The following is a 119,878-nucleotide window of genomic DNA, read 5'->3' on the forward strand; positions in this document are numbered from 1 at the left end:
TGCTCAAGGAGAGCAACATCTACTTTAAATCTTTGAATGAAAAGCTTGAAAAAGAAGTTCATGAAGCAAATGAGAGCATTGTTGAGCTCACCATTGGGGCTGAAAAGGTTGATAGGATGCTTAGGATTGGAAAGCTTCATGGTGACAAAACCGGTTTGGGTTTTAGTGAAAATAGTCCTAGTGTATCCAACACAAAGACCATTTTTGTCAAGTCAGAATCTGATCATAGTGTCAAAAAGGGTCTAGGTTTCATTGACATTGGTCAAAATGCATCTCATTCTAAGTCAAGTCAAGCCACATCAAGTGTCACAAAAATTGATTGTTCTACTTCACTTAGAAAAACAAAGTTTGTCCCGGTTTGTCATCATTGTCATGTCAAGGGTCACATTAGACCAAATTGCAACAAACTTAGAGGAAAGAAATCAAGTGAACCAAAGAGAAATGTTTCTCTACAAGAGCAAGTGAACAATCTACTCAATGAGGTAACCAAAATTGCCTTACTTGTCACCCCACTTCCCAAAAATAAGCCAAGTCCACATCAAAGATGGGTTGTGAAGAGCTCCACTAAATGTCTAGTAACCTTGAATGCTTTTTCAGCCACTAAGAGGAACATTTGGTACCTAGATAGTGGGTGTTCCAAACATATGACGGGAGATAAGGAGGTCTTTACCTCTCTTGCTCCTTATGATGGTGGTAGTGTGACTTTTGGAGGAGGAGAGAAGTCCTATGTGAGTGGAAAGGGGGTTGTACACATACCCGGTATACCCGAATTGAAAAATGTAAGATTTGTTGATGGGCTAAATTCTAATTTGCTTAGTATTAGCCAACTTTGTGATGAATGGGGTGGTGAAGTATGTATGTCCAAAAGTGGATGTAGAATTGTTGACTCCCAAGGAAGGGAGATTTTGAATGCCCCTAGGTCTAGGGATGATTGCTATGTGTTTGATGGCAATGTTGGAAAAATTGAGAATACTTGCAATAGAGCTATTGATGACACTAGCTCTCTTTGGCATCAAAGACTTGGTCACATTAATGTTCATGACCTTTACAAGTTGTCTAAGCATGAGGTTGTTAGAGGTCTTCCAAAGATAGGAAAGCCCGAAACTTTTGTTTGTGGTCCATGTCAAATGGGGAAGCAAACCAAAGAACCACACAAAAGAGTCAAAGACATAGGCACCTCTAGGACACTTGAACTAATTCACTTGGATTTAGTTGGTCCGGTCCAAACCTTGTCAATAGGTGGAAAGAAATACATTCTAGTCATGGTAGATGATTTTTCTAGGTACACTTGGGTGTCATTTCTTAAGGACAAGTCGGAGACATTTCATCATTTTGTCAAGATTGTGAAACTGCAGAAAAGTGAAGGTATGTCGAGTCTGTCAACCCTGTCCAGAATCAGATCAGACCATGGTACTGAGTTTGAAAACTCTCAATTCGATGAGTTTTGTTGTCAAATGGGTATTAAACATGAATTCTCAGCTCCAATAACACCCCAACAAAATGGAATCGTTGAGAGAAAGAATAGGGTTTTGATTGAGATAGCTAGAGTGATGTTGAATAGCAAAAATCTTGCTAAACATTTCTGGGCTGAGGCGGTAAACACGGCATGTTACATCATAAATAGAGTCTATCTTAGGCCGGGAACCAAAAAGACTCCCTATGAACTGTGGAAGGGTAGGAAACCTAAGGTTACACACTTTAGAGTGTTTGGGAGTGCATGTTACATCCTTAGGGATAGAGAACAATTGGGAAAATTTGATTCCAAGAGTGATGAGGGTCTGTTTTTAGGCTATTCATCCAACAGTAGAGCATTTAGAGTCTTCAATTTGCGAACAAATTCTATGTTGGAATCCATAAATGTGAAAATAGATGATCATGATGCATCTATTGAAATGGCTGCAGATAAGGATGGATTGTTCCCACAATCTGATCCTAAAGAGGTTAGTTTGGTTAAAGAAGAGTCCAAGTCAGACAGTGATGAACCTACTGATGACTCAAAAATTGTTGAGTTTGACAAGTCAGAGAGCGAACAAAATGACAAAACTCTGAGTGACAGATCTGAAAAACCAAGATGGGTGAGGTGTAACCATGGTGAAGATGTAATTCTAGGTTCTTTAGACCAGCCAGTTAGGACTAGAAAACAAATGGCCAATGAACTTGCTCATGTGTGCTATGTTTCCATTGTTGAACCTAAAAATGTCAAAGAAGCACTCAATCATGAGGAATGGGTGAGTGCAATGCATGAGGAATTGAACCAATTTGAGAGAAACCAAGTGTGGACTCTTGTAGAGAGACCAACCAACACAAATGTCATTGGAACCAAATGGATATTCAAAAATAAATCCGATGAATTTGGGAATGTAGTTAGAAACAAGGCTAGGCTTGTTGCTCAAGGGTACTCTCAATTAGAGGGTATTGATTTTGATGAGACTTTTGCACCCGTTGCTAGACTTGAGTCCGTTAGGTTGCTTTGTGCCATTGCATGTCATCTTAGGTTCAAATTGTATCAAATGGATGTCAAAACAGCGTTTTTAAATGGTTACTTGAATGAGGAAGTTTTTGTAGAACAACCAAAAGGTTTTGAGGATCCTCACATGAGAGATGGTGTCTATAAATTGAGGAAAGCCTTGTATGGGCTGAAGCAAGCTCCAAGAGCTTGGTATGAGAGACTCTCTCATCACTTGTTGTCCAATGGGTATCAAAGAGGGTCGGTTGACAAGACCCTATTTGTAAAAAGGTTGAAAAATGATGTCTTGATTGCTCAAGTTTATGTGGATGATATTGTCTTTGGTTCAACTTCAGATTTTCATGTTAAGAGATTCATTGATGTAATGTCTAGTGAATTTGAAATGAGTCTAGTTGGTGAAATGAATTTCTTTTTAGGGCTTCAAGTCAAGCAAGTAGATAGTGGGATATTTATCTCCCAATCTAAGTATGCTAGAAACTTGGTCAAAAAGTTTGGGCTTGAGTCTTCCAAAGTGGCTACTACTCCAATGAGTAAAAGCTCCAAACTTCATAGGGATCCAAGTGGTAAGCAAGTGGACCAAACCTTGTATAGAAGCATGATAGGAAGTCTCCTCTACCTCACAGCTAGTAGACCGGACATATCATTTGCGGTAGGTGTGTGTGCTAGGTTCCAAAGTGATCCCAAAGAATCCCATTTATTTGCAACCAAAAGAGTCATCAAATATGTAAGTGGGACTCTTGACTATGGGTTGTGGTATACCCATGATACCAACACTAAATTGGTTGGATTTAGTGACTCCGATTGGGCTGGGTGTAGTGATGATTTGAAGAGCACCTCGGGTGGTACTTTCTATGTTGGGAATAACTTAGTGTCTTGGCATAGCAAGAAACAGAATTCTGTCTCTTTGTCGACTGCTGAAGCTGAATATATAGCAGCAGGGAGTTGTTGTACACAACTCATTTGGATGAGGAAAATGTTAGCCGATTATGGAATTGATGAGAAAACTTTTCTCATCTATTGTGATAACATGAGTGCTATAGATATCTCCAAGAACCCGGTGCAACATACTAGAACCAAGCATATTGACATAAGACATCATTTCATTCGAGATCTTGTGGAGAGTGGAACTCTTACTTTGACTTTTGTTCCTTCCGAACAACAACTTGCAGACATCTTTACAAAAGCTCTAGAGAATCCAAAGCACATTAGTCTTCGGAAGTCAATTGGCATTTGTACACATGCATGAGTCTTTGTAGTTAAATGTGCTTCATTGTTTAAGTTTCTTTTATTTGGTTAAGTAGTTTTTCTTTTAAAGAAAATAACCACCTTGAAAGGTCTTAACATTATGTGTCACACTCTCTTTGATATTCAAAAAGGTTCTTGCATAACATGAGTCATGTCAATAAGCATAATCCCTCCTTCTTGTCAAATGTTAGCCTTGAAATTTTTTTTAACACTTTGTCATAGTTAATCAAACTTGTTAAATGCTTTTCAAAGACAATTTGTTTGAGGATGCAATTTAGTCCTTCAATATAATTTCTCATTTGTGACCCATCTTCAGCTAAAATTTTCCTCATTTGAACAAATGTGCACAATCCAAAAATAACAAAAAAAAAAAGGAAGTGTGACCAAAGAAGTCACGGCCCTAGGGAGAAACAAGGTGTTTTGATGGTGTTCTAGGGTAAAGAGTCGCAAAATTGGACCAATTCATTGCACTTAACTTGGGATGTGCTTAAACAAAACAAATGAAAATAATTTTTGAAAAGCCATTGTCATGAGTTGAAAAACTTTGTTTTCAAGATTTGTTCTCAAATTAGAAATTCTCTTGAGTGGTTAAATTCTAATCTCTTGTAGTGGATGAAACTTATTTAACCTCTTTGATTGTCATTGACATTGTTTTTCCATCTTGAACAAGTCTTGAATGCTAGCATTGACCTCCCTCTATCCCAAATATGCTTATTTTCTTGCACAAAATTTGCAATCTTCATTTTCCATATCTAGTAGAGTGTTGACATTGGTGGTTAATTCTTTTCAAGTGTGTTTGTTGTTTTGTCAAATTTGTTTTGTCAAAAATAAATTCCCTGAAGCACATCTAACTCATAGATTTTCTTTGTGTGTCATTGCTTCCAATTCTCCAAGGATTCCTCTATCTTTTTTGTTTTATGTTCCAGTACGCAGTTTGTTCATTTTGACTAGTCTAACAATCGTCAAATACAGTCAATTTTCACAGGACCATTCTGCACCTTGGATTACTGTTCATTAAAGGGCATTTCAGACTTTTCTGCATACCTATGTACATGTTCTTCTCTAGCTGTCCCTCATATTACATGTCTATATTCTGCAAGCCCGGTATTGAGATGTTGCATTTAGGGGGAGTTTGTCTTTAGGGGGAGTTTGTCTTTAGGGGAGTTAGCATTTAGGGGGAGTTAGAATTTAGGGGGAGTTAGAATTATGTGGCATTTTTCTCTTTCGGCATGTATTTTTCTTGCATATCTCTCCATTTTTCTGTGCTTCTGAACTGAATTTTCTTTTATGTATGACCTTTTGTCTTTCCATGACAAAAAGGGGGAGAATGTATTGGTTATTTAATCTCCGTTGCTTGCTGCGTTTAAACTGCATACTATCATACTTTGTGTTGTGCAAGTTTTTTCTTCATGCAGGTACATATAACAAGTGTTGGGCTGTGTGTTGAGAGTCTTGTGAGATAAATGGGTTATTGTTTTGTCAAGGAAAGCCAAAGGGGGAGATTGTTAGTTTTTAGGATTTGTTAATGTTGGCTATTTTTCTTGTCAAAACAATTGTATTAATTTGTATTTATTCACTCACAAGCTCTAGGCTAGATTTAGGACAAGATCTGCTGCTTTGAAGAAGTCAAGAATGAACAAGTCACAAGGTATACTGCACTTCATTCATTTCATGAAATTAACAGATTTTTGTCTATTTGACTAGTCATTCACTGATCATAAAGAACACTGTTTTTCACGTACAGTGACTGTTACTTAAGTCACAGTTGCTACAGTGGGTCATTTCGGGTTTTGATTTTTTAAGCCCAATTCTTTGAAAGCCCATATTCTGTTTAGTATTAGACATGCATGTGCATTGCACAAGACTTGTTTTTTTTCCACTGTAGCATTCAGATCTGATTTCCTCTTTCCCATTCACGCACACACCTTCACACATCAGCACTATTCATCATCTTCTTCATTCTGATTTTTAAAAGCAAAATTCCTTTTGACAGCTGCTTATTTCTATCCTTAGTAAATACTAGGATACCCCTCTAGGACAAAGAGAATATGCCCTTAATCCGTCTCTTGTGGACAGCCATTGATTGGCTTCCACGTGGCATGGGCGAACATGCTTCTTGCGTGAGTGTGTACGGGTATATGGGCTGTTTTGGTTCAGATCTTTGTGTGAGTCGATGAGCCATTTTAGAGCGTGAATTCTTGGGTTTTCACTGCTGGGTATTTTCTATGTGAAGTGCTCATCTTCATAATTTTCAGAAAATGGTTTTTAATTCTTGAAAAATCACATAGAGATTTTCTGAAATTGTTTTTGTTAAATCTGAAATTCTATATGGGTTTGAGTGCTTAAATGTCTTCATACATACTTCAAACACATTCATTTTAGATTTAAGTTGAAGGATTCAACATTGATCTTTTCATGCCGATAGCTTGAGAAGGTTGATCTTTGTTTGTGAATCCTACATTTGCATATCATGTTCATGCATTGATGAAACCACTGAGCTTGGTGCGGATTGGTGCCATGGGTTGATGAGCTTGGAGTGAAGCTGCCTTCTTCATGAATGACCATCTGCCTTGCGTATGGAAGTTGCACAAAATGGGTAAGATAGCTGCCACTTAGTCTAGGACTTAGTGATTGAGCTTGTGTGCTGAGTACCCTCTTTTGTATTGAACTTCTGATTTAGTGGATTGCCTGGTCAGCTGGATAGACCCCCAGTTTTTACCCTTTGTGGTTTTTCTGGGTGAACATCTTGTGTGTTTCTGTCTTCCCTATTTGTGTTGTTTTGATTACGGACTCACTCATCTTTTAAACACAAATCTGTACTGGAGCTATTTGCTTAAAATTGATATATGCCTTATATAACTGTTTAGATAATCACACACCACTGTAGTTGTGGATAACACTGGGATGCCTATTGTGATGGGTCCTCTGAGTGTATAGGATGTCACTTGATCCTTGGTGTGTTTGATTTGTGTTGTTTTACTGAAGTGACTTTTGGTTTTTAGAAGTCAATGTGGAGTTTCACATTTTGTTACTGGACCGTCTGAGTTGTGTTTGGTTGACTAGTTCGTGAGTGATCACATAAACCAAAAATTGGGGTCCGATCACTGAAAGTAAAATTAATCAAGTTAATTGAGTGAATAGATTACCTAAATTAAACTTTCACCCTCGCTTTGGCAAGAGGTCTATCAACAAGGGAAATTTGAGCCAAAATTCAAACTTGGACTAGGATTATCATTTTCAATAATCTTATGTCTGAATTTCCAGAACCATATATATATATCCATAAACTAGTATGTAGGAAAGAAAAAAAATAAGAGAATCTAGCTATCCACAAGAAGACTTAGGTAATCTCCAATCTATGGTGTATCTCAAACTACCTTAATCTTGGTTTCCTTGTTCTTAATTATATTCTTATATATGTTTTACTCGTTGTTCCCCTTTGGGATTCATTCTTATGTGCTCTATAGTAGTATGTTTTTTTTCTTTGAAAAAGTTACTTCGCAATTACATATATGTACAAGTATAATGTATGTACATGCATACATATATATATATCCATATATGAATATAGGATTTTGGGAATTGCAAATTGTTGTCAAAGTATATATTGGGGTCACATAATTATTAGGTGACATGTAGACCAACAAGAGCAACTAAGTGCATGTCCATAAACTTTGAAACGATCAGATCTACGTTCTCATGGATGACAAGGAAAGCATGACCAGTTAAGGAAATAAGTTTGCGTTAATTCCAAAAACTAAAGGTTCTATTTCATCTTCTGTAACACCCATTCACTTTGTTAAATTGTAGTCCTCTTAAACTCAACCGATCCTACCCTATTTCCTGAAGACTTAAGTTTAGATATAGTAACATGAAATAAATTGCATAACGACTTCAGACCGTCAGTCATTGCATGCCTCAATGCCATAAAAATACTTTGTCCCCTCCAAGGATTTCTCAGCGATTTGGATTAGTTTTCTGCACTTCTCAAGCTGCTAAAAATAGATTTACAAAAAAATACCAGCTTTAACCAATTCGTTTCAGAAAAACCAAGATAGAATGGTCGGGATACCCAAGTATAACTAAAGAAGCAAAGATCCACACCGTAGCAGTGACATTTCGTCTTTTAGGAAGACCATTTCTTAAGATATTGGATGCTGGTTGCTGTAGTTCTACCCCATTGAGTATAGGAGTGAAGCTTGTTAGCTTTGAATTGAAACATCTCCAGAAGTATACTGCAGAGCACTCCCAGCAGCTGCAAATTGCAAAAGCAGTCTAAATTCTTTAGCTGGACTTTATTGATATGATAAAACAAGATTAAAAGAAAATTGAAAAAGCAGGAAGTGATAGCTAAAATTTTGTTGTCATCTATAGTCCAGGCATAATTGGACCTGGATCTGAATCTTCAATGATAAATTAAGCAACAATATTTCAAGCCAAATATCATTTTTTTTCATTACAAAAATTATTGTGATTGTACTGTTCAACAAAAAAGCAATACAAACTGCGGACAAGGAGTCATCCTTAGCAGTATAAGTCTCATTGCAGGTATCAATTCTAAGATAGAAAGCTGGAGTCTCATTAGTATATAAATTAATGTTGAGTACATATCCTAAATTCTTAAAAATATATTTTACTTCAATAATTTTTGTTATAAAACGAACACCAGTATGGGTTTGTAGCTAGTTCATTCTAAATCAAGAAGATAAAATAACCAAGTCAACAAAGAAGCACTCCTTTTCAAGAAGATAAAACAACAAAATGATGACCATGTGTAAATCACATCATTCAACGGCATTAACAGACAAGGTTTCAAGGCTAATTAACATACCATGATTTACATTCATCAAATACACATGCTCCCCACTATAACTAAGTAGAACCTCTTCTCCATCTGAACTAAAAGTAATTAACATGAGTTAAATGCAAGCTTGTACGTCCCTGAAAAAAAAAAAAATAACCGTTCCTTAATATGTATATTTGATAAACCAATTGGTATATAATTGCAAGCGCAAAAAACAAGCATCAGAGTTTCTAATAATGACAGGAAGCAGTTGACTAGTTAAGAACTTTGAACTAACACGATCAGAGAGGTGCATTGGACAGAAATAGTTAACACAAGGAGGTGGCGACATCCTTTGCCGACAAGATGTCAGTGGTGGCAGCATCCTTGTATCATATAAACGCGCAAACGCATCATTGCAAACATTATGAGAAGGTAAATTAATCAGCTGTATTAGAAGAGAAGAGAGAAAGTACATAGCCTCATTGAATTAATAATCAACAACTAAATACCTCCCGCCAACTAGGAGCAAATGAGGCCTAGTGGAACTGGTATCATAAGATTTTAGAGCAGAAGTTATTAAGAACTATAGGTGAAAACAATGATTCCAAGGATTTAGGATAGAGAGGTGAAGCACCTAAAATTCTGGGCTTCAAAAGTATGATATGCTAACAAATCGATGTAAGTATTTTATAGAAGAAAATTTTCATGTGACAGACAAAAAAACTCCCTAGTTACATCAGAGAGGTGAACTACAATGAATATTTCAGGAAGATAATCTCACAAAGGACATAAACTACACCAACTAATTTGAGTACAAGGATCAAGCTGTTGCCCCCTAATTGGGCTCTTTGACTCACAGTTGCCCACTAATTTCTCAATTGAAAAACTTTGGCAATTTCATACCATATATACAATTTGAGAGTATGAGCAAGAAGAAAGCAAATATTCACTGAGATCAAGATTTTAATTTGCAGTTCCTAAAACAATCTATTCAATAGAAATTTGGCAACTATGCTTGAAAAATTATATTAACAAGTCAATTAACATGCCTTTCTAAACTGGTTGCTATAGTCTGCAAAATTAGTTGGCTAGGATTAAATCTTAATTAGGTTTACTCAAATCCTACAGTAAACCCTAAAACTTGAAAATTTGAAATTCTATATAAAATACATAGTGAGTTATTGGGCTAATAGCCTAAAAGACTACTACTACTATTTTTTATTTTTTATTTTGCAAAAAAATGAGGTGGGCTACAACTGCATTAACAGTTGGAATTCTTACAACTGCATTAACAGTTGTATCCTATGTATATATATAGCTTCGTATTAAATATCTAACCAATTAGTTTTGAAGCTCTCTATGTTGTAACACGAATTCTCTAAAGGGTCAAACTTGAAAAATTAAGGTCTTGCAAACATGAACAAACTTTCGGGGGTTAAAGGGCACCTGTGTGGTGCTAGCCAACGGCTCTCCGACGATCAAGTCAGTAAACAAAATCAATTATAAACTCAAAGCGGTGGGCTTGGAGCTGAACAATTACGTACATTTGGATGAATTAATCCTCATGACCGAAGGATTGTAAGCTTGTAATCACTGGGAAGTATACTCCTATTAGGAGTGAACTCTTATGCTTGAATCCTTGTTTGGGGAGGATTCAAGCCCACCTTGTATTGTGGAGGAGGAAGATTCAAGCCTACCTTGTGTTATGGAGGAGCTGGTCCAATCCTTATTGGATTCCTCTACCTTGTCCATTAATGATCCAATGGGGGCATTGGGGGAGGACGTCCTTCACGCGTCCCTAGCGCAAAAGTATATTCTTGTTCTCCATGTTGGTCTATTCTAATAAGGTACTCTGTTATCAATGAGAGGTCCTATCTTACTAGATTATTCAATAGGTGAAGTACCTTTAGCTAGTTAGGTACCTCCTTAATTCCTCCTTAGATTGGTGGAGGTCCTCATAGTAGCTTGATGGTAGGTGTAACTGGGGCAAATTTTCGATCTCCAAATCCTCACAAACTACCCTTGTTATGGCAGTGTTATACTCACACTTCTCAGCCTAAACTCACGCAATTGCAAGAGGAACCAAACGTAAAAGCATGTGCAACACTTGTTTACAAGAACTCTATTCCCCACCTTTATTATCAACAAAGGAATGCAAGATTTACACACTCTCAAAACTGTGTTTTCTCTCTTACAAATCAGTTTGCAAAATTGAACTCTCTAACCCTCTAAGCTTGCCTCTCGTCAAGCTTAAGTAAAGGGACTTGGCAACTTGCTGATTGCCAACATACTCAAGTGGATTGTCTCCCATCAGAATATTAAGTAACTGATGTCCAACAGGAGTGCATGCTTCCACCCACTTGCCCTCTTAAGTGGCTTCAGCAACTTCCAAGAGCTTGCTTGAGCTGCATCCATAAGTTGCCTGCTTAGATTCCATGCAGGAGCTGCTTGCATGTGCTGCCTGTATGAGAAGCTTGCATGAGCTACCTGCATAAGCAGCTTGCTTGCCTTTCAGCAAGTCAACAATGCTGCTGGGTATACTTCAAGTCCCTATGGTGCTCCAAGTTCCCATGCAGCTTTGCTTCAAGGTTGAGCTGCCTGTTTGAGCTTCCTACATCAGCAGCTTGCTTGCCTCTTCAAGTGGGCAAGGTTTCCTTTGCCACTAAGTAAACAAAACTGATGCCATCTTGTATCAGCTCACATGTAAGTGACATCACTCAAATGCCACCAGCTCATCTTCCTTTGACTTAGTAACCCGACCAAGCCGAGCATGACCCGCGCATGCCATTTTCCTCGTAACCGAGTTAGTGCGTGTGCTCGCCACAAGCGCACCGTGCCACCGACATCCACCCAATGCCGAGGCTGATCTGTAAGGATCTAGTAAGGCTCTTACAAACCACCCCCACTAAATGAGCCCGACGTCCTCGTCGGATTGGAGTCTAAGTACTCCTGTATCTGTTTCTCAAACTACCACAAAGTTACATCTCTTTCCTAACTAACCTCCGAGTCGCTGCCTCTTTTCCATCGAACTAAGTAATCAGTTCGTCGATTCTTCTTGCTTTGACCTTCAGTCCTATGAGCAGGTATCTTCTCAACTTCTTTGTCAAACTGCTTTCGAATAACCGGAGGGGCTCTCCTTGCTTGACTTCGAGAAGGATCTTCGGCATCCTCATGGAATGTTTTAAGGAATCTAACATGGAAGGTGGGATGTATCTTCAAGCAATTAGGTAGCTTCAACCGATAGGCAACATTCCCAACTTGCTTGATTATCTCAAACAGACCATCATATCTCGGAATCAGCCCTCTTTGCACAGTCTTGCTACTTATCTTTTTCCAAATCTGAAGAGTAAGCTTAAGAAAGACTTTATCCCCAACCTGGAATTCCAATGGCCTTCGCCCTTTGTTAGCATATTTCTTCATTCTCCGGATTGCTTTAGATAGACTATCTTGAGCTTCCCCTAGCAACTCTTGTTTGGAACGAGCAAAGCAAACCAGTATGCTGCTGGACACTTGCCTCCAGTTCGTTGTGCAGCAACTTCTTGAGGAGTACGAGACTGTTGGCCCATAACCAATTTGAAAGGATTCATTCCCATAGCCAAAGATCGATAAAGGTTATAACAAAACTGTGCAGATTCCAATAGTTCCACCCAATTTTTCGGACTTGCCGTCACATAATGTCTGAGATATTCCTCCAACAATTGATTCATCCTCTCCGTTTGCCCATCCGTTTGAGGATGGTTGGCTGTAGAGAATTTCAGCTCAGACCCCATCATATTAAACAAGGCAGTCCATAATCTGCCAGTGAACCTTGCATCACGATCACTTATGATATCTTCTGGCAAACCGAAGTACTTCACCACATTCTTATAGAACAGCATTGCAGTAACATCCGCAGGACAAGAATGTGGAGTTGCTATGAATACAGCATACTTCGAGAATCGATCAACCACTACCAAAATAGAACGCATTCCCTCAACCTTTGGCAGTTTCGTAATGAAGTCCATAGACACGGACTACCAAGGTCTCTTCAGTATGAGCAGTGGTTGCAACAAGCCCGCCTCTTTCTTCCTCTCAAACTTGTCTTGCTGGCACACCAAACATGTTTTGACATAGGCTTTAATGTCATCCTCCATCTTAGGCCAATAATAAAACCTTGAAGCCAAGGCTAACATTCGATCAACTCCACGATGCCCAGCCCACTATGAGTCATGCATCTCCCACATCAGTTCCTTGCGAAGTCCCCTTCCACTTGGAACAAAAACTCTTCCGCCTTTAGCGTACACCAAGCCATCTTCCAGCCAATATCTTTGAACAAGTCCCTCTCTAACTTGTTGCTGGATCTTCGTGTAGGCAACATCCGACTTGGATATCTCCAGAATTTTGTCTAAGAAATCTGAGTGTACAAGAGTTAAGGCTGCAACATACTCTTGTACATCTTTGCGACTCAACACATCTGCCACTTGATTTTGATTCCCAAGTTTGTGCACCCATACAAAATTAAACTCAGCCAAAAATTCTTGCCAACATGCTTGCTTAGGAGACAACTTCTTATGAGTCTTGAAATAAGTGTTAGCCATATTATCCGTCACCACCGTGAAATGAGTACCCAGCAAGTAGTGTCTCCAAACTTTCAAGCAATGCACAACTGCAGCCATCTCCTTTTCATGAGTTGAATATCGCTGCTCGACATCCTTCAGCTTTCGGCTCTCAAAGGCAATAGGATGTCCTTGGATCAGCACCCCTACAAATGCTCAATCTGAAGCATCTGTGTGAACTTCGAAAGACAACTCGAAGTCAAGCAGCCTAAGGATAGGTTCCGTAGCTACTGCTTGCTTCACTTTCTCGAACACCGCTTCACACTTTTTTTTCCAACATCATTTGTTATCTTTCCTCAGCAAATCAGTCAAGAGAGTCACCTTCCTTGAGTAATATTTGATAAACCGCCGATAATAATTTGTCAAGCCAAGAAAAGATCTCAAATCTGGTACCTTAGTAGGTGCAGGGCAGTCAAGGATGGCCTTTACTTTCTTCTCATCCATTCGTATCATGCCTTTGATAATCCAGTGCCCCAAGAACATGATTTCTTGGCAGCAAAACTCGCACTTCTCCTTCTTTACATAGAGTTGATAATCTCTAAGTCGTGAGAAAACCAACCGAAGGTGCATCAAATGATTCTCCAAACAATCACTATAGATAACTATGTCATCCAAGTAAACCACAACAAACGAATCCAAATACTCATAAAGGACATCGTTCATTAGATTGCAAAAAGTAGCTGTGGCGTTAGTTAACCCAAACGGCATTACAAGAAACTCATATGAGCCGTAGCTCGTAACACAAGCAGTCTTCACTTCATCTCCTTCAGCAATGCGCACCTACCAATAACCCGAACGCAGATCCAACTTCGTGAAGTAAGAGGCCTTGGACAACCAATCAAACAAGTCCGACACATTCGAAACAAGATACTTATTTTTGATTGTGACTTTGTTCAAGGCACAATAGTCCACACACATCCTCATGGATCCATCTGATTTCTTTTGAAACAAAACCGGGGCACTGTAGGGAGCTTTTGATGGTTGAAGGAGACCAGAATCCAACAACTCGTTCAATTGTCTTCTAAGCTCTGCCAATTCAGGAGGCGCCATTCTATAAGGAGCTTGTGCAGGGGGTCTTGCATCAGGGACCAACTCAATCTTGTGATCAATGGCGCGTCGGGGAGAAAGTTGTTTAGGAAGTTTCGAGGGTATCACATCAGCAAATTCGTCCAACATTTCAACCACCCTATCCGGCACTTTAACAACCTTGGTCGTCTTGATCTCCACCAAGGCAGCCAAATATGTCACCTCATTCTTCTTCAATCCCTTCTCTACTTGCATAGAAAATTGCATCCCATGCTTCTGCTGAACCACCTTCTTTTCCGCAGCCATATTGACTTCAGGGACAAAGCATGGCGAATTTCCTTCCGCATTCAATAGGTCTCCAAGGTAAGACATTAAGGAAACCTTTGCTTGGACAAAGAACTCAATTCCAAGTATAACATCAAAGTCATCTAAGGGAACAACCATCATATTGCATTGTCCCTCCCACAAACTAACCTTGAGAGTAACCACAACCGATCCTTTTATGGGAGCAGCTTCTGAATTCACAGCCTTTAGTGTGCTTGAATTCTGTGTGAGGTTTAAGCCAAGTCTCTGCACTTCCTTCATACCTATGAAATTATTGGTAACATCGCTGTCCACCATGGCATACGTCTCTTGGTTGTTTATCGTGGCAGCCACATACATCAATCCCTTCTTTGGTTGTGTTGGGACTAAAGTGATGGCTGTTAATCGCAAAGGATTCATTCGAGGTTAAACTCCCGCATCCTCATTTGTTGAATCATCCTTTGGATTTTCAGTAACTAGGGCACTCAACTTCTCCCTCTTTGGGCAATCCTTCACTCGGTGAGGACCATTACAAAGTAAGTAGGCTTTGTACCACTTGTACTAGAACTCCCACCAGACTTGGACTTGTCCGGACCCTCTCGCTTCTTCCAATCTTTGTTCTTGCTCCATGAACCTTCTTGGAATAAGGAGCCTTTCCGCTATCCTTCTTTCCATCGTTTCCCTTCTTCTTGTCTGAAGAAGGGTTTCCCGTTTTGAAGTCAACTAACCCTTCAGCCACTGAGATTGCAGTAGGCAAGTCTCGCACCCCTTGCCTTCTCAACTCCGCTTGTGCCCAAGATTGCAAGTCAGACATGAAATTGAAAAGCTTGTCTTCCTCGGACATATTTTTGATATCAAGCATTAAAGAACTAAATTCTTTCACGTACCCGCGTACCGTGCTTGTATGCCTCAAATTCTTGAGGGACTCCCTTGCAATCCACGATGTATTGGCAGGGAGGAATTGATCCCTCAATTCTTTCCTCAAGACATACAATCACTGCCCGACCAGCACAATCATTATCCGCCATCCGAGTTCGCCACCAAAGCTTTGCATCACTGACAAGATACATGCTAGTCATCAATACTTTCTCTGCTTCAGGCACACGAGCTGCCTTGAAGTACTGCTCGATGTCCCAAAGAAAGTTCTCAAGATCCTTCACATTCCGCTCACCATTAAATGGCTTAGGTTCAGGCACCTTGATCTTTGACATGGATTCCGCTCCCCCCGTCTAACCAAGCATGGCCTTCTTCAGCAATGCAACATCATCTTCAACCTCTTTGAAGTTCTGTTTGATTATCTCTACCAAGGACTCAATGTCCTCAACAATAGATGTGCACCTGGTGTTTGTTTGCTCTTGAAACAAACTCACCCACTTCTCGCGTAAGGCAACATTTTCATCCTTCAATGCATAGCACTACATTGCCAAATTGCGAGCATCATCAGCCAGTGGAGTGTCGACAAAGTTCTCGAGTAGTGTAAGTTGCTCCACCAGATTGTCGCCACTTCCGACCATCGTTTTGCCAACGAAAACAACTCGAGATTAAGCCAACTTAGGCTCTGATACCAACTGTAACAGGGGCAAATTTTCGATCTCCAAATCCTCACAAACTACCCTTGTTATGGCAGTGTGATACTCACACTTCTCAGCCTAAACTCACGCAATTGCAAGAGGAACCAAACGTAAAAGCATGTGCAACACTTGTTTACAGGGACTATATTCCCCACCTTATTATCAACAAAGGAATGCAAGATTTACACACTCTCAAAACTGTGTTTTCTCTCTTACAAATCAGTTTGCAAAACTAAACTCTTTAACCCACTAAGCTTGCCTCGTCAAGCTTAAGTAAAGGGACTTGGCAACTTGCTGATTGCCAACATACTCAAGTGGATTGTTTCCCATCTGAATATTAAGTGACAGTTGTCCAACAGGAGTGCATGCTGCCACCCACTTGCCCTCTCAAGTGGCTTCAGCAACTTCCAAGAGCTTGCTTGAGCTGCATCCATAATTGCATGCAGGAGCTGCTTGCATATGCTACCTGCATGAGCAGCTTGCATGAGCTGCCTGCATGAGCAGCTTGCTTGCCTTTCAACAAGTCAGTAATGCTGCTGGGTATACTTCAAGTCCCCATGGTGCTCCAAGTTCCCATGCAGCTTTGCTTCAAGGTTGAGCTGCCTGTTTGAGCTGACTACATCAGCAGCTTGCTTGCCTCTTCAAGTGGGCAAGGTTTCCTCTGCCACTAAGTAAACAAAGCTGCTGCCATCTTGTATCAGCCCACATGTACGTGACATCACTCAAATGCCACCAGCCCATCTTCCTTTGACTTAGTAACCCGACTAGGCCGAGCATGACCCGCGCATGCCATTTTCCTCGTAACCGAGTTAGTGCGTGTGCTCGCCACAAGCGCACCGTGACACCAACATCCACCCAATGCCGAGGCTGATCCGTAAGGATCTAGTAAGGGTCTTACAGTAGGTGACTACTTAGGCGACTACCTAAGTGACTACCTACTGGAGTGTAGTCCTTGATTGGTAGTTACCTTGTAAAGGTAGTCCATTCCTTTCGTTGGTCTTTTGCTTCAACTAAGGCGTAGATCCTTTCAATATTGTAAGTACCTCTTCCCATGATAGGTACCACCCCATTATATGGGTACTATACCACATTTCTTGTCAAATGTCCTTAATTGTGAGAATTAATCATGGTCCCACGCTATATATATATATATATATTATATAGTACGGATCTATAATATAGTTAGACCAAGCTCCATAGAATGGCGCGTGACTCTGATTCAAGTGAATTTAACCTTTGATTCACACATTTAGTAAATTAGGTATCGGAGAGTTGCATAGATTCTTAGTATTTTCTTGATTGCATGTGATTCAAGTAATTCAACAGCTATGTGGAAATTTGCTCGATCCCACAGCATCCAATCTGTTTGGGGCCTTGGGTATCCGAGATGTGGAATGGAGAGAGAGAGAGAGAGAGAGAGAGAGAGAGAGAGAGAGAGAGAGAGAGAGAGAGAGAATGGGCTTTGGGTATAATTATAGCTCCATTTTATTAATTTCACAATCTTCAATACTTTAAAAAAAACATATACATTATGAACAAATTTAATCCAATTGATTACATTAAATCTCGGTGTATGTAACCAAAAATGGCCAGCATAATGTTTTAAAAAAAAATGGCGAACATAAAAGAAATCGTATGTAACTTATCATTTATGACGACAACAAAATAATAAAACTATAAATTGCATGAAAGATGCAAAGCACCACGTCCATATTGCACCCTCTTATTATTCTCAAATCGTTTTCTTGCTCCCGTTTGGATTGATCACATGCAAACAAGTCGCAATGATAAAACTCTCTCTTGCAGCAATTATTTGTTTCACCAATCTATAACCTGCAATGCAGAACAATATTGACGTTAGTAAAATGGAAAATCACAAAAGATTACATATATTTAATCAATTAAGAAGGGCAATGATAAGAGAAGTAAATGAAATACTTGATGACAAAAGACACTTACACGAAGAGAACAGAAATTCTATTTGCTTAGTAAAGAATAGGTGGTGGAGGAGACTTGTAGTAGTAGGGTTTAGGAGATGAGGGTGATGGTGGTGGTAGTGATTTGTAAACATAGGGAGGTGGAGGTGATGGAGATGGGGGTGGTGGTGGTGGTGACTTATAAACATGAGGTGGAGGAGGTGATGGTGAGGGTGGTGGTGGCGATTTATAAATGTAAGGTGGTGGTGGGGATGGAGAAGGTGGTGGTGGGGATTTGTACACATAGGGAGGAGGAGGTGAAGGAGGTGGGGGTGGTGGTGGTGGTGACTTGTAGACATAAGGAGGGGGAGGTGATGGTGAGGGTGGTGGTGGTGACTTGTAAATGTAAGGTGGAGGAGGGGATGGAGAAGGAGGAGGTGGTGATTTATAAATGTAAGGTGGAGGTGGGGATGGAGAAGGAGGTGGTGGTGATTTATAAATGTAAGGTGGAGGTGGGGATGGAGAAGGAGGTGGTGGTGACTTGTAAACATAAGGAGGGGGAGGTGATGGAGATGGGGGTGGTGGTGGTGGTGACTTGTACACATAGGGAGGTGGGGGTGATGGAGAAGGTGGTGGTGGTGACTTGTAGACATAAGGAGGGGGAGGTGATGGAGATGGAGGTGGTGGTGGTGGTGACTTGTACACATAGGGAGGTGGGGGTGATGGAGAAGGTGGTGGAGGTGACTTGTAGGCATAAGGAGGGGGAGGTGATGGAGATGGAGGTGGTGGTGACTTATACACATAGGGAGGTGGGGGTGATGGAGAAGGTGGTGGAGGTGACTTGTAGACATAAGGAGGGGAAGGTGATGGAGATGGAGGTGGTGGTGACTTATACACATAGGGAGGTGGGGGTGATGGAGAAGGTGGTGGAGGTGACTTGTAGACATAAGGAGGGGGAGGTGATGGAGATGGAGGTGGTGGTGACTTATACACATAGGGAGGTGGGGGTGATGGAGATGGTGGAGGAGGTGATTTGTAAATGTAAGGTGGGGGAGGTGATGGAGATGGAGGAGGAGGTGACTTGTAAGCGTATGGTGGAGGAGGTGATGGTGAGGGTGGTGGTGGTGATTTATAAATGTAAGGGGGAGGTGAGGATGGAGAAGGAGGTGGTGGTGACTTGTAGACATAAGGAGGGGGAGGTGATGGAGATGGCGGTGGTGGTGGTGGTGACTTGTATAGATAGGGAGGTGGAGGAGATGGAGAAGGGGGTGGTGGGGATTTGTACACATAAGGAGGAGGTGGTGATGGAGATGGTGGTGGTGGTGACTTGTAGTGGTAAGCCGGAGTTGGTGGCCGCGGTGATTTATAATAAGGTCTTGGGGATGAAGAATGTGGTGGAGGTGGAGATCCATAAACATAAGATTTCTCATCACTAGCGGCTACATTGGTGGCTATTAAGCATATAGCCAAGGCACAAAACAGCAGGCTATGCCAAAAATTGGCCATTTTGAGCATTACTGTGGACTGAAACACCCCACAATTTTGGGACTACTATAGCTTTAAGATCAAAGGATTATTTGTGAATGAATATTGAGTAGAGGTCCAAAGTTTATATAGTGATCTGTTCAACCACCAAAGCATTTGTTTAATGATATATGAAGTTTCTGACCTGTAACAAAACAATAATTAAAGTCCTGCAGATTTTTCCATTTCCTTTAATTTCCAACCATTAACAATTGCATAATGGGATCCCACTAGTCTTGAAATTGTCTCATTACTCATGCAAAACTAGCTATAGTCAAGAAACATTCAAAGTAAATGCATATAATCACAAAGTTTGACATAGAAATCGTGAGCAATTCTCTGTATTAGTAAGAGGAAGTAGTTGAGATTAGGTTTACTTAGAACTTTCCATTGGAATTTGGAATTTAGCAATTTTGGCAGGTGTTTCAGTAAAAATTCAATTTCATGTGCATCTGAATTTCACATATTCAATCTCAGAAAATAGAATCAGTACTGTTGGATAATATAGAATTAGTTTACTAATTACCCTCATTTGGTGTCTAGGATTGAATTGGATATATTAAATGAAAAAAATTCAATGTGTATTCAAGGAACAAGCTTCTAACTTGAATGAAAAAAGATGGACTCATGATTATAGGGAGTTGATATAAAATATATCCTTCCAATCTCTAAAAAAATGGTGGGATAAGTGGGGATAAGTTTTAGATATCAATCGCTTATGACTAATTCATTCTCTTCTTTCACGTTAGAAGACATCCTTCATTCTCTTTCTTCAATACACGCAAAATGTAGTTAGTTAACATATCCTAACCAAACACCAAACCGGCCTTTTAAGTAGTAAATATTTTTCACTGAAGTTTAAAACGCCAATAATTAAGCTCACTGTACATATAACTTTTGTGGTCATGCTATACAATACAGGTAGCAGAAAAATGTGATGATCGATGTCAATCTGATGAACCCACATGACCAGTTCAAGGCTTTCCAGAAACTTACCTCCCAAGTCCCAAACATTCACTAAAGTTTAAGTTTGACGTTTTCCTGCTTATTTAACTACAAAGTGTCAAAATCACACAATGTTAAAGTATTTAATAAGTAAATAATTTTTGGAGAAGATAATGGAATGATTGGGTTTGAAGCTTTCATTTTCATTGTCAATTACAAATGTATAAAGCTGTTTTCCATTCTCTTTTGTGTGACTTATGTTTTCTGTAGAGAGGGTCTAAGAAAATTAATTTTTAATGCATTATGAAAGCAAAACATAGATGTTGTCCAACAGCAACTTTGACTTTTGCAATGGCAACATGCATTTATTTGGAAAAGATAAAGTCAACCTGAAGATCTTTTGGACTGCCGCCCAGTCTGGCATGCCTGAAAAGAAGATAGTTCGCTCCAAAAGAAGATAGTTTAATAATTATTTAATCAATAGTGTAAAGTTAGACTAACACAAATACTCTAATAATAGAAAAGAACAGAAAAACAAGACAAAAACATAACAGGTCAACTAAAATAATTTCTAGCTAGTAAGCTAACAAAGAATTCTTCTTTTATGGATGAAGGTTAAAGAAGCATAGACTCTGGGTTCTAATGGAGATTAATTTTTCTTTAACCAATGAGAAAAAAAAGAAAAGAAAACTACAAGAATGGTATCATGCTAATACAGAAAAAGGTTATTGAAGTTCAAAGTTAATGTACCCTGTGAGAAAGGAAAAGGAAAAACAGAAGCTAGGCAAAAACAATTTTTACACACCCACCACACACATATTTGGACACACGTTAAAGTCTCCACAAACTGAATTATTATTTTTTCTGCATCAATGTCATGCCAAAGATGCTTCTTCCCAGCTGCCAAATTCACAAAGAATGAAATAAATTGGTAATACATGAAGATATTGTAGTTTTTGTTTATTCTTGGTGAAGAAGATAAGGCAGCTATTATACTTTATATCAAATTGCCTAAATCCTAGAGACAGGAAACAACGTTTAGAATTTGTAGTACACAGACCAAAAAAAAAAAAAAGTTGTAGAACACAATTTAAAATAAAATCCAACTACCCACATCATACATGATATAATAACAATTCCGTTTATCACGCGCTTATGACTATTACTTTTAAAACCCTGAAGCCTGCACTAATTTGGAACTTCATCATATCACCAAATCTGTCTCTAGCAATGCACAAGACAAGTGAAGAAGCAAAAGTCTATATTTACATAACATGAAACAAATAAGATGACAAGGCTTTTTCCTTACATTCACATTTTCAAGATCCAAATAGAGAGAATTAATATATTCTACTGCTTATAAAAAAACATCACCGGATGGTGTTGGTGAAATGCTGTTGTATTATTTTCTAGAGCAAATTACAATTTAATAACTCAACTTTACATGTTATTTCAATTTAGTACCTCAATTTTGAAAACTTACAAAAAAGTACCTCAACTTTCATTTTGTGTCAAAATAGTACCTTCGTTAATTTTTCTGTCAAATAAACCGTTATCTGCTAACGTGACAGAAGTATTTTCGTCTTTTTTCTCAAATTTAAAAAAATAATAATATTTTTAAAAACTTTTGAATAAAATTTTTTAAAAAATTTCTTTAAAAAAATTCTTAAACTTTTTTCCCCCTCTCCCTTCCCCAACCCCCTCCCTCAACCTCTCCCCGCCTCTCTCCCTCCCCACCAACCCAGCCCCCCCCCCCCGACCCGACCCACCACCTCTCACCCAGCCCCGACCCACTCGCCGCCCCTCACTCAGCCCCTCACCCAGCCCCCACCCACCCCCCTCCCCTCACCCCCTTACCCCACCCAGGCCACCGCCTCCCCCTCCCCCAAAACCCCCTCTGGCCTCTTCTCACCCAACCTCGTCGCACCTAAAACAAAAGGGAAAATAAACCAGAAAAACCCAGTGAGTGAATGTTTTAGAGCTTGTGAATGTCGTCGACCAAGAGTACGTCCGAGTCCAAGTAAATGACCCGGTCCACGCAGCAATCCAACATTTCTCACATAGTTGAGTACGTTCTCGAGCGCGAGACGAATCGAGGACGAGATGAGGTTGATGACGGTGTCCTCGCAGAAGGGAAAGTGGATTGGACGAGTTGGGTAAGGACCCAGGCATCGCGCCCGAGCCTAGTTGTTCCAAACTAGCATGTCCATCGTTGATCGCTCTCGTCGTTTTGGGTGCGGGGCTAAGTGAGAGGCGGCGGGTGGGTTAGGGCTGGGTGAAAGGTGGTGGATCGGGGGGGGGGGGGGGGGGGGGCTGGGTTGGTGAGGAGGGAGAGGCAGGGAGGGGCTGGGGAAGGGGAAGAGGGAGAGGGAAAAAAGTTTTAAGAAATTTTAAAAAATATTAAGAATTTTTAAGAAATTTAAGAAATTTTTTTATTCAAAAGTTTTTAAAAATATTATTATTTTTAAAATTTGAGAAAAAAGACAAAAATACCCTTATCACGTCAGCAGATAACAATTTATTTGACAGAAAAACTATTTGAGGTACTATTTTGACACAAAATGAAAGTTGAGATACTTTTTTGCAAGTTTTTAAAGTTGGAGTACTAAGTTAAAACAACATGTAAAATTGTAGTACTAAATTGTAATTTGCTATATTTTTCCAACTAATATCATTTTAAAATGATAAAAACAATGAAAAAGACCAAGTCTATTTTGCCTTTGATGATGAAATTTTCAAAAAAGAAAAACAAAATAGCGGGATACAAATTGAGAAAAAGAACTGCCACATAAATTAATAATTAATAATAAATAATAATAATTGAAAGAAAAAGAGCAAAAACTAAGGTTCCCTAAAACCAAATTATGTCACCGTCAACAAAATTTGTCTAACCATTCTCCCTATAATTACTACTTTATATTATTATTCATGATCATCGCAATGGATAACAACGGTTGAACTTTTATATTTGATATTTCTTGTTTAGACATTACATGCATATTAAGCATGACTGAGTCTATAATAGTAATTAAAAACTGTACAGTCTGGCATAATCTGAGTACATTGCCAGTAGTATATCAGTAAATATGGAAAAACAGCAAGAAGCAATAAAACACTAAGCTTGGCGCGAGAATCTGAGCTAACAAATGGTGCTATAAATTCGTCTAAACAAGCCATTCGTATTCGTTCAGGTGTTGCGGGATTATCTAGTGGAAACCCCTCGTTGCACCCTACTTCTGCTCTTGCAGCTATAATGGCATCTTTGATAGCAAAAAAGACAGCTGAAGCCAAGAAAAATGGTGGCTCACCAACAGCTTTAGATGAGTGGATGGCCTTCACATTTGGATGTCCCTGTCAATTAGAAAAGAAAACCACAAACAGGTCAAGACTGTTACTTCATTTATGTTTAAAAAGTGAATCATAACTTATGCTGGGAAGCCAAAGTTAATTCTATTTGTATAAATACAACTTGAAATGAAAGAATTAAATCTTAGGGAGGGAGGGAGGGTCGGATCTAGTGTATCGTAAGGGTTTTGCCTTTTCTATTGGTTCCTACAGATTAGATCGAAAACAATTCTTGAAAGAGCCATTCAACTCCAGGGATGAACTAGAAAAGAAATATTTATCGGTTCTTCTACCTCCTATTTTTATGAAGAGAATGAATATTTATTATTGAAGGTTCAGAAATTTAAAAAAAATTTAAAAAAAAAAAAAGAGTCCAAACCTACTGCTGGAATGATTTGGAAGATCAAAACCAAAAATAGTGGTGTTTGCTAGCAAGACCATAATAGAGGCAGCTAGTCTATATGGGTCGCTAGGGAGGGAGAGAGGAAGAATAATTAAGAGATAATTAGACTTTTTTTTTTTTTGCCACAAGAAATAATTAGACTTAAGTCCTTTAAAAAAATAATTTTTAGATGGAGACTGGAGGTGTTTTAAAATTTATAAGAAAATCCTTTTAATTCATAATAATTTATAAAAAAATCCTTTTAATTTATAATAAAGTCCTTTTAATTTATAAGAAAATCATTTTAATTCATAATAAAGTCATTCCCCGATTTGAAGGGTATTTCCCTCTATTTGAAAGGTATTTTCCCTCCTAGGGTGTAGAGTGGGCTTTGTAGAGGCTGCATGTTAGGTTTTAACTCCGAGATTGGAGTTAAAACCTAACATGCAGCCGTCAAAAAAGAAAAATAAAATGACTTAATTAAAAACTCTAAATCACTACCGGTCTTAATCTAAGAAAGACTCATAAAATGGATTTCTAAGTCTCCCAATAATTAATAATTGATAGCATGCGCTTACAAGAAGAATGAGCATATCTTCAGAAGTGGAACGCTAAATTTATAGGGGACATCATTCATGGAAGGGAGGGAGGAAGAATAATTAATAACTGATAGCATGCGCTTACAGGAAGAATGAGCATACCTTCAGAAGTGAAATGCTAAATTTAAAGGGGACATCATTCATGGAAGGAATTTTGTAACATCCAGGCCCACAAGTGTAGAGGGAACCTGGTGAGATCCACTTATGCGCATGATCACCCCACTTTAGTTCTTCAAGGGCTACCCATCCCAAACCTTGAATAAAGGCTCCTTCAATCTGCATCAGAAACAAAAAGCATAATATTATTACCATGAGAAAGAACATTAATGGAACAATTACTCCAGGATTATTGTAGTCAAAATGAAATATTTTCCCATAGTTCAACCATCCCTTCCCCAATTTCATAAAACGACACTAAATAAACAGCAAGATTGGCATTCACAAACTAGATCAGGAGCTTGTTAGCATGTTCATTATTTTAGATGGCTTGGGTAAAAGGAGACCAAGAATATACTGAATTGTTTACCAACTAAAACTTAAAATCAGTAAATCAGTAGCAGCTATTAGCCTAATAAACATTAAAATCTCTGCTAGCACTGTTTTATATCAATTCTCAAGGGCTATTTCTGTAATATATCTTGCTTTCTAGGAAAATTATTCCTATTGAAACAGAACTCAAAATGGGCTTACTACATGTAACTGGAGAGTGCCAAATGTAGCTTGATTTTCACGAAAATGATTCCTATTGCAACAATGGGCATCACTAAATGTTGCTTGAGATGGTGCTAAAATTCCCATATTCTGCACGGATGTTTATTAATAAATGAATAAAACATTTTGACATTTGAATAAAACTGATAAGGAAAAGGAAGAAAAGCAGCTGTCCAACATCAATTTCTGGGCTGAGAGAGTATCCAAGATCCAAGAATATGTTTGCCACCCTAGTATGACAATCTCCAGTCAAAGTGTCAATTTCAACCTCAGCAAAAGCAGCCCCCATAGGTGAAGTAACTGAATGGGTTCCCTTTACCGGTCCTCCAATCAAAGCCAATTTCAGGTGTAATATAAAATCCATGAAAGGAAAGATCTATCCGTGCCACATAGCCTGCACTCCCCCAGCTGAGAATAATTGTGAAATTTGAAGGCAGCATAATTTTCTTATCATCATCAGTGCAAGGTTGCTCACATAAAAGAACCCATATACAAGTATACAACCACAAATGGAACTAACACATGAATAAAAACTCACACAGAATAACTATAAGATTCAAAAGCAGTATTTTTCTCACCTATTCACTTTCTACAGTTCCCATGTGATACAACTATGTTAACAAAAGCATCTTTCATTAACTTAATTAGCTTTCTTTAAAAACTCATTTGGATACTTGACAAAGACTATGAACCACATGAAACATTCTTGTGAAGCAACTGAACAGAGTAGCAATCATGTTCCAGCATTTGGTTGGTTTTAGACAGTACATACTAAAGAGGTGGAAGTGTTAGGTAAAGCTTCAAACCCTTGGATTATTGTGTGGCCTAGAGAAAATATCCAAAACAGGACAAAAAAATCCTTTGTTGGTGGGAGATGTCGAATCATATCTGTCAAACGGAGAATGAGAATGCACAACACCATTTTTGCTTCAAAATTTCAAATATGATAAAGTTAGAGTGATGCTCACCTAAGGGAATTAAAATGAGGGACAAGTGAAGGAAAACACATTCAAGGATCAGATTTACTTCATTGAATTGCTGATTTCACAATTGTGTTCAAATCTAACCATTAAATGCGTCGTCTGTCACTTGTCCCTCATTTTAAGTCCCTTAGGTGAGCAATCATAGATAAAGTTAATTGGAATTTGGAGCAGGTGTTTCCAGTATTCTGATTCAATACATATAAACGTCTAAATATGGAGAACTTGATACAGGGTAAAAACGACAAAAACAACAATAACAACTATAAATTCAACTATCAGAAGACACCTTGTAAAAAGTTAATCAACACTTATGTATTTGATCAAGAATAGATGGAGCCAACACTTGCAAAGAGGAAGCAATGTTCACTGAAGTTTGTGATTGATAAACTACTATAGACCACCCTCAGAATTCAGATTTTCGCAATTCATAAGCTCATGTAAACAAAAATGTTATTTTGACCATTTAAATTTTTTTGATCATCAATTTCAGCTTATTTCATGGTGTAGTATCAGTTATTTGATGGTCCAAATCATAACAAGCTGAAATAAATTATTCTCTAATTGTCCTCACAGTTTTATTGATTTACTTCTAAATCATTGAAGGTGTTATATTCCTTCTTTTATGTTTTGAGTACACTCCTTGTACACTCCTTGAAGTCGGTCAATTTGATATACCATTCATTATGCCATTGAAATAGAGTTCAGGCAATAACTCTGAAACATTTAGAACAACATAAATTCTAGTTAATTAGTTGTTTACCAGGAACTTCCATTATTCGCTTCCACTTCCAATAACTGTATTCTATGACCGACTGCAATAAACTTTTCATCAGGAAAAAATATCAATTCAATTCAAGAACAGTTTTCTTCTTGATTATAGACTTTGAGCTTAGTAGAAGAAACCAATTCCAGATGAGCAAACAAGAGCCTCCAAGACAGATGAACAATGTCTTTTGTTCAATGTCACCTTGCAATTCTGGTCAAATGCTTAACTAACTCCTCATCTCCGGACTTCTTGAGGATCTCAGCTATACTGTCAACATAGGGAGCTTTCAGTTTAATTCCTTTATTGAGCATTGACCTTGCAAGCTTTGCAGCCTCCCCCAAATGACTTTGTTGACAAAGCCCCACTAAAAGAATCGAATAAGCATCAGAGTCGATGGAAGACAAGCATTCCAAATTCTCAAGTTCATCAAACAGGCAAAATCCATCAAACATCCGTCCCTCCAAACAAAGCTTTTTTAACATTATGCTAGACGCCAAATTATTTGGTTTGACCCCAGTATCAAGCATCATCCTAAAGACCTTCTCTGCCTCCTCAGGTTTTCTAACTCTTGCCAAAGACACAAAAAGAGAACTATAGCAATCAGTATATGTAACACTACGCCCTGCAACAACTCTATCAATCACCTTATAAGCCTCTTCAACTCGATCCTCTGCACAAAAACCCTTAATTAAAGAACTAACTGTGACGCGAGTTGGGGAGCACCCATGAGCTTCCATTTGGTCCAAAATAGCCAATGCCTCCAACAACCGACCCTTGTCACAAAAATTTTGAATAACGGACGTATATGTTACAGTATTAGGACTACAATCCCCACCCTCCTTCTCCATCTCCTTTAATAACTCCAAAGCTCTCTCCATATTCCCATACCTACAATATCCATCAAGAAGTGCCGAGTACACAACAACATTAGGCAAACAACCATGTTCCTTCATAGCCTTAAACAACCCACAAGCATCATAAAACCGACCCACATTGCAAAACCCTTTAATCATTACCATGTACGTGATCATATCGGGATAAAGATCCACCAAGCCCATCTCTTTCACCAAACTTCCAGCCATATCCATATCACCCTTATCACAAAACAGCCTTATAACAACATTGTACATCATAGTATCCGCACGTAAATCAAATTCCGGCATTTTCTTCAGTACCCTCAAAGCTTCATCAGCAAGCTTAGCTTCTTTGCACAAATTGAACACAACCTTGAACATCTTAATATTAACAAAACACCCCTCAACTCTATAAGCCTCCAAAACATCAAAAATAACACTTGGGTTTAGCTTGATCTCATACAATTCACAAGCTTTGCTATACATAAAATGGCTATGCCTATAACTGGAGTGAAGACCAGCCCATATGAAAAACCTAAGACCCATTTGGGATTGGCTAGGATAGCATCTCTCTAAAACCTGACTTACACATTTGAAGTCCAGCTTGACTCTGATTGGGGCTAGGGCTTTCTCTATGTTGCCACCATTTTTTTGCAGCTGATTGTAGAATACCTCTGCAGATGAGGCAGTAGAGAACTGCAAGATTGAGAATTTGTGATTTTTTAGAACAACCGAGGAGCAGAGGAACCGAGAGATTGAAGAAATGATCAACATTAGAAGGAAAGCTTAGGGTTTTGTTCCAAATATGATTAAACCCTAAACCCTGAAATGGAGAAGACCTTAATGGACTAGGGGTGGACACGGTCCTGTACGGTTTACCCTTGAAACCGCGCACCGCACCGAAGGTTAATTCTAGTGCCGTTCGGTGTCAAAAACCGTGGAAATGACTATAAAATCCGAACCAAACCAAACCTGCAGGTTTCGGTGTGGTTCAATGCAATCAACCCGGTTTGGACCTCAGCAGCAAGTCCCTCAACCTCAAATTTGTCCTGCCAAATTACCAATAACAACAAACCAATTAATCCATAATCACTAAATCAAAACCCCATTAATCAAAACAGAAAAACCCCATTAATCAAAACGCGAACACCTCAAAACAGAAAAACCCAATTAATCAAAACCCTCATTCAATTTCTCAATTAACAAATAAACACCAACTGAATTGAAACAATTACACAAATACACCCTAATTTGGACCCTAAACCATTAAACCCCAAATCCCGAAATCAAACCCTAAACCCTAATTTGAATTAGAAAACCCAAAATCCCTTATTTCAGAGATGAGATCATGAGAGAGTGAGAGATAAGAGACAGAGATGAGAGAGTGAGATATGAGAGTGAGAGAGATGACATACCTTTTGAAGCCTTGAGCCTGCGACAGAGATGACAGACGAGAGATGAGAGAACGAGAGAGTGAGAGAGATAAGAGATGAAGGAGTGAGAGTCTGCGAGAGTGAGAGAGATGAGTGACAGAGTGAGAGCTGAGTTGAGAGATCAGCGATGAGAAAGAGTTGACAGTGAGATGGAGGATGCTGGAAGCCTGGAGGTGATTCACAGTTCACTGATTTTACAAGGGTTTCGAGTGTAGCCGGTTCTATTCCACAAGAATAGAACTGGCTCCTTGGCTAGTAAAAAGAAAACACGTGGTATTTTTAATATATATATATATTGAATAGTTTTAGGTTATTAAATATTAAATTTTTGGGTTAAATACATTTTTGGTCCACGAACTTTGAGCGGTTTCTCAATTTGGTCCACCAATTTTGAAACGTGACAAAAATAACCCCGAATTATCCAATTTGTGTCAATTCAGGATTTTCCGTTCAAATATCTAACAGAAGCTGACGTGGCCGTTAAACGCTGACGTGGCGCACATTTCGTGTCACCTCTTTTATTTTATTTTCAGATTTTTTCTATTTTCCTATTTTTATAAACTTTAAAAATTAATTAAAAATAGCTCCGGACTCATAAAAATACATGAAAAATTCCTACAACCTCGTCTTAACTAGTCCAAATTTATTATGGGGCCAAATTACCAATTTGTCCTCTGAGAGTTTCTAAAAAATTTGGGAAGTCTAAATTTGCCCTCTAAGACCGAGAGGTCTTTTGGGTAGTAAGTGTTCACGAGAAAGGTAGTGTTAGTTTTTAGAAGACCAACGGTGCAAACCTCATATTTTTTGAAGCTCGGGAGATTATTCTATGAATTTTCAAAGAGTCTAGAGTATTTTAATTTTTTAGAAATAAATTTGAACTTCCCAAATTTTCTGGAAACTCTCAGAGGGCAAATTGGTAATTTGGCCCCATAATAAATTAGTACTAGTCAAGGCGAGATAGTAGGAATTTTCCGTGTATTTTTATGAGTCCGGAGCTATTTTTAATTAATTTTTAAAGTTTATAAAAATAGGAAAATAGAAAAAATCTGAAAATAAAATAAAAAAGGTGACACGTGGCGCACATTCAGTGCGCCACATCAGCGTTTAACGGCCACGTCAGCTTCCGTTAGATATTTGGACGGAAAATCCTGAATTGACACAAATTGGATAATTCGGGGTTATTTTTGTCACGTTTCAAAATTGGTGAACCAAATTAAGAAATCACTCAAAGTTCGTTGACCAAAAATGTATTTAACCCTAAATTTTTAGTTATAAAAACCTATACATAAGTGTTTCATATATAAATCAGGATAATTTTAAGAAAATAACTCCAACTTGTATGTACGTAGGAGCCAAATCAGGAATCTTTCTTTCAAAAATGCATCCATTAGGACTAAAAATTCACTTAAAGGTCAAATAAGGATATTCTATCAATTAAATCCAAACGTCTGTTAGTTTTAAGAGTAAAATTGTCACTTCACTCGCCATTAAATAAATAATTATAAAATTAATTGTTAAAAAAAAAAAAAGATGCAGATCTTCCCCAATCCTGACCTCCCTCACTGCTACTCCGACAGCCGCCACGTACTATTATTATAAAAATTCATTAAAAATACCCTAAACCCAATACTATTATATACCAATTACTTATACTAGTATACTCTATACTCATTACTAATATATTCCATATTTTATACCTTATACTCTATACCCTAAACTCTATACCCTATTGTTGATGCTGAAAAATGGTAAAGCAGTCAACGTCGAGTCGAACCACGTGGGCCCGTTGACCCACCACTGAGTGGATGACACGTCGAAGTGGGGTAAGAACGGGTAGCTGGGTCCGACTGGTGAGTAATGAGAGAGAATGATATCCAATGCACCCTGCGCAAGTACACAAAAGTGAGCAGGAAGGACACCGGTGTGGTACCGGCCGAAGCTCCTCCGACGCTCAAGTCAGTGTTCAGAGAATCTGTGAGCAGAGTGAGTGAATAGTATAATATTGATTGAATTGTCCTTTGTGACAAAAAAGTACCTCTTTTATAGTACTTTTGGAATAGTGTCAACCAATCCGGTGATGACACGTGTCCCTTGTAATGACTCGCACTGTAAAAGCGCCACATGTCACCTGTCTCGAGGATCCGAGTGAGTTGACACGGGTCGGGGCCCAGAAGGCTTGAGCTTGGGAGGCCGGAACCTAGGAGGTCAGGACCTAGGGGGCCGGAGCCTATGAGGCCGGAGCCTGGGAGGTCAAGGCCTAGGAGGCCGGAGCTTAGGGGGCCGGATCCTATGAGGCCGAAGTCTAGGAGGTCAAGGCCTAGGAGGCCGGAGCCTAGGAGGTCAGGGGCTAGGAGCCCGGGAAGGGCTTAGCCTTTGGGCCTAGGAAGTCGATGCCTAGGAGGGGCTTAGCTTTTGGGCCTAGACCCAAACGACATGTTGTTAAGCCTTGTGTCACTTGTCGTTATGCCCAGATGATTCATCATACGAACACCTATATCTTATAAAGTATAAATTTACTATAAAAACTATATACTATAAAAACCATATATAAAGTTATAAACTATTGTTATGTTGAGTGCTCAATTTCCGTTATTTTATAATACTAACTCCCTAACATAGAGTGCAAGAACTCGATACTTTTGTGTCTTTTTGTTTGTTTTAGTATTTTGTAGGTTAAATGAAGTGAAGAATGAAAATGAAGCATAATGGGGCAATTTGGAGTTAAAATGGAAAAAAGAATCTTGAAGAAATCTTCTACAAGAATTTGAAATCTTGGAAGAATCTTTGAAGAATCTTGGACAAAATTTTTGGGGGAATCTTTTTTGTCAAGGTTGACTTTTTGTCAAAAGTCAATGGTCAACCATATCACATCATCACATGACATGGACCTCACATAGGCCATGCGCCTAACCCAAGCCCAAAAAATGAGCTCATTTACTTGTTTTAGTTTGCAAGGAATTTTCCATGTGCAAGGAAGATCTAGAAAGATTTAGTCAAAGATATCAAGAAATCTAAGAGAATTAAGAAAATAAAACCCTAGAAAATAGAGCATCAATTTTGACTTCAATTCTGTATCTCTCCAAATTGAACTAGATGGCATGCCATATATCTTTGGAAAAGTACAGATATTAGCTTCGCAGGGATTTTTACGGATCTCTATTTTGAGGTGTCTAGCTCAAGATATGGTCGTTTTAGTGAAGGTAACGCAACAGAAAAACAAGTGACGCCCAAATCAACCCAAGACCTATTCTTGGCAGAAAATTCTAAGCCTTAAGATGCAAGGAATGCACTTGTCCCACATTGAAATATTAGTGCAACCTCTCCACCTCCTCACTACCATATAAGACCCTCACTATCTCACAAATCAACACTTCCTAACCTTTAGACTTTTTACATTGTTTTAGTTTCTAAAAATTTAGAGAAAGAGAGAAAGAGAGAAGTTGGTGCAAGGAGGAGGAGAGAGTAGCAAGCCTTCTTGTTGCCCTAGCCGCATCTTCCCCTTGGGTTTTTCTTTGTTTTTTTTTTCCCCTTGTTTTCTTTAGTTAATTAGTTTGTTCTTACTTTCATTATGGATTCAATGATTGATTATAGGGATTACTATCATTTTGCTCCCCAGACTATTACACTTGTATCAGTTTGCTCCCCAGACTTCTAATTTGGAAAATTAAGGACTCTGACTTTTTCAATTTTGCCAATTGAGGTTTTTTTGTCAATTTACACATTTTTTATCCAAATCTTTGAGGGCAAAATGGTCCCTTCCAATTAGATCTTATCATTTTTTCCTCGTGCATCATTTTTTCTCTTTTATTTCTTGCTAAATTTTGCTTGATCATCTCGAAATTTTAGATGAAAAATGTATAAATTGACGGAATAACCTTAATTGGCAGAATTGAAAAAGTCATGGTCCTTAATTTTCCAAATTAAAAGTCTGGGGAGCAAACTGATACATGTGTAATAGTCTGGGGAGCAAAATGACATTAATCCCTTGATTATATGATGAAAGTTGATTCTTTTACTTTCTTTATTATGTTTCGAGTTTTTATTGTTTTGCTGAGTTAGATGATGCAACTTTAATTGTGAGTTATGCAATGGTGGCACTTGAGATTTAATTTGATGTATATAATAAATCTTCGATCTCTAGTAAAATTGATTTTATTTGTAGTGCGTCTTTAACTGATCACCTTAGGTACGTTGCGTGCATCTATGTTGTGAAATTAAATAAGCTCAAAAGGATGATAATTTCAATTGGCAACAAGTGAGTATCCAACGTATTCATGAGAAAATAGATCATAGATACTCATAGGTTACATTAAGGTGAGTCTATGCTTTATGTGTTTGACGTTCCCCAAGAACGATAATGACTCTCGCATGGCTAACAGCCCTAGGTATAATCAAGCCTTAGGGAACATGTATAGTTAATTAACTAGGGTATAATCAAGCATTCGTTATGTCATAGAGGAACTATTGCTAAAAAAGAATAATCAAAACTTTTAGTAGTCAAATTTTATTACATTTATGCATTATCTTGAATTGCTTGGTTATATTTCCATCAATTGGTGGTGAATTCTGAATTCTTAGCATTGCAAAGCGTGTGTTTGGTGATTTTATTTGGTAGATTGAATTAGTTTGATGGCATTTAACCATCTCTCGAGGGATCGACCTCGTACTTATACACTATACTAACATAAGCGATTCATATACTTGCGAGGTACAACTTTGTATTCGTTTCTAAATTCCAAGTAAAACAAGTTATACCAAAAAGAGCAACATGTTACCATAAAAAATCACGAAGAGACTACTGAGAATTCTATTAAGAACATTGTAGTCATTTGAATGTAAAGGCGAGCGTGCCACTGCTTTTAAAATATTGAATGTAAATGCGAGCGTGCCATTTCTAAACCCTTAATCCAAAAATCACCATTATAAACACAAGAAAAATATATATATGAACCTTCACACCAATCTACAATCGATCAAAAACCTAACTCCTTACCTTAGGTGACAAACTCGGCCTGTTAAACACTGTCTCCTGATTGATCTCCTTAAAACTTCACCTTGACTCTCTCTCTCTCTCTCTTCCAACGTGAAAACCTAGAATGACCAAAGTCAGGTCTCCTACTTCTGATATATGAGATAACAACGTATAATCATAACTTTTCTTTAATCTAATTTTAAATAAATCAAAATAACTCTCTTTATCTCACCTAAACTCCTATAGATAACCCTTTGAAAAATCCTATTAAATAAATAAAACAATATCCCAACAAAGCTTTAAGTCAAATAAAACACAAGGTAACACAACATAAATAAGTTGGTTGCCCCAACGGTCCTAACCATTGAATTGATAACCTAGTTTTGTGTTTCTAAGTGATGGGGTCTCAAGGTTTGGTAGTAAGTTATGCATGCCGAACGATCAGTCCATAAAGAAGGAGATTTTATCAGATGCACATTGGTTTACCAGGGACACATCCCTTAACTAAGATTAGGAGCATATGTTATAGGGCTAGGGTTTTGCTTTTGAGGAGGTAAATGATCGTGTTATGATCTGAGTTTTATGTTGTCATACCTCCACGCTCGTAAGCTTGAAGGTGTGATCAATAGCTTAAATATAAACCAACTTATTCCATTTAAATTAACAATAAGGGAAAATTTCATTTATGCATAAATTTTTCTTAAAATAGGAATTATAAAAAATCTCTAAACAAAACAAAAATTGGAAAATCCCAACAAAACCTATTGCAGAAACTACTTATTTAAGATAATAAAATTTGGTAGCGTTTAATTCCTATGGGACCAAGACCCGTTCGAAAGGTGGCTGCCAAGTCTTCTAAGTTTCAGCATCTTCAACACTACCTGAAACCACAATGAACAACTAGTGAGATAAACTCAGTAAGTAGCCCTCAACTTAAACAAACATTACAACAATATATATATATATGTTTCCATGCATGTGTATGGAGTGCACTTCATAACAAATGAGCATTCGGAAACTTATTTAGAGTCCATTAAGTACTATCATGCTAGTCCTTAGCTTACATAGAAGGGAGCCTTAAGTCACCCATCAGCGACACCCACACATGCAGGCCTTATAACCTATTACATACGTCACCACATGAACATACTTGCGAAGCATTGACACATATAACACATTATGCATGCTAGACAACGAAGGTGGACGAGTGAGTTTATATGCCAACTCACCAATTCTCTCAAAAATTTCAAATGGACCAATGAACCTCAGCCTCAACTTCCCTTTCTTCCCAAATCACCTTACACCTTTCATCAGAGCAACTTTGAGAAAAACCTTGTCTCCAACAACAAATTCTCAATCTTTTCTCTTTTGGTTTGCATAAATTTTTTTTTCGGCTTTGGGCCACCTTCAACCTCTCTCTTATAGTTCCAATAACTTCACTAGTTTGTTGCCAATCTCGAGACCAAGAATCTTCATCTCACCAACTTCGTCCGGAGACCTACACTTTCGCCCATACAGCGCCTCATAAGGAGCTATGTCAATGGTCGCATGGTAACTGTTTATAAACGGCACATACTTATCTCAACTGCCCTTGAAATCCAACACATGCACATGTGCGCAACATATCCTCCAACGTCTATATGGTCCTTTCTGACTGGCCATCAGATTGAGGGTGAAAAGCAGGAGTGAAGTTAATAGTATGTATTATCTATCTCTCAATAGGGCAAGACACTTGAACTAATTTAGGTGTGAAAGAAGAGACCTTGTCTTATATAAATGCCATGTACTAGAAAGCTACCCATTATAGGTTTCCTGCCATGTATTGGATACATTTAACCTAATTGTATATCTTATTTGGGTTTTATTAAGACCCATATAATTAGGCCCAAATACCATAATAATAATCACAATATTATAGTTACTAGATACATTACATATAATTACCTTTTACTTTATTTGCAAGGTGTCACATATAATATTGTGTAATCTTAATAATTATATTATTTGTCCAATTAGGTTCTTACAGTTGTTTCTTGAATTGAACATTTTTTGAGATATGTTTTATAGTATACATACTATTTACACTTTAGTCCATCTCTTTAATATCTAATGAGTTGAGATGTGAAAAATCCCCAAAAATTGGAATATAACAATAGCATGTCTACAAAGAAGCCCACTACATTCAAATAGCCGACAAAAACAATAAAATCTTCGCCTTTCTTGCATCTCGTACTACCATGAACTTCTCAATGTTTCAAAGTCTCTAACTTTGAAAGTTTGGGTCATATGTCTTCCTTATTTTTTTGAGAATAACATCCTGCAACTCTTAAACCTCAACTTGAAACTTTTTAAAAACTTCATGTGTGTAAACCATGGACAATTGCTTTTCAAAAGGTGATGGAGACTTGAAAACAAGTTCTTTGTGCCATGTTCTAAAATCTGCTCGAGCTTTTCTTGCCTATCTTGGAGAGTCACCTTGTATTGCTAAAAAAACTCTTTTAAAGTAGTCTTTTTATTCACATATTTATAAAAAATAAAAAAAATAAAAGTTTATGCTTTCAGAACGTTGAGTTGTAGACATTCTAACAAAAAATGTGTCTCTCATGTAAGTGGGCACCCAATATAAGCGATCTTCAAACAATGATGCAAGCCATTCATTTTCTTGAAGCTCAAATCTTTCAATCATGTCCCACCATCATCTCTCAAAGTCTTCACATGACCATGAATTGTAAATGCAATTATTGAATATCCTCATAAAACTTTTATGCTTTTTAATTATATGGCTAATTTTTTCAGGAATTTTTCTTAGGGACAAGATTTTGTGCCCTATTAGGGCACAAGATCTATGTGCCCTAATCTGACGTGGTAAAATTATTTTACACACATCAGTATATATTTGCCAAATCATATAAATATTATTTTTAGTAAAAGACCATCTTATCCATATAAAATTTAATGGATTTTTTTTCTATATGATTGATTTGCCATATTTTTCATAGTTCATCATCATATCTACAGATCATCATCCTCATTAATATAGTTAGAGTAATATATCTTAGCACCATGAAAACTATATATTCATGATTTCTATTCATGAGAATATTGTTCTAAAACTATATGTAGATTCAAAAAACATTTTGGATGAATAAAGCCAATGAATTGAGATACTAGAGAAGAATAAATCTCACTTGAATTGAACTTAATTTTGATTCACTTAAATCGAAATACCATATAAGAATTGAACTTTTGCACTTATTCGTCAAAGAAATTGATTGATCTACTAAGAATTTAACTCTAGCCTTGGCCTTTTTTTCCTTGGTTGAAAGAACACTTCATAGAGCCCAAAGGGGGCACCAACCTAGCACAAACAAACGAAGCTAGCCAACTAACACATCAACACATAAAAAAACTAAACGCAACAAAAACCAACACAGAAAAAAACTAAACAAACCCAGCAAAAACAAAGTCAACCAACTAAAACACCAACATCAACTCCAAGAACATAAGCCTCTTATTCGTTTATCATGAAAAAATTGATTTTTTGAAATCTTGTATTTATTATTAATCTTCAAAAAATGGTTACCCATTAGAAGATAGATCCTCATTTTCGTGTAGCTTTTTAGGATTTTAAAATTGGGGATAAATTTTTTTAAAAGAGATAGACAGTTAGGTTTTTTTTTATTTGGTGATAAAATTTACATTTTTAATTTAATTTAAGTTTTACAGGACTTAAAGAAAGGTTAATTGAGTTTTTTTAATAAGCTTATGTGGCAAATAAATTAGTACACTTATTTAACTATGTTAAGTACTCTAATTGATATGGAAATTTCATATCATTAGGGCACCCTAGCACAACCCTTTTCCTTAATATATGTTATAAACAATGTCAATGCTGTGAAATTAGAAATACATTTGCAATGGCTGTTTTCATAGCTTTGTCTTGGTCAGTTAGAATAGAAGTTGGAGGCCTTCCACCCATTGCTCGAAGCCATGTTTACATTATCCATTCAAATGTAGGTATACTCTCACGTGAAAGTAATGCACACCCAAGTAGCATAGATTGAAAGTAATTGTTCACACTAATAAATGGAGCAAATGACATATTATACTTATTTGCGAGATATATGGTATCAAAGGAAACAACATTCCCAAAAATCTTATAGTCTACCATTTCCATTAACCCAAAAAAACATTTATCAAATGTTGATTTTCATCTAAATCTATTGCATAAAAGAAATCAGGATCTTCTTCTTGCATGTGCACAAAATGCTCAAGCATAGCTTTAGCATCCCCTTTTACGTACTATTTCCAAAAGCTTCTCTTTATCAAGAAGATTTCTAACATATTTTTCAATAAATCCAATATTTTCATATTCCCCATATTGTTTGGCCATTGCAGCAAAAGTTTTGCTTGTTTTTCACACATGTAAATCTTCAATACTATAGTGTGCATATGCAGGAAAGATTTCATGGATGTGCACTTTAATAAAATTATGAACTACCCATTTTCCATCTTTCCTTTTCTTCACATGCAAGTTGCTTTACAGTCTAATTTAAGGCAAGGTATTGGATTAGATGCATCACAATCTTGTTTCTTGTCATGCCTTGTACAAGCAAACTTGACATCTATATATAATCTAGATGCATTTTTTGATCCTCGAATAGCTTTAGTTGAGGCACCAAATCTCATAGATTTGGCATACTTTAAATAATTAAAATGATTATTTTGCTTTTTCATGTGAAACAAACTTCATTCCAATGTAAGGTTCCAACATTTTGTCTGTTTCACCACCATGTTCTTCAACATCTTTTAAATTTTCATCAACACATACATCAACCTCCTCATCACAATCTTCAACATCTAAGTTTAAGGGCCATTTTGGGGTTGAGGTGTGGTGGAAATAAGTTGCTTATTTCCACCACAATGCACTTTTAGGTGTTTGGTTAATAAAGTAAAAACTGCTTACTTTGAAAACAAGGGTGGGGAAAAGCATAAAATAAGGGTTGAGGCAAAGCAGCTAAGGAGGTGCTTTCCAAAGCTGTTGTGTAGGAAAGCACCCCTGACTCCAAAATTGTCCTAAACCAATTTATGAAATTACATATCGTACCCTCATTTTTTTTCAACCCCTAGCCACTTACATTCTTTTTTTTTTTTTTTTCTATCTCCAGCAGCTTTTCATCTTTTCCACTCTCACATTGTTCTCCTCCCATGTATCTATGCTTCCCACTTGCCACTAGACGAAGATCCCTGCCGCCGACGAAGCTCCCTGTCGCCGGACCACCGATGAGTCTTTTTTTCTTGAGTTTTGAGTTCTTTTTTTCTTTTGATTTTTGATTTTTTGTTAGATATGATGATTATGTGCGCAAAACTTACAATTGAAGTTGAATTTGAGAAAGATTATTGTTGGGTCTGATAATTATTTTTCTTTCATTTTTTTTCATCTTTCTTGACCCATTTTTTTTCATTGTTGTGATTTCTTATTTGATTTCATCCACTGAGCTTGGATACGACACCATGTGGGATTTTTTATTTGAATGAGTGGAAAGGCTATGTTGGTGGGTTAATTGCTTTTGTGGCTCTGTTTTGTGTTTAGAGCTTTTTTTTATGATCATAAAATTTGGATTGATCAATTATGGCTTATTAAAATCTTCTATGTAATTGTACACCATTGCCACATAATGTTATACCGGTTTTGTATCCATTTTGAGGCCTTGCAACGTTTTTTTTTTTTTTATAATCTACCTATGCTATTTTATGACATGTTAAAAAAATGGTGCATCAAGTGTCGAGACCATGCCTGAGTTTTATGGCAATTGATAAAGGCTTACAAAAATCTGGTATGTACAGAGTGGTCAAAAAACTTTGTGTCTGCTGTCTATGGATGTATCAGCCTTGGAATTTTTTTATTTATTTATTTTTTTTCATTAGTGCACCTTTGTTATATTGTGTATGCATGAAAAACGGTTTATGGTGTACTTTTAAGTGTCGAAACAATGTGTCTCATTGTCTTTATGATAATTGCTTCATATTCAACTAATTGGTACTATACTGAATATAGAACAGGGAACTGTGTTAACTTGTTCTTGTATGCAGCAGTCTTGTTGATCTTACCTAAATTGTGAGAGTTGTTTCAGGGGTTTCTATAATGATGCCAATATGTTGTTAGAATGAGTTGATTAACAAACCTTTATGCTTTTGCTTTTGCTTTTGCTTTTGCTTAATCTATCCATATTCTGCAATTTGATCTAACAAACCTTTGACTAAAAGTGGATAAGCTCTACTTGATACTTTTTTGTTGCTGGTGGTTACTTCTTTTGTTGGTTTCCTGATGGGGAGTGGATATATAGTAATAGGTAGAAAATTATACGTGTTGGTGAGAAGGTTTCATGATTATAATTTGTTTTGAGTGAGTTGAAAGCATGGACTCAACTTAAATTATATACAATTTTATATAAGTACTTTATACACAGATGGAAAAGAAGAAAAACAATGTTGGAAGTAGCTCACGAGAGAAAGCCGTATAGAATGAACGTAATATACCAATATTCTTTGATCTTTGTATCAAGGAGGTGGAGGTAGGAAGATGTCTTTGTACTCACTTTAACAAAGAAGGATGAGAAAGTCTGAGGAAAAACTTTGCTCAATAGACATGAAAGGAGTTTGATAAATCTCAATTGAAAAATAAGTGGAACAATCTTAAGGATCAATGGAAATTGTGGAAAGAACTAAAGGGGAAGGAAACTAGTCTTGGGTGGAATCCCAAATATGGTACTGTGGATGCTTCTGAAGAATGGTGGGAAAGTAAAATTCAAGTTTGTTAAACTTATTAGTTATTTTGTAATATTTTCGATTATATTATATTATCATGAATATATCCATCGTCCTGACTTGATCTCTTTATTATGCAGATGAATCATGAATATGCAAAATTGCGTAAAAAATGTATTAGTCCTGATTTGGAGGAGAAGCTAGATATAATGTTCATGAACACCACTGCCACAGGTAGGGGTGGGCATTTAAACCAGGAACCGGGTGCACCGAACCAAACCGGAAGGAAAAAAAACCATAAAAAACCGCTTTGACCAAAACTGGTCAACACCAGGACCAAACTGGACTGGACCGGACCGGTCCAATCCAATTCCGGTTCCAGTTTTGCACTTCACGGAACTGGACTGGATTGGACTAGACCGGATAATTAATATATATTTTTAATTTTTATACATATTTAATATTTATACAATTTTTATACACTTTTTAAACATTTTTATACACATTTTTACACACATGTTTACACACATTTTTACACACATTTTACACAATAAAATTAATATTAACCTAGCTATATTTTAGACCCTATGGCCTATATTCTATATATATAATAATGTTTAAATATATAATTTTAGTTATACCTTTTATAATAAAATTAGTATATTCTTTATACTCTATAATCTATACACTAAACCTTATATACTAAAATTATTATAGTTATAGGGTATAATATATAGTTATAAACTTCTAATAGGGGAAATTATGTATTAGGGTTTAGGGTTTAAAGTTTAAACGAAACCTTATACCCTAAACTCTAAAGTAATAAGTACATAACATATATAACTAATAACTATATAAGTATATAACTCCAATTGAAATCCCAATTAGACTCATAGTCAACTATAACTCTATACCCTAATACAATTATAACCATTTACCCTAAACTATATTAATTACTCTATACATATATAAGTAATAAGTATATAAACATATATAACTATATAAGTATATAACCCCAATTGAAACCCCAATTAGACTCATAGTCAACAATAACCCTATACCCTAATACAATTATAATCATATACCCTAAACTATATTAATTACGCACTCTATACATATATAAGTAATAAGTATATAACACATATAACTATATAAGTATATATTATATAACCCCAATGAAACCCCAATTAGACTCATAGTCAACTATAACCCTATACCCTAATACAATTATAATCATATACCCTAAACTATATTAATTACTCTATACATATATAAGTAATAAGTATATAACATATATAACTATATAAGTATATAACCTCAATCAACCCTAAACCATTTTTGTTCTTTTTTTAATTTTCAATTGCCCAAAGGCATCAAACCCCAATCGCCCAAACCTCAATCAACCCTAATTGACACCTTAATTACTCATAAATTAGTCAATTACCCAATTGAAACCCCAATTGAAAGTTGAAACCCCAATAAGACTAATTAGTAATTTAGTACCCAATTGAAACCCCAATTAGACTCACAGTCAACTATAACCCTATACCCTAATACAATTATAATCATATACCCTAAACTATATTAATTACTCTATACATATATAAGTAATAAGTATATAACATATATAACTATATAAGTATATAACCCTAATTAACCCTAAACCATTTTTGTTCTTTTGTTTTATTTCAAATTGCCCAAAGGCACTAAACCCCAATCAACCCTAATTGAAACCCCAATTACTCCTAAATTAGTCAATTACCTAATTGAAACCCCAATTGAAAGTTGAAACCCCAATAAGGCTAATTAGTAATTTAGTACCTAATTGAAACCCCAATTAGACTAATTAGTCAATTGAGTAAATTACCCAATTGAAACCCAATTACTCCTAAATTAGTCAATTACCCAATTAATAGTTTGAAACCCCAATTACTCAATTAGACTAATTTAGTCAATTGATCAAATATTACCCCAATACCCCCAAATGAAACAACCACTCATGCACTCATCTAGTCAATTTAGTCAATTGATCACTCATTCAGACATTTAGTCATTCACTCTCGTCTCTCGACAGTCGACACTCACTCAATCTCCAAACCCTAAACTTGCGTCGCGCCATCCTCTCTTGATCTGGAATCTCATCAGCTATCAGCCTTTCACGGTCTCACCTCTCAGTCTCACAGCTCGCCTCTCACGATCTCACCTCTCCATCTCTGGGTCTCTCACCTCTCAGTCTCGCAGCTCGCCTCTCATCCTGCATCTATCACTCTCTCATCTCTCATCTCTCATCTCTCATCTTGAAGATCTCATCTCAGAAGGCAGACTCGCAGCCACCACGAAAGGGTAATCTCACTTTCATCTCTCTCACTTTCATCTCTCGTCTCTCATCTCTCATCTCTGACTCTCTCATTTTTGTCTGTCATATTATGATTGAACTGAAATTAGGGTTTTGAATTGAATTGGGGGTTTAGGGTTTAAATTGAGAATATTATCTCATCTCTCACTTTTTATCTATGTCTCTCATATCTGATAGTTTTGTGTTTGTGTTTGCTAAATTTCTGAGTTTTATTTCTGGGTTGGATTATATATGGTCTGTGTTTGTAGCTGCAAGTGAGTTCATTTGATATTGGTTTCATGTTGTTCATAATTTCTGATCTGTTTTGGGGATTTAAGGTTTGATTTGGGTTTGATTTAGGGTTTGGTGGCTTGGTGCATTGCAATTTTTGGTGGCTTACTGGCTAGGTGCAGTGCAGTGCAGTGCTAGAAGGTAAGGATATTTGTGATTTTGTGAATTTTGAATTTGATTGTGAATCTGTATCTGATAATCTGTTTGTGAATCTGTTTGATTGAATGAGTTTGTTAAACTGTTAGGAGAGATGGACAATTGGCTGACAGGGGTTATTTGAAGACAATTGGCTGCTGGCAAGGGGTTGATGGTTGGCTCGGATATTTTAATTTGTGTTATTTTTAGTTATGTAACCTAATTTGTATTTGGTTGGTTTGTAATTTGTATTAGGTTGGTTTGTAATTTGTATTTGGTTGGTAACTTGTAACTTAGTAAGTTATTAACTTCTTTAGCTTTGGTTGGTTATTAACTTCTTGGAGTCTTGGACAATGGTGTATGGTTAGTAAGTTACTAAGTTAAGTAGTTAACTTTGTATGGTTATATGCATGGTTGATGTCTTGAATCATGATTGGTGATGAAATGGTTTGTAACTTTGAGTCTTTGAGATTGTGAAATGGTTATTGGTTAATGTCTTATAGGTTGTGAATTGGTACAAAAAATGAAATGGCTGATTTGTTGTGATTTGTTATGAACAAAAAATGGTTGATTTGTTGTTAAAAACTTAAAAAACATGTTTTAAAATTAAAATTTGGCCCAAAAATTTAATTGGGCTAGGGCCCAATAGTGAGACCCAGACCCAAACAGTGCACCAGACCAAACTGGAACTGTTCCAGTTCTATAGCACTGGACTAGATAACCTCCACATGGAGTCCACAGTTTGGGGGGAGCACTATACTGTACCAGACCGTGCCCACCCCTAGCCACAGGTGAACATGCTTGGGCACCTTCATCTGGTGTACTCCCATCTGAAAATTTGGAGGCATCTAATGATGATTATGACAATGGTGAAGGTACTAGTGATTCAGATGTTCCTAGCCTAATGGAAACCATTCAGAATATGGAAGTTTCTTTGAGAAAGGAGAAAAAAGAGAGTGACTGAGCAACTTACAAACTGGAACTGTTCCAGTTCTAATTCAAAATTTCCAGTTCTATAGCACTGGACTAGATAACCTCCACATGGAGTCCACAGTTTGGGGGGAGCACTGTACTGTACCGGACCGTGCCCACCCCTAGCCATAGGTGAACATGCTTGGGCACCTTCATCTAGTGTACTCCCATCTGAAAATTTGGAGGCATCTAATGATGATTATGACAATAGTGAAGGTACTAGTGATTCAGATGATCCTAGCCTAATGGAAACCATTCAGAATATGAAAGTTTCTTTGAGGAATGAGAAAAAAGAGAGTGACTGAGCAACTTAACCCAAAAACTAGGAAAAAGATGAAAGGTAAAGGAAAGGGGAAGGTAGGAGGCGCTCAAAAATTGTCTTATCAAATTGAGCGGATGGTTGAGGCCATTGAAACTAGAAGTACTGTGACTTCAATAGCCTAAAAAGGAACATGATGTAGTATTGCTGAAACCATGAAGGCAGTTGAATCTATACCTGGGATGGTGCAAGGGAGCACTTTGTGGCTATTTGCAACTGAGTATTTTATGGCTCAAGAGAAGAGAGAGATGTTTGCTGACAGAATCGCCCCCGGATTCCACCCTGAATCTCGGAGAAGCCTTGTGGGAATCCAAAATCAAAGAAAATCCTACAGAAAATTCGGCATAACCTCTCCTGAAAATGGACTAACCCAAAAGTTGTAAAACCTATAAAAACACTTCTAAAAACATTAGCCGCTTCTACCACAACCAAAAAGGGGTCTCAGACCCAAACAACACCACAATAACATAAAGTTCCAGTATGGTTCTCAGAGCCACTACTTTCTATTACAATAAATTTTACTATTAAAGTAAAAAAAAAAAAAACTTCCAAAATAGAAGCGATGCCTACAAGATCCGAGAAGAGAAAATGAACACTATGCCTTAACGTGATTGGCTTGACCTCCACCAATGCTACGGCCTGGGGGGAAACAATTTAAGACAAAACAAGAAAATTATGTGATAAACTCAATGAGTGGACAATTTATAAGTACGGAAAATAATTGTCGTTTAACTTTTCATGAATCATTAAAAGTCAAATTTAACTCTAAGACCTCACGTCGCTCTTTGAAATCCCCCAGTTTTAAAACGCTTTCAGAAACACGTTCAAGTTGCTATCATATTTTAATAAACCAAACCAAAGCACAAACCATTTATCAAATAAAATTCAAACATTAAAATTGAAAATAGCTTATAAATTTAAATGAACGATCGCATTAAAACCGTATAATACATTTATAATAAAACACACCAAGTCAGTTACCCATAGAACCTATCATACATGCGCAGAGCCGAGAATCTGTCATACGCATGCAGAGCCAGAAATCTTGTCTTACATGTACGTAGAGCCACCCCCAATGGGTGGCATCACGGCCCAAAGCCTATGTGTGTGCCGTAATGGGTCCCAAAGACCTATCAAATCAAACAACCTGGGAGAGTACTGAAAGGCGATTTAAAACTGGTTCCCATAACCAAACATAATGTCTTTTTCCACCAATAAAGAATATCTTTATAACATTCCCAAAAACTTTAAATCCCCAAACAAATGTATAAACACAACTAGTAAAACAGTCCTCAATAAATCACATTCAAAAACATAAAACCAATCAAATCTTTTGACCACAGACTAAAATAAGAAATAATCCATACGTATAAAAATAAGAAACTAGTTTCCTTTCCAACGTCCAACAAGAAAAAATTCATTTGCGATAGCATTTGTAATCCAAAATTTAATACCATTGATCAAATCCTTAAATCGACTTCAAAACGTTAAATATAAAATAATTGGTGAGATTTCCAAAAACTCTGAGAAAAAAAACAAAAGTCTATTCAAACTTCAAATTCTCAACTAAAATTACATATCCAAAATAAATCACGTATGAATTTCCTAAATCATTTAAAGAAAACAAAGAATCCACTCACAGTGAGAAAATCTAACTTCGATCTTTCGCCGGATCGTCACGAGCCCCGGTCGTCTCGCCTATACCATAAACAATAAAATATGCAATTAGTCTCAACTCCAATACATTAAATTTTGTGTGTATGTGTTATTCCTAACGTTCTGCTTAACTCATACTCAATGTAACGGTTAGAAATCATTTTTCTCAAACCTATTCCTAAACCGTCCCGGCTCCAAACCACGACTCCTATGATCTCATGTTAAACCATAAATTCAAAAGGAACCCTGCATGTGGCCTACCCTACTTGGGAGTGGTTCGAAGATTAAAACGATACCCGCAAGGTGTCCGATTCTCGAGCCAAAAGAATATTTTCGTCACTCAAGTCGCATCCACCTATCCAAAATCATCAACCAACTCAGTTTTGATACGCAACAAAGTGCTAGATAATTTACGTGGCAACTGGGTGGTCGGAACCCCCGCTGTCACCGCTCAAAGTGGCGGCACAAAAACTAAATTTCACAAATTTCTCCGAATTCCTCAAACTTTTCAATTCTAAACTTCAATTGAAGGTTCTAAGGAGTGAAAATTGTCCATAATTACATTAACATCATCCCAATTTCGAAATTCTCAAGAGAAACCCGAAATGGGTTCTAAATCCCCAATTTCAATTCTCCACAATTACTCAAAATAAAACACCCAAACCACTGGGAAATGGAAGCTTATTCCTCAAGGAGAAAAACCCACTTAAACCCTCGAAAATTTGTGGTGAAATCTAGCTGGAATTTGGAGGATGAGGCCAGCAGTTTGAGGTGGTTCTTGGCGTGTTTTCGCGTATATAGAGATTGGCTGGCGAGGAGAGTGACTGGAAGGACGTTGGCCGGTCAGTGGGGAGTTCGCCGATGAGCTCAGGTGGCCAGAATGGCCGGCGAAGAGATGGGCGGCGGCTGAGGGTTTTCTGGCTTGTTCCCCGCGCGAATGAGTGCTGGCTGGTGAAAGGAGTGGCGGGGAGTGGTGGTCGGCCTGTGGGGGTCACACCGGTGAGTCCAGGTCAGAGGGAGGTGGCCGGCGACGTCGTTTGTATTGGTGGCTGGTGTATGCGCAGTGAGAGGTGCGGGAGAAGGAAGAGAGAGAGTAAGAGAGAGAGAGAGTGCGGGAGAGAAGGAGAGAATTGAAGAGAGAGAGTGAGAGGGGGCTGATTAAATTTGAGGTGTTTGGGTGTTTGAAATTACTCAAATGCCCTTTTCTAGAAAAATCTCCACACTTCCTACCAAAATTTCTAATTAGAACACCGTTTTCGCCTACGCGTTTGGAAACTCGAGTTCTAATTAGCCGTCTCGAGCTTAAAGGCTACAAATTTAAATTTTTAAAACACCCTTCTAAATACTAGAATTCCCTTCCAAAATTTTAATAAGTCCGCCCAATAAGATTAAATTTTTATTTAAAAAAAATAAGACTTGGGGTTGGGTCGTTACATTTGCTACTAGGGAAGATCCATACATCAAGCTTCAATGGCTTACTTACATGATGAGAAAATATGGTGGTTAAATTTCTAGTATGAAACTTGTTATGTTCTAGTGTTTGAAACTTGTAGTGTTAATTATGTTTGCAATTTAATTAGATAGTTATCAATGTTTGGATCTTGTTTGAATGTTAATTATGTTTGCAATTTAATTGGATGGTTATCAATGTTTGGATCTTGTTTGAATGTTAATTATGTTTGCTATTTGGATCACTAAACTTGTATGCAATTTAAATGCTTGATTTAATTTGTATGAATCACTTTACTTTTGCAGGTTTACTTGGTTGAGCGTATGGACTTTCTAGACGATGATGATGACTTCAACCAAAATATATGCCTTTGTCTTGCGACTATTCAATTATATTATGAGAAATATATTCATAAAACTCCTTGTATGATTTCTTCACAAATAGTAAATAGGTGATTGTTGGAGCTACTAGGGGAAGTGATGCACGTTGTTATAGAATGTTTAGAATGGATAAACATGTTTTTTCTAGATTATGTACTGATTTGCAAGATAACTATGGGTTGAAAGATTCAAGGAGAATTTGTGCTGCTGAGATGTTGGGAATTTTTGTGCACACTTTAGGACATGGTATAGGAAATAGGTTAGCTCAAGAATGATTTCAACATTCTGGTAAGACTGTGAGTAAGTATTTTGATATGTTACCATATATTGTATGTCGTATAGCCATAGATATCATCAAACCATTGAATCCTGAGTTTAATGGTACCCCGGAAGAGATAAATAGAGATTCTAGATATTAGCCTCATTTTAAGGTAATCATTAATTCAAATGTTTGAATTTTTTTTAATTACGTTATATGTACTAAATCTTTTTTATTTCCTATTATTTTTAAGATTTTGTTGGTGCAATAGATTGTGTGCATGTTCAAGCATCAATATCTCTTAGAAATCAAATACCTTATATTGGAAGTAAAGGAATACCGACTCAAAACATAATAGCTGCATGTAATTTTGACATGCAGTTCATATTTGCATGTGCAGGTTGGGAAGGCACTGCACATGATACTAGGGTATTCCTATTGATTCTGCAAAATGATAGTCTCAACTTTCCTAAACCTCCAAATGGTAATTAATAACTAAAATTTGATCTTAATGTTCAATTTTTTATGTTGCAATTTCTAATTATACTATTTTAAAACATGTGTATTTGACAGGAAAATATTATCTTGTGGATGTTGGGCATCCACAAATTGATGAGTATTTGGGACCATACAAAGGTGAAAGGTATCATCTTCCAGATTTCCGAAGGGGTAGCCAACCAATAGGTTATAAAGAAGTATTTAACCATGCACACTCTTCCCTTAGGAGTGTCATTGAGTGCACTTTTGGAGTATGGAAGAAAAAATGAAAGATTTTGAGGGATATGCCTAGTTATTCTTTCAAGAAACAAGTGAAAATTGTCATTACAACCATGGTACTTCATAACTCATAAGGAGGCATGCCGAACGTGATAGTGATTTCCACGAAAGTGGGGATGACACCCTGAATGAAGAGGTGGATATTGAGGTTGATTCACAAGAGGAAGGCCATGGTCTTGGATCACAAGAAATGAATACATTGAGGGATAGCATCGCACAAGTTTGATGAGTGTCAATCTTTAGGGTCATTTTTATTTTGTAGTTCATGACTAATTTTCATGTGGCCCATATGAATGGTATCAATGGATAATATCTAATATTTGTAATTATGTCAAACATTTTTATCAATGTTAGTTTTTTCCTCTTTTCCAACCAAAAAAAGTTATGATAAAAAAATAAAAAATAAAAAAATGTATCCCTACCCATTTCTAATTAACTATGCCGAAAATAAAGATCTACTATCATAAAGCTAGGCAAGCCTTCCATGTCATAAGACTTCATCACAATACAAGGAAACATAAGTACCTTTTAATTAACAAAATACAATAACAAAAAATATTAATTTAAAGTGAGTTTTATGTAAGTCAGAAGATTAGTTTGTACTTAAAAAAAATCATAAATAAAAGTTAAAAAAAGATCATAAATAAAAGTTAGAAAAGCAAGTGAAAGCACCCTTGTTTTACCAAATAGAAAAGTAAAAAACATTTTCAGCACTATGTCTATTTTGGTTATTATACATAGCCATAACACTTCTACATCAAAATTTACCAAACACTCTACTACTGCTTTTAACACTCACAGTACTTTTAAAAACACAGTTTACCAAACACTCAGCTGCTTTATCTCACAGTAGCTTTACCTTACAACAGCTTTTTCCGACCACACCTCAATCCCAAACTAGCCCTAAATCAATATTTAAGCTCATAGTTACCTATTGAAATGCCAAAAAAAAAAAACACATACACACACACACATACACAATTATAAAAAAATTTCAATCGATAGATATAAACAAGGAGTAAAATTTCGGTTTCGAGAAAATTTTCGATGAAAATTTATACAGAAATTGCTATCAAAATATGGAAATTTTGAATGAAACTTGACCATATGTTTATTTAACATATTATCTACTACATTGATAAAAAACATTGAAGAAACCAAATTATATAGTAGGTTTCATGTGATACAAGGTGAAATAATGCGCGCTAGAGGCAAATACTGTTAAATAAAATTAGTTTAATAAATAAATGAAATTAGTATATTCTTTATACTCTACAATCTATACACTAAATCCTAAAACTAAACTGTATATACTCTATAATTTATACACTAAATCCTAATACTAAATCCTATATACTCTATAATCTATACTTTATATTCTTTAAGATATGATATAAGATATTAGAATTTAGAACCTTTAGGGTATTTTTAATTACTTTTTATATAGAAATATATTAGAATTTAGGGTGTAAAAACAACTAAACAAAATCTCAAACCCTTTTTTATCTTTCTAATTGCCCAAAGGCCCTAAACCCCAATCAACCCTAAACCCCCCCTTTTTTTTTTCTTTCATTCCTTTTCTTGTTTTTTTTTTTCCTTCCTTTTTCTCCCCTTTTCCTCCCGTGACTTGACGCTCTCTTCCTTTTTTTTTTTTTTTTTTCTTGCCTTCCTTTTCTTTTTTTCTTTTTTTCTTTCCTTCCTTTTCCTCCCCTTTTCCTCCCGTGACAATCTCTTCCTCTTCCCTCTCATTTCTCTCTCCCAGGCTCCTAGCCCACTACACAACATCTCTTCTTTCTCTTCCCTCTCCCTCCCCCATCTCTTCCTCCTTCTCTTCCTCTTTCCCCGATCTCCCTCTCTTCCTCCTCTTCATCCCCGATCTCTTCTCCCTCCTAGATCTCCTCTCTCTTCTCTGAAAATGGCTCCCAGATCTCCTTTCTCTTCTTTGAAAATGGAAAGATGTTGTAAGACACAGCGAAATTTTGCCGAAATTTAGAGAAATTTTACAAAAACATATGTGCGGGGGTGTTCAAAATTTCGCCGAAATTTTTACGTAAAATACAGGATATGTGATAAAATTTCGAGACCCAAAAAAAAAGAAAATTTCGTCGAAATTTTTGAAATTTCATTCCTTGAATATAAACACCATATAAATACAATATTAATTTAAACTATATAATAACTCAATGCAATGAACACCTAAATAAAAACTAAATATATAACTAAACGTACAAATGATTTTCATGATGCTATATCAAATATCATATAAAAAAAAGGGAGAAATTTTAGCAAAAAGTCTTCAACTATACTATGTTTTGCAGTCGAAGATTTCGATTTCATTTGTTCCAATTAAGGACTATAATTAAATGTTACTCTCAATCAAGAGATTTCTGTTAAATCTATTAAAATATCCGTTAAGTTGGTCACGTGACCCGCACTTGACCAACTTTTAAGAGCAAAAGTTTTTTTTTTTTTTTTTTTTTTAGCAAAAAAGGGGCAAAAGCATTTAACCATTAAAAAATAGATATAAAAAACTAAAAAAACTAAAAAAACTAAATATAATGAAAAAAATTTAAAAAATTGGGAGGGAGGATGCAGAACTCTCCCATCCCCACCACTGACTCCCCCAACCTACCTCCTTCTAACATGACCGCTCCCGAATTCTACCCTGAAATCCGGAAAGGTCCAGTGGGATCTAAAATCAAGAAAAATCCTATCCAAAATTCGGCAGAACCTCCCCTGAAAACTTATAAAACCTGTAAAACTTATAAATTCGGCAGAACCCAAAATTTATAAAACTTCTAAAAACTTTAACCACCTCTACCACAACCAAAAAAAAGTCTTAAATCCTACAAATACAAAATAGTCTTATAATTTAAGTATGGTTATCAGAGTCACTACTCCTATTACAAAAATTTTTACAGTTAAGGAAAAGGAACTTTCAAATTGGAAGCGATGCCTACAAGATCCGAGTAGAGAAAATGGACGCTATGCCTCGACGTGATTGGCGCGACCTCCACCGCTGCTATTGCCTGGGGGGACAATTTAAGACAAACCAAGAAAAACTATGAGATAAACTCAGTAAGTGAACGAGTTAAGAAAATGAAACATAAAATTTATTTATCTTTTAGGAGTCATAAAATAATAGTCTCTAAGACCTTACAATCGCTCCTTGAAATCCCCAAGTTTTAAAACTATTTTCGAAATTTTTTCTAAAACGTCATAAAATCATTTAACATAAGATACATGAATAAATCTGATATGCAATCATTCATTGAGAACTTCTAAATAGAAGTATCATGCAAAACTGGAAGTCCAAGAATCAAGATAAAACATAAAAAAAACTTCTCGTTTAAACTTTTGTAATAGAATTCTTTGGAAGAATAATGAAACTACACCATACTTGTACCCGTACTGTAAACAATGTCCTGGCCACAATCCCACGCACGGGCAAGCTCAAATCCTGGCCACAATCTCGTACATAGAGGTTACTTTGCAAGAGCAGGCTCGTATTCTGGCAACAACCTCGTACGGAGAGGTCACTCCGCATGAGCAGGCTCATACCCTGGCCACAATCTCGTACGGAGAGGTCACTCCTCACGAGCAGTCTCATATCCTGGCCACAATCCCGTGCATTTACACAGGCAGGCTCGTCCGGTCAATACGTGCATTTACACAGCAGTTTTTAAATACTCTTTTCAAAATTCTCCTTAACAATCCAACTCATAAAAAATGTGTCTTTTCATAAACTAAGTAACAATTAAAACCTGTCTTTTAAATAAAGATATCTTCAATATGAAATCACATATAAAAGCATGTTGAAATATTTCTTAATCGCTTAAATTATAAATTCCAAGATAAGGATAATCGAACTAACATAAATGATTATTTAAGAAGACTTAAGATTTAAAACTCACAAAGATAGCCCTAGCTTAGATACTCTGCCGGATCGTCACGAGCTACGGGCGTCTCGCCTATAACATAAACAATAAATAAGAAATTAGTCTCAAATCCAAGACGTTAAATTTGTGTGTGTGTTGTACCTAACGTCTCACCCAACTTTTGTTCCTACACGATGGTCTATGATCTACACTATTTGACCAACAACACCTCCACAACTGCCCCTAAAGCTTCCCGGCTCAACCTAACCAAAATCAACATAACCAAGATCGATAACCCACTCAACAAATTGTCCTAAATACTCCCAAAAATTATGGAATTTCAGTGGGGGTTCAAAATCATAAAGGTTGCCGCCGAAGGTGGCTGTTTCAAGTCCAAAATAAGCCAAAATTGTCAAAATTCTTCAAACCCACTCCATTTCTGCATCCTAAACATTAATTGAACTTCCTAACATTGAAATTATGTCCAAATAACCAACAATAATCGCCCCCAATCTGAAACCCCAAAGAAATCCTGAAATGGCATCAAATTTTCCAAAATCAATCTTCAACAATCACTCAAATTCAAACAATCAAGCCACAAGAGAATGAAAGCCCACTAAGAAGAGAAGAAAACCCACCTAGGATGGAGGTGATTAGCGCTGAAATCTGGTCGGAAAAATGGAGGAGAAGTCGGCGGCAGAGGAGCCCTTCTTAAGCAGCAAACGCGCGCTGGGGGTGGTTGGCTGGCTGAAGGAGCTGGCCGGCTCGTGGGGAAGTCGTCGGAGGTTGGCGATGGAAAGGAATGGCTGGCGTTGATGGCTGGTGGCTGCGTAAAGAGAAAGGAGAAGAGAGAGAGAACACGGGGAGAGAGAATGAGGAGGAGGAGAGAAAGTGGGTGCCCTTGGGGGAGGGTGGTCGGCGCCGGGGGAGGGCTCGCTGGTGGTCGGTTGTGGTGGCTGTGGTCGGTTGTCGGTTGTCGGTGGTGGTGGTTGTGACACCTGGTGGTTTCGGGCAGAAGGGGGCTGCAGGAGAGAAAAGGAAAAATGGAGAGAGAGAGAGAGAGAAAAAAAGAGAGAGAGAGAGATTTGTAGAAATTTCTGAAGAGAGGAGAGAGAATGAGAGATTTCAAAAATAAAAAATGGGTTTTTAAAACCCTTAAGTGCAATTTTACACAATTGCCTCACACTTGTACGATCCGTAACTCCTAAACCGTAACTCGAATCAACGCGTGCTATGTGTCTATGAAATCGTGGGCTTGAGACCTTTGTAATGAACCCAGAGTCAAAATCAAAAGCCCATTAGTTTTAAAAGTCAACTTTTGGGTCAAGCCCAATTTAAAACAGAAATTAAAAATTAAACCAAAACCTTTTTATTTTCAAAATAAATCCCCAAAATGATCCAAATAAATTTTCAAAATATTTAAAATAAATTTTTGAAAAAAAAAATTGAGGTCTCACAATTCAATTTCTCACTACGCCTCTAAATGGCCATTACGAATAAAAATTTAAATTTCTCGTGAAATTTGGGTCGGGTCGTTACACTTTCCCCTCTCCGGCCTGCCTGTGGCTGCCGCTCCTCTCCCCTTTGCCATCTCTCTCTCTCTCTCTCTCTCTCTCTCTCTCTCTCTCTCTCTCTCTCTCTCTCTCTCTCTCTCCCCTCCCCCACCCAACCTTTCCCCCACTGGTCCCATTCCCACCCAGCCCCGGCTCTCCTCCCCAGCCCCTCCTTGCCCCACCCCTCCCTTATCCCCATTACGCCCCCTCATCCATCCCCGTCTCGACCCCCCACCCAGCCCCGACCCCATTCAGATCGGAGAGAGAGAAAGCGAAAAGCAAAAGAGAAAGAGAAGGAGAGAGACAGAGAAAGAGATAGAGAGAGATAGAGAAAAAGAGAGAGAGAGAGAGAGAGAAAAAGAGAGAGAGAGAGAGAGAGAAGTGGCAGAGGGGAGTGAAGGGCGCCACCGCCGTTTCTGTGGGGGTAGGGAGTCGTCGATCAACCGAAAAGGAGAGGGAGGTGGGTTGGGAGAGTCGGTGGTGGGGGGTTTTTGCATCCCCTACCCTTTTTTCATTTTTAATTTTTTTATTATATTTTAGTTTTATTTATTTTATTATATTATTTTATTTATAAAAAAATATTTTAGTTTCATTTTTTTTCTAATTATTTTTTAGAGGAATATACACTTTTACTCTTAAAAATTAGTCATATGCTTGACACATGATCAATTTTTTACCAAATTTTTAACAGTGTTAACGAAAAATTCTTAATTGAGACTAACAATTAACTATAGTCCTTAATTAGAACAAAATGAAATTGGAATCGTCAACTGCAAAACAGGGTATAGTTGGAGTCCTTTTGTTCAAATTTTCTCTAAAAAACAAAGAAATTTAATTAAATATACCTTTTTTATCCCACCTAAGCTTTTTTAACCCTAGACATAAAAAGTTTGTTTTTTAAACCCTTTTCCTTGTGGAAGGACAACTATACCCACACATACATACCAAGATTCATATATTTTTTTTTTCTCACTTTTTCTCCTTCTCTCCTTCTCTCCTTCCTACCACTAACTCATTCTCTCCTTCTTTCCTCTTTCGTGCTTCGGAAGCAGGCGCTTCAATATTGCCAGATATGGAAGAAACCAATTGAGAAGAAGAAGATGCAATTGATGGACTTCAACAACATAAAATCAAAGTTCAACATATATACTTTGCAAATCTGGAATCCACTCACACTTCAACATATATACTTTGCATCGGCAGTAAATTGATGGGTTGTTCATTTTGGTGAAGAAACTAGTAAATTTTGAGTTTATTAATTATTGTATTAAGACTTTTGAGTTTTAATATATATTGTAAAACAGATCTAGGTTCTTTAATTGTTTATCCCTTTATTACGAGAAGTTTCTTTCTTGTTTGAAAGTTGAACAAAAATGTTCAATTTGTATTTTTAAGCTACAATTAATATGAAATTATATTACAATGGTTTAGAGATTTAGTTTCTAGATAAGGTGTTGATGGTTTAGAGATCTAATGTATTTTATTTCAATGCACCCAGTATGATGCAGTTTAGATCTGAGTTGCATATGTGGTAGAATTTTTTTTTTTTTGGGTTTTCACCTAAAAAAGATGAATACTATAATGGTGGAGTTTATAGATCTAGGTTAACAAGATGAACTAAACTAAAGACGACAATGTTCAAAATCCGGATCTGGATTCAATGGAGAAGAAGAATGTTGCTCCTTTTTGTACAACTTGTTTTACTTAGAATTAGAATTGATTACTAAGCTGTAGCTCGCAAGTATACGAATCGCTTATATAAGCATAGCGTATAAATACGAGGTCGATCTCACGAGGAATAGGTAAATACATATCAAACCAATTCAACTTACCAAATAGCTAGAATTCACTACCACACACACACGACATGGGGGTTTGAAGATTGTGAAACTCACGCACACCACATACACACACGCACACATGATTAATTATCTTACAATGTTGAGAATTCAAAATACATTTCAATTATGCAATCCCTTATCACAAACCTTACTAGTCATTGATCCAGACACAATGTAATAAAGTTTGACTACTAAAAAGTGTCGATTATTATCTTTTCAGCAATTGCTCCTCTATGTCATAACTAAGGTTTGATTATGCCCTCGTTAGTTAACTATACATGTTTCTTAAGGCTTGATTATATCTATGGTTGTTAGCCATGCGAGAATCATTATCAATCTTGGGAAACGTCAAACACATAAAGCATAGACTCATCGATACCTGTAACCTATGAGCATCTATGGATTCTTATTATCATGGATACATTCTTAGGATATCCACTTGTTACCAATTGAAACTATCATTCTTTTGAGCTTGTTTAATTTCATAACATGAGTCTAGATACAATTTCCCCAAGGTGATCAGTCAAAGGAATCATACAACTAGCATGGCATTCAAAAATAGATAAAAGATTCTTATTATACGCAAACTCCAAATCAATTAACTAGAAGACTGATACACTCGTGGTTAATCACACAATCAAAATATCAATTCCCATCCCAACATGTAAGAATAATCAACTAAACCATAAATAAATTCAGAAACATAAAAAGAAACTAAAAGAATAAACTTTCATTATATAATCAAACATTGAATCCATAATGAAAGAAAAACAAACTAACTCACTAAAGAGAAACAAGGGAAAGAAAAACAAAGAAAAACCCAAGGGAAGATGCGGCTTCTTACTGCCCCCTCCTCCTCCTTGCGCCAACTTCTCTCTTTCTCTCTAAACTTTCAGAAAAATAAAGATGTGTAAGGTGTTATAAGATTGTCTATTGTGAGAGAATATATAATAGTGAGGAGGTGGAGACTTTCCTTGTCCCACAAGGCTAGGGTTTTGTGGCAAAGGATGGGCCTTGGGCTTATTTGGTCTATTTTGGGCGTAACTTGATTTTCTGTTCGGGGAACTACAGCGCTATCTCCACTAAAACGGTCATATCTTGAGCTAGATAACTTGGAATCGAAATCCGTAAAATTCTCTGTGAAGCTAACATCTGTACCTTTCAAACCATATATGGCATGCTACCTGGTTCGATCTGGAGAGGTACAGAATCACTGTCAAAATTCATGTCCAATTTTCCAGGATTTTGACTTCTTTTTCAGCTAGGATTCCTTGCGATCTTTGACTGAATCTTGTGAGATTTTCATTGCACATGTGGATTCCTTTCTTGGGCCTTGGATCAAACATGTATGTGCGACATACCTTGGGCCTGTGGACCCTAGGTTGCACGGCTTGGGCTTCCTCATGTGGGCTTGGCTATGTGCATGGTCTTAGTCCTCTTGGGCTAGGGTTGTGTGCATGGCCCAAGGTGCATGGGCTGCATGTGTGGTTCATGTCATGTGATGATGTGGCATGGTTGACTATTGACTTTGACCAAAAGTCAACATTGACCGAAAAAATTCCCCAAAAGATTATGTTCAAGATTCTCCAAAGATTCATTCTAGATTCTAGACTCTTCTAAAAGATTTCCTCAAGATTCTGTTTTCCATTTTTTCCATTTTTAGCTCAAAATCGCCCCATTAGGCTCCTTTTTTAGCTCAAAATCGCCCCATTATGTGAGACCCGGAAATTTTCAAATTTATTTTGTGATTTTTCCGTATTTTCAAAAAGGTTTTATAGAATTTATTTGTTAGAAAATCTAATTTTTTTTTCACCTTGAGCTTTAATTGTTTGACCAATTTTGACTATGGTTTTGACCCAAGTTAGAGCTTTAAAAGGTAGTACTTTTACTCACGAACCCAACGGTGCAAGTCTCGTATTATTCCGAGTCCGGGAGATTATTTTATGAATTTCCTAAATTTTCTTAGTTTGTGGAGCTTAAAATTTTCGAAATTTTTATAAAGGGCAGATTGGTAATTTGACCTCATAGTTAATTAGTACTAGTCGATACGAGTCCGTAGTATTTTTCGGGGTATTTTTCTGAGTCCCGAGCTATTTTTAAATAATTTTTGAAGTTGGGGAATTTAGGAAAAAGAAAATAAAATAGGAAACCACCAGATCGCGCCACGTGGCACGATCTGGGGCGTCCATCGCTGCATGGCAGCAAGATCTGATGGCTGCATGTGCAGCCAAGTGTCAAAGCCTTCGCCACGTGTCAATTTCTCATTGGTCAAAGTTATGACGGTTGACTTGAGTCAACCCAGTCAACTCGGATGAGTCAACCGAGTTGACTCACTCACTCTCCCTATAAATAGCAGCGCACCCCCCAGCTGATTTCCTCACATTTCAGCCGCACGCTTCCCAAGAGAGAGCTTCTCTCTCCTCTCTCCTCATTTCTCTCTCTTCTTCAATCTTGTTTTGAGTTTATCTTGAGTTCTGGAGCTCCGATCGACGATCCGATTTCGCCTACGCGATCGTGGCGACGAGCTCTTCAATTCTAGTAGTGTGAAGGCTATGTTTTGGTGAAGTTTTTAAAAAATCATTTCTGAGCTCCATAGGTAATTTCTTGATCCCTGTCGAACTTCTGCTAAAATTTTGTTAAATTAATCTCTTGTTAATTAGGTTCTTTTAATCTTGTTACTTAGCAAGTCTAGTAGTACCGAGACTCTGCCCGTGGGAAGTCTTCAACAGGTATACCCTCAACCCAGCTTATTTAACCTGCTGTTATTTAAGTTGTGGTTATAGACGAAACGCTGTTTAACTGTTGTTATCAAATGAACTTAATAAATATTGAGGCCATATCAGTGGTAACCAAATAACGTGATGACTAAGGTCAGTCCATGAGCATACAGGCGTTGGGTACTGAGCCAGAGCTCCCTCAGTTTCCCCATGCACTGACCTGGTCACGTTGTAGGTTCATATCTGATCAACCTCCTCGACAATAAATTAAAATAGATATAGAAACCACACGGTCTGACATGACTGTTTGCCTCGGGGTGCAAGGTCATGTCGGATTAAGAATTCAGAGAAGCCTAGCAGTTACGCTAGTGCCAAACCTCTGAATTATACCTGGTCTTAACAGACAAGGTCATCGATTTACGTGAAGACCGTTTTTAACACCAGTTGTTGTCAAACTAGGAACTCCAGTTACCTAAAAGAGATCGTTGCGACGTGGCAAATTGTGATTTGTACTCGAAAACAGGCAAAAGCTTTGGACGCTAGGTAGGGGGACAACACACTCTGACTAGTGGATTTCCTGCATGTACTATATAATAAATACTGTGTGATAAAGATGCATGTTTTTGATTGGCATATCTGCTTGGTTTTATGATGATGAGAATGATGACTGTTATGCATATTCTCGTGAGATTGTTATTGTGTTTGACTTGAGAGTGAAAGGTCCCTTACGGTAGACCCTGGGTTTCGATCCCCAAAACCTCATGAGGGGTTGTACGGACGGACTGGTCGATTGTCCTTCTTGGGAGGCCAGTCTAGGCGGTACAACCATGAAATGGCCACTTTCGCTACCCTGTCCCGGTCAAATGACTGCAGGACTTTGTTATGTTTTTGTGAGAGGGTAGTTAGCCCTAACGGCTGGTCAACAGGTATGATTCTGAACTTGGGCCCGGAAAACTGTATTTTGAAAATTGTGTGAGCATGCTACTCGTCTTACAAAGCTTGACAACTGGTTTGTGTTGTGCATTCGATTTTAAATTATCTCAAACTATTTTTCAAACCTAGCAGGGAGTTCCCTGAGGGGGAGCAATGAACGTATGTGATGCTCACCCCTACATTGTTGTTTTTCTCCCTCTCAGGTGCTGCGCGTGTGGACTTTGACGGCCTCGATTAAGGGGGTGGTGGTGCGGTCTCGAGCTTGTCAACTCCTGTGTTCCTGTTTAGTCAGTATATTTTCCTTGGGCAGGTCCTTGGTGTCCTTTTACTATCTTTATATACCCTTGGTCATATCTTGTATATACACTGAGTCCTTGGGTTGTCTACTTTTGAATTATCGAGTCTATATAAACAGTTTCTTTGAAGTTACTCCAAACAATAGTAGCTCCGAGGGTTGGTTTAATTATGAATTAATTATTTCTGAATAAACTTTCCGCTGCAAACTCAAGCACTCTGATCCAACCCATTTTTACTAAACCAAAAGGCTTAACCTATTTTGTGGATATTTGGGATTATAACACCGGGGGATTGGTTGTTGTAGTCTCAGGTATTCTCAAGATAGGTGCCTCTGTTACGTACCTGGGTTTCGGGGCGTGACACATTAGGCTCCATCTTGTAATCTAAGTTAGAGAGTTAGTATCATAAAATAACAGAAATTGAGCACTCAACAAAGAAAAAGATGCAAAAATTGCAGATGTGGACTTTTTGGTGGACTTTATGGTCGACATGGTGCTATAGCACTGTCTGGCAACCACAAATTCCACAACAATCAGATCTAAGTTTCTCCTTAAATTCCACAACAACCAGATCTGAGTTTCTTCAACAATTTGATGTGGCTGGCGGTGTGAGACCCCGTATTTTTCAAGGAATTTTATTTTAAATATTTTGAGAATTTATTTTAAGGATTTTGGGAATTTATTTGGAATTTTAAAAGGTTTTAATTTAATTTTAATTTTTGTTTTAAATTGGGCTTGACCCAAAAGTTGACTTTTAAAATTAGTGGACTTTTGTCTTTGACTTTGGGTGTGTTGGATATGTCTCGAGTCCACGAGTTCGTAGACGCGAAGCGTACATCAATCAGATCTACGGTTTAAGAGTTACGGGCATTTAAAGTAAAGGGCAATCTTGTAATTTGTACCAAAGGGGGTTTTAAAACCCAACATCAGTTTTTTAAAACTCTCTCTCTCTCTCTCTCTCTTTCTCTCTCCCCACGCCTCTGTCTCTCTCGCCTCTCACCCTCGTCGCGCTTCTCACCGGCGCGTGACAGCGCGTTTGGCCACGGCTGCCGGTGGTCGAAGCCCAGACGAGCTCGCCTCCCTCCCCCTGGCTACTGATCACCCATCGGAGCCACTACCGCGACGAATTGACGCACAGGCCGACGGTCTCCTCCGGCGATCTTGCTTTTTCGGCCATGACGCGATTCCGGACCACATGGGTTGTCTTCCCCTCGTTGTGGCGAGCCTTTCTGTGCTGTTCCCTCACGTTGATGACCACCGTACACAGCGGTGCAAAGATAGAGAAGCCGCGCCTTCTCCGGCCAGTTTCAAGCTTTTCCGGTGATAATTGGCCGTCGACCCAGGTATAAAAGTTGATCCTCTCGACGTCTTCTTCGTGCCTATGTAAATCGTTTAGGTTGATTTTGAGTTTGGAAATCGTGCAGGTTGGCCACCACGGACCACCGCGAGTCCCGTCGCGTTTAGCCGTGCCGATGACTTGAATTGTTGATTTTTGGCCTTTGGGCAGTCACCCGAAGCTTGTGGTGAGTTTTCAGTGATTTTGTGTGTTTTTTGGGGCGAGGCAGCCACCGTGGGTGGTGGCGGCCGCCCATTTTGATCATTTAGCGACCGTTTGTGTTTCTAGTTTGTATTTAATTGGTTGTCTGGTCTTAACAGGTACACGGGTTCGAAAAATCTAATTCTTGATGCCGTTATGCTACCGAATTTGATATCCGAGCAATGGTGCCGTGAAGGGCATTTCGGTCATTTCACGTGTTTGCACTGTGAGTGAAGCTTATCTGGTTATATTGTAGAGTACCGTTAGTGAATTGTCTGTTTTGTGTGTTGATTGTTATATGTTAGAGAAGGCTAGGTGTATGATTTGAATCATGAGAATGAATTAACGAGGATTTGAGGCTAAGGAATCAATTGGGAATTATAGAGTTGCCCTGGGATTAATTATTGATTACATAAGAAATGTCTATTTTCGAGGATCAATGAATGCTGATTAGACAATTATTTTTACAGAATAATCAAGTACTTATTGAGGAAGTGTTGGTATGATTTGAGTGGCAAACAAGTGAGGGTCGTAAGTGGAAATCAATTTCGGAAATGATTCGGCATAGTTTGGAGTAAATAGTGAGTGGACCTTGTTTTATAAATGTTTTAAGAATAAATTTTCTCACAGCAAGTGTTGATGGTGATGCATATGTAGAGGTGAATTTGAAAAGGAATACAAGAGGCATTAAACAATGAAAGTTATGAGTTAGTTTCGAGAATGTTGTGATTGAGGTTGTGCAAGAATACATGCATGCCCGTGCATCGATTTGCTCTGTACGGGAAGTGGCGAGCCTAGTTACCTGCCTGCTCGTGTATAGATTCACTTTGCATGGGAAGTGGCGAGCATCCTGCCTGCTTGTGCATGGATTCGCTTTGCACGAGAAGTGGCGAGCATTCCTGCCTGCCTGTGCATTGATTCGCTCTGCATGAGAAGTGGCGAGTTTATCTTCCTGCTCGTGCCTATGCACGGGATGTGGCGAGCTTAATTACCTCAATATATGACCAGCAGTTCCCCGAGTACTAGTGTGGCGTGAGGTTTCAGTTGTGGAGTATTTTGAGAGTATTAATTGTTCTTCATAAGTCGATTTACAGTTTTTAGATGATTTAAAAATGAATTTGAGAAATTGTTTTAAAACTGCGGGATTTCAAAGAGTGATGTGAGTGAAATTAGATAGTTTGATTGTTTGCCTTGTTTGTTTGTATGCATTTGTTTGCTAAGACTTGGTTTGGTTAGGACTTTGTAAAGTCTAGGCTTGAATCTTGAAGGTGGAAATGAGGGTGATTATGCTTTGAGATTATTATTTAAGACGTGAATGATTATTATTTTTGGTGGGATTATGATGTGAATTTGAGGAATTATGTTTATCTTGATGCTTGGATAATTGTTGATGAAATTATGATGTGATTGGGTAATTATGGATTTTACTGTGGATTATTATTGAGTATGGAAATTGAAAAATTATTGAGAATATTTGTTTAAGTTATTTCACTCATACGAGCTTTCGAGCTTACCAGGTTTGTTGTATAACCCGGTACACTATGGATGTGGTGTAGGGTTTGTGTTTTGCAGGTTAAGCAGACTGATGAGGCAGTGAGGAGAAGTCGAGGCAGTGTGACCCACTTTGTTTTGTTTAAATGTTTTTATACAGAGGTTTTACATAAATGTTTTATTTGAAATAAATTTATTTATTTATATTTATGTGCATGACTCAAATGAAAGAGAAAACAGATTTAAAAGTTTGATGTTCAGTATTTTTATGGACCCGAGTTTCGGGGCGTTACAGGCGGTGTTCATGTTGTAGATCTGGGTTTAAAGATGGCTCTCTCCCTTTCTCCCTTCTCCCCCCTTCAAAACCAGATCTGGATTCATTGTATAGATGGGGTAATGGGGTAATTGATTCAATGGATTAGCTCAAGTTTTTTGTTTGGGTTGTTGCTCTCCATTACTACTGCATGAAGACGGTAGAAGAGGGTTTGATAGTTGCATGAAGGAGGTGAAAGAGCTGGTGGAATTTTTTGTGGATTATGTGGTGGACTGTGGCGCCCGTAAATTCCACACAAAGGTTATTTTGGTCTGAAAACAAAGAAAAAGGTTAGAAAAGTAAGTTTTTGAGAAATGGGTCAAAATAGCTTAAGTTGAATGAAAAGAAGTTATTTAATTAAATTACAAAAAAAAATGCTTATATTCCCACCCCTATGTCCTAGCTATTTCCTCACCTACCTTAATTTTACACCCTTATTAAAAATATAAAAACACTCTTCCCACCTCTCATTAGTCCTACAATACCCTTTGATATACCAACTCAAATACTCACTCACTAAATACTCTTCCTAACCCACTTAACTATCATTTCACCCACCCATTTTTTTTCATAATTTATTTATTCTATAAACCCTAGTTCTTCACCAAAACTCAAAATCAATGATACTATTTGGTTGATATATATACATCTATTAAAAGGTATGATTATTCTATATCCTACTTTTTAAATTATTTTTTTTATAGTTTTAAATCAAGAATTCATTATATTTTAATGTTTCTTTTGATATAAAAATTGAGTATTGATTTTAGGGATTTAATTTGAAGCTTAGGGATGAATTATAGGATTTATGTAAGTTTATTACTTTATTTTTTTGCATTGTCAAAGTGATTGAGAACATTATTCAACGATGCCCAAGCTTTCATTGTAGGAGTCGAATCATTGTTTGTAGATTCACTTTATCTATCCTAAAATTATTTTTGTTAGTTTGTAGGTATATGCTTACTATGAATGCAAATCATTGACACAAACCTTAAATGATACTAGCAGCCATAGAGGAGCTTAATTAACACATTTTCTGTTTGGTTCATTTGATTCTTATCATGTGGTTACTTCTAATGAGACTTTTGACAACTCAGATTTTGGTCGTCATCATCTTAAATTTGTATTATATGGTTTTATATTCAGTAATCCAAGAATTAATGATATGAAAAAAAAAAAAAAAAAGGAAAAAATTCTAAGATTTATGGAGTTTAAGTCATTGTAGGCAGGTAGGTGAGTAGAGAATATGTGGGTAGAGTAAATTTATTTATTTATTTTTTTAGTCAAGTTTTTAAAAGTTATTTTACAAAATGATAAATTTTTCATCATCAATTTTATTAAAATACGGGTGAAAAAATAAGACAATATATGAGAATATAACCCCTGAAAAAAAAAATCGTTCAAACATGATGTCTGTTCGCAGCGCGCATGTATAACGTGCAAGCCACCTCAATTAAGAAATCAAAAGTTAGACCAGTAAAGATAAGCAACCAGTGTTTCAACTTTACAAGCTTAGAACGTCAACTCTGACACAACTCAATTCAGATGACTTTTTATTATTAAAAGACCAAAATCGATTAACAGCAGCATCCTGTGGAATCTATCCGAATCTCATCTCTGCTCTCTACCGATTACAGGTCTCTCTCTCTCTCTCTCTCTGAAAATAGACAACTTGTGTGTGTTTTGTCTGATTATTGAAGCACAGTTCTAGTTTCAGACTTTAATGAAATGTACTTATGGTTTGTGGGTAATATTAATTCTGTTCCCATCTAGATTCTTGGATGTTTTATTAATTTGGCTGATATGTTTTGTGAATGAGAAAGGAATTTGAATTTTAGAAGGAAATTGTCCTTCCTAAGCTTACCATTACCATATCATTCTCATGTTCTGGTATCTCGAGTTTGATATGATGTGCGTAAATTGTCAACCTTTTCTTATTACCATGGATTTCTTGGATTCTGGGTTTACGAGAAATTTGAATCCTGAGTTGATTGAAAGTTAGAAGAAACTTAGAATCAAATGCAATAAGTTGAAAAGTAAGAATTTATCAGTAAATACACTTTTAATGGAATTTTATGTGACAAACCTAATATTAACCATTTTAATGTTTCAAATTAAGTGAGGTTTGATCTGGATTCATGATGGTAGAGGTTGATTGTTCTGGATGGAGATGACTCGTTTCAGTTTGTAAGTCTACAAAAGTTGTGGGTGTATAAGCCTAAATACCAAATTTGCATACTTTGAGCTATATTCATTCAATTTTTGAGGGAGACTTATCCTAGTAATGGCACCTTAGTTTTACAGCACTTAACTATAGAAGAAAGATAAGCCATAAAAAATCTCTCAAAGAATTTGTCTAATGTAAGAACTATTAATTTATAATATGCCGCAAGGGTTAACTCTTATGATCCACACACTCTCCCTTTCTGTTTCCTTTTTTTCACACAGGGAACATTTACCTCCCAAATATGGGGAATGGGGAGTCGACATATGATGATCCTCATGATAATTTTCTGCATGAACCACCTTCCTATGCAGGGACTTCAATGGATTCTAACTATCGAGAAAAGCTACAATCTACACACATTGCCGATAATTTCAATTCTTTGGATCAGGTTTTAATTACTAGCATTAAATTTCTTATTGATTGATACTTTTGAAGATAATGGATACACAAAATTTGTTTCTCTTTGTTACTTATTAGCATAACTCTGTTTTATGTATTAACTGCCTGCCAAGTATTTTAACAGCACAAACGATTAAAAGATGGCATTGTGATGACTGGAATAATTTTGAACCCAGGAAATTATTGGGGAATTACCCTAAATGACATGTTTGCATAATCATTCACAAGAATAACATCATTTTAAAATCCTTTCAGAACAAACACTTTTTGCTTGCGTGAGTACCAAGCTGCCACTCATTTAAGTACCTAGACATAAGCCCTGTCGACTCTTTATCGACACATTATGGACTCATTATTGACTCCCCACTTTCAACCTCATCCCTATCTGATTCCCTTCCAATCCCCTCCTTCCCTGTTCCACGGAAGATCTGCCATGGTCCCGTCAGCCCCATCTGTTCCTATACAATCCAATAAAATTTGTTGGAAATTGATATTATCTTGAGGACTGGGATTTCTTGACTCCCATTTTTTCTTCATGACATTCTCTTCACTGTCTTGTAAATTTATATTCTTTCCTCTGTACTCGAACAAGAGGAGCATCAAAGTGTACCAAGTAATGCATTAGAGGACAACTATTTGGATCATTAAGCTCTCTGAGAAGTCTCCATACATGCCCTTTAATAAGGGTATGCTCATGACCAGAGTGCTAGGGAGGGTGAAGAGGGAAAAAAAGAAAGTGATAGACCATTCTCAAGAGCCTCTTGAGCTGGTTCTTGACCATATGGCTAGGACCACCAAGATGATGACCTTTTGAAGTTTGTCAGCTACTATGAACCTGTAGTTCATGGCATATGGGTTGTTTGTTGAGATGGAGGGGAACTGAAAACTGATCAGTACTGAAGAAATTCCACCATTTCACTGAGCCATAGGCTAAGATCATGGCCACATAGAGTGGCACAACAGCTGTGAGAACATGGTGGAGGTCTGTGGAAGTGATCATGTTTTCTTGTTCTTTGTTTGTTGTTTTTTCTTTATAAAGGTCAGTCACGCTCACCTGTGAGACGTCGCGCAGGACCTTTTAGCACGACAAATTGAACATCAACCATTCATTCTTGATCGTGTGGCTGAGAGGAATGGGCACAAAAAGCATTCATAACATTCGACACGTGTCCATCTTTGGGAAAAAAAATAAAAATTTGTTTCTCAGTTCTCTTTCTTTCTTCTTCCCGAAAACCTTTCCTTCTCAATCTATCTGTATCCAAAATTTCTGTCTCTCTCCCAAACAGTCATGCTCACCTGTGAGACGTCGTGCAGGACCTATTTGCACGACAAATTGAATCTCAACTATTCATTCTTGGCTGAGAGGAATGAGCACAAACTTGATTACTTTGACAATAAACTTGATTCCTGGGTTTTCTTCAGTGGCTTTTATGGAGTTTGACAGCCATGGTTGTTAGGTGGTGAAGGTTTTGGGAGAGAGACAGAAATTTTGGATACAGAGAGATTGAGAAGGAAAGGTTTTCGGGAAGAAGAAAGAAAGAGAACTGAGAAACAAATTTTCTTTTTTTTTTCCCAAAGATGGACACGTGTCGAATGTTATGATTGCTTTTTGTGCCCATTCCTCTCAGCCACACAATCAAGAATGAATGGTTGATATTCAATTTGTCGTGCTAAAAGGTCCTGCGCGACGTCTCGCAGGTGAGCGTGACTGTTATAAAGGTTGTGCTTTTCTCTACAGTTGGTGGGATATGGTTTGATTCAAGGAATACCCACATGTGAAAATGGTATCGATGTACCAATGAGGGTTTAGTTGAGTGGTCAAGCCCATGGTTTGCTCCCACATGGTCCAAGGTTCGATTTCTCAAAAGGTACCTATCTAGCTTTTTGCTAGTGTTTCCTGCCTCCTAAAGATTGTAGCGTTCAGCAGAGGGCCCCAGTTTCAAATTCGGTTTGCTTGGGGGATCTCCGGAAGGAAAAAGAAAAATCCTGCTCTTCTGTGACTTTACCCACAAATATCAACCCAGTTCCTAAAAAGAGCCAAGGAGACAGGTGGAAAGAGATAGGGATGAGGAGGGGGGAGGAGGAGAATCACATAGGGATTAGGCTAAAAGTGGGGAGTCAATAAAGAGTCGACAAGGTTCATTTCTAGGTGTTTAAATGAGGGGCGTTTTGGTACGTTCTCAGGAAAAAAAGTGTTAGTTCTCAAAGGATTTTAAAATCATGTTATTGTTGTGATGTAGTTATGAAAACTTGTTTTGGGTAATTCCCGAAATTATTTGAATTATAAGTGATCAACTCAAGAATGATTCTCAATTATTGTTCACTTCAACATAAAACCATGTTCAGATGTGCATATTCAGATTTATATGGTTATACTTAAGTCAAGCATTAAAGTTACAAATTCAGCGCTAAATTTTGATTGTTAAATATTCAGTGCTTTTTATTTTTTTCATTTTTATCAAACCACATCCCAAAACTTCATTTGCAATCTTGATGCCTTGATGGGACACAGAATAAGTACATGAATGAAACTGGTTTTCACTATACTAAGAAGAATGATAGAACATTTATCAAATGGCACTTATATGAAAGGTGAAAAAGTATACATAACGTTAATCTGACAAAAGATATATGACTAAAAAGAGAACTGGTTTTACAAGTGTCACAAAAGGTCACATATATGTAAAAAGAGCTCATTCTTTCTTCCATCCTTCATATCCATAGTCAAACTCAGTGGACTTTAAGTGTATGTGGTATTAAGCATATTCATTAATCTGTTATTCATGGAGTGTGTTTGGTAACCAGAGGCATCACTATATATGCCCAGGTTATTTCGGCATTGAGAGAAGCAGGTCTTGAATCATCAAATTTAATACTTGGTATTGACTTCACAAAGAGCAATGAATGGACAGGTGATATTCTTTTGTAGATAAAATATTTGTACATGAGTTCTCGTGGATAGAGATAAAAGTTACATTTCAATGATTGTAGGCAAATATTCATTCAACCGGAAAAGCCTTCATGCAATCAGTAGCATGCCAAATCCTTACGAGCAAGCAATCTCTATAATTGGCCGTACGTTGTCCCCTTTTGATGAAGATAATCAAATTCCTTGTTTTGGATTTGGCGACGGTTAGTTTCTAGTTATCACTTTACTTTAGGTTGAAATTACTTGGTGATTTTTCAGTAGATAATTGTTTGATTATATCTTCATCTGTAGCATCAACACATGATCAATATGTGTTCAGTTTTTATCCTGATAACCGATCTTGTCTGGGTTTTGAGGAAGTACTTGCACGTTATAGAGAGATTGTGCCGTACTTGAAGTTATCAGGTATTTGACAGTTTTCCCTCTAGTTTATGCAATTTCCTTCTGCCAAGTGGCATCTGCCTGAAGTGCATACTTACCTGCATATGTAGGATGTCCTTGGCTTTATTTATTTTCCGTTACTGATTATTTGCTTTTCTTTTTTTCTTTTTCTTTTTTTTTTCGTTTTTCTTCTGTTTTGGAGTCTAAGATTTTGAATTCATGAATTCATGGCTTCTAAGATTTTGATTCATACGATTAATTTCTCATTCACCCCATACTTATGGGGGATAAGGTGAGACATTGACTACTGCTAAAGCTGCCTTTACTGTGTCAAAGATATTGTCCAACAGTTTCAGGTTATTGACCTTTGGTGTTTTATCTTTTTCCTTTTCTTGGGTTTAGTTACAAATAATGATTTGAATTTTCCTTAAATAAATCAACTGATCAAATTGTAATTTTCTCTTGAGCAAAAAGAAGCTATGATTTGAATTTTTGCAGTATCTGCTTCTCTCCGTTCTTTCTATGGTTTTATGGATTAGTCTGTATCTTGTTATAGTTTATTCAGAGTTACAGAACACCTTTGAAAAGGACTGAGTAATTTATATAAGAGGGTAGAGGAGAGGATGTAACAAAAGAGAACTCTGTTGGAAATTCAACATTTTTAGTACCATTTTCATAAATAACTCTAATAAATAGCTCAACAAATAGGTTTTTTGGGCTTCTATTCTTAATTATTGAAATGTTACCAATGTAAAAATGGAGATTAGCATTAAATTACCAAAGGACTGTTTTACTTGATGCCAGAAACTATAGTACATTTGAAAGAGTTGGAAACAATCTTGCAAAGTACTAATGCACTGAGAATTCTGTATGATAATGTGCCATAGTAGTATAGTACTTACATATAGAAACACAACATGAAGTTCATAGACAATCAGCTGCAAATTTAATTATCTTGGTATACGAAAGAGAGTATTAGTTCAAAGGGAGAAATTGAGCAATACACACAAATTTTAGACTGTGTCCAACTTTGATCCCTGAATCTCATCTTGACCCACTTTGGCCCCTAAACTTCATTTCATGTTTTTAAATGGTCTCTACTGTCAAATCTGTTGTCTAAAATGATCACCTGCCGTGTACATGCTCAAATGTTTAGGGGCATTTTCCTCAAATTAGGTCCCAACTTTAATCCTGAGCTCCCGCTACCCTAACCTTCCCATCCCTCAATTTTTTAGCCCATTCTCTCTCTTTTTCTCTTTTCTCACCTAAACTAGGTGTCCCTTAAAGGTTCAATCCGTACCTCTCTCTTTTCTCTTCTTAACCTCACCGTGCTGTTAGTTTCCATATTTGTACCCAATGGTGCACTAGGCCAAAAACTGAATGGTCCTCTTAGCTTGATTTTGGCCGCTGCTGCATTCACAACCACATCTGTATCCACTTATTTATTTTACTTGTCTGATATATGAAAAAAATTTCTTTAGTTCTACTTGTACATGTACTATTATAAATTAAGGGGGCGTATTCAGTATAGATTTATACAGGAAGGCTCCATTGTAGGATCCTACAAATAAAATTATTTGTAGGATACCTCATGGGGTCCACTCCCATATATTTTCAACAATCCGAACCGTTTATTTTTTAGATCTCTATTCATAGATCATTCTTGCAAAAAAAAAAAAGCCAAATCGGAAATCATTTGCCTATCTAACTTTGATCAAATAAATAGACTAACCAAATTTTTTTGATAAAACCGTCCATTTGTTTGATCAAAGTTAGATAGGCAAATGATTTCCGATTTGGCTAATTTTTTGCAAGAATGATCTATGAATAGAGGTCTAAAAAATAGACGGTTCGGATTGTTGAAAAACTACATGGGAGTGGGCCCCATGAGGTATCCTACAAATAATTTTATTTGTAGGATCCTACAATGGAGCCTTCCCATATTTTTGTGGGGTTTTTTAGAGTGATAGACTTCAGTAGAATTAATAATATTTATTGACTTCTATAAATACCACAAAGTCAAATGCTAAACTTTTGTGAAATTCTATATTGAGTCTTACAGAGTTCAACAGAATTTTGATATGATATATATAATTAAAATGGTTCATAAAACACTCTAAAATTAATAGAACACTCAAGAAAATGCCATTTTAGATTGAAAATTTTCGTTTCTGGAGATTTACTCTAAATAAGCAAAAGATAAATTACTAATACTAGTAACACTAACAAATTTTGTTCGTATCCTCTTTCTGTTTTCCTTTACTTCAACGGTAACACCACTACGAAAGACAACCTTCACCTTTACACATCACTACAGCCCCCAAACACAACCACCACTCCAGCTTTCCAAATCTTTATTTCACATCACCCACAAAGCACAATATCCAAAACCCATCTCAAACAATCATTAAAATTATAAAGGAAAAAAATCAGGAAAGTCAAACCAAAAAAGAAAAATTAAACAAATCTCCTTCATAGCCATCAATTCTGAACAACCCATACAAACAGTCTCAACTAGCGGCTATCCCATTAACAAAATTTACAAAAGAAACAAGAACTCAACCCAAGTTTACCCAAAAAAAAAAAAAACCGAATACACCACCCTATGTTGAGGATGAATTTTCAATCAATGTGGAAAATAGAGCTTTTTTAGACATTGTTGTGCAGTTGACATCACTATGATCTTATTTTTCAGTTCCTTTTTAACGGCTGTGGATGAGGTTGATATTTTGTTAGTTTTCTGATTATATTAGTGTCTTGCCCTCTTTTTCTATTCTTCGATTTGTAATCTTGATTCATATCATTTGTGTTTTAATTTTGTTATATAATTTTGCTAAGCTTTTTAATGGATCTTTTTTGAGCAGCTAACTTTTTCTGTCTTCGTCACATTTGGCTTACCTCTGTTCAAATTACGATAATGAAGCCAGCTTGAGTGCATCTATCTGATCATGATTGACTGCCTATTCATAACTATTAACCTATAATCAGTAGTCATTCATACCATTTGAGTTTTAAGTTTGTTAAATAATCTTGTCTAAGCTTTTTTTTTGGGAAAAATGTATTTTTAGTCCTTGTGTTTTACCTTGCAATCAATTTTAGTCCTTGTGTTTTCAAAATTGTCAATTTGGTCCCTATGTTTATGTTTGCAAGCAATTTTAGTCCACCACCACCAATTGTGGCGGCGAGTTTGTGGTGGATTTCACCTATTATGCCCAATAGAGAGAGAGAGAAAGAAAGCTGATGGGGGAGAGAGGGATGGAGTGAGGGTGAGGATGGTGGTGGTGTGTTGTTGTCGGTGGTGGAAGGGAATAGAGGATGATTTTGGTGGTGGGCTAAAATTGCTTGCAAACATAAACACAGGGACCAAATTGGTAATTTTGAAAACACAAGGACCAAAATTGATTACAAGGTAAAACATAGGGACGAAAAATGCATTTTTCCCTTTTTTTTTTTTTTTTTGGTCTGTTGCCTAAGGTTTTCAACAGATCCTTTTGCAGCAGCTAACTTTTTCTATTATTGTCACATTTGGTTTAGCTCTGCCCAAATTACGATAATGAAGCCAGCTTGTGTGCATGTATCTGATCATGATTGTCTGCTTGTGCATAGCTATAACTTGTTCTCACCTTTGGCTCGGCTATACCCTGTTTATTATAGTACCAGCATTCCGCATACACCTGATATTTTGCTTCCTTATTCACAGGACCAACCTCATTTGCCCCAATAATTGATGCATCAATTGACCTTGTTGAAAAAAGCAATGGGCAATACCACGTTCTTGTCATTATTGCAGACGGGCAGGTTGTTGAAACATGTTCAATGCCATTTCTTTTTTCTTCTTTATCATAGGTTTGTTTCTATTTTATAATTTTTATTGTACTATGTTGTTCTTATGGCCTTGGAGTGCTTCTATTTTCACGTAGGTTACTAGGAGCCCTGATACTCCACCAGGAAGATTTAGCCCGCAAGAACAAGCAACTGTAAATTCCATAGTTGCTGCTAGGTAAAGCAATGCATTCTGCGTCTTGGGTACTATGTCTGTTTTTGTTCTAGACTAGGGTCCTGACCATCCGAATCCTGTAAACAGCCAATATCCTCTCTCGATTATCTTGGTTGGAGTTGGGGATGGACCGTGGGATGCAATGAAGCATTTTGATGATAACATTCCTCAGCGCTCATTTGACAACTTCCAGGTATTTAGATCATTTCTGTTTTTTTACTTGGTTGGTTTTGATTACTGTTTGACCTTTTGGTGGCTTCTTAGATATTTGCTGATGTTGTTGGTATAATTTTATTTTTTTTGACCAATGATGTTGTTGGTATAATTAAATATGAGTTTCTGTATGCGACTAATGAAACATGTAAGTTTCTTGCTTTTTGATTGGTGTTGCTCTCTGAAGAATGGATACAGATATGAAATATGCCGTACAAGGACATATCAATATGGCTAGTTTTGAAAACTAGGATAGCAATCATAGCAAATGGTGGGGGACATTGGTACATAAATAAATTTGGAATGTGATAAATTTTATTTTTTTATTCTATTAAGTTTCGGTTCATATTTCCGAGAAAGGCTTGTACCAAATTGAAATCTCTTGTATCAAAGTTCTTTCTATTTAGTCCCAACCTCCTGTCTTTTTTTTTTTTTTTTTTTTTTCTTTTTGGTCCCATAAAAATGAAAATGTAAAATATAAGTTGAAGTTGACAAGAAAAGTTTCAACTTTTTCTACGAACATCCTTTTGTTTTCTCCTTATGAAGATAAAGTAAAATATAAAATTCAACTTGGGTCCACTAGGGAATTACAGAAGTAAAAAACATATTCCGGCTGTATCCCTGTAATGTTGAATGCATCCCAAACCCAATATGATGCTTTCACTGTTTTCAAACTCTTTTCTGTGGAATTCGTATTTAAATTTTCTGTGAAATGCATCTCTGGTATTCTTGTTTTTCTTAATAATTTAAGGTTCAAGGTAGTTGACACTACTGAAATAGCTATAGAGTATCGTATGTACATTTCCATGCACTGTATGTCTTACCATTTTTAGAAGCTCAGAACATCTTAGGTAAGCCTTAATGCCATCACTGAGGAAAAGAAGAAATTAAGAAAAAGGAATGTTATAATTTGGGAGTAATTGTTCTGCTTAATTGATGGCAAAAAATGCAATCCTTCTTATGTGTTTTGCTCCTACAGTTTGTCAACTTCACCAAAATCATGAAAGACAACACAGATACATCAAAGAAGGAAACAGCATTTGCACTTGCTGCTCTCATGGAAATTCCATATCAGTACAGAGCCACCCAAAAGCCTCATTTTGTCAAGTAAGGACATGAGTTGCAGTTTCTAGGAAATGTCTACTTTCAATTCAGGGATTCCCAAATATTTGACTCTCTGTCTTTCTCTCTCTCTACTTATGCAGTCACGAATCAGTAGGTGGTCCACGTACAAGGCCACTTCCACCTCCACAGGAAGTGATCAATCATGATAATGCAGTTAAATCAATTCCACAAATGGCAAACGTTCAGAAAGTTGAGCCAACAGCTCCCATACTGTCAGAAGCTCCTGTGGAACCGGTATCTTTTTCTCCCCCTCCCCCTGTTTCTACTACTATTTCTACACATGAGCTTATGGTTTTGAGATATGTGTCTTGTTTTGTTCAAGGTCTGTCCCATTTGCCTGACAAATCCAAAGGACATGGCTTTCGGATGTGGTCATACAGTAAGTGTACTTATCAAAGTAGTATTATCTTTTTTGAATGAGTGATATGAAACAAGAACTAAGCAAGTTACTTTTGCTTACTGTTTACTTTAAGGGACTGTATATGCTGTAGATGACTGCTATTTTAAGAATCAAATTATGGGGAGAATTTCTTCCCCTGACCTTAGTACATCATTCTCCCAGTCCACGAAGTCCAAGAATGTTTCCTAATAAGAAGGATTTAAGGAAGGGACTTTTCATGGTTAATCAAACTAATTAGACGAATGGAATTTTATTTTTCTATATGCATATCATATTTTTGTACTCCACTTTTTTATTTTGAATAAGTGGCCTGTCGTAGAGGGATTCTCAAAAATCCAACTTTCGGCCTGGTGAGAAGGGCATGAGTTTTGAAAGTCAAATGCTTTGTTTTTTATCAAAAAATGAAAAAGATCTTATTAAATTGAATGCTGGCATACGAGATACTCGACTTTTGGGTGTCATAATCCTTTTTTCTTATTTTTCCATGTGATTTAAATAAACTGAAATAATTTTCTTTTAATAATAACAAAAAGATGGCACTGAATGATCTTTTGTGTGTTCTCTTTGCATCTTTCTTTCTTGCTCAAGACCTGCAAGGATTGTGGAGTGGATCTTTCATTATGCCCTTTGTGTCGAGAACCCATATCAACACGCCTGAGACTATATACTTGAGCTGGGGATTGCTTTCTGGTACCCAAAGCTTCGGGGTTTATTAGGGTACTAAAAGAGAATCTCACAGAAATTGTATCACTGTATTTTTCTCAATTTCATCAGGTTCATTGTCAGGTAAAAACTGTATTTAGTATGCATACTGCAAAAATGAAATAAAAAGAAGCTATTTGTAAGTAGCCTTTGTTTAGCAAGGATTTCATTTATTTTGTTATTTTTTTACAAAACTTATTTTTTTTGTTATTGTAATGATATGTCTGAAAATCGTTATACTAGCATTAAATACTAATAATATTTCGAATAAGAAAAATTATCAAATTAGTTGTTTCATATAAAATTGCTCATACGAGAACCAAAGATATTGTGCTTCTCCCTGCAATTTGATTATTCGTTGGAAAATTATTTCAGATCAGAAAAAGGATAATGCACAATTGCTCTTTTGATAACCCAGGAATCCAGGATGCAGTTCTGCCTGTAATTTGATTTTGCTTTGAAAATGAATTTGTTTATAGAAAAGGCTTCCAATACTTCTAGCAATTTTTCATATTGCCATAACATCTCCAGACTTTTACCAATAGGAGACTTAGCACATGTTATTGCTAAGTGTGCTATTTTTTGTAGTGAGTTTTTGGTTTGGATTGAGAAGCACCATTTTGGCTCCCCTCCCTTCTGGCTGATGATGTATTTTACCTTTCTTACTCAATTGAATGGGCCACTTATAAAAAATAGGAATAAATTAAATGTATCGTACCTTTCTTACTCAATTAATTGTAGGGTGTTGCTATTCGAACTCAAATTTTTTATTTCTATCCTGAACACTTTAATAAAAATATAATTTTCAATTCTATCATAATGTAAATTGACTTTTAAGGACTTAAATATTTAATTAAAAAAAATAAAATTAACTTGAACCTATACTCAACATTTTTCACCTATACCCAAAATAAAATTATACCCACAGTAGGAGAATAATTTTAGGGATAAACTTGTAAAACCAAGTCCCCTCTTTTGTTTATAAATAGAGGAGCAAGCCTCAGTTGTACACCTCGGTTTTGAGAAGATAATAAGTCGCAAACCATGTAAGAAAATATTAGAATTGATATATAACTTAAAAAACCTTATGGAACAAGGAAATAAGGCAAAAACCTTATAGGATAAGAAAATAAGTCATAGACCTATATAGAAAGTTTAGAGATGAATTATGAATGAAACTCTGGTTGAAAAATGACTGTACTTAAACCTTAGAAATCGTCAAAAGTTTGACGGGATCGATCCTAGAACAATAGAATCCATCCTATGAACTACGGGATTGATCCTTTGAGCCATAGGATCGATCCTCTGAACCATAGAATGGTCGTACACTAGGATATATCCCTTTCTCCCCAACGAAGATGATGAAAGATCCTTGGACATGAAATACTATATCTTAGTGCAACAGTTGCTTTATTGTACCTAGCAAAATGTACTAGACCAAGCATAGCATTTCCAATGAATTTATTGGCAAGGTATAATTTTGCTCCAATGAACAGGAATTGGAATGGCATTAAAGATATTTTGTGAGACCTTAATTTGAGGACCGACGTATATGAGGTTGTTTTACTCAAGCACATCTACTCGCCCACATTTGGTTGGATACGCAAATTTTGAATATTCCTCTGGAAAACTGGATATGTGTTTGCCTATGGCAAAACTATGATATCATGTATATCTACCAAACAAACATTAGTTGCCACGTCATCTATTCACTCAAAGATAATTGCCCTCCATGAAGAAATTCAATAATGTGTATGGCTAAGATTTGTAATCCATCATATCTAGAGAGTACACGTGTAATCTACTTCCAGTCACAAGTACTCCAACAGTAATATATGAAGATAATGCTGCATGCATTGCTCAAATCAAAGCATGATATATTAAAGGTGTTGATGCTAAAAATCTCCGAAGCAGATAATCAATCAACAATAAATAAAATGAGCAATCTAACCTTTGGAATCGTGACGAGTTTGATATTCCTTGTGATCCTCGTGACTTTGATCGCCAAAAACCCTGGGGGGGGGGAGGGGGGATGTACCTGCAATGACACTCTGATGCCTAAATGAGTATTATCTCAATTGGATGCTTTGTCAAGAAGGTCTCAATTGCATACCTTGGATTGTCCTAAATGTAGGTATTTATAGGGCTGGGTTGGTTTGACCGAAAAACCGATACCGTACCAGAAACCGTTCCAACCGATGCCGAGAATAACCGTATCGGAGAGAAACCGTACCGAGATATCAGTTTGCCAACCGAACCAGTATGTTCGGTTCCGCTTTAGGTTCTCAGATCTTAGAACCGCCGGTTTACCGAACCGAACCAAGTATATATAACATTTAATTTAAATATTAAATTTTATACATTTTTATATCCTAAAATACCTTTCTATAATACATTTATATACATTTCTATAATTTATATAAAAAATATATAAATTTATAAACCCTAAACCCTTTCTATACCCTAAACCCTATAATTAATAATTTATATAATAAATTTCTATATAAAAACTAATTAAAAATACCTTAAACTAATATTATACTATATCCTAAAGAATTTATACCATATAACTATAAACTGAATACTAAACTCTATATCCTATTCCTATATCCCATAACCTAATTTTAAAATTTTAAAATCATATACCTTATAAGCCTTATTATATCCTATACCGATATAATTGATAATAATTCAATAATTTATAGTTGGTATATAACTAATAACTATAGTCTATAGAAATGTTTAGTATGGTGTAATATGATAATAGTCTATAACTAATAATTATAGTCTATATAAATGTTTAGGGTATAGAAATGTATTATATAAATTATAAAACATATGTAATACAAAGTAAAAAATCTAAACCCCAAAATCCAAACCCTAAACCCCGCCCAAACCCCAAAATACCCTAATGTATAAATTTTTAATGGATTTTTAACTTTTTTGGGTCAAATGGATTTTTAAAACTTAAAAATCAGAAATTTTCTTTTTTAATCTTCTCTTCTCTCTCCTGCCAACACTCTCATTTCTCTCACTTTCCTTTTCTCTCTCCCCGACCTCACGCTCTCTCTCTCACCGCGCCTTTGACCGGTAGTATCTTTGTCGTCCAGCGGCTGATGCAGGCGAGACCACCTTCGAAATGCTCGCTTCTCCCTCCTCTCTTTGCCCATATGTTTTGATTTTCCAAAAAAGCAAGGATTGCGGCGACTCGAGCTAGGGCAGAGTCGAGCCCTTTGCCGGTGATCTCTGTGCTCCGGCGGCTTCGCGACTTCCCACCACCCAAAACTCATTCCTCTCGTCGAGCTGGTCCCTCTGGTACCTTTCCTCACGCCGACGACGCCCCACGGCGGCAAATCGAAGCCACTCAGTTCGACGGGTTCTCTGCGAATCGAAGCCACCCAATCGAAGAGCAGCTCTCTCTCTCTCTCTCTCTCTCTCTCTCTCTCTCTATCTCTCTCTCTCTCAACTCAAGCCGATCAAGACCCATACCGAGCCGAGCCGACCAAAAATGCCGGTCCAACCGAGTGCCGGTTTACCGGCATTTCGATTCCGATCTAGGTAACCAAAACTGCCATCCAAGGGGGGTCCGGTCAGTAGCCGGTTTGGGGTTCTCGGTTCGGTTACCGGACCGAACCCACCCCTAGGTATTTATAGGATCTGATAACCCCAATGCTCGAGGTTCCATGATCTCCATGTCTCCACGTCTTCACGTCTCCACTATCCATGTTAGCCATGCATGTTGAGCGTGGAAGAAGGAGATGGAGATCATGGGTTTTAGGGGGTAAATCCACGTTTTCTCTTTTTGAAGGTAGTCGTGTACTGAAATCTAGTCGGCACATTTGACTTAATTGGTTTGGGCCTTGGTCCTTAGCTTTTTCCTTAGGCTCTAAACAAGAAGCCTTAGAGCAGGAAACCCAAGTCTCGGCCTAGAATGTGGTCGGGCTGATCTATGGAAATCGGGCCCCACAAAAAGTGACAGAACTAAAGCACATTTCACCAAAATTATTCTAAGCACTTGAGCTTGAGAAGAATTGTGAAGTCGAAATTAGACAAATCCACTCTTGTGAAAAATTTGCAGACTTCTTAACTAGTCTTTGCCGAAATGTACGTTTAAGAGATTGATGCATGGTATCAGTTTGCGTCGACATTCTCAACTATCAAATTGACAGATGCAGTCATCAGGGGGAGCATCCTACTACACTAAACATATGGGCACTATACTCTTTTTCCTTCAACTAGATTTTGTCCCACATGATTTTTTCTAACAAGGTTTTAACGAGATAACATTATGCGTGTCCAACACTATTTCAATGATCTTAGAAAGGTTGTACTATTTTTCGTTTCTTGCATCTCACTAGGTTTTCCTAATAAGGTTTGAATGAGGCAATTGTCACTGATTGGTGATCATTCAATAAGAAGTGTTGTAAACGATATATAATACATGTGGGATGTCCACTAATTCATGTTTATTAGAAATCCTTGTAAAATAGAGTAATGCCCAAGAGAACTTGGATTATAGGCTGGCCTCCAAGTTACAATTGCCTATGAATAGGCAAGTTATTGAAGAAATTAAAAAACATCTTTTGTTCTCTCAATTTCTTCTCTTTATTTCACTAATTCTATAACCGTCAGAGATTTTTAGTAGTCTGTTAATTTTATTTAAATATTTTTTAGGCTTATTATCAATTTTGCCCCCTGAATTATGATTCTATTCCTAATGTGCCCCCTTACTTTTTAATTCTATCAATTTACCCCCTAACAGTTACAACGTTATTCTAATGTACCCCTTCGGCTCAATTCTGTCATACTTTTCGTTAGTCTTGTTGACGTGGCGCCTACGTGGCAGAGTATATTGGCCATTTCACCTACCTGGATCACTCAGCACTCCAATTTTGCTACATAAACATAAAAAGTGGGACCCACCCCTTTAATTTAATTCAAAACTTAAAATTTAAAACAAAAAAATTATTTTAAACTCTAATATTTAGAAAGAAAATAAATAAATAAATAAAAAACCAAACCCACCATCCCCTCCCCTCCCCAACCCAACCCGTGCCCAGGCCACTCCCACCTCCCTAAACCCTCCCGATCAGAAACTCACCCCACCACCCTCTCCTCCCGATCACCCACCATTCCAGGCCAATGACCCCCTTCCCCTCTCTCTCTCTCTCTCTCTCTCTCTCTCTAGATCTGCAAGTTGGTTGAATTGGATCTACAAATCAAACTTCACAATCACTTCATGGTTTGTTGGGGAATTGGGGAGATCTTCAAAGATGACGGATGGGAGGAAGAAGTGGTCTATGGCGGTGGGAAGGGCGGCGAGGACGGAGGTCTGGGCTTTGGTGGGTGGTCGTCGGAGGGGATGATGAAGGTGACGGTGAAGTTGTGGTGGTGGACGAGAGAGTTGGTGGGTGGGTGCGACAGTGGGGCTAGGTGGGTGGGTGCCACGGGGTTGGGTAGGAGGGGGGGTGTGACGAGGCCGGGAGGTTGGGTTGGGGGGGAGGTGCGACGGGTCCGGGAGGGGCTAGGTTGGGGTGGGGGGGGGGGGAATGGAATTGCAGAAGAAAAAGAAAAAACAAGGGAGAAGAAGTTGGGGTGGGTTCCACTTTTGGATCTATGTGGCAAAATAAGGAGTGCTGAGTGGGTCTAGAGAGGTCAAAATGACTAATATGCCCTGCCACGTCAGTAAGGTTAACGGAAGTTACGACGGAATTGAGCCGAAGAGGTACATTAGAATAACATTGTAACTGTTAGGTGGTAAATTGATAGAATTAAAAAGTAAAGGGGCACATTAGGAATGGAATCAAAGTTCAGGGGACAAAATTGATAATAAGCCTATTTTTTATCAATATTAGAAAGACCAGCTCCATTCAAAAGTCGATAAATGAAGAGTGACCCACGTCCATTAACCTATCACTACTCATCGTTTACTTAGACCATGAGGAGACAATAATTAAGCTGACACACAGATATATAAGGGGAAATTCTATTCATACCCAAAAATTTTCTTTTCTTACCCAACATAAATTTTGAAGATGAATGGACCATTATGTCCCACCATAAAATTATTATTAAGGACAAATTATATTTAAAAATAAAAAACCTCAATTTTCTCTCCATACTCAACATCTCATTTCATCAACCTCCCTCCCTCTCAAGCTTACCTTCATAACTAAACTCCAAACCCTAAACTAATTTTTGTCCTCATATCATCCAATCAAGATTGTTTTGACGAATGGAGAGTCAAATCGTTGTTTGGAAGCCTTCAAACAAGGGTTGTGTGCAAATTTTTTCATGTTCTGAACACCATGAACAGTTTTGGGTTTGCGCAGTGTTTTGTGGACCAGGTACGAACATTTGCATTATATTTTATAGATGTCTTTCGAACATTTGCATTATATTCGGCAGGTACCCACCGAATAGTGATAGGATATTCAGCAGGTGCCCACCAAATATCCTATCCGAATAGTAATAGGATATTCGGTAGGTGCCCACCAAATAGTGCATAAATGCCTAAAATTATCACACAACCCTCGTTCAATGGGCACTTGCTAAATATCCTGACCATATTCGGTGAGCACCTGCCGAATACCCTATCACTATTCGATAGGTACCTGCCGAATATAATGCAAATGTTCGGATTTGGTCCACCGAACACTGTGCAAACCCAAAACTTTTCATGAGAACAAAAATTAATTTCTTTATGTTCATGGAGAAAGAGGGTGGGCTATTTCGGGTGGGATGTTGTGGGTGAGATCTACTAGCGAGGCGACAAAGGCGGGTCGTCTTTGTGGGGGCGGCAAGAGCGGCGGTTGATTCAAAGGGTGGTGGCTGTGTGATCTTGATGTCTACAGTTGGGTAAGGTGAGAACACTTAAGGGTATGATAATAACTTGGGTTGGGTAAAATGAGTAAATGTTGTATTTAAAAAGGTAATATTGGGTAAATTGAGAAGGTTGGGTAAAATAAAAAAAATGTTGGGTACCAATAGAATTACCCATACATAGGTCGTATATACATTGAGAAACATTTGTACAAACTGATAATCGAACATGCTATCAGAATACGAGTCCAAACTATCTAAGTCTAAAATTAGTAGGAGAAAAGTAAAATTTGTATGAACAGCATCTTGGAGAAGGCCGTGGCCATAATAAATATGCACTGACGAGTAACTAGTCACCTTCTCAACTACCAAAGCCTGTAATGTATATATATTGGACCAGCATAAGATGCATATTCTCTTACCAATAAGTTGAGCATCTTTCTCAAAGCTCAAAGATAAACATCCAAGTCAGACAAATGCAAGCAATTCATGCTTGACGTGGTAGTCAAAGGAAAATGTGGAGAACTCCAAATTTTGTCGATTGGTTCCATGTCACCCGAGAACCTCCACCTTCCATCTTCATTTTAGTCATTCAAAAACAGTAACACCCATTTTCAATTTCTTTGGTCCAAAAGTTTCTTTAAAATTTCTGTTTTATAAACCCAATTTCCTTGAACATCATCACAATTGGACAAATCCCGCCTGCTCAACGTGCACTAGGGATGAGAATCCATCAGCCTCAGACGATTCTCAGAAATTCCACCGGTCTAATTGAACTTTGGCTTCAGCCATGTCTTTTTGTGCCTTCTTTCTCCTATAAAATATAGGGCAATCCCGACTGGAAGAAAGCATAGAGTTAAATACAAAATCCTGCTGAGAGACATATAGCAAAAGTAAAATGATTGCATTCCAGGACAGATAAACATGCCTCCCTTCCAGATGGGGGGTATTGCATTGTATATTCCAACTCCAAATACATGACATAATTAGAAAATGCCAATACTTTTTAAAATAAAAAACAGCCGACTAGCATGCAACTTTGTTCCAATCAAATCCCCCACTGGGAAATAATAGCAACGTATAAAAGTCACTCAAATTGATGAAATTGTAATACCTTGTGCAGAGCACATCTTGATGAAGAGAGGCTTGGCACTCTTGGCATTGTGTCCATAACCTCCCAAAAAGAGTCTCTAGCTCAGACACTGCAACCATTACAAAACCATCTTTTTAAACCTCATGCAGTTCAGTCCCAATATAAGAATGTCATTTCAATTTAGCACAGAATACAAGTCTGAAATAGATGCATACCATGAGCCACTGTTTTGCCGTAGAGTTCAGCTTCTCTTCCCTTACAGTGTGAGCAAAGAGTTCGGTCCGTGTTGCTGGTGGATTAACACAACATATATAAGGATCTGGGTTCTTTATCCCATCAAATGTGAAGAAATCAAAGCAATATCCATACACTGGACAAATCCACACCCACAAAACCTCAAAGAGTAAAGAATAATGAGTTGATTACTTGAAGGTGATTTTTTGTTTAGTACTTCAACCAACAATATCATGCAAGAATGTACTGTATCCCATTGCATGCTTCAAATAAAAAGCAATTTTAACCTCCCATTACATTTTGCACAAACATGGTAAGACAGATCTAAAATCCCCAAAGTGATCACAACATTTACCCTGATTTAACAAGGATGTTTGAGAACTTAATATCCTGCCGGTGTAAGATAAAGGTTTAAAGCCTCTACGCTACGCCCGGTTCACTCTTTTCAAGCATAAGGGCTTTACCCGCTCAACCATCAGAAGAGGGCTTTTCCCATCGCCATGGAGTGAGTAACTAGCTCGGCTAACCACTAAGTCACTCATGCAAATATTCTTACTAAAAGGAGAGGCACCAACGGTGTTGACCGAGAGGAGTTTACTTGCTCGACTATAAAAGGAGAGGGTTTAGACCTCGACCGTTAGGGAGGACTATAATGGATTTTATAAAAGGGAGAGGAACAAAGTGAATAGCGGTGAAGCGGGAGAGGCAGGAAGTGAATAGAAGAAGTGAAGAAGTCACTCAATTGAACCAATGTGTATACCGGTGATAGTAACAGTGGATCCAAATCTACCTCTAAAACTGCACAAAGATGAGGCAGTGTAGACCCATGTGCTTAGAGTGAATAGTACTGTCTACAATGCTTTGATTGGTCATCTTGGAGGTCCTTCTGTGTGTAATGGTTAGGTGCACGATGATTCTATGAAAGATGCATTTGAGAATGCCAGGTGCCAAGCTTCTTGGTGTGCTTGACAGTACTCAAGATTTTGACCTTGATGATCTTAATTCTAAACTTTGTGCTCAACAGATGTAAGCTTTGTAAAAGCTATAAAATTAGGTCAATAACCTTTCCATTGTCCCTCCCAGGCTCAAAATTTCTTGAAATTGGCGCCCCTTGAATGAATTTTAAAAATACTATGGTACACCCACTTAAAAATTGTTTTAAACCTGTAGCTCTCTACACAAGCAAAAAAAAGAAAAAAAAAAAAGTAGTTTTACTTATTGCTTAAGGGTTACAGTGCCTAACACTGTCCATCTATTTCAAAACACTCCTCAAGTCTGTCCATAAGTCAAAGCTTTCCTAGTCTAAACACTCATACCAACAATCTTCTTTATGATATAAATATTATACACGTACAATGTTTATGTTGGTCAAACTTAGGGGACAAAATATACTTTCTACATAATTTCTGTCCAAGCTAAGCCTTCATGAACTTGTGGACTTGCTAACTAACAATCAGCAAGTTACTAAAGTAGCTAACGCTGATAAGAAAATTTAGGGTCATTTATCTCTTCAGTACGCTCACCATAAAATGACTCGTTTAGAACAAAAACTGCATATGGTAGTACCTAAGTAGAGCTTTGCAACCAATGCAAGTGAGTTGTTTCTTTGCAAATTTCATTATGCCACTATTTGAAGGAGTAGAGATTGAGATAGATCTTGTGTGACTTCCATGGAGAAGTTCCTTGCTAGCATTCTTCAAAATGGGCTCAAAAATTCTTAAAAGTGGCTGTAACATAAAACATCATGTAAGCAGGTAAGTAAATAAAATTACATTTTGAATAATAGAATGTATGCAAAATGCAATAGTTTAAACTAGCCTTTATCCTGTCAAATAAAATATAATAATATTAAAATAGTTACCTTGCTAATTTGATTTTCAAGATAGTATTGAGGGTCTATAGGAATGTTATTCTCGAGCACATAGATGGGGTCCTCTGACTTCTCATACGCCTGATTATATCATGTACTGATTAATATTTGATAACCCCCGCCTAAAGCATATGCAATGAAAAGAAAAGAAAAATCTGCAGAAGGATTACCTTAGCACCTTTGGCAGCTTTAATAATGACATAAGGTACTCGATCCCCAACATTTGGAGCAGTAGCAGCATCTCGCTGTCAGTCCCAAATTGAACAAGAGTTGTAAGAGATGGAATAACTTGTTTTCTAGCCCAAAGACATGAGCATTTTACTAGGAAGTTGAAGTTCTCATGAAAAATGTAAATAAAAGGCCCAGGCCTCACAATAAACATGTTCAAGAGTGTTATGGTGTGTGTCAATGTTGAGGATAGGATCCTGGAGTCCCTGGCTAGGGGTGTGAAATCGGTAAGTGTGACCATTGAATTATTTGGGCTCCCTTTGCTGGGTAATTTGTGGTCTTGGGAATTGATTTTAAGGCAAAACTTGAATGTTTGGAGTTTCTCTGCATCAGAAATTTTTCTTGTAAATCAATTTTCAATCCTTACAGAAAACCTCTAGGATGATTTGGAAGTCTGGCATCGCTACTAAAGTTCAGGTTCTAGCTTGGATGGTGGCCCATGGAAAAATTAAGACGTAATCTACTCCAAAAGAAAAAAAATAAAAAATACCTAGTTATTGCCTCATAGGATCTCTTTGTTCTGTAGAGATGCTGAGCAAGAGCATTGATCAATCTTTTTGCATTGTTCTTTTACCACTCATATTTGTGGAAGGTTGCTTCAGCTCTTTGGTATTTGTGGCTGTGCTACCTAGAGATTGCTACTGTTTATGGGCCAAGGATCCGACGGAAGTTAGTTTAAACAAGAAAGCTAGTACTTGTAGTGTGGTGAAGTTTTGTTAATTTTGTGGACTGTTTCAGATGGAAAGACAACAGGTTTTTTTAAGATAAGAGGGAGGATGTGGAATTCCTGTGGAGGACGAGAGATTTTTGACATTGTTGTGGAAAGACAATAGGATTCTTCATAAAACATTATAAGAACATTTCCCATTTCCTCTACTTTGATTTATTTTGATCGGGAACGAGTAATGTAGCCTGAGGGGCTTTTATTCTTAGTTGATTGTTGTTCTCTTTCCTAAGATGGACATCTTTTTTGTCTTGGTACTTTTTTCTTCTCTTAGTAAAACTTTTGTTTTTTGTAAGAAAAAAAAAATCCGAAGTTTACATTACAGAATAATACAAGATAACACACATCTCATAATATATGAAACGATGCGAAACAGTATGCATATTTCTGAAAAATGACACAAGCACTTTCAAGATTCCAATTTTAATTTTTTTCTTAAACAATAATAATGCATTGTTTAGAAATTGACTAGGATCATAACATACGCATTCACATGACGTCCACATGCCCCATAAAATTTTTTTAAGGAAAAAAAAAAATTTACCAACACCACTAATTGTGTCTGTAAATAATAAAGATAAAACCACTATCATTTCTCTTTCTTTTTCAATAAATGAAATAATTTTTAATAACATCAGTATTTAACTATACTATTCGTAATTCTCACACAAAAAATCTCATGATTTCTTTGTCATATATACCAAAAAGTGTTTATAATGCAAACATCAAAGCAATCTTTTCACTTCCCAAAGTAACCCGTGCTCACTCTAGATTTTGTAGAGAAATTTTCTCCACCTTTGGTAGAGGCAAAGTTGTAAAGTGTAATGCTACAGATAATATAGTGATGCAATAATTCTTTCAAAGAATTTATAAAGCAAGTGTGTGAAATCAGTTGGAAACATGCATTTATAAAGCAAGTCAAGTCAATAGTACATACCTTGCGCATACGTTCAGCAAGTTCAACATGAGCTGCCTTTACTTCATAGTCATCCCCGGTTTTTGTCAGGCCCTGAAAAATTATGGTTTGAGCATTACCACTTGACCTTTTTTATGGGTAGGGGGGCTGAAAGAGTTTTAAGTAACAGAACTCTGAGAAGAAGCCAAGGGACTAAGTGATGACAATCTAAGGCACTATGTAAGCATAGCACTTTCCCCACCTTAGTGATAACCAAAAGCGATAAATCCATGCGGTTCATGAGAAGATCTGAGATGGTATTCTTGACATACTGGACTGCCCCAGGAATATCTCTGTCAATAAGTATTTTGTGCAGGCACTCATTTACCAGGTTTTTGACCAATAAGCAATTGTCTCTTCGCACTGTTTCAATGCCTGCCAATGATAGATAATTAATAAGTGATGCATTCAACAAAACACTGAGCAGAAAGAGAGCTTAAAAAATTCTAATTAACCTTTAGTATCCATTTTGTCAAACTTGTCTGGATTTGTCCATAATAAACCAGCATATCTCTTCTTGCTAATCAGTAGATATGGATGATAAACCTTGTCAAACTCGAGTTTGATAGGCTTCATGGCACAGATACCCCAAATACAATGTTAGAAAATAAAAATTATTAAAGAAAGAAAAAGGCTGAGATATGTGTGATGATAGCATTCAGGGAGTAAGGAAGTGTCAAATGACAAATTACTACCATGTCTCACGTATAATAGTCTCACCAACTAAATTACTATGTATATAAGTGATCTCAACATTACAAATTAAGAAAGAACTGACAAAAAGTTTGCTGACAAAGCACAAAACTAAAAGTCTACTTGTGAAGTTTCAGCTCTGTCATCCCCATTATTTGTAATAACACTTCCGTTAAAACATTGGTTTATGACTCATTAATCCCTTCTTTTGTCTATAGAAAATGCACATATATTGAAACCATTTCACTAAAAGATTAGTATGCCAAAGAGATAGTCAAAATGACCACCAAATTTATCACATCTGCTCACAAGAGGATTTATTATAAACCCTCCCAAGAACTTTCCGTGTGTGCATGTGTGTGAGTGTGTCCATCAGGAATCTCTAATTTTGCACCATACCATGAACAAACTAAGACACATGAGTACAACAAAAGCATATCAACTCCTACTTTTGAGAAGGTTCCGCTGATATATTCAGCAGCTTCTCTCCCCAAGTTCATTGCTGCTTCCACGGTGGCCACACCGAATTGCACCATAACCGAGTCTGTGTCCCCATATATAACCTATGGCAATAAAATTGTGAACTTCCATCAATTACATATTTTAATGTAAGTATAAAGAAAAGAGAAAGGTTCACAACAAAAAATAAAATGGAAAAGAATTAATCTGCCGTCATGTATGAGAAGAAATAACAATTACTCAAATTTTTTAATACACTCATGGTGCATTTGGATGAGGAAATTAAACTTGGTATCTAGGGAAAAGTTGGTATTTGGTAAATGACAATCTCTAATTTCATTTGGTATCATCAAAGAGGAAAGGGTGGAAGGTTGACTTTAATACAATACACTCATGGTGCATTTGGATGAGGAAATTAAACTCGGTATCTAGGGAAAAGTTGGTATTTGGTAAATGACAATCTCTAATTTCATTTGGTATCATCAAAGAGGAAAGGGTGGAAGGTTGACTTTAATACACAATCAGTATTGAGTAGCTTACCAATTTATTATCTCTCGCTATTCAAGATTCCTAGTAGTGTGGCGAAAAAATTGGAGAAACTAATGAGGGATTTTTTATGGGAAGGAGTAGCAGAAGGAAAGGACCAATTGGTGAGATGGGAGGTAGTTGCTCAAGCTAAAGAGAAAGGTGGTCTTGGGGTAGGCAATTTGGTGAAGAAAAATGAGGCTTTACTTGGGAAATGGCTGTGAAGGTTTTCAATAAAGAGGGAGTCCCTGTGGCATGCTATCATCAAAAGCAAATATGGGATGCATAGGAATGGTTGGTATTCCAACATTGTGGTTCAAGGCTCAAGTCGTTGCCCTTGGAAAGATATTTCTCAAGGCCTTCCTCAATTTTCGTCTTATTGCCATTTTGGGGTGGGGAATGGGGAAAGGGTCAGGTTTTGGGAAGAGTGCTGGGTTGGTCAAACAGAATTCTGTTTTATTTTTCCTCGGGTCTATAGGCTCTCTCAACTTCAAAATTCGTTCATAGCAAGTCTATGTGTTGACTCTTCTTCTTTACCTCTGAGCTGGAATTTTGGGGTTAGGAGAAATCTAAATGGTTTAGAGGTGGAGGAGTTAACATCTTTATTGTCTTGTCTAAATGATATTGTGCTGGTCCCACAAACAGAAGATAGGAGAATTTGGACTTTAGAGTCTGCAGGGGTTTTTTCGTGTAAGTCTTTTTCGAGGGTCTTAATGGATAATCCTTCTCTCATTTTCCTCCCTCTCGTGTAATCTGGAAGGCCAAAGTACCACCTAAGGTACGAGTATTAGCTTGGATTGTTGCTTATGGAAGGCTGAACACCTGTGACTTGGTTCAGCGAAGAAGACCTTCTTCCTGCTTATCTCCTCATTGGTGCGTGATGTGTAGACAAGAGGCGTAAATTTTGGATCATTTATTGCTGCAGTGCCCAGTCGCTTCATCGTTGTGGCAGAGACTCTTTAGAGAGTGTGGGCTGAGATGGGAGGTTCCAGCTTCTACTACTGCCTTGCTGTCGGAGAGTTTTAAGTTTTTTGAAGGGAAAAAGAAGGGGATGGTGTTGGGGAGTGTGCTATGATGGCCATTTTGTGGGTAATTTGGGTGGAGAGAAAAGGATTTTTGATGATGCAAGGGAGGAAGAGGTGCATATTCTATGGGAGAGAGTTTGATTATGGGCTTCTTTATGGGCATCAGTTACTCCAATTTTTAGGGATTTTTCATTTTCTGTAATCTTGTCTAATTGGGGGGCTGTTGTGTATTAGGGAGACTTTCTCATAACTTTTGTATGATTGGTGCTTTATCATCCAAGAGTTTATTATCTTGGAAGGTGTAGGTTAGTGGACGTCTTTTTCACTGCATTATATGTTGTATTGTTCTTTTTTTCTTTTAATGAAAGTTTGTTTCTAATAAAAAAAAAAAAAGAGGAAATCTTGAGACTCAGTGTGGAAAACAGTTGTCGAAGTTGGGGTCATAAAATCTGACTTTAAATTCCACCTTTTTTATTATATATAAGAAACCCAAACTTTAGTAAAGAAAAATTTTGAAGAGAATATGTGGATCCATCCCCTCCCAAAAAACCAAGAATAAGTATGCCGAAGGAAATGTTCTTGAAATGTTTTGACAAGGATGCCAAAGGGAAGCAAGCAGTCTAATCCTATCCCAAATTAATTCCACTTCCTCCTCATCTTCCAAGATTCTCTTGTTCAGTTGCAGCCAAACATACCACAAGAAAGCCAGAACAGCACATCTTCAAAAAGTAATCACCTAATCCTTAGCCCCTTCTACCATCTAGCCCCCTATTGCATCTTGAGGGGCAAGAAAATCAGCCCAAACAGGGTTTGCAGACCCAAAATAGAATAAAAAAGGAAAAAAGAGCCTCCCTAGGGGGTGCCAAGACTGGGCCCACCTCCCTAGGAGGCGAGTGCAGAAAGGTGAGGGGAGAGTTGGGAGAGTTAGGAGAGGTGGGGCAGATAGGCGAGACTGGGCCCACCTCCCTAGGGTGCAATAGGGCAGAAAGGTGAGGGAAGAGTTGGGCGGGCTAGGGTGCTTTATTTGAGAAAGGGGCTGGTGGCTACTACGTAAAAGCTAGGGTTTTTTGTTAATCTCCTTACAGGATGTGGAAGCTAGGAATGGGAGGCTTTGATACCAAATAGAAAATGTATATATGGCTGTAATTGCCTTTCACAATGTGAGACCAAGCACATATATTAACATTACAAATATTCACATGACTGACAAAAACACCCTTATAGGTGAAACGAATAAAGAGTAATGAAGGATAATAATAAAGTTAAATAACGCCTGTTAAACACGGTTTCCAACAATTGCAAACCCATTATTATGGAAAAATTGAGATGACATACCTCAGCATTGTGTTCATAGCCTTTAAGTGTAGTAAATTTGTCTTTTACAAGGTTTTTTGTGTGCTCAATCATCTGTCGACCTTTAGAAGACAGCCAACTCATTAGATCGAGCACAACTCAAAGAGGGATATATTCAATATGGCAAAAAAAATGATAAATACATGATTTTGTTCAAAATATACCATAGCTCGTGACACTTGATGATATCTCTAAACATGGTAACTGACCAACAGTAGCTCCAGTAAACCCATATACGGAATTTGCACTTATCTGCACGAATGGACTAATCAATATATATATATGTACACAATTTTAAGAGTGGAAACTATGATTAAAAAAATTATAAATTTAACAGTTCAGAGTTTACTTTTAAGGCCAACTGTCGACCGTCTAGCACTGCTTTCTCAAGTGGATCCTTTGCTTCCTAGGATTAGAAAATAATAATTTATATAGTTGCATGCAGAAAAGGCCTAGTAATAATGTAGTAAGCTGAAATAAAAGAAATAATATCATGCCCATAATTTCTTTTTTCTTAAATAGTCAGCAAATGCCAATGAAATGCCCATGAGCTTTAGTTCATGTGGCATTGGGAAGAGGGAGTGTAAAGGGTTAGATCCTAACTTTGAGCTTTGTTGTAAGCAAAAAAAAAAATATCCATTAAAATATATAAGGGTAATATACCTTCAAATCTGCTTTTGCTCTCTTCCGAGCAGCTAGTAGTTCTTCAAGAATTTCAGGAAGTATTCCCTGAAAGCATATTATGATACATATTTATATTTGCCCCTTTTTTATTAATACAAAATTAAAGATACGTCATACACAATAAATAAAAAGCTTTTAGAAGTTGGCATCTTTGATGAGAAAAGGAACCCACAACTAATACCATTTAAAAACAATCACCTTCTGCAAATTTGATTTAACAAATGTTTCTCCAGATGGCGTTTTGTTGAAACATTCTGGAGGGAGGTTGAGTTTGCGAACATCTTCAGGTGTCACCTTCACAGAGACGAAGGGATTTTGGCCAAAAGTTTCTCAGTTAGAACTTATTTGATGTTAGATAATAAAATTAATTTTAAAATACATAAAAGGCAAATAACAGAAAAAAAAAAAAAAAAAAAAAAAAGAGTCAGAACTACCAGAGTGCAATAGCATAAATTATACGCCATCATGATTGATGGATATAAAGATGCAAAATCCAAAGTTGCAATTGGCTTTTCATAGAATCCTGCCTTTGCTTCTAAAACCTGGATTTGAAAATTCAGACTATCAAAACTTGTATACTGTCTGATACCATCCAAAGCCAGTAAGGCAGACAAGGGAAGCATCATATGCATACAGAAAGAAAAAAAAATAGAAACAATAAATACTAGGTTACAACATGAAATTTGTAAACTTAAGCATATATTGGTATCCTTACTATTGCCTTAAATGATTACAAATAATATTATGCATTCACAAATCTTAACCACATCTAACTCCGTTAGCTAGTCTTATAGACCTCCAGTAAATTTTTCTTTTACATTTAAAGATATTCCTAGACCATACGTGATTGCACATTCCTTTTCAAGCACCATGTTCCAATTTACTGCATAATCCTCAATATCCTCAACTTGAAAATAACCAACCGAATGCCCTGGGTTCAAACTGTGGGAGCAAAGGGAAAAGACTATCTTGTTGTGTTGTTTTCAATTACTGTCAAATAGAAAATCATGGTAATAACAATGCTTGTAGCAAAAATAGTAATAGTTTCAATATTCACCCTAGACATCCAAAATCAACTCCAATATTTTACTTTTATAAGAAACATATTTTATATTTTTGCAAAACATCACATGTTTTTTAGAAGAAACAAATTTTATTTCTATGAAAAATTGGTTACATAGCAGCGGACAAGAAGTCCATGAAAAGAAAGAAACATCCAGAAGAGCTAAAAACTATCAGCTACTATAGAATAAGGTTACAAACAAGTCAAAACAAAACAAAGAAGACTTAGACCCTAGCATTTTAACACACAGCAGCCTTCCGATCAAGCAAAATAGTAGAGAAAGGGAGATCTCCAAATTCTGAAGAAACTGATGCCCAAAGTGAGGCCCAAAAGTTAACGCTGTACCATAATTCTTCCTGCCCATCGCCAAACTTATCTCAAAAATTCCTTTATTCATTTCCAGCCAATAACCCACATAACAACAAGCACCAAGCAGAGTTACCATATTCATATAACATTGGTGTTCATTTAGGAAGCCAAGACTTATTTAAGCTGAAGATAAGCCTTCAATTAAGCTAATTAAACAATCAGACCTTAAAGGCTTAAACCAATCAATTAGACCTTAATTTAAGCTAACAGACTTAATTTAGGCTAAATGCTTACTAACCAACCATTAAGTTAAATGACCAATACCCAGCCTATATCAACAACAACCATCTTTATTGAACCACTCCTTAATCTGAAAATATTTAGAGTAATTTAGTTCTAAAATTGTACTTTGTCAAAATGTTAAAGACACATTGCTATGATAAAGAATGGGAGAAAATTTTGGGTGGATTGATCTTCAATTTCATAGAGTACTCCCTACCCATTTATTACAAGCGAAGACCTCATTTAGAATAAAGCCAGTGAAATACAAAATTATACTGCTGTGGACAAGTTGGTCCCCCTGCAATAGTAAGAAATGAAAGCTACCTCTAATCCACTATCTCTTCAATCCTTCAAATTTTACAAAGTAAAAATTATGGTCAAAAATTTAAGAAATGTAGATTGAGAAACATTATTAGTTTGGCAGTTCAAATAAATATAAGAGGTCTATTTAAAAAACATGCCCATAAATCTGCAAATAAAACTAAAGTTCATAGACTGAAACATCCACCCAAGAAAGACAATAATCTATTTTATACAACCGAGAACCTTTATTAGTGACTTATAAGACAAGACAATTCAGAGAGACAGTAGTGCTGAAAGATTGATATTATAAGATGATGCATCATAAGAAACTTAAAGGGCAGTCAAAAAGATGAACTTACAGTGGCACCTTCATATGTTCCTTGTTCAGATCCAGCCTGTTTGACATTTGGAATAAGAAGGTTCTTTTGTTTTGCCTTCCTAAGAAGTTGAGAAAGCACCTGAAAAACAATGGGTCAATGTTCTAAAATCTAAATCTTTTTATCACAATTCATCATTTCAAAAACTTGCTATATTAACCTTGATGCTCTGCCCTCTGGAAAGAAGAAAGGAAATGGGAACACCTGTGACTCGAGCCATCTCTACATAATTGTAAATAAACATCAGTTTGTCCAAAAGCCTCTGGGGTAGGTAAGCATCCTGCAATGAAACAAAAGTTGATTATTTGCGGCACATAGTTTGAAATCGATTTTCTTTTATTTAAAGTTGCATTGATGATAAGTTTCGTCAATGTTACACCAATACAGAATAAAAGTTACGATATGTGATGTAGGACAGGAGCAAAGGCTGCTGTCTTGCTCCAATAATAGGGCAAAAACCACAGTATAAAGGAAAATCCAGCAATAACAGTAGAAAAGAGAGAGAAAAAGCTATAGAATCAAAGTTGGAACGTAGATAGATGAGTTCTAGGGTTTAGGAACCCAAAAGAAGCTCTCACATCAGAAATCTCTGAATAATATTATGCCAAAAACTGTCTATTACAACCTAAACCTTAAGCTTATACAGGGAAACATAAACCTAAGATAACTAGGAAAAGCATAAACCTAAACTAACTAGGAAAACATAAAGTAAAATTACCTTAAAAGACCTAATGAAACAAGGAAACTAGACTCTAAATCCAGCTAGGAAATAAAAATTAAAAAGCTACTAAAAAATAATAATAAGTCTTGGAACCCTAGGAGATGCTCCTGCATCAACACCACCGGGTTGGGAAAAAGTCGACTCCGGCGAGTAAGTCTTTACGACTTCTGCGGAAAATCCAGATAAACTCTTCTTGAACTTATAGTCTTGAAATTGATATCTTCCTTTCCAACAAAGAGATATTTGGAATATTTGATCCTTCTTAAATAGTTAGCTTTATTGTCCATGATCAATCTCGCATTCCATAATTTCTTCACATCAGTTTTCATTTGATTTACAAAATCGATCAGGTTCTTAGCAATCTTGAAGTTCATTGCATCAACTACAATGAAATCAACATATTCAGAAGCATTATTTCCTATAGAGTCTTGGGACTTCAGGATTGTGGGCTCAATGTCTATGATGTCTTCAAGAATTTCCTGTACCACCTTATCTTCAAAAAAATTTCAGACCCAACATTTTCTTTACTCACCAGATTCTTTGTCAAAAGTTTTCTCAAGCCCCAAACAAATAACATAACAAGCTTCACAATCATCTTCTAGACAACTATCAAATACTGGAGGAAGATCTAAATTTAGAGAACTATCATCTTCCAAGTCATCCAAAGTTTCTTCAAAAGGGCTATCCAACTCATGAGAACCATGATTCTCAGATTCAACGTCATCATAAGCGGAACCTGGATAATCATAACTCACCACTTCTTCCACAAAGCGTTCATCCTCAAGACTACCTTCTGGTATGTCCGAGGGGTTGCGTCCGCCTTCCGGAATCTCCATACGGGCTTTCACACGTTCCTGTCGTCGGAGCGTTTCCACCGCTCTTGACAGATCTTCAATCATACGCCACATCTCTGCCATCTCTGTTTGTAGAGCTTGGTTTCCTTGTCCCCGGCTTCTACCACGTCCAGCCATGGTGTAGAACTAGGGTTTGCAACCAGGGTTTGCTCTGATACCAATTGATGTAGGACAGGAGCAAAGGCTGCTGTCTTGCTCCAATAATAGGGCAAAAACCACAGTATAAAGGAAAATCCAGCAATAACAGTAGAAAAGAGAGAGAGAAAAAGCTATAGAATCAAAGTTGGAACGTAGATAGATGAGTTCTAGGGTTTAGGAACCCAAAAGAAGCTCTCACATCAGAAATCTCTGAATAATATTCTGCCAAAAACTGTCTATTACAACCTAAACCTTAAGCTTATACAGGGAAAACATAAACCTAAGATAACTAGGAAAAGCATAAACCTAAACTAACTAGGAAAACATAAAGTAAAATTACCTTAAAAGACCTAATGAAATAAGGAAACTAGACTCTAAATCCAGCTAGGAAATAAAAATTAAAAAGCTACTAAAAAATAATAATAAGTCTTGGAACCCTAGGAGATGCTCCTGCATCAATATGATATAAAATTTTGATATGAAAACGGCAAGAATACGACAATAAATGACGTTAAACATTTAAAAAATAACAATCATATCTACTGATTCAAAAAATAATTGTTAGTCCACATCCTAATAGCTTAGACTTTTGGGAATGATGGTAAACCTACAATCCTTATAATGGAATCATATCAGGAAATCCTGAGTTCAAATTCCTGCAATTACATCTTCCCAATATAAGTTCAATTCCACATGTTGGGCTCAATGGCAGAGAGAGACCCACATGTGACGGGGGAGTGGTAGAACATCAAAACAATTGTTCCATTACTATCTACTGATAGTAAGTCTTATATACTTTTGGTTTACAAATGCATTCACTCATGGTACCTAAATTAATTATTTTATTCTGTCCAAAAAATAATTATTATGTTAGAATATAAAAATAACTGTTGGCACACATCCTAATAGAATGATGGTAAACCAACAAACATTATATTGGTAACAGAGCAGGACATCCTTTCCTGCAATTTCATCTTCCTAAAATAAGTTGAGTTCCATATGTTGAGCTCTAATGGCAAAGTCGGGGAGAGTTCCACGTGTGAGGGGGAGTGGTCAACACGAAAACAACCATATCCGAATAGTGGAAGTAATGGCCATTTATCAAATTACAAACCAGCAAACTTTATCAAATTATAGTGACTATTTAAATAATTGATAAAGCCTACAAGCATCTTCGAATTGATAAAGCCGGGCCCACTAGAAAGCTTTCTGTGGAAACTGAGTTAGTCTTAAAACAATATTACAGAAGGCCAAAAGAAAGTAACGGCACCTCACCCATATCAAGACCTTTTCAAACAATTTATTCTATTCCCTCTTAAACCACCAAATATTCCTTGCACTGTGTACAGACTATACAATTTAGCTTAGACGCACTTGATTATATCATGCAATATTTTGCATTATTAATCACATAAAGGTCAAATAGAGAAATTAATGTACAGATGAAAGAAGTCATTGTATGATGTTATCATTTGCACTTTTCTGTGAAACAAAGCAGTGTAAGAATTGCAGTCCATTCCATTGACCACAAACCACACTTTGTATTTGAAAGAAAGTAAAATAAAAAATAACTTAACAACAATTTTGCAACCTTCATAAATTGTACACTTGTAGATAACCTACCAATATATATGAGATTCCAGAACAGCCATAGACGACTAACATTATTAATAAAGATAAGGCAGAAGAATCAAAATATGAAGAAACCAAGATATGCACCTTCAGACAATACACGGCAAGTCGCCTCCTAGTTTCCGCATTTCCATTCTGAAGATCAGATATTATTGAATGGTGGACATCCTCTTTCTGCACATGATCCAAATGATGCCAGCAATATTAATAAGGAACATGAATCATTACTTCCCAGAAATAAACAAATCAAGAAAAAAGAGTATAATGATCTCTCTCCTATTCATACAAAGATCAAATGGAGAATTATTTATGAAAGATATATGAGTGAATTAAAACTAGAAAATTCATTAGCATTCAGAAACTGAGAACTAATAAGGTGTATCCCATTCATTCCTGGCAAACAACAAGAAATGTGGCAGACTTAGAGAAGATATTTTAACTAAAGCAAGGGCCCGTTTGGCACTGCTTCTTAGAAGCACTTTTATTTAGTAGCGCTTTTATCAGAAGCGCTTATGTTAAGAAGCACATATAAATTTTTATAAAACTTCTAAATTATTTATGCAAAAGCACTTGAAAGTGCTTCTTGAGAAAGCACCTGTCAGGTGCTTCTCAAAAAACCTCTTAGAAGTGCTTTTATAACTCAAAAGCACTTCTAATTATTTTTGTCAAACGCTATCAAAAGTGCTTTTACTAATTTGAAAGCGCTTTTGACAATTTTAAAAGCAGTGTCAAACGAGCCCCAAATTAGAAAGGTTTTAAAGCTTGGATGTGCTTATAGAATGGAAAATGTCAAAGGTGGGGACTTAGAGTGGGGAAAGTGAAACATGGGAAACCAAGGAAGAACCATTACCAAGGATAACTTGATCCAGCAAAGAAAGTTGGTGGATCTCTGATGTCTGACCACATAGCTCTGAGTGGTCAAAAGAAAACTAGGCGAAGGTACAAAGGAAAGATATGAAATCATGTGACTTCAATGGAAATATAGCCCAGGATAAGAGCGAATGGAGGACCAGGATTCAAGTAGCCAACCACAAATAGTTGGGACAAGTCTCTGCTTCTTTTGTACCATGGACTGTGTTCACAACCCATGCTATCAGAATTATTTCCAGTTTGGGCACAATAATAAATGGAAATAAACCATGCAACACAAACAAAACCTGAAGCTAGAGCTTTTGGCTTATAAATTCACAGCATAATTCAATTCTAGTGGCAAACCACGACTTTATGCATTAAACTATGCTTATAATCGTTATGCACAAGAATGTGTTCACAGCTTTTCTATCAATGATATTTCTCAAATCAAATCCTTCACATGCATTCCCGTGTATGGAATAATCGAGTCAAGCCAATTAATTAGACAGATACAAAGGGTCTTTTGTCACAGCTGGAGACATTTCAAAAGTGGTGAAAAAAAAAAAACAAATCTACAAAAAATAAAAATAAAAAAACCAGCAGATTGTAGCTTTTTCTGTTTTAGAGGTTGATATAGTAAAAAATAAGCTTCTATTAACTTAGAAAGAAACCTCACCTGCTCAGAAAGAAAGTGCGCTGAGACAGAATTCAATGAATATGAACTTAATTTATAATCCCTCTGCATAGCCTACAAGGTAGGTAAGACAAAAGAATATCATAATTCACTAAATCTAGATGAACACATTTCATTGATTGAATCAAGATGAACAAACCTGGAGTAAATCAAATTGAACCCTCCCTTCAACTGTTACTTCTTTACTTTCCCTGGTTCCTAACTGCCTGTAATACGAATAGGTACAGTAAAATTAGGTAAATAACAGAAATTAATTTCAAAACATAGAAATTTTGTATGAAACTTAAGAAATGCTAAGCCAATTAATAATGCCTCAATTAAAGAAGTAAAATTCTTAAAGTAGTATATCCAGGATAAATATATGGCACATAGCTTGAAAACAGTATGTGCCACTGCAACCGACAATTATGGTCTTGAAAATTGAATTCTAATGCGCAAAAATTTCTTAATTCATTAAGCATGACTGAGTATAAGCATTCTAATTCGTAAAATTAAAATGTTATTTTATTTTTTTTTACACAGCATACTGCATGACATTTTATTTTTAGATTGCCTAAGTGCCCAAACCTAGCATTGCCACTTCCAAATTTGTTTATCAAGGATGTGTGTGGGTGTCTATTCTGAAAGCCCATTCATTTAACTTAACTAAATTAACATGCAATAATATCCATCATCAACATTTTGATGACATATTTTGTCCAAATGTTGCTAAAATACTTCCATCCCCTTATTGATGAGAATCTAAGAGGAAATTCTCCAACCCTTATGGAACAGAGGAAAAGAAGAAGAAAAAAAAAAATTAATGGTCTAGTGACATTGGCAGGTGGCTTCATTTTTTATTCTGTAGAACACAAGGGAGGAAAATATGTAACATGGAGTACTAGAAACTCAGCTGCTTGTGACTATTTAGTGCTTAGAACACGCCCATTAAAAGGGATTTCAACTAAAAAATCACTATTGTTGATTACAACACGCCCATTTAAGAAAATCCTCCACACCCAATGGCCAAGCAATATTTCATAAAAGAGAAAAAAAAAAAAAAAAAAAAAAAAAAAAAAAAAAAAAAAAAAAAAAAAAAAACAACCACAGACACAAATCTCATCAAATTTGTGGCATGCATAACAAAGTAGTAGAAATAAATGTAGCAGGAATACATAAAATTAAGGTAATATTCCCAGCCCTTGTCATTCTATGAATCAGACTGTTAATTCACCTCCTCTTGAAAATAATATACATTACATTAGTTATATAAACAAGAAAACAACGAAGAAACATCAGCAAGATGATCAAATTGGCATAGTAATGATATCAATAATGATAACAAAAGTTTTTAAGCCTAATAACAGTAATCGAAACAATATAATATATTACCTTGAAGAAAAAGTAGTCTCCCTGACCCGAACCCTGCTATTTCTGATGCGGCCAAGAATTGGAAATTCAGCTATTCCCAAGGTCTCAGCTCTCTGTAAACCAGAAATTCAGGCCAATTAAATAGCTCAGCTTTTCTTCTTGATAATCGATAAAAATCTATTAAAAGAGACTCGAACTTTAGGAGATCACTTATTTTTCTCCTTATCCCCAAATTTGGGCAGCAAAAGTCCCTCCTAAAGTTCGAGTTTTTTTTCGGTTGGTGGCTCTTGGGAGGGTAAACACTTGTGATCTTGTTCAAAGGAGGAGGCCTTTTAGCTGTTTTTCACCTCAATGGTGCATTCTATGTAAAGCGGGGGAGGAAAGTGTGGACCAAGTTTTCCTCCATTGCTCTTACTCTTGACAATTATGGTGGAAGTTGTTTAGGGAGGTTGGCGCTTCATGGGTAATACCACAAAATTGTTCTGAGCTTTTGAGTACATTCTTTCAGGCCTTAGGGAAGGGGAAAAAAGCAAAAACCCTATGGAGATGCTTGTTGCTGGCAGTTTTTTGGGTTTTATGGATGGAGCGCAATAGAAGAATTTTCGATGATTATAAGAGGGTTGAAGTGGAAGTTCTTTGGGAGCGAGCGAAATTCTGGGCTGCTTTATGGGCATTAGTTACAGCTGATTTTTGGGCACACTCTATATCTTCTATTATGCTGAACATGTTAGCTGTTGTGCAGTGAGACTAGTTGTGGGGTGATGTCTTGGGTTCTTTCCTATCTGAGATCAGTTTTGTTTTTTATTTTTATTTTTTTTCTTTATAAGTTTGTGGATTCCTGATCCACTCTGTGTTTTTTAACTTTTTAATTTTAATAAAAGTTCTCATTTCTTCTCAAAAAAAAAAAAAAAGAGCACCATGGGGAGTCCAATCCTTTATGCTTTAAATAAGGTGTTCCACAAAAACGCTTAGCATTCTTCCCCCAAGAAGTAAATGAATGGGTCAAGGAAACACCTTCCAGAAAGGGCTTGGTTTAGGAATGACAACTTTGAAAAGGACATGAAAGCATGCCCCACACAATTCGAAATTGACAGGAGATATTGTATGTGTGCCAAGATTTTTTGGTACGACATTATTTCTTGTCATGTTTGTGCCAACATTTTCACATGAAATTGACAAAAGAAATTGAAACAAGACCAACTTGACATGAAATTGACAGAAAATGGGCATAAATTGATACAAAGTTGACACAACGCAAATTGGCACAAATTGACACAAATAACTAAGTAAATCACAAAATAACCCTCTCAAAATAAATTAAATTTGTTACTCTTGTTGTGTTGGGTCACCAATTTAATAAAGACCATGTTCATGTGAGGCAAACATAAAAGAAATAGTGTTGTGTCTTGTCCTGTCTTCATATTTTCTCTGTGTTGTGTCATGTCAGTCAAAAACACAAATTGTCATCTCTTGAGGTTTTAAAGTTGATGCAAATTAAAATCATCGATAGCATTTTGTCAGAAATTTGTTGATATCATCATAAAAATCTCTAAATGACAAAATTAACTCTGCTCGTTTAAAATAACTAAAAAAAGATAACCCACTAAACAAAATAGGATAACCCTTGAGCTTGAGGATGATATCACCCTACAAGAATAATATGGAGACCATAAAACAAAATAACTAAGAAAGTTTGTACTGAAAATATTTTGCTTATTGTTAGGTTATCTAAGTTTTAGTTATTTCTGATACTCAAGGTTAATTTTGTTATTTAGAGATTCTTTAATGTTGATGCTAGCAAACTTTTGACAGAATGCTTAGTTTGCAGCCACTTTAAAACCACAGGGTGTTCGTGTAAATTCTGGAGGTTCCGGTCTAAAGTAAAAACTCACTAAACCTCAAGGGTGTTTGTGGAATTTAACCCAAAAGAAAAACATAACATTTCAAGACACGTCTTATAAAAGGCTTTTTTATAATATAAAGCAATTATATAAAACAAAATAGACAATGTGAACCATGTTAATCTGAATGGAAAATGAAAATGTAATGCTTAAATTACCTCAATGAGATATGGCAAATCAAATTTACAAATGTTATATCCAATTATGATATCTGGGTCCACCTCGCGGATTAAATCCTGCAAACAATTATCATGCATAAAAGTGTAACAAACATTAGATTTACTTACTATCAAGATTGACTAACCTTTTTGTGCAGAACATATGAATGAAAATCAGGGAAGAAAAAGTAGTGGCATTAATCTATTAATCAGCTTTACATCTAAAACTTCATGCATAAAAAAATAGATAAAATACAATGTTATTGTTAGAATAGAAAATAATCTTTGGCCCACATGCTAACAGCTTAAGCTTTTAGGAATAGTGATAAACCAACAAAAGAAGAAAAAAAAATTATCATTGTATTAGAGCAGGAGACCCTATGTTTGGATTACTGCAATTGTAACTTCCCAATATTATGTTGATTTCCCCATGTAACGTTCTGGTGGTGGAGAAAGGGCCCACATACAGCCCCTTATCCATTTCCTCCATACAGCCCCAAATCCTTCTTATTCCAAAACAAAATCCGAAAAGAACCCCAATCCACATGGTCAAGTCATAAGCCTTTTAAAAGTCAACTTTGAAAACTAAGCCTTCTTGGTTGTTTTTTCTCACTTCCTCCACTATTACATTTGCAATCAAAACAGCATCCAAAATCTGCCTCCCCTTTACAAACCGCCCCTTGACCCTGGAAAAATAGTATCATCCAATACGTCCTCCCTTAACCTTTGTGATAACACTTTGGCAATGATCTTATATAGACTTTTGAGTGAACTAATTGGCCTAAACTCCCAACCCTTACAACCTCTGCTTTTTTAGACTAGAGTATACCCATCACGGCCTGGTAATCTCTCTTTGCCACTGAAAAAAAAAAAAAAACCCCTTGATGTAGAACAAGGGTAAGAGTGAGGAAGAGAAGAGAGAGATCCAGACTCACTCCGGCTTTTGGCATCGCACCAAAGGTGTATTGGAATCACTCCAACAGAAAATAGAAAAATTCCAGCTTCGCACCAGCCTTCGGCATCTCACCGAAAGTGGCTTGGAATTACTCCCAAGTCAACCCATGCTTCACACATAAGCATAAAATCTGATTCCTTTCACCATTCACTTAATTTCAAAGATTACAAAGTAGCCCTTTTCTTGAGTCATTGGTACACTCACTTAGTTATTCTGAAAGGCATAACTTATGACACCTAATACATTGATTATAGGACATAAAAGAGACTCACCACAGTAAATATAAGACTCCAGAACAATCAAAATGCATAAATTGCATTTATTGAGTGCAAAGACTCTTCATATGGTGCTTGGAACTTGGATGGTCTTATTTATATACTTTCAACTTGGCTCCTGCATTAACCCTCCTTATCTCTTCCTCTTCAAATGGTCTCTCCAACCAATAAGCTCTCTCCTGCAAAATAGGATGCCAATCCAAACCCTCTACCCTTGGCCTCTCGCTTTCTTGGTTCAAATAAAAGACTTGAAATAAAATTAATAATTTCTTCCTCTATCCTCCCCTCCCTTTCAATAAACGACCTGCCACTTAATTCCAATCTTGTCGTCTCCCTTCGACCCTCCAATAACTTTTCTGCTTCATCCAACAGGTCCGGCTCTTTGATTCTTTCCTTCACTTCCCTCTTTTCCTTTTTTACATCTCCAAAAACATCCTTATCACACTCCGTTTTTTTTTATAGGAAACATAAAAATCATATCAATACATTAGAAATGGAGTACAATAAAAGTGAAACAGCAGTCCATAAGAAAAGAACTACCCAAAAATTACAAAAATTAAAATCATATGCAAGTCATTATTCCACTTCATAATCTTCTCTTTTATCAACTTTAATTTTTTCATAAAATTATAACCTTCCCAGCCTTGTTCCTCCCCACTTTCCCACCATTCCTTGAAACATTTTCTAAAGGAGTGATGCTCCAACCATATATTTTCAAACCTACAACGTCCCAGCCCCCATTTCACCCTATTCAAATATAGTAATACCAGGCACTGATCTGAGGCAAATCCAGTAAGGACAATCTGCCTCGCATGAGGAAAAAAACAAATTACTTACAGTTAACAATTTTTAGTGGAAGCTAATCATTTGCTTTATAGGAGACAGCATAATTATATTAATAAACAGTACATTCAAAGTGGACCACTAGTCCACAGAAGACAGCCCTTACACAGCATAAGATAGAACATTCTTAGCATAAAGACAAACAAAACAGCACCTATCCAAATACTCTAGCATAAGATACAATCAAAGTGGAAGATGATCATATTTATAAAATCATATAACATGAACAGTTTTAGCCTTTTTCTATTAAAAATAAAAATGAACGGTTTAGTCTGTAAATAGTAGATGTGTGTCAAAATCACAATAACAAGTATCTTCCCCCTTTTTTATATTGAGTATAATATAATATGAAAGTTCAAAAATATTACCCTCCAAGCTAGCAAGACTTCTCTTTCTGTATCAAAAGACATAACATCAACACCAACTATAGGAGAGCATGACTTGAGAGTCATGACATTACGAATAAATGGCTGATTCTCTCCCTGCAAAGTAACTAGATTGGCAACCTATAGGAAGAAACAGAAATTCATTTCAGAAACAACAGTTAAATAAATATAAAAAATAAAAATTGGCTACCATGAAGCAGGTAAGACGCTAAATTTTTCTATTCCAGAAACTCAGATTGAAAAGAATTAAACCTGGATAACAGGATCTTGGGTAGGCTCAGGAAAATGACCTTTACGGCCAGCACACTCAATGTCAAAACTCAAAATGCGAAATGGTGCCATCTTAGAAAATTCCCCTTCTGGAGCATGGCTGATCAAGTCTGAATATCTAACAAATTGGTTGTCAAGGAAAGATTTACAGACACCATATATTGCTAACAGACACCATATATAATGCCTTGCATGCGTAAGGATACAGGCAATCGAACTCTAATTGGCAGTACGACATATTTTTCACTGTCTTATATTTTCCAGCAGGTACCTCAATCCAATTACCACCAACTATATTGCAATCAATCATGTAACGAAGAGCAAAAAGAACATTGCTTTCATATGTCATGAACCTCATCATACCAAGACCATCAATTTGTATGCCTCCATCAAGAATACCTGACAGTTTTGGAACAAAATGACAGGAAAACATAGAATATGAATAAACCATTATCAAACACAATCCTCATGATGCAAACATTAGAACGCACCATTAGATGCAAGACACAATATGAGAACTATAGTTTTCCAAATTTATCCTACCAAGAGCAATTAAGATAAGTTTGATGATACACAATAGAGTGTGAAAGAAATTGGAAAGCAATTATCATCAAAGAAATTCTTTCATAATCCACCATAAAATGCACTCCCCTAATTGGTGTTTCAAAGAAAAGTAATGCAGACCGTGTATGCTTGTAAATTGCTAAAACAATATGCATGCTAATGAATCTGAATTTTTTTTTTTTTATGAGGAACACTCTTTCATTAAATGAAAATAAAAGAGTACATATTACAATACAGTGGACAAGACATCCACCGTCTTAATAGATAACAAGCTCTAGGATATGCGAAAGTCTGAACCAACAGATAACAATCAGTATAGTAAAGGCCTAAAAAAACAGTTAAGCTCTAGACTAGTAAAACAGAAAAAATGGAACTCTAACACACAACAGCCTCCCAATTAGACATAATTGTATAAATAATGAATCTGAAATTTTACTCCGGCATTTGGCCACCATTGTTGGCAAAGCAACAACAATTTTGAGAAAGGGATGAGAATCCTGCTGCTGGTAATACATGATGCTCCTCTTCTGCACCATTTCAATACGGCGGATGAATTTTGGGACCTTACTGTTCTTGTTTGCCTCCCCCATTCTTCTCTTTAGCATCAACAAACGAAAAAAAAAAAGACAATTATGGTAAGGGAACTTAACAAAAACAAAGAAATAAGAGCTGTTCAAGCAATAATGCCAAAGTACCTCAAGATCCTGATGAAATCGGGAAATATCATCAGGTCCCATTCCCGAAGGGCAGCTAATATAGAAATATGGCTCAAATCCATGAACATGGGAGCAAACACTATGTCCTAAAACAATACGACAATTTATCAGAAAAGGCATTAGTTTAGTTAAAAAGCAACCATCCTTCGAGCTAATAATATAATTGAATAATTTTGGAAAATACACTCGCATAATGACTCCAATGCACCAGCATAGAAGTTAGAACTGCACCTATAACCCAATAGGGTTGTCTTAGTAAACAAATAACAACAATACTTAACCCAAACAAGGGTGATGCATAAAAATAATACAAAAATTACCCTCTTTGAACACTTTCTCAAGTTTGAGGTTTCTCACCAAACAAAGATAATTTTAGCAGAATAAAAATTTAAAACAAATTATGAGCACAAGCTGACCTTCCTTTGAAACCCCAAAAATTCGTATAATTGCAGCAGACCCAGACCATTTAGGCAACAATTCTCTATGGCTCTCTCCAATCACATAATCAATCTCCAATTGTTGAAAAACTGAATTCCAGAAGGAGAAAAAAAAAGCATCAAATTCCAAGGTCCAAACACAAAAATTAAGGGTAACCCACTAGAGCAAAATTGGGAGACTCGCCTATGCTTCGGGAGGCGGAGTTGTAGGCATCGGAGAGAGGCGGGCGGGCCCACTTGTTGAGGCGGGAGGCGAGGGCCTGGCGCTCCTCAAGGTCACGGAGAATGAGGTCGTCTTCGGTCTCGAAGAGGGTTTCGTCGAGGAAGACGTCCTCGTCGAGAATTTCGTCTTCTTGGGAGGTGGCGAGTTGCTTGGGTGGTGGGTTCATTGAGGAGGGCTGTTGTGGCGGCGTTGGCCGTTTTCGGCTTCTGCCGTTGTTCATGGTTGGGTTTTTGAGGGTTTTGGGGTCTGGTGCAGTGGAGAGCAGACAGTGTGAGAGTGAAGAAGAAAAACGAGATTCCCGCCAGATTTGAGAAGGAGGCTTCTATTTATTTTGGGTACTGCACACCACATTTCCTTTCACTACAAACCCTCTTCATTTTGAAATTGACACATTTGACCCAAAGTGAAAAGACCCTAAGCGCCTGTGTTTGGTAATTTTCTTTTTTTTTTCATTTCCTTGTTTGGTTTGTGCAAGAATAAAAAATAAAATTGGTCTAGTTTTCTAATTATACCCTTATTTATTAAACAAAAGCAATATTTTTTTAATTAATTTAATAAAATATCATGATTAGTTTAAGGGAGACTTAGAGTTCAGTCCATTTTATAAGTCTTTCTTAGACTAAGACCTGTAGTGATTTAGAATTTTTAATTAAGTCCTTTTATTTTTCTTCTTTGACGGCTTTATGTTATGTTTTAACTCCGAGATTTTGGGCATGCAGTCCCACAAAACCCACTCTACACCCTAAGAAAGGAAATACCTTTCAAATAAGGGGAAATACCATTCAAATTGAGAAAGGACTTTATTATGAATTAAAATGATTTTCTTATAAATTATTATGAATTAAAAATATTTTTTATAAATCATAAAACACCTTCGGTCTGGATCTAAAAACTATTTTTCTAAAGTACCTAAGCCTAATTATCTCTTAGTTTAATCCACAAAATAAGTAATAAATATTTTCACAATAGGGAGGAAAACAAAATCCAAGCTCCAGCAAGGGTTTCATTTTCCCCCCAATAAGGGAAATCATTTCTCTTGGGCCAGGAAATGATTTCCCTTCCATGTACTTACCAAATATGAGAATGAAATTGATTTCTCATTTTTAGGTCTTCAAAACTTAAACCAAACAGGCCATAAAAAACAACCTATATATTATGTGAAAAAAAATAAAAAAACTTTCTTTACGCACGCCAAACCCATCACTCCAAAACCCCACCCACAATCTTTGAGGCACACCCCCTCCTCCTACAACCTCATTTCTTCATCTTTCATCCACTAAACCCTAAACATTCTCTCTTGTTTAATATAGGTAATCATATTATAAAAAAATAAAAAAAATAAAACTTACTAATTTTGATGAATGGAGCCTCCACTCGTCCCTTATTCGTCTTCAGATAAGTTATGATAGTAAATTTTTGTGTTTTTTGAAAAAAAAAAAAAAAAATTTATGTTCTTCATTTTCAGGTCGCGGTTCGTTAGGCAAACTAGTGCCAAACGATTTTAAAATGTTCGACAGATGTCAACCGAACACATGAAAACCATTCATTGTGAACCTGCCGAACAAAATGAATATGTTTGGTAGTTATCTGCCAAACGTATCACTATAGTTCGACATGTCCCTGTTGAATGAACTGTTGGCCATCAAAACATGATGATATAGTTCAATGCATTTGATGTAAGGCTACCGAACTAAGTGAACTTATTCGACAGGTCCATGCCGAACAAATAAGAATTCATTCGACAGATTATTGCCGAACAAATAAAAATTCATTCGATAGATTATTGCCGAGCCAACTGTACGTATGAAATCCAAGGGAGTTTTATTTATCCATTTTGTCAAGGTGTATTTGTTATTCATCATGCAAATATCCATCCAAATATGGTTTTCTTTATTTATTAATATGAGAATAATATTAATTAAGCCTAAACATAGTCGAATTACATAAGATCCAAACCATTTTCAAACTGCGAAAGTGACAACCTCCAACCCGAAATTTCAACCTTAAACCCTAAAAATCGGCACTCAAAATCATCTCAAACTAAGAAAAAATGTGTTGGGATGGATTAACCAATTGAAATTGCATAAGAAAGCCTTAGATTTACATTTGAATCCAAAAAGTTAGATTAGGGCATACCTCCAACTTGCAGCAATGACTATGGTGGGGAGAGAAAATGTTGCAACAACGTGGTGAGACCGGGAAATGGTATGGTCCAATGACCTCGATGTCGACTTAGACAGCGACGTTGACGGTAGGTTGACGGAGGGTTGACAGTGGGGAATGGGCTGTGTCATTTGTTGTGTGTTGGGTGGTGGGTGTGTAGTGTTTGGATGTATTGGGTGGGATGTGTAGTGAGAAATTTTGTGAGAGGAATAAAATATAGGTATTTAATTTGGTAATGAGAGGGGTGTGTTATAAGAAATTATAAATTTTAAAAAGTTGGAGGGGGTGTGTAGTGAGAGGAAATGAGGTGTGCAAATAGCAGCACTCTTTATTTTCAAGTCATTTACATTATTGTTTTCTTTTTAGTCGAACATTATTTACATATAAATCAATATAATGGTTGAAAAATATGAGAATTTTTCAAAATTTATTATGGATTTAATACTATTTTTAGTAATTTTCTATAATTTTTATAAAGTTATTTAATTTTCCCGAATTTAATTTGAGAAGTTGGAAATCTTCGTAAAAATTATGTAAGTCAAAATAATATTTTGACCCCTAAAATGGTATTGTAGAATGTTTTGAAGTTGCCCGAACTATTTTTAGCGAATTTTTAAAGTTATAATAAATAAACAATTTTACTGATATGGCATCATGCGGCGCATACTAGTTGGACGATGCGGGTGCTGACGAACCGCCTCGTTAGTACTGACTGGCACCGGACGTGCGAACGACACGCTACACCATGCAACTTTTTGAAATTGGGAATAGCTCCCGTGTTTTTTAGTCCAAACGGCATCACCTGGTAACAATAAATACATTTCAGAGTACGGAATGTTGTCAGCAGTTCTTCATCCTCAAGTGTCATTCTTATTTTATTGTACCTAGACGAACCATCCATACATTAAGGACAAAGCTTCATGCCCCGTAGTTGCATCAATCATAAGTTCGATTATCAGCAAGGGAAAGTCATCCTTTGGACAAGCATCATTCAAGTCCCGGGGATCGAAAGAATAAGACTTGGGAGCTTTCCTTATTCTCTTGGTTCGTTAGGCATCTTCATTTTTTACACTTTACCATTCTTCTTTCCGAAATGCTCGCTCGAAGCTTCAATTCTCTCAAAACACAGATTTTCTTGTACAAGAAGGTAAGTCTTTTTCTGACTGGTCAGAAATAGCTAGCCTGTTGAATACTGAGGCTCGAATAGTTGGTGTATTAGAACAATGAGATGTTGACCTGCCAACGCGACCAAACACAAAAGCTCTTGGCGCTCCAAAATTGATGTGTCAAACATCGAGACTCGTGAAGTTGTGTGGATTATGTCTAACGCTAAGGTTCAAGGAATTGGTTGCGGATCTTCACTTTCCTCCCTCACTTCCACATTGATGTACATTGCATTTGCCTTCTTCTCTTTTGCCCGGACGGAGATTCTGATAGGCTCACTTAGCGTAAAACCAAATCTTATTCTAACAGGTTTAACTGCATAACCCTTCTGCTTTAACTTATTTTGAGTTTCATTGAGACCATGTATTTTCTCAATTGTGGCATTTGGACTAAGTTATACTCAGCCTTTGATAGTAACTTATAAACATTAGGGTTAAAACCCTTTGTTCTTTTAGTTTGGAGGACTTCATGTTCTGTCTAACATTGGGATGGTCTCACAAATCCCTTCAACGGTAACTTCTGAGGAGCTAAATTATCCTACTTTGGAAGATGCATTGTTGACTTCTCTTTCAAGACCTTAAGGTCCATCTCCTTTAATTTTCTTATCTGATCTTTCTCGCCTTCCACCATAAATGGTGATTGCCCCTCCTTTCATCTAGACTTCAAAATGTATCGAAGAACTGGGGTCGATACCATGTTGGGTTGCTGTGAAGATGACCCTCTTCCTTCATACTTGACATCCTTTAGCAATCCATCCTCGTCTTCCGACATGGTTTTCTTATCTTTCTTTAATTTTGACTTTTCAGTTGAGGAGATTTCAACTAGGATGACCTCATCCATAATGTTGTCATATATCCACTCAAAACTTTACATCGGCAAAATGTATCTCAGCCTCAATGAAAGGTTTCATATCACTTACCACCTTCTTTATCGTGTCTCTATAAAATTTGAAGCATTGATGGAGTGTTGAAGGTACAATATGATTTTCATAGACCTAAGGTCGCCCCAACAACAGATTATACGAAGTCCTTGCATCGATCACGTGGAAAAAAGCATTTGATTTTAGTTCACTAATCACAAGTTCTAATCTAACCATGCCAATAACTTTATGTCCCCTTGATTAAAACCTTGGATCATGAGGCGAATTCGAGACAATTCCTCAACCGTAATTCTCAGCTGTTTCATTGTCGACTTGGGCATGTGTTCACAACAGAACCTTCATCAATAAACATACGGTTAACATTTTGTTCTCGTATATATCCAGACACAAAGAGGGCAGTTGTGTGGTTTAGACTTTAGACTCTAATTAGAGGTCTTCGTCGATAAATGTAATAGCCGTATAACAGTTGGCAGACTCAAATGACACTAGCTCTAGCTTTCTCACCCCACTAAGTGCAAGGAAGTAACGACCTGGTCTTTCGATACTCACACCAATGAGCCTTTCACCTCCTTTGAGAGTCATAATATTTCCTGAATATTGAAACCAGGCGACAATCCCTCCATTTGCGTTAGCACCTTCTGCTTCTCAATAGCTTTGTTTGTACTAATAGTACCGACCTCCTCATCAATCTCGTGGCTGGTTGTCATGTAAACGATCTCCACATACTCATCTTCGAATAAACCTTTGGGAAAGTATTCTCGTAGTGTGATAGAGGTGAATGGTTTCCACTCTGAGAGTCTATCCACCTAACCAACGTTTCCTTTTTTAGTGACTTTCTTCCACCCTTCTCTCTAGGCATCGACAAGTATCTCTTTTTTTTTTTTGCTCTTTCTTCGATCACTTGATTTGTGGTACAACACCTACCTTTTACTAGGCCTTCTTTGGATGATTAGAATCCATCCCTCATCATCATCGGCCGACTGAACAACATAATAGTTGATATTACATAAGAAGCTTGTTTAAACATCCTATTTCTTCTGCTCAAGTTGGGCTTTCTTGGCACTTGCCTCCACTTATCAAAACAAAGGCAGTAACGGTGAAGTAGACAATGGCACAAGATCAAGAGACCCAAACACCATAGTTGCATTTTTTCTTTTTGTTGAGCTCATTTTATATATAATTTTTATCCTTAAAACTATACATTTTTGTCTATGTCTTTTAGCAATTTTTAGTGTTTTAATTCTTATTTTTATTGTTTAGTTAATTAGTGGATTTTATTAGTTTTTATCATTTTTTCTTAGATTTTATTAGGTTGCATTTGTTTTTCATTTAGGCTAGATTTAAAATTAGAATTTTTATTAATTAGTTTATTTGAAATTTGTAGGTTTAATTAAAATAAAGAGGGAAGCCCAAAAGAAAAAAAAGAGTTGCAGCGGCCCAAATTCATGCATATGGCCCGGCCTAATTCAAATGGAAGCTGAAGAATCACAACCACACTTCCGCCCAAATCAAATGGTTTGATTAATATTGGCTCCAGCCAATACCACAGTGCCACGTGGCCATCATTTCTTCCTCCCAGCAACAAGCAACCAATTGGTTTGATTAATCAAACTCTCAGCCAATACAACAGTGACACGTGGCAAAGCTGGCACCAGATTTTTTCCTTCCCTTCCGTGAGCCTTTCTCTCACCCATGTGAGCCAGCAGCCAAGCTGCACAGCCGAGCCCGCCTCCCTTCTCTTCTCTCTCCCTCACGTCTTCCCATGCAACCGCAACTCCTGCAAGCCGCATAGCCGAGCCGCATGCCTCTTCTTCTGTGCCAAAGAAATCACGCAAAATGCTTGATTAATCAAGCATTCCTCCAACCAGCAGGCGACCCGTGGCACCTCTTGCAGCTGTACGCAACCTTTCTCTAGCTCTTTCCTTCCGCCTTTCTCCTTTCACAAATACCCCCTCTTAGCCAATCAGCATGCGACATGTGGCAGAAATTTCAGATATTTCCAGCCTTGCACCAACTTTGGGCTGATTTTTCCTCATCCCTAGCCCTAGTATTTGCCTATTTAAAGGAACATTCAGCCCCCTTTTCACATCTTTTACTCTAGAATTATATTTTTACCTTTTTTAGTATTCTCCTAGGATTTCTCTCTCAAGCCATTTGATTATGATGTTTGAGAGAGAATATGAATGTAATGTTCTTGCATTTTAGTTAATGAAATTTTAATATTATGTATCTCTTTTTTCTTCTCCTAATCTTTTATTTACTTCATGTCTTTTATTTTATGTAGTTATTTACTTTATTGTTAGTAGTATTATATATTTTATTGTTCTTTAAATTTTATGCTCATTTATTTATTTCTTTATTTTTATTTAAGATATAAGCTCATGAGTGGTCACTAAACCCCTTTACCAAGGTAAGGGAGAAGCATCACCATGAATATTATTAAATGAGGTCTTTATGTTAATTTTCCCCTTGTTTAAGATCCTACAAGTTCTAGATTTTGATATTAAAATGAAAAAGAGATCATCTTTCACGCATAATGTCATATATTATGGATAGTTAGATTCTCTTTCCGCATTTTAGCTTTATGGTTAATCTTTTAAAACACAAACCTTTTTGAACTCTAGTTGTTCCTTAGTTTTAGTTCACTTGAGTTGCTTTAAGTTTGTACTTTCTAAGCAAAATCAAGATCTACCATATAAATCTTCCATTTTTGTGCTTAATTCATATTTATCTTTGTAAGAGAGCATTAAAGTAATTCTTGGGTGCCCTCCTTTTTGGGAAAATTACTAAAAATCTCATTTAATATATTCATAAGTGGTGTGGAACCCTAACCTTGGTTATTATACCATTGTTTAGCTTCTATAACCAAAAAGTTGTTATTTTTCTTTCTAGATTTAATATTTAATTTCTTGCAGCTTTATTTACTTTATTTTCTTTTCATCTACTTTATTTGCTTTTTAATTTAGTTGCATTTTATTTTAAGTTGCCTCACAAACCAACAAAATTTCCAAATTAGGTTAGTTTTAAATTAACTTAAGTTTAAGTTTAGTGTATCGTTTTTCATCACTCTTTGAGGTTCGACCTCGTTAATATACTACTAGACTCGTATATTTGCGAGTAAATAAAATTTTACAATAAGTTTTTGGCGCTGTTGCCGGGGAGTGTTTTGATGCACTAGTTTAGGCTTTTTGTTAGTTTAAATCTTCCACTAGTTTTCATTTGTTTTGCTTTTCTAAACAAAAATAAAAAATAAAAAAATAAAAAAAAATTTCAAATTTTCCTTTAATTAGTATTTTTTAGTTTTCTTGTTCTTTTTCCCACTTTTATAAGTGCCGAAAAAATAAAAAAAATATTTTTTTCTTTACACTTTCTTGCATCTTTTCTCTTGTAGGTGCCAAGACAAGAAAGAAAAAAAAATTATATATTTATAGTCTACCATTTATAGTTTATTATTTATTTTAATAGTCTTCTTTATTTTGTACTTGTGTTAAATATAAATTCTTGCTTTTATTTAGCATATTTATAGTTGTCTCTTTCTTTGTAGTTTCCATAACTAGTATCTAGCATCATCTTTTATTTTCTTTACCATTAGTTTTATCTTCTTTGCCATCTAAAAATAAAAAAACATTTATATATATAGTAGCATATTTATTTCTTTGTTGTCTTTAGGTTGTTGCATCTAGTTTCAATTGTTGAATTTTTCTTCTTGCTTTTATTTATTGTTAAAAAAAAAAATCAAATATTTTTGTCATTTAGTATAATTTGGTTAGATCTTATTTATTGTTGTGTTGTGCATCTTATCTATTGCAACATTAGATAAGGTAATTTCTATTTTCTCTTATTTCATTTCTCTTTTCTTATTTTCATCTCTTGTTTATTTTTATTTTAGTTCTATTTCCCTTTCTCCTTTTGTTGTAGTTTTAGTATTTATTATAATATTTTCTTTTTAGTGCTTGCATTGGGGAGAAGTTTGCAAAGATGTGGTCATCAAAAAAGGGGAATTGCTAGCAAAAGTTTGGTTGCCTTCTCCTAGTGTGTTGTGGCCAATGACACCACACTAGTGGTATACTCTAAACTTTTTCTTTTTAAAGCTTTCTTGAGTGGTGTTTGCCTTACTTGTGCAATTTCAACTTCCATATATCTTTGTTTTGTTGGTTGTTGCATAATCAACTAGTAAGCGCATTCACCCCCAACAAGATAAGGATTGGATTTAATCACCAAGTCCTTGCCCACCTAGGCTAACCATCTCTTGCATTTGTTAATCCCAAACTCAATTTAATTAAAATCAAGTAGATATTTGCCAAAGGGTTCACGAAGCTCATAGGACCCTTTTGGAATGAGCCAATTAGTGGATACTCCGGTGAGTGTTTTTGAAAGTACAATGTCTAGAAAGGTTCTTTAAGGTTGCAATCATCTTGATGCTTAAAGAGGATTGGTTTTTAACTTTGGCTTCTCTTTCTCTCTTTAGAAAGATTATTATTCTTTCTATTTTGGAGCAAACTCATATTTTTTAGAAGCTCTCTCCTAGTAAAATATTTTGAACTCTTTTCTTGGAGAAGAAGTCCCAAATTTGAGAGTTTATTTGGAGTCTAGCTAAAGAGGTCTACAACCGAGTAAATATTCTAACATTTCTTATTTATTTTTAGGCTTTTAATTTTAATCTTGCATTTTTGGTTAAACAAGTATGATTTATTTATTAATTAAGCATGCCTAGTTTTATTTTTGAAGATATAATTGCTTAATTAAAGGTCAATAACATGCTATGTTTAGCAAGTTTCTATTGTAGAGATTAAGTTGGTTTAATCTAAATTAATTTGTGGAATTGTTTTGAATTAAAGCAATTAGTAAAGTGATTTGACTTTAAGATAAAACTTGAAACTTATAAATACTTGAAACTTATAAATACTTAAAGAGTAGAGTTTGGTTCACTTAGGACTAGAGTCTTCTAGGGACGTGAGACCTAAAATGAAGGGTCATAACGAGATTTTGTTGAACTTAATTTTTGACTAAGTTCACTAGGAACACGAGTTACCGAAGTATTTTTTTGTGATGTGACAAGAAGAAGGATGGATTCGAGACGGATGAGGAGGCATAGACAAGAAGAGCATTGGATTCTAAGTAAGGAGATTTATCTTACATTCCTGATTATGGACTTTTGTGTGTGTATGTAATTTTTAAACTGTTATAACATGCTATTATGTTTATTATGATGGATTTAAGAGTTATGGTTACAAAAGTGACCTTAGGTTCAAATCTCTAAAACTTCTAGAAGGGTTATTATTAAAGTTGTGAAGGGCCTATCTAAGGTATTACGTTGCAACGTGTGCCCATGCGAAACATATGCTCATAACTTATAGGTGATATGGTTATTCAATTGAGAGTTCCTACCTCTGTTGACCACGACATTCTCAATATGGTAGTTGTTTCTTTTGATTATAGCTGGTCGTAGTTGTACTTAACGTGTATCGACCATTAGGTATGAATGATTTGTTATGAATTTGCATGTTTATAATATTACTGTACAACCGAGTTATTAATGTTTTGAAAGAATTTCAAAGGGAAGGTTTTGAAGAACTTATTTTGGATGATTTAAGGATCCGACAGAAAATGATTTCCACTATATTTTTCACTAGAAAAGGATTTAGAGGTTTCCAAACCTAGCAAGGTCCCCTGAGGGGAAGCTATAATCGTATGTGATGCTTGCCCCCTACGTTTGTTTTTTTTTTCTTGTTTATTGGATGCTTTTATAGGTATGAGTACGGTAAATAGACGAACTTGGACAAGGGTTGAGCAGAACAACATCGTGAGACTTGTCAACTTCCTGGATTCAATTAGTGATTTCATTTATTTTTTTTTTTTCGTGTCGAGTATGTTTTAATGATTTTTCCTCCATTGTTTGGAGATGGTTTTGAGCTACTTACTTTGATTTTACGTGTTGTGTAGTTTTGGAACCTTTATTTTATTTTTAATATGTATTTCGAATTTATTAAATTCTTGAAGGTTGCAATGAACTACAGTAACCTTGGAGGTTGGTTTTATAAAGAAGTTTTATTTTTACTTCTCGTGTTTCCGCTATTTATTATTTATCTCTGATCCAACCCATGCATACTAAACTAAAACGCTTAACCCGCCTTGGGGAGCTTGGGGGTTTAAAACTTGATTTAGTAGCATTAGGCTTTTGGAAACTTCAAGGTCCTATGTTGCATACCCGGAGTTTTGGGTGGAACATTTAGTGAGAAAAAGGGTGTGCAATGAGAGGAAATAGGGGGGGCAAATAGCAGCACTTAAAGCAAAAGAACAAAAAATTAGTTTAAAAGGTCCACCTAATTAGTTTTAAACCCACCTTTTAAAAAAACAGGTAGCTCTCTCTCTCTCTCTCCTCTGCTCTCTCCATTCTCTTCCTATGTTCTATCTCTTAACATGGTTCTCTCTCATCTTGGTTCTACTATCTCTCATCTTGGTTTTACTATCTTTCATCGTGGTTCTTTCTATCTCTTTGACGATCTCTTTCTCTCTCTCTTCACTATAAGCTATTGTTAGATCCTTGATTGGAGTTTCTCGACCGGCGATGTGAAAGTACGTGTCAGCCTCTAGATTGGAGTTTTTCGATCGCCAATCTGGATGTATTATACCGATAATTACTGTTGGACAATTGCAATGATTTGTCACTGTTGAAATTAGGCTTTTGGACTACATAAACTTGAATTTTTGATGTGTTTTATGGAAGAAAAAAAGACAAAATGTGTCATGTTTATGCCTTTTTTTAGTTGTTTGTTGCCAGAAAAAAATGGAGCGTACTGCGTTTTTCATGTGATTTCATTAAAGTAGGTTGGATTATCATATGTTTTTGGATAAATTTGTATTCTTTATTTTGGACTTAAAAAAATACTTGTAAATTTTGTAATTTCTAATTTTTAATTGGGATGAGTCACTAAGGCGAAGGAGATGACTTTTTTTTTTTGTCGAAATAGAATTGCATTAAACTAGCCCACAATGCAAATAAAAT

At 36.6% G+C, this 119,878-nt stretch overlaps 4 protein-coding genes, 3 long non-coding RNA genes and 3 pseudogenes across 13 annotated transcripts; 4 read left to right on the plus strand and 6 right to left on the minus strand.

Moving 5' to 3' along the window:
- Positions 1-17,978: 17,978 nt before the first annotated feature.
- On the minus strand, positions 17,979-19,415 carry LOC147283640 (uncharacterized). The gene has a single exon (XM_086245408.1). The coding sequence runs from the start codon at positions 19,413-19,415 to the stop codon at positions 17,979-17,981; it is 1,437 nt and encodes a 478-aa protein (XP_086101534.1).
- Positions 19,416-23,319: 3,904 nt separating this feature from the next.
- On the minus strand, positions 23,320-29,601 carry LOC147283641 (pentatricopeptide repeat-containing protein At5g47360-like). 6 transcript variants are annotated; one of them, XM_086244988.1, is made up of 5 exons: positions 29,434-29,601; positions 25,594-29,067; positions 25,395-25,505; positions 24,807-24,980; positions 23,320-23,729 (listed from the first exon to the last, which is right to left on the minus strand). In XM_086244988.1, the coding sequence occupies exon 2, from the start codon at positions 28,790-28,792 to the stop codon at positions 27,362-27,364; it is 1,431 nt and encodes a 476-aa protein (XP_086101114.1). In that variant the 5' UTR covers positions 28,793-29,067; positions 29,434-29,601; the 3' UTR covers positions 23,320-23,729; positions 24,807-24,980; positions 25,395-25,505; positions 25,594-27,361. The 6 variants fall into 6 exon arrangements, with proteins under 6 accessions (XP_086101114.1, XP_086101117.1, XP_086101116.1 ...); XM_086244991.1 differs by having other exon boundaries at positions 24,807-28,714; positions 28,858-29,067; XM_086244990.1 differs by lacking the exon at positions 25,395-25,505 and having other exon boundaries at positions 27,159-29,067.
- Positions 29,602-38,417: 8,816 nt separating this feature from the next.
- Positions 38,418-39,197, minus strand: LOC147283642 (protein FAR1-RELATED SEQUENCE 4 pseudogene; annotated as a pseudogene).
- A 1,219-nt stretch (positions 39,198-40,416) lies between these two features.
- LOC147283643 (L10-interacting MYB domain-containing protein-like) lies at positions 40,417-45,229 on the plus strand (annotated as a pseudogene).
- Positions 45,230-45,661: 432 nt separating this feature from the next.
- LOC147283644 (uncharacterized) lies at positions 45,662-47,256 on the minus strand. The gene is made up of 3 exons (XR_015122543.1): positions 47,196-47,256; positions 46,884-46,941; positions 45,662-45,882 (listed from the first exon to the last, which is right to left on the minus strand). It is a non-coding gene; the product is annotated as an uncharacterized LOC147283644 (long non-coding RNA).
- A 1,416-nt stretch (positions 47,257-48,672) lies between these two features.
- LOC147283645 (uncharacterized) lies at positions 48,673-49,991 on the plus strand (annotated as a pseudogene).
- A 2,616-nt stretch (positions 49,992-52,607) lies between these two features.
- On the minus strand, positions 52,608-54,659 carry LOC147283646 (uncharacterized). Its single transcript, XR_015122489.1, has 3 exons — positions 54,282-54,659; positions 53,166-53,736; positions 52,608-52,794 (listed from the first exon to the last, which is right to left on the minus strand). It is a non-coding gene; the product is annotated as an uncharacterized LOC147283646 (long non-coding RNA).
- Positions 54,660-59,453: 4,794 nt separating this feature from the next.
- Positions 59,454-61,304, plus strand: LOC147283647 (uncharacterized). Its single transcript, XR_015122456.1, has 3 exons — positions 59,454-59,633; positions 59,721-59,766; positions 60,214-61,304. It is a non-coding gene; the product is annotated as an uncharacterized LOC147283647 (long non-coding RNA).
- A 4,454-nt stretch (positions 61,305-65,758) lies between these two features.
- Positions 65,759-76,843, plus strand: RGLG3 (Copine (Calcium-dependent phospholipid-binding protein) family). Of its 2 annotated transcripts, none has more exons than XM_086243545.1 (12): positions 65,759-65,961; positions 66,773-66,939; positions 69,778-69,862; positions 69,942-70,082; positions 70,171-70,284; positions 73,961-74,058; positions 74,181-74,260; positions 74,345-74,450; positions 75,450-75,577; positions 75,676-75,829; positions 75,918-75,974; positions 76,584-76,843. In XM_086243545.1, the coding sequence occupies exons 2-12, from the start codon at positions 66,793-66,795 to the stop codon at positions 76,665-76,667; spliced, it is 1,194 nt and encodes a 397-aa protein (XP_086099671.1). In that variant the 5' UTR covers positions 65,759-65,961; positions 66,773-66,792; the 3' UTR covers positions 76,668-76,843. The 2 variants fall into 2 exon arrangements, with proteins under 2 accessions (XP_086099671.1, XP_086099672.1); XM_086243546.1 differs by having other exon boundaries at positions 65,760-65,961; positions 66,863-66,939.
- A 6,819-nt stretch (positions 76,844-83,662) lies between these two features.
- Positions 83,663-108,929, minus strand: LOC147283649 (DNA polymerase delta subunit 1). Its single transcript, XM_086243270.1, has 30 exons — positions 108,627-108,929; positions 108,422-108,532; positions 107,985-108,091; positions 107,726-107,885; positions 106,932-107,124; positions 106,708-106,843; positions 106,438-106,575; positions 103,997-104,074; positions 101,959-102,050; positions 100,727-100,793; positions 100,570-100,641; positions 99,129-99,215; positions 95,857-95,976; positions 95,679-95,777; positions 93,797-93,904; positions 93,561-93,656; positions 93,342-93,407; positions 93,028-93,084; positions 92,843-92,930; positions 92,661-92,740; positions 89,766-89,879; positions 89,079-89,193; positions 88,826-88,998; positions 88,606-88,677; positions 86,887-86,961; positions 86,708-86,797; positions 86,413-86,573; positions 84,828-84,901; positions 84,634-84,721; positions 83,663-84,357 (listed from the first exon to the last, which is right to left on the minus strand). The coding sequence occupies exons 1-30, from the start codon at positions 108,883-108,885 to the stop codon at positions 84,270-84,272; spliced, it is 3,264 nt and encodes a 1,087-aa protein (XP_086099396.1). The 5' UTR covers positions 108,886-108,929; the 3' UTR covers positions 83,663-84,269.
- Between the last annotated feature and the right edge of the window lie 10,949 nt (positions 108,930-119,878).

This window comes from Dryas octopetala, chromosome 5, assembly GCF_963921425.1.
Source record: "Dryas octopetala chromosome 5, drDryOcto1.1, whole genome shotgun sequence".
Classification (NCBI taxonomy): domain Eukaryota; kingdom Viridiplantae; phylum Streptophyta; class Magnoliopsida; order Rosales; family Rosaceae; genus Dryas; species Dryas octopetala.

What these genes read in the sequence shown, in the direction of transcription:
- LOC147283640 (XM_086245408.1), bottom strand. Translation starts at nt 19,415, where the DNA reads ATGGCCAATTTTTGGCATAGCCTGCTGTTTTGTGCCTTGGCTATATGC.
- LOC147283641 (XM_086244990.1), bottom strand. Translation starts at nt 28,792, where the DNA reads ATGTTGATCATTTCTTCAATCTCTCGGTTCCTCTGCTCCTCGGTTGTT.
- RGLG3 (XM_086243545.1), top strand. Translation starts at nt 66,793, where the DNA reads ATGGGGAATGGGGAGTCGACATATGATGATCCTCATGATAATTTTCTG. An exon ending in GCCGTACTTGAAGTTATCAG is followed by an intron (nt 70,285 to 73,960) that starts GTATTTGACAGT and finishes CCTTATTCACAG; the next exon opens with GACCAACCTCATTTGCCCCA. An exon ending in CTTTCGGATGTGGTCATACA is followed by an intron (nt 75,975 to 76,583) that starts GTAAGTGTACTT and finishes TTCTTGCTCAAG; the next exon opens with ACCTGCAAGGATTGTGGAGT.
- LOC147283649 (XM_086243270.1), bottom strand. Translation starts at nt 108,885, where the DNA reads ATGAACAACGGCAGAAGCCGAAAACGGCCAACGCCGCCACAACAGCCC. An exon ending in TTCAATTTGATTTACTCCAG is followed by an intron (nt 100,642 to 100,726) that starts GTTTGTTCATCT and finishes CCTACCTTGTAG; the next exon opens with GCTATGCAGAGGGATTATAA. An exon ending in ATTTATGCTATTGCACTCTG is followed by an intron (nt 93,657 to 93,796) that starts GTAGTTCTGACT and finishes GTCTCTGTGAAG; the next exon opens with GTGACACCTGAAGATGTTCG.